Source organism: Serinus canaria, chromosome 2, assembly GCF_022539315.1.
Source record: "Serinus canaria isolate serCan28SL12 chromosome 2, serCan2020, whole genome shotgun sequence".
NCBI classification, from domain to species: domain Eukaryota; kingdom Metazoa; phylum Chordata; class Aves; order Passeriformes; family Fringillidae; genus Serinus; species Serinus canaria.
In genome coordinates, this window is record NC_066315.1 from 16,684,314 (window position 1) to 16,803,642 (window position 119,329).

The 119,329-nt window shown below is 39.9% G+C and overlaps 3 protein-coding genes across 4 annotated transcripts; 1 reads left to right on the top strand and 2 right to left on the bottom strand.

Moving 5' to 3' along the window:
- Window positions 1-490: 490 nt before the first annotated feature.
- PDSS1 (decaprenyl diphosphate synthase subunit 1) lies at window positions 491-22,770 on the bottom strand. 2 transcript variants are annotated; one of them, XM_030239870.2, is made up of 11 exons: window positions 22,371-22,770; window positions 20,714-20,778; window positions 19,745-19,868; window positions 19,227-19,357; window positions 12,436-12,577; window positions 11,290-11,401; window positions 11,091-11,200; window positions 5,413-5,493; window positions 5,121-5,234; window positions 1,739-1,819; window positions 491-1,014 (listed from the first exon to the last, which is right to left on the bottom strand). In XM_030239870.2, exons 1-11 carry the CDS (start codon window positions 22,659-22,661, stop codon window positions 874-876), a joined length of 1,392 nt encoding a protein of 463 aa, XP_030095730.1. In that variant the 5' UTR covers window positions 22,662-22,770; the 3' UTR covers window positions 491-873. The 2 variants fall into 2 exon arrangements, with proteins under 2 accessions (XP_030095730.1, XP_050827314.1); XM_050971357.1 differs by lacking the exons at window positions 19,227-19,357; window positions 19,745-19,868; window positions 20,714-20,778; window positions 22,371-22,770 and adding an exon at window positions 14,055-14,201.
- Window positions 22,771-24,106: 1,336 nt separating this feature from the next.
- On the top strand, window positions 24,107-47,568 carry LOC103813088 (protein adenylyltransferase SelO-like). Its single transcript, XM_050971358.1, has 17 exons — window positions 24,107-24,219; window positions 24,438-24,566; window positions 25,436-25,492; window positions 25,592-25,690; window positions 30,672-30,739; window positions 31,407-31,494; window positions 32,322-32,391; window positions 33,046-33,118; window positions 33,683-33,766; window positions 35,869-35,998; window positions 36,533-36,577; window positions 36,666-36,747; window positions 36,837-36,929; window positions 40,309-40,388; window positions 41,228-41,271; window positions 45,061-45,140; window positions 45,471-47,568. The coding sequence occupies exons 2-17, from the start codon at window positions 24,553-24,555 to the stop codon at window positions 45,591-45,593; spliced, it is 1,230 nt and encodes a 409-aa protein (XP_050827315.1). The 5' UTR covers window positions 24,107-24,219; window positions 24,438-24,552; the 3' UTR covers window positions 45,594-47,568.
- A 493-nt stretch (window positions 47,569-48,061) lies between these two features.
- Window positions 48,062-111,816, bottom strand: APBB1IP (amyloid beta precursor protein binding family B member 1 interacting protein). Its single transcript, XM_009085884.4, has 14 exons — window positions 111,568-111,816; window positions 96,869-96,940; window positions 94,762-94,849; window positions 92,724-93,016; window positions 87,097-87,174; window positions 84,399-84,558; window positions 80,734-80,855; window positions 73,838-73,912; window positions 72,564-72,707; window positions 69,128-69,238; window positions 56,482-56,580; window positions 55,425-55,542; window positions 51,481-51,578; window positions 48,062-49,521 (listed from the first exon to the last, which is right to left on the bottom strand). Exons 2-14 carry the CDS (start codon window positions 96,938-96,940, stop codon window positions 48,985-48,987), a joined length of 1,995 nt encoding a protein of 664 aa, XP_009084132.1. The 5' UTR covers window positions 111,568-111,816; the 3' UTR covers window positions 48,062-48,984.
- Window positions 111,817-119,329: the final 7,513 nt, after the last annotated feature.

Sequence of the window (119,329 nt, forward strand, 5' to 3'; positions counted from 1 at the left end):
CCATTGTTAAGGGATCACAGGCAGAGATAGCCAGAGAGGGTGTGCTTTCCTGCTCTACAGAGTCTGTGGCTGAAATAACCTGAGAAGGAATGTGGTAGTACTGGGTAATTACTGTGAGAGGAATGTGTCTGGGACTTCAAAGGCAGCTTCTGGGGTGCTACAGAATATATTCTATAAATGAGTGATGAAAGTGATGGAGTTGCAGGTTTAACTGGCTGGTGAATCATTCATTTTTAGTTTGAGTTAGAAGTACTGAGCCTTTCATTTTCTGAACAAAAACATTCATTTGGTAACAATCTCAAATTCTGCATCATGTTAACTGCCAGCAGGTAGCCACCAGTAGCATGAATTGAACTCATTGATGAATAATCAATTAAAATCCACTTGTAGTCTTTTACAGTAAACCAGTACCTCTGTATACAATTCCAGGTGCTTCTTGTTAAGTAGCCAGGGAAACATCCAAACCCTCTCTTCAGAGCAGTTTACCAGCTCCTGTACATGCATGCTCTCTTTATTAGTGTAAACAAGTGAAATTTGGAACAGCTTCAGTTTTCATACACTGATTTATATTTATTCTCATTGTGGCCTTTGTGCATCAACATGTAAACATCTTCCCCATCCCCCACAATCAATAGCCCCCACTAAAACAATTGTACAGCACGGTTTGATTTGCTCTGAATTGCATGGCTTCCCACAGTAAAACACTTTAAACTTTTGTTTAAAAAAAAAAAAAAAAGTAAAACTTCCAAAACAAAAAAAAGGTTTTTTTAAAAAAATAATTTTTGGTAGCTTGAGTTGGAAGCAAATAACTTTTGAAATAAATGTAGGCACAGTCTGGTAAAGTAGCTGCCAGAAGGAGTGGAAGGAGTTCTCTCACTTGTCTCGCATGAGAACCATTTCTGTCAGGTGCACCAGGGCCTCTCTCTCGGGGGACGGCCGCAGCTTGCGGATCTCGCGCGTGGCCGCGTGGCAGTAGCGCTGGGCGAGGTAGGTCGTTTGCTGCACACCATCACTCTGAGGGAAGGAGACAGAGAGAGCAAACGCAGACCTGATCAGCTTCCTGCTGCCTTCTGCCTCTTCCAGGCACAGGGGGAAGTTCTAAGGTCAGTAAGTACCCTCATACATTATGTTCTGATGGGGAAAGGAGGAGGATTCGTTCTGTAATCGGGGAAGCCCACCTTCCTGCCCAGAACTGTCCAAGTACTAAAACTCATCCATTACAAAACAGCACTGGCATTAATAACAGAGTAGAAACGAATGGTTTATCCCTTCCCCTCCTCCCCTAAATAGAGATGTACAAAACACCCAAGCTATTCTGAAAAATAGGTATTAATTTTGCATAGACCATTACTCAGTCTTTTTAGACCAGAGTCATTTAAAACTGGTATAGAGTGTGCACTGCTGTTACAATACTGACTGGAAATTACATGCCATTTATACCAGCTGTTGAATACAGCTATGCCTCATGCTGAAGGAACTAAGTTCATGCATGAGCTTTTTACTTATTATGTGGATTTTATGCTGTTGGAAGAGAAAGAAAAGAAAAAAAGTTCTTCAGTACCTAGCATTTCTGCTAAAACACTATGCCAGTAGGAGAGCTGAGGAGTTCTTACTTGGCATTGTACATTGCAGGCTACACAGCAGGTATTTGCCAATGCAGCCTTGCTCCTTTACTTGAGAGGCAATGAATTTCAGACTGAGCAGCAGGGAGAATAGAAATATTTGATATCAGTCTTACCTGCAACACATATTTCCATGCACGTTCAACATCTCCTGGCTTACTGAATCTCCTCATTATCATAGCATTCATTTCTGGAAACTAAGCACAAAGGGAGAAGGCTTTGTACTTGCTTTTGAGTTGTTTTCCATGTAGCTGCCTGCCATGCTCAGGTCAGAACACCACCAAAGTGCAGCCCTCTTCCCATCACTGCTGTTGCTATAGGTATAGCTTTAGGTTTGCACCTGCAGTCTGCACAGGACTACATTATAGCCCAAGCATTTAAAACTGAAACCTGGCTCTGGCTCTGGGGGCTGTAGCCAGTTGGTAGCAGAAGTCAGCACCTGCCATTTTATCATGTTAAGCAGATGTTCCAGTGTGGTAACTACTGCTGTGGCTAGTGCCTGGTGTATAATCTGCATCAGATACTCTACCACAGATGATGTTGGTGTTGGCACTCCTAGAAGAAGCACCTCTGCCCCCACACCTACAAAAGAACCCAGGATGTTGGTTGTTGCAATACTGTACAGTTCAACTTGTAAAATCCCTTCATGGTAACACTGGCTGTTACATTCTCTTACATATTCCATTGTGCTGGTATTTTATATACACAGATTTTTTTTTTTTTTTAGTAAGAGAAAAATGACAACTATAAAGTATTTTGTTTTCAGTCACGTAGCATTTGTAGTTAGCACTGCATGCTCAATTCCTTACAAATCAAGCAACTCAAGTCAGTTGTTTTGAGAAAAATCACATCACTTAGGTAAATATGCAGCCTCTTTCTTCAGACAGCCTAGAAACAGAAAATCCTAGTGCTTAACAAAATAAGGCTACAACTTAAGGCAGCTACTCCACAGAAGAATTCTGTTTAAGGGAAAGAGCTGTTTGTTCATCTTGCCTGAAAGGATTACAGTCAAACAAAGATGATTTTATTGCTATATACTTGTAAACAATGATCTGCTTTCCTTGCACACCTTTGGTCCTGTAACTGCAGTGTTACAACCTCGTTCAGGTACAAACATGTAGCACCCATCAGTGCTGTGACAGTCTCCTATTACTCATACACAGTCTTGGAGATGCATTCAGAAGTTCAGTGATGACTCATACTGTAACTAAAAGAAGAAAGTCTTTTTCTAGTTCCTAGCTTCCTTCTCAGGTAACGACAACTTAATTGCAGTGTTCATGCAATCAATTTTCACATTATTCATATTTACAGTTATATAGGATGCATATGGGATCACTTTTTATATTTAAGCACTAAAGGACATGAAAATCCCCAAACTTGTAAGGCAAAGCTGTTATTAGCAATTCTGCATATTTAGTGGGCAGCACATCAGCATTTAACAGGAAGGCTTATAAGAAAAATAAACCTTCATTCTTCAGCTGTACTCGTTTAAGAGGAGCTTTAGAATTAGCATACACTAGTCTATTTCCTTAAAAAATAAATGGGGTGGTTTTTTTTTACTGAGTGAGCTAACTTTAAATACTGAATAAATAGGTACTATATCAAGGTAAACATTTCTTTCTCCTTAATATTCTAATGCACAAAGGTGTACTTCAGAGGGAGGGGAGAGGACAGGAAGAAAAGGCATCTGCCACTGAAGATCCAGAGCACATCAAAAACTAACGAATGTTTGTCAGGAAGACAACTGGAAGAGTACCAGTGACATGAAAGGATAGCAGCAATACTAATCTGAAAAGACAGCCTGAAATTAATAATTACACTTTGGACTGTCTTCAAGTCCTGGCTCATGAGTTTTTTTCTCAGACACAAATATATGAAATATCTTTTAGTAGCATCACAAGTGTCGGTTGAAGCTCCACATTTTTTAGCAGTCATGCTTTGTTTTTATATCAGTTAAGTCTGCAGTGCTGTTGTTCCAGTTTTTTGAAAACAGCAGGACATTTGCAGCAAAGAAGCCTTCTGGTTAATGCAGAAAACTTTATAAGAATGTCAAGTTATATTTCAATGCAAAAATGCACACTTCCCATCTACCAAAGACATAAATGAGGAAAAAGTGGCCTACAAAGAACAAGATTTTACAATAGGAGTGACAGATTTTATTTTCTTTTATTTCTATATTATGAACTAATTTATCTTGTAAGGCTAATTAAAAGATAGATGAAGTTCAAATTGGAATATTCAACACCCACAAGACAATCAATGTCACCCATTCTCTGCCAAAATTGGGTATTTGCAACATGCCTTGTTTCCTTCTGCACGTGGCTTTAGCACACACAAAAACAGTTTTACAACTCCATCCCCGCTCTCTACCTGAGCGTCTCACTGTTCTTTGGACAGCTCCAATTGCTGATGACACAGTTCTGAAATAATGATTCAAGAATATGCTTGTGAATCCCCAAGATGAGTGTGGGGAGACACTGAGGACACAGAGAAGGTTGTTCTCAATATGCATTCATTGACTGTGTCAGTTGGCTGATACTCTGTGCTCCTGTCTGTTCTGAGATACAGATCCTTGGAAATGCCCAAAGGATAAGGAAGCAAACAGATGTGTATGCTCCACCTCCCCCCACAACAGGCTCTTTTAGAAGGGGAAGTAAATGTCAAAGTTGTTGGGGTTTTTTAAATGATTTAGAACTTTTCCCATGTTAAGCTCTAAGCAATTCCACTGAGAGATCATAGATGAGAGCTCTGCTGGAACTAATTGTGCCAGCTTTTATATCACACTGTGAAGGCTGATAGGAAGGACTGCTTTTTAAGTCCCAAATCTGCTTGCCTCTGGTGAACAAGACACTGGAGCAAGGCATTAAACCAGCTTCTTTCCTGTTTATGGATTAGCACCATTTTTAATGGTTTTTTTCATGCTGCTCACACTTCTGTTTTCATTTGGCTCCCCCAAATAATTTTTAAGGCACTGAGAATCTTGACCAATTTTAAGTTTGTTTTATTTATGACACTCCCTCTCCTCTTACCCAACCTTCAGACAGGAAACTTACTCATATTTGTAAATGGATAATACCTGAAGACAAAGAGATGAAAAGATCAAATCCAAAAATAAAGGCACACACCTAAAGGCAAGGCAGGGATTTCAATTCTTGGCCCCAGATGGATACAAAGTCCAGAACAAGGCAAAAAAGCCAACACACAGAGTCAAGCCTGGGAAGATGTCTCAGGAGAAAACACAAGCAAGAAGCTACTTAGGAATAACCTACACAAAAGGTGCTAAAACTCTCTGAATACCTACAAGAGTCTAACAGTAAGTAGAGTTGTTTCTCATATCTTGTATGTGCACAGAATCCATCTGATACTAAACCCACTGATTTGTCACATGTACACAGGCCACTCTCATCACTGACACTGGAGATCTGATGTGTTTCAGCTGGTCCTGTGAGGAGTAGTTTACACTTTTCCTTTTGAGCAAACAGCTTCCTGCTGACTTACCTGTCGACAAGCAAATAAGACGGGGCCTGTGGCTAATCCAAGCTTGAGATCTGCTGCTGTTGGTTTCCCCAGATGGTCAGCACATGACGTAAAATCCAGCACATCATCTATCAACTAAAAAATAAACATACAGATTATTTAAAATTTCTTTTTCAAGTATTAGAGCTAAATACAGAATAATCCTTGTTAAAGACAAGATTTGTAGGAAGCATTAAGACAGCCCACTTTGATTTCTAAAGCACTTTGGAGAAGCTTAGATTTTAGAATACATTTAGTTCAACAAAAACACTACCTGAAAAGCTATGCCAACGTTTTTTCCATACTGGTATGCAATCTCATGAACTTTGGGATCGGGGCAGCCTAGAATTGAAACCTGAAAAAAAAACCAAAAACCCCAAGTAAATAGAAAGCTTTAGTTAGCTAAAAGTAAGCACTTTTAGCCCCTGACCCTAGGTGTGACACAGCCAGCACAGGAGGGATCTGGGAAAGGCAAAAAAAGCTGACTTGGGCACATTCTGGCTTATCTCAGTTCACGGAGACACACAACTGGCCAAGCTTACTAGAAAATGAGGCTGAACAGCAGTGCAGTATTAAAACTACATTCACATCTGCAAAGAGATTAGCTTCATTAAATATTTATTAGGCTTGGAAATTACAATGCAAGGATAAAGAGAGAAGAAATGTGGATGCACTTCACATGCAGGGTAGTAGTCATATCCAGTCCAGTGATGGGGAAATTAAGCTAATTACATACATAAATCAGCCAGGGGATAATTGGAGGTCAGATAGCAGATAAATGGACATTACATGTCTCATAAAAGATCACAAAGCTGGATGTGTTGGACCTGGTACAGTAGGGGCAGTTGACATAAGGATGATTATTTTTTAGGTGATGTTAACTGTATCTGACTTGCTTAGGAAGATGACTTGATTAGCCTGAAGGCAAAGCTACTGAGGGATAATTAGCAGTAAAGAAAAGACAGCAAATGAAGAAAGCACACCAAGCTCACAAAGGTCTCACTAAACTGAGATAAACAAAACATTTTACTCAAATGAACAATCAACTACTTGAGAGACAGAAATTTTGCTGAATAAACTCCACAAAACTAAAATACAGGACATTAACTAAGATTTGAGAATTAATATCTTGCCTCAAAGTAAAGGCATTTATGCTTTTTGCATTTATGTACTGATTATACATTTTGCAAAATGAGGTTGGTTAAATACTCGGATTTATTTCAACTTCAATAAACCAATTAGAACAGGGGACAAAAATCCACCCTGGTTTATTGCAGGCGTTTCAAATCTGCTGTGACCAATGCAAGGAGTGAAGATACATTTTACTTAAGACTAAAAATATATGCTAGGAAAACACAATATAAAAAATAAGAGTGTGTGTGTGTGTGTGTGTGTGTGTGTGTGTGTGTGTGTATGTATGTATTCCTCATTAAGACTGTGTAAGGTAGGATCATACAAAACCCCTACAATCCCAAAATCAACCCCAAACTAAAAGCAAGTCCAGCAGTAGCTTTGAAGGTGAACGTGAAGATGAAAATAAGAAACAACATTATATCCTAATAAATGTGATACAACTTGCACAAAATGAGAGAATATTTCATGCAGCAGTGCGCTTCATATCTTAGCATCAGAACACTTCCCAGTCATAACGTGCAACGTGGATAATAACTAAACCCCAGAGGAATCTGGATGACTAAGAAATTACCAGCATCATACATTCTCCATTTTTATTTAAAGGAGAACACTATAGCAGGAAAATGCTACTTATCTCTAATAATCACACAAGATCCTGAAGGCTATTAAACAGAGTGAACTGCAAATATGAGATATTTAAACCCATGTTGCTAGGGACTATCAAAGTAGAACATTTTGCCTTTTTATCCTCCTTTTGATGTTTGTGTCCTAAATAGCAGTATTTGCCCGAAGACCTAACACCTACTGCTGTACCATACAAACTTTGGTTGGTTCTGTAATATAAATCACATAATACCAGCATGGTAGGGGGACTGCATCCACCCTGTTCCAATGAAATCCTTACCTACCTCCTCCATGTGGAGGATTAAAATACAGAATTCAGTGACAAAATCCTCCTTAATGGCAAAGGGTCAGAGTGGGCAGTAGCTGGCAGAGGGTGGGAGGAAGTGCTGCGTAAAGAAAAGAGCTTCCTCATTTAACCTGAAAGGTCAATTCTTGTTCATAGACCAAAAAAAGACAAAAAAAAAATTAAAATCCAGGAGATTTGTTTTGCCAATCATCCTCAAGTGAGCAACCCTCTGACCATGACCACATAATAAACCTACAATTGGGTTGATTCTATCAGGGAGCTCCTTCAGGATTGCAATTTCTCAAACTGCTCTTGTGGATTGTTGCCCCCAGCTGGACACTGGCCGGGCTGCAGCCAGGCAGCCTGTCACTCCCACAGAGTTTAACTGGAGCTGTACTGGGATAATGTTCTGGGATAATACCCACACTTACAAATACAAATCAGGATAACCAAGTCAATACAGTGATGTGTGAATAAACGATAAAACTCCCCCTTTGAAAACAGCCTAGAGCTCCCCAAACAGGTATGACTGGCTCATGACAAATTTAATCTTGCAAGAATCCAGGCCTGTCCTCCACTAAATCATGATGAAAAATCCTTCCTAATACCAAGTGAAACAAATTCTTTAGAAAATTTCTTTGAATTCAGCAAAGCAGGATAATCTCCTTGGTGTTATTTTTAACACACTCTTTGCAATAAAAAAGTTGTTTCTGTTATGTTATATGAGAGACTATAAACCAATTTTGCCTCTTGGCTGAATTTCACATCCATAAAATACATCATCAGCTCTGGGTAGATAAATCCTGCTCTGATATTTAATATGGGACAATATGGCAGCTGGAGTTGAAAGCATTTGCACATCTCTACCAGTGCTCTGTAGGTGAGAGAGGAAAACCTGCTGCTGGGCCAGAATTTGCTTGAATAAACACTACAAGAGATGTTGGCTCTTGTAGTCCTAGATTTGTGGACTAGGAAAGGAAAAGGCTCTAAAATGTTCCCCTTTTCCAGCTATTCTCCTCCATGCCCATCTCCAGAAGCAGTCAGGTTCCTGCCTTCTCATTCCTGGCTCATCCACCCCTGTTTTTCTAGAGAGGAGCAGTGTTCCTCTTTCCAGGAGAATCACAGAATAGTTTAGGTTGGAAGGAAACTCTGAGAGTCATCTGCTCAAAGGAGAGTCTACTTCACAGTCAGAGGTCTTATTTTCCTAGGCACCAGTTCCACATGCTGGTAGGGTTTTCTGATGGAGCCCTGTGCACACACCAGGAATTCACAGGAAGATCCAGAGCTTTAGACTATTGGTTTCTTCAGTCCCTTCCACAGCCCTGCCTTACACAAGGAGGCAAAAGCTTCTTCCTAATATGGAAATCAAGAATCTCTAGTGCACCCTTACACTCAAAGCAAGTAGGATTTAATCCATCATCTGAAAGTATACCATGCAAAATATAAATAGCTTTATGAGGCTCAGGAATTCACATTACGGCAGGGTTTAAAAGAGACAGAAAACCTGCTCAGGTTATTTTGCTATCTCCAGCTGGCCTGATGACTAAACAGAAATTCCACTCTAGCCTTATTGTGTCTGAATTCTTGAACTAAAGTCACCTCATACTTCTCTGAAAAATGCCTTGCAGTAACTAAGGTTTCAATGACTCTGGGCCATCTGCCACTGCCTCCTTTTACAATGCACTTTAATTGAAATTTTGGTAACATTCCCCCATGCAGAACTGTTGTAGAAATAAGCTGGAGACTGGGATGGCTCTTAACATCTTGAACAGACTGTTCTCTCCCTAAGTCCTAATTTAAAGAATTTTGATTTAAATGCAGTAAAGCTCTGGTGGTACAGAATGTATCAGTTACAGTGTATGTCTTGTTTAGACATTTTTGCAGGAATACTCTCCCATTTCTAAAGCATGGTACCATGCAATTCTAAGGTGCCACCCGAACCTGTTTGACATCTTCTTTCCAGTTGATATTTGTATTTATTCAATCACAGCTACTAATCAGGATTTTCCGGTCATTAACAGGAACAGAACTGCTTCTAAAACCCATAGTCTCTCCTCTAAGTTTTGTCCCTGAAAACAAGATATGAATACTCTTTATTCCCTAACTGAATTTCCATTCAAGATAGAACTGATGATCATACTTATGCTACAGAAAACAGAACTCCCTTCTGATTCCATTCCTTCAGTAGCCAAAGCCATCTTAACAAAAATATCTCAACACCCACATGCAACAAAAAAACCTCCCAAATCCTGGCCCCCCTGCCCCCAAAAAATCCCTTTTAACTGCTATCAATAGAGCTCTCCTAATCCATGCAGAGAGAAACTGAGGGAAACATACAAATTCAACTCATTGGTGCTATGTGTAGCAATAAGGATTTGCCATGAAGAGAGACCTTCTCTCTCAGTTTTCCTTTCTAACACAAGGAATTTTACAGCATATAAAATTCCAGCAGTGCAGCAATGGAACAACTCAGACCAGCCACTAGAAGAAAAGCAGCCAAACACCCCCTTGATCACAGCCTCAGTCTTAAGGGAAGTGCTTAAATCTTTAACTCCTGGAAGTCTTGAAAAGGAAAAAGCTTAAAATAGCACATTTATAGGGAGAATCCACCCAGTGGGAATGTGTTTTCTTTCATCTGCAAAGATTCTTTTAGGCAGACTGTCAAAATGAATATTAAAACGTGTATGTTTTCTGGGGTAGCAGAATAATGTGATGCTCTTCACTAGTCCAGGTGCCTACTGATATAAAACAAGATTTGCAGAAGAAAATTGTCAGGGACATATTGCCATTAATATGAGCAATCCAGAAGACAATTTCTTTCCTCCAACTACAATAAAAGGTATTTTCCCTTCCCCGAAATCCATGTGTCTCATTCTACATGATCATTTTGATATAAACAATTTTCAACTGCTGTCTGTTGCACAAATGCACCAGTTCCCTAAGAATAAAGGAAGATGATTAACACTAGCACAGATTTTTATTCTAATTCTTTAAGAATTCCTGCTTGCTATAGAATCCATTAGCTATACTGCCTTTCACTAAAAAGAATAAACAAAACTCTCTTTCAGGGTGAGGTTATTACCCACCTCTATTTTCTGCACTAAAACTGAACATCTACTTTTGTGTAAGAACATAATCTTGAATTGGATCTTTTTGTAATCAAGTAAGAGAATCAAGTGACGGGGTTGGATAAAGTAATTGGTAATTAAAACCCCAACACAAATCAAGTACATGCTTCTGGTTTTTAACAATGTGATGTAGAAATATCAGGAAAATCTCTTCATCCAGAGGGTGGCTGGGCACTGGAAAAGGCTCCCCAGGGAAGTGGTCACAGCAGCAAACCCAACAGAGTTCAAGAAGTGTTTGGACAATGCTCTCAGAACATGGTATGACTCTTGGGGTGTCCCATGCAGGGACAGGAGTGGGACTTGATGATCCTGATGGGCCCCTTCCAACACAGCTTACTCTCTGATTCTATGATAATTGTTTCCTCCCACTGTTACCACTTAAGATCTCACTCAGCACCAATGAGTAGGGCCAGATGTCAAAGAAGTCTTAAAATCAAGTTATAGGCTCAAAAGTGATCTTAAAACCACGGTCTCAAAGTTCCAGAATTTCATAAATTGAAGATTGCCACTGTTATGATTATTTGAACTTCATTTTGATTCAATTGAGAATAACAATAGATCTGTGTATAAATAAAAAACGCAAAGAAAAAGTGAAAACCAATATTGGAGGCTACACAGCTGAACTGTGATAAAATTCACAGTCTCAAACCCATTCACATTCTGGCAGAATACCATTTCAAGGTTTTGCCTTGGAGGGTCTCCAGAGCAAGCAGCAATACTAGTTTAGCTGTGAAGCTTACAGTATGGTATGTTAACTTCAGAAGAGACAGACGTACATACTGCTTTACAACTGTTTGCTATCAGACTCGCCGTCTTCTTAAAAGTCTTCTCGAGGTAGTGAGCAAATCTCTCATTCTCGTTTTCCTTGGAACCCAGCTGGAGGAATTCACCTAAAAAGTTGCACAGAAGGGAGGTTTTATTTGTGGGCTTACTGCTTAGGCAAGCAAATTGGAAGATAAAAAACTGGAAAAAACCTTACCACGCACCAGATCTTCAATCACCTGAGTTAGAACAGAGATGATAGTGGTATTTCCAATTCGTGCTAAAGCTACAGAAGCAGCTGAGAGGATGAAGTCACCAGCTAGAACAGCCTAACAACAAAAACAAAAAGGTGACCCCTTAAGTCTTTTCCTGTGTTACTACAGACCATACAATTCCCTTTATTTGTCAGATCTACTCACATTACAAAACCTTCCTACATAAAGCACAAATATCTCATTTTAAGAGCGAAAAAACACATAACCAAATATTGAAATCTGAGTAAGTTTTGAGTCCCTATCATAGGGTACTGGTTATATTTTTCTGTATAAGCAGTGTCCTCCCTGTATAAAGTATATGTTTGCTTATGAAGTTTTTTTGAACATTAGTTCTCTATTGTGGCTGTTATGCCATGTGAACTCTGAACTGCCCCAAGTTCCTTCTCTGCATTTTCTGGTGAAGACCTTTCTTGTAATGCTCTGTGAAAAAAACACCAATTAAAAAAAAATTCCCACTGATTGAAAACATTTTTGTGTTCAACACTGAATCAGCATTCAGGATGAGGAACAAGTTTAAAGTATTTCAACAGCACTGCAGAGAATGGCACAGGGAATCTAAAATCAGTAATAATCACAGAATGGGCCAGGTTGGAAGAGGACAGAGTCATCTGGTCCAACCTCCCTGCTCAAGCAGGGTCATCCCAGAACACATGGCACAGGATTACATCCAGGTGAATCTTGAATCTCTCCAGTGAGGGAGGCCCCAAAGCCTCTCTGGGCAATCTGTTCACATTCAGGTGGAAATTCCTGTGCATAAGTTTTTGTCCTCTGCCTCTTGTCCTATTACCTGAGAAGAGCCTGGAGCCATCTTTTTGACACTGCTTTCAGACACTTATGACAAGGGCCCTTCTCAGTCATCTCTTCTGGAGGCTGGACAGGTGCAACACTACCACACTTCAACCATTCATTATCTAATGCTTCCAACAGTTCAGAAAAGGAAAACACATTTGTCTCACCCATGAACTGTGAACACCTCATCATATTCTTTGTTATATTCCAAGACCGAGCCATAGTAACTTTACAAACCTCTAGGTACTTGTGCTCTGGTGAAATTCAAAGGCAAGCCTTGCATGTATTAGCAAACTCACTTTCCTCTCTCCCCAGATTTGATTAAGTGTCCTTTTTCCTCTGCGAGAATTTGCATCATCAATGACATCATCATGAACTAGACTGGCTGTATGGATCATCTCAGCAATGATGGCCACAGAGCGCTGGCTTGCTTGCACCTCCCTAAAATAAAAAAACAAGAACTGTCAAATAATTAGATCAATTATATATGCTGCAATACACTACAAATATCTATTAAAAACAAAATTGCTCCATGGAAAACAGCTGTCACAGCTTTTTCCTGGTCTGATCCCTTCTTTCAAACCTGGAATTAGGAAGACAAGAGAGAGTAAGATCACATTAGTACAGTAAGTGCAGAGGGATGAGTCCATCCTCATGAGGCCTACTACTACACTGCTGCATTAACAGTACTGTAAAACCCCTGTGTTATTGACTTTAATCCCTCTAAATCCAGACTGCAATAAATAGCACAGCATCAAGGATGCTTGGCTCCAAGACAGACATCTGGAAAACAGCAGAGAAAAGAATGACACGTAGCTCTGTAGATGAGAAGTTTTCCTTATCTCTGCTGCTCTACCTATAATCGTGGCATCACAAACTCTCTACAGCTGGATAACTCTAAGCAGCAAGCTGGAGAGATCAGAAGGAACAGAAACCTGCATTCTACATTTGAAAGACATAACTCATAGATCTTATCCTTTATGTTATCTGATTAGCTTAAAACCCCAGAGGTTCTTCAGAAGCCTGAGGAATTAACTACAATTCTACTGCAACCACTTTAAGACTGTAACACTTATTGGAAGTGTTTTGGGAAGATCTAACACTGATGATTCAACTCTCAGTAGTTCACACTCCTTTTTTTTTTAACTAGGTGAAAAGAAGGTAAGGGAAGAACACAGAAGCAATTATCTAGAGAACAAAACTGGCAAAAAGCACATAAAAGAGCCAACCTAGCACACACAAAGGACCATCTCCCTTAGTATCCAGCTTCCACTGGTATTCTGGTATTTTTCTGTTTTCATCATGGGTTACATGCAGGATCCCAGAAATGGCTATCCCAGTCAGCCTTGCCTCACAGATGGAACAAGTCCACATGGACATTTAAAATACCTCACACACAAAACAATAACACAAAAAACCCCAAACCCACAACACAAGAAAGAACCTACTTCTGATATATAAATACCTGTCTGTATACTTCTGGTATACAGACAACAGAGAAAATCATACTATTTTACAGGAGAACAGAAGAAGAACTGAAACAGAGGATAATTTCACTGCAGCTAAGGGAATTTAAAGCTTTCCTGCACTGCCTATGTCCTTTAAAATGTAGTGATTAATCACAAAATGAAAGAACATATTGCAGTCTGCTGACATAACACTGCATTCTGACACCTACCTCTATAAAGAATTTTGCACTGCTGTCAGTGGGAGTTCTACATCCTGAACAATAGCAGGATGAATGGGTAGCTCATAGGCTGTGAAAATATGGCTTTTACACAACAGAAAATAAGAGCTGGAAACCTTCATGGTTGTTTGGAGGCAAGTCTTAATGTGGACTATTGATTTAATCAAATGCTAGTTCAGTGTAAAGAGTTTTCCAAAACAAATTACTCTTACTAAGTAGGAGAAAACTTACCTTCAAAAAACTGTAAAGGTCTCCAGCCTCTTTCATGCACTGTTCTCCTTTTGGGGATTCCCTTTTTCATAAATTATGTCAGAAGACTGGACTTCCTGCTGGGAAGCAGCAGTAAATGGCAACACTCACTGACACACTGAAATATTTCAGTAGTATGAAGACAGCACAAAACCAGTTATTTCAAAAGCAGGTTCTGAAAAGTTCTGAATTACACTCTATCTTATCTCTGACAATGACTAAAAATGGCATAGGAATGTCCATGGTTTCCAGAATGTTTTATCAAATGTGACAATTTAAACTGAAGGGGTTTTAAAACTACTGTTTCCACAAAGTCTCAAGCAAGGTTTTACCCACTGCTGGCGAAAAAAGTTCTGTAATAGTTTCCTACATGCATCTTGTGAGACTAAATCTAGATCAGAGCATGCCTACTTTTAGGGGAAAAGACACAAACCCCAGGATCTTTCTCATCCCTTGCCATTTTTCATTCAGCTTCTCCTGCAAAACAAAAGCAAAAAGTGGCAGTAACTCAACAGATAACAGCAAATCCAGTAAGTGGAAAGATGCCATTTTTAGGTCATTCTCAAAGTAAAGACACCCTGAGATGATGTGTATTTACAGATATTTTATACAACTAATCATGTTCTGTTTTTCAGTAGGACCCCCTGCTTGATTCAGTGATATGGTTTTATAGATCTGCTGTACCCTGAGATGTTTTCCATTTCAGAACTTGTTTCATGAACATTGAACAAGCCAAGGCTGACCATACAGGTTAAGAAACCCCAAATGTCTCCCTCCAAATGTCCCTGTCCAAAACAAAAACAAAACCAAAACAAACAACCAAAACCACCCAACAACAGTGAGGGGCTAACTCAAAACCACACAAACCAGTATTTACACTCTCCAACAAAAAGCCTGGAGGCAATGTGTTTGCCAGGAAGTAAATATTGCCAGTTTAAGGACAGGAAATGAGCATAAGAACTTGCAACATTGTTGTGCTATGGCAGCAGTCCTTCAAGCACCATTCTCCTGCTAAGGCCCTGTGGCTGAAAGAAGCAACCATCTCAGAAACAGAGTCTGTGACACAGAAGGGCACTGCAAACCAGGGCAAGCACAGAGACTGCATGTGCCAACACCAGAGAAAACTGCAGAGCAGCTGGCACCAAGGGCTTTTGCCAACAACTGTTTGGAGGAGTGAAACAAAAGGGAACTCTAAGGTTGTTGGCAGGTTCTATCTTTAGGAAATATTCAATTTTATTTTATTGTCATTTTATTTGTTTCTCACACTATTCTGATAAATTTATTTCCCTTTCCTCCCCCTCCCCCCAAACTTCTGTGCTCACTGTTTTACTTATTATCATTGTATTTCTTTGGCCCTCTCTTATTTGCCTCTCTCTTTTTGGTTGTAGGAAAAGAAATAAAATCTCTGATTTGAGAACACCTTTAGAGAATACAGAAACACTAGGTCCTGTCAGGCTAAGTGATAATTCTGTGAATTCTTCATATAGGCATGTGAAGAAATCCAGGCAGTGGATGTGTGAAATTGAGGGTTTGCAGGACCCCAACTTAAACTATTTACAGCAATTCTTACTCTCAAAGCAAAGCAAAGTTGCTGTCAATAAGCAAAAAGCCACTGCCCAAGGGACTTAAAGATTCACTTAGGACACTTAAAAATTCAAGAGCAAAGAAACAACACACTTCAGTCACTTACCTTTTTGGTAGTAATTCAGATAATTCTTTATACAACTGTTATTTTCCTTATTGTGACCACAATAAAGTGACCTCACTCTAGAAAAATAGTTAACCTGATGGGGGTATAGTAAATACCTCATTCAAACCTAAGCATAAATGATCAATGTCACCTAACCTGCAAGCAGAGCCACCTGGCCATTCCATTCTCCTGAGAAATCTCAGCTATTCTGGAGGAGAAGACAAAGAGGTCCCTTGGGACTGCCTTGAAAGGTCAGGACCTGTAGCCTTCCTCAATTGTTATTTCAACAGCCAAATAAGGAAAAGTATTGCCTTTTATATAAAAACTGCAGAAAAGAAGAAAAGAAAATGAAAAAGCAGGTAAAAGCATGCTGGGTCCAGCAAGTTATATTACAGTTGAGAATGGCAGCAAGATGAAGCAGAAGCTGAACATCAGCAAACCCCAGAGGCAAAAGTAAAAAACAAAATGCTGGGGATGAACAGTACAGGATATTGGCTCACCCTACAAACCTACAGATACTGTGGTCGGTCTCTTCAATTACACATGTGGGAACCGAAGCCCCAACAAAGAAAAACAAGCCTGGGAGAAGAATCAGTATTAACTGAGGAAAAGAATGATAAAATGCTTCAAGGGAAATGACAAATTGAAAGTAGAAAAACATCTTAAAAAAAAAAAAACAACTGGGAGAAGCAGAATGTAAGGCAAGTATTTTTCCCCCCAGGTTTGTAGAAGAGTAGCAGATTTAAAAATATGCAGTATTACTTCTCTACATACACAATTTTCCTCACAAACATAAAAACGTTGGAAGAACCATTTGCCACCTGGAGACAATGTTGCTTTAAGAAAGAACAATAATGAATCAATCACAGTATCAATGTGAATGAATCAATCACAGTATCAATGTGAACCCCAAGCAGATGTAAGACAGCCTGCTTCAAGCAGCTTAAAAGCAAAAGAGAAGAAAATGCCCACAGAACTTTATCAGCTCACAGGAACTAAGTATCCACAGTACAAATGTAAATTCCTTTTGCATGGCCCTGCCAACCCTCAAAAGCATTGGTCACCATGCACCAACCAACAAGCAGTACAGTGAAGACTTGTGTCAACATATGGGATATTTAATTACAATCACAGGCTTGAAAAAATTGGCACAGGGCACAGAACAGGAAGGTAAATACCCCCAGATTTCATTCCATTCCTTTGCTGAAACACTTCTGTCCTTGCCACTCAGAATTTCATTCTAAAAGCAACATGACAAAGATGGTGACTCAGCCTGGTTTCTACTAGGAACGTTCAGATTATTGAGGAGGCTTTTTAAACACTGAACATATTTTGGAGGTGCTGATTAGAACCACAACAGATGTACAAACACTGCCAAATGACACAGGCATCTAGAAATCAGAGGACTTCTGCTGAGGGCTGGCTACAGCAAAGCAAGCACTTGCCCCAGGCATATGTGGCACTTTCTTACTGGCATAGGGCAGGTCTCAAAACTGGTCCTGGCAGTTTTGAGACAGCATAACATGTGGACGAGAATATGTCCATGAGCACATACATCTGTCAAAAGACAGTAAATACACTTGGAGCACACAGGCAAATTCATTTTCTACTGCTACCTCTCTTTGATTCACTGTTCAACCCCCACACTGTAAGACATCAGTTCCAGCCTTCTCAGTACTGAACACATGATTTTGTTCATAAGCTTTTCATGCTACACACTAGAATGAGATAAAACTATTTTTACAATTGTTTTGATTCCAAAAATGCTCCAAAAACTCACTGTCCCTGTTGTTAAAAGTCTCCTCCTAAATTTCCATTCTCTTAGAAACATAATGCTTTGTCTTAAGCAGCTCTTTCACCCTGTTCTTGATGAATTTGTAGACCACAAGTCTTCAATCTTCATGATTTACCCTTGCAATCCACCCCTGAAGCCAGCTGGACTTAACTTATTTTGAGCACAGGGATCAGGCATGCTGATGATTTCAGGAAGTGTGATATACACTCCTGTAGCTGAATTGGATGGCTGATGCATGCCAGGCTATCTTTGAAGTTTTTCATAACAAAGGTGGTTGTAAACCACACTGGGGTTATGCCCTAATGGGACATCTGAGACCCTACAAGCTCAAGCAGAAAGTTTTGGTTTACTGTGCTTCCTTACATTTCACCACAGATGGATGATCATCAAGAATGACTCTGCCATCAAAAAGTGCTATCCTCACATTCCTGTTTTTCATGTCAAGATCACCCATGAAAATATTAAGCCAGTCAGTGGCAAAAGGTATCCCTGAGGATTTTCACAACCAATATTGTTCCTTTTGCAATCTCAGAGTCAAAGACAAGAAGCAGTCCTGAACTGACAACAGAATCTGCCTGAAGCAAAGTTCATTAATCCTGGATGATTTTTCCTAAAACAAGGGGAACTGGCACACAGAGGAAAGGACGCTGCCAGCTCGGTTTTGCCTTCTCCTTCATAATTATATTGACATAGAAGGGGCTACAGGGGGAGGTGCTATCCACATGCAACAAAATACATGCCATGCTCTGAGGTGGCAATCAAGTCCAACAAGGCATTAAACTAGTCCTACAGACAGAAAACGGTGCAAGAGCCTAGAGAAATCCTTCAAGACTGACAAATTAGTCTAGAAACACTTCTGGAAAGAGACCAAAGATTATCTAGTTGAAATTCTGTACAAGGCAAGACTGGAAGCATACCTGGAAGGCAACTGGAGAACACTCCAGCCAACATCTTTCCTCAAAATGCAAACATAGCAGTTGACAGGAACGTGTGGAGTGAAGCATTTACAACGAGCCAGACTTGGGAGTGATAGAGAATACAGGCCAAGCATGATCTTCTGCTCAGTTAAAACTGCTTTCAAGTAACTTGGAGATCATAAGGATTACACAAGACTAATTAGCTCAGAATCTTACATAAAGTGTAGAAACTTGCTACTAGAGGGTGGGGAAAAAAAACTCTTACTGTTTTCGAACTCTCACAGCTTTGAATATAATCATACCATCTCTTTAATAGCTTTTCTGCATAATTACTAAAAAAATCTATGATGATCTCTTCTCACAGCAAACTTCTTACCTGTGACCAGAGTTTAATAGGAACAGGAGTGATTACAAATGAAAATAATTAATGAAGTTTACAAAGTTTCAAAGAGTATTAGAGGTTCTAATAAAGCATTTATGCAAGAAGGTAGAATTGACTAAAACCCTTACAAATATAGTAATTCAGCAACATTATTTATCCACCCTGCTTACAAGTGCAGTACAGTCCAGGATTTAACACATGGAAATATGTAATAAACCCAGCAGTTCCTTTTGGACTGACAACTACAAAAATACAGCTTCAAGATGGAACTTACATTCGGGATTTACTGAGGAGCATTTTATTTTCATAAAGTATTTTTCAGAAACACGAGATCAAGCATGATGTGTGTATCTGAAAGTGTCCAACTCACTTGGAATTATTATGGTGAATGTTGCAAGCCCGAGCCATTAGCACCACAATCATTGGTCGAAAGGCCTTTCCCTTCCCATCAAAGTAATAATCACACATTTCCTTAAGTTCTGCTGCAGAGACCAGCAATTCCTATAAAAAGGACAAGATCATTTCAGCATACAAGTCCCAAAGTCAGTCTGTTTAGTGTAAGTAAAACAGTATGCATGTATAAGGTTATTGCTTGCATTCATTCCACCCAGTGTAAGCTCAAGTTATTTTTAAAATTACTATGAGTAATCTGAAATGTAAATGATGCATTCCAGTACTGCAAATCAGAAGAAAAAATTGCATTCTGGTTCTACAAAATATGAGAAATGCTCCATTTGCCTTCAGTTTAAGTTTCAGACAGCAGTTCATAAACATAAATAACATCAATAAATATCCATAAGTAAATATAGTTCAATAAATATCCACACTGATGTCTGCTATTAAAAACAATCATCATGACATCCCAGCACAGTCACCAAAATCCCTTACCTTTTTAATATCTTCATAGAGATTCTTCAAGTCTTTTCTACCAAGTTGAAAAGGGTCTTGGCATTTTTCATCACTAATTGTCTTACTGCAGCTGCACCAGTGGGATGTACTTGTATGATGAAGCCTGGTGACAGTGTTTTTCAAGAGTAGGCTTGTTAGAAGTCAAGCTCCCCTCATTCTCCATTCAGAAACGTCTGAAAGGGTTTCTTTCCCCCTCCCCTCACACCCCATTTAACAAAATGGTTAAAATATATGAAGACATCAAAACACTCTTTTTCAGATAGGCAGTAAGGTGCAAGGACAGAAAAGCTGTGTAGTGATGATCATAAACCTTTGGGACCTGGCAAAGTGCATTTGGCAAACACACACACACTCTGCCCTTAACAGATCCCAGATCTTCTGAGACACAGAACACCACCTTGCTCTTGATCTATTCCTTTGGAAAATACTATGGATAGTGTAGCCTGCATTTGGAGACAGGGTCTTCACTGCTGGAAACCCAACTATTACTTTCTTCCCTCTCAGGTAAACTCCTGAAAAAAATATTCCTGACTTAGATTTGATATTTTTTCCTTTGTATACCCAGCCCCATAATAATTTAAATCAATACTTCCAGGTAGCATGATGATGCTAGGAAAGTTCATCAGAAAAGGCTGAAAGCTCCACCTGGATGCATTAAGATGCATTTAGCTTAGATATGTTTGCCTGTTTCCTGGATTTGAAGTTTCTTCTTCTTCTTCTAATGTTTCCTTTTTCAAAGTGAACCGTAGTTATTTTCTTGCAACATTCTTGCTTTGCCCTTTACTCTCCAGGATAGACGACTGAGATTCAGACTCAGCACTACAGAAGCAATCTACACTGGAGTAAATAACCTTATTTTCAAAGTTTACAGCTCAGAGGTGCACCTACCCAGTTCTCCCAGTAACTATGTCCTTACCCACTACACAACAATGTGAATCTCCAACTTACCGCCAAAATACGCTACATATTTTTGGAAATGAGAAAGTTGAACTTCTTTGGGTAATGTGACACATCTGCACAAAATAAAACCAGGGACAGTTTATCAGATTTTCAACTGCCAGAAAACATCTGACTACAAAAAAAAATGTAGCCATCACCATTGCTCTATGTCTCCATTTTAACAATCCAGCAGCCAAGGGAGTCCATAACCCCTTCCACAACACGTGAGACACGAGTGCACCCTTCACCAGGCACGCTGAACTGACTCTTCTGCTCCAGAGCCTTGGACTTTCTCCCCTCGCAGGCCCAGCCCAGGAGGCTTATCACTTAAATTACCAAAGCTGCTCCAATAAAACCTTGCTTTTGCACTTGAGCAAGGTGCAATTTTCAAACACTCCCAGCCTGACAGATAAACCTGGACTGCACCAGTCAAGGCACAGAGAAAATGATGAGCTGTTTTAGCACACTAACAGAAAATCATGTCCTTGTTTTCCCTGAAGCAATGTCAGTTCTGCCTGCTCTTTATAATTTACACCTGCCCATCTTCCCTGCTAAACGTCCAGAACCTGACTTCCAAATCTAGCAATCTCTCCATGGATCCCTCCCTGCATACAGAGCCTAGGAACATGGGGGAAGGAAGGCACAGTCCCAGGTCCAGGATTCCAGCAGATACAGGCTGAGGAAGGAAGTACAGCTTTTACTCTGCTCCTGGGAGTGCTGCCAGGAAGTACCGAGCCCTGCCCAATGCTGGGCTGAGCCAACCTAAAATCACTGCAATCCACGTGTTCACCAAACTGCCTCTGGAAAAACTCAGGCAGAAACGCTCAAGGAGACCTGCTCCTCGTGCCTCAGCGTCTCCTCATACCTGGATTAAAGTAAAGCCTCTCTCTCCTTAGACATTGGGAGACAAACAAAAGCACTGCCATGGCTCAAGGGCACTCCTCCATCCGCCGTGCTTACACAAGGCCGTGCTTATGCAAGGAGACAAAGGAAGGCGAGGAGCTCAAACTTATCCTAGATCTGCAACCCACTGCTGTCTGACTTCAGTGTCCGCCCCTATGGCTGAGACATTCCTAAATGGCTCTCTCGGACCTCTCACCGCGTTCTGTTGCTAAAAATAGCCGATCTCTGCCTTCAGCACGGGCACACACAGACTGCCTCCCTTACACTGCTGCTTGACCCTGGAACAGCGGCTGCTGCGGGATGCTGGACACGTTCGCCAGAGCACCGTCCCTGGGTCAGAACAGCCAGAGCACCTCAGCGAGGCTCAGAACAGCAGCCTGGCCTTCTGAAGAAGCTCCAAACCAAGGCAGTGAGTGAACTGCCCCCATTACCGCTCACAACGCTAACACACACAAACGCCTTCAAAATCCCACATAATGAGAACCACTTCCCCTGCTCCCACCTAGGGCCGGCTCCCAGAGGCTCACACACTGACCAGCGCTGAAAAGCCCTAATCCGGAATTTAACCTTGCACCGAGCGCGCTCCTGCCCCCAGCAAGGACCCCCCAGCAGAGAACCGCCCCCGAGCCGTGGCGCTTCCCGGGCGGAGGCTGCGGAACGCCGAAGGAGCGGCGGCCGCGGGTGCCCTCCCGGCCCGGCGCCCTCCCGGCCCGGCGCCCCCCGCCCCATTCATTCCGCGCCCGCCCGGCGCCGCCGCACTCACCGCCGCGCTGGGGGCCGGCGGAACGCGGGGGCCGGGGCTCGGCACGGAGCCCAGCGGCGGCGCCCGGCGGCACCAGGCGCCGCTCCGCCACCACCACCGCAAGGCCATGGTGTCCCCCAGCCCCGCCGCGCCGGCACCGCCTCCCGGCGCCGCCGCGACCCGGACGCGGAAGCCCCGCGTCGCCACCGCCCTCCGGCCCGGTGCCGGGCGGGCGCCCCAACGCCCTGTTTGTGGGCGGGAGACCTCACGCCGGGTTCGTGGGTGGCTCTGGAAGGCGAGATCTGGGGACATGTGGTGCCGGCCCTGGTTCCCCGCCTGCCTGGCCTGGGGCTGTGTGGCCGCGCTGTGCGGCTCCCGCGGGCTCTGCCCGGCCCCGAACGCCTCCCGCCCCGAGCCGGGTCAGTGCCCGCGGCGCCGGGCGGCGGAGCTCTGCGCCTGGGCCCTGTCCTCCGACAGCCTCCTAGGTACGGCCTGCCCCGTCCCGGGGCTCTGTACACCTGCCCTGCCCGGTCCCGGGCTCCGTACACCTGCTCTGCCCGGTCCCGGGCTCTGTACTCCTGCCCTGCCCGTTCCCGGGGCTCTGTACTCCTGCCATGCCCGGCGCTTTTGATTGTTGGGTTGTAGCAGCTCCTGAAGCAGTAGCTAAGTGAAGACCTGATACACACAGCCAAAGATAGTTTTAAAGTTAAAACTAGATAAACTGGTCATAAGGAGCTTTTTTTTTTTCCCCGGGTCCCAGTTATGGATTAGTGCAGAGTTGGTAACCTGACACGTCTGGAAGAACACAAAACATTCTAGCTCTCGGGCATACAAAACTGCTTGTAGTAGTTGTGCTAATTGATATGATAACATTACAGACCTATACAATTACTTGTGAGCATTAAGAAATAATCGTCAGTGATTAATCTTGTGGCAGCTGGCTATAACAGGATCTGTCATTAGAGGTAGTGAGAAACATGGCTAGCAGCAAGGCTCCGAAGATGCTAACTGACTTAAAATTTTTACAAAACAGTGTCTATGAGGTACTGAGATTTTAATGTGGAATTGTAAGATTGTTGCAAGCAAAAGTCCATAAAGATGGTAAACCACACTGGTTTAAATCAGTATTTCTCCTCTGTTACCATGGAAAAGGTCTGAAGGAAGAATGAAGCGCAACTTCTGAGTACACACGTGTATGCTACAGCAAGAGCTACATCTTCTCACCCATTCATTCACTGTTTACATTACTCAGAGAAGATTCTTCTGTTTTCTTGGGTTGCATGGTGATCATTGCTGCATATGGACTGTACACAGCAGTTACTGGTGCACAGTGACTTAAATTTGTGGCACTGCATTGTTCAGCTGTGTGGAAAGCTGAACTTCTCTGTCTCCTGCAGATATCTTTTAGGGGGTCTCTAATTGAGTGCAACACCAAACTGCCCTGAGACTGTTCTAGTCACAGTCTATTCAATCTATTCTTAGATATGGTTTAGATCTTAAAACTAGAATGTCCTGGTAGATTCTTTAACCGCAGAACTTTAACTCAGTTCTTTTCAGAAATTCCAAACAATAAAATCCTAAATTTTTTTGAGCTTGCTTTTCATGAAGGCTTAATATACATTGGTAAAGTTGTAATATTACAAGTTTTAATTGTTTTTAAAGCATTTTGACTGAATTTAAGAGGAAACATATTAAGAATAATATGATTAATTGTTTTTATACAGCATTTGTTGTCTGTTTTATGTTTACAGATCCTTTTCCAGTTGATGTGATCCAAGAAAATTATGTCCGTAATGTGAGAAATTGCATTTTTTCAGTTGTCTATCCTACACCTTTTAAATCTAGAGTTCGTCTTGTAGCTGTTTCAAAGGTTGGCTATTGTTTTTTTATTCCTCTCTAATTAGTAGAAATTATTAATACATGTACTATTCATATGCTATTTGTCGTGAAACATCTTCTCAAGAAATACTTTAAACAAACAGAGCATTTAAAACATATTGTGAGATGTCTTTTAATGGTGAATGTAGAGAAAACATGTTCATTACCACTGACAATTTGATCATGTTCAAGTATTATTTTTTTCTACAGGAAGTTCTTGAAAATATTTTGGATCTTGACATATCTGTCAAAGGATCATCTGATTTTCTGGAGTTCGTCAGTGGTGGGAAAGTGATATTTGGGTCTGTTCCACTGGCCCATAGGTATGGGGGTCACCAGGTAAGTATGGCACTCGTTCTTCCAGGTGGAATTGTGTAGGTCTTTCCTTGTGAATTACACCTGGATAATAGCTGTGAGTTCATGAGTGAGTACAACACTTACTAACAGTTTGATTGCAGACTTGTTCTCATGACGGGCTGCAGGTGGAAAAGAACTATCATATCCTTCCACAGTATCCTGTTTACTTGCTCTGCTTTTGTTTATGCCTGAAGCAAATTATGTTTTTAACTTTCATTAGCGGCTGAGTCTGCTTAGCACCCCAGCAGCCTGGCCAGATATTAGTATCTAATACTAATAGCTCGGTGGAGTGGAGAAGGACAGAGCCTCACTGCAACACCATGATTACTAATGTTCAAGTTTCATTGAAATGGCTACGATTATTCATGGAGAAGAATGCTAGACTTGTAATTTCTAATAAAAAAACCAAAACAAGCCATGTGGGTTTAAAGGCTCATTATACAAAAGAGACAGGTCTGTAGCTGTACGTTGTAGCCGGAAGGTAAAAAATAAAAAGAGGATTACTGGTGTTACTGTGGTTTTCTGATTCATTTTTGGAGTGAGTATGGAAGTACAGCTTTAGGGTTCAACATTTTAAGGTGAGCAAATGTGTCTTTTGTGAGGACCTGCATTTAATCTGTATTGTTTCAAGTATAACTTCTATAAATGATAGAGGACAATAACTTGATTTTAATTTTTGTCAGTTTGGTAGCTGGGCAGGTCAGCTGGGGGATGGAAGATCCCACTTGATCGGAGTATATACAAACAGGTGTGACTTTTTTAAAAGTGTCTGATTGAACTCTGTGTTCAGTTTAGCTGATTCATGGTTAACCTGAGGTCTGTTGTTAGAAATGCCATTGGTATTTTTGCAGGCATGGTGAGAGGTGGGAACTGCAGTTAAAAGGGTCAGGAAAGACCCCATACTCCAGGTAAGTTGCAGTTACTCTGTGTACTCTAAAACGGAATGTTTCCTTTTTGAAATTTACTTTGATTTCATGACCTATTCCTTATTTCTGTGTTCTCTGTAGGAATGGTGATGGAAGAGCTGTGCTTCGCTCTTCTGTTCGAGAGTTTTTATGTAGTGAGGCCATGCACCATCTTGGAATTCCTACAAGCAGAGCTGCTAGGTATTTTTCTTTTCTTTATTCAGAGTATACTAATTTACAGGTAATTTTGTGACTGAGTTTCACTGAACATCAATAAAGCAGGGCAGTTAGTTTCCAAGATGAGAAATCTCTTCATATGTACGCAATCAAAACAAAATATATTCTCCACAGATTTTTGGATAAAACTTTCCAATAGTAATAAACTCCAGAAATTAATTGCTTCACATAGTTTGCTGGATTCTAGAAATAGAGCTTAACTTTAGTGTAGTAAAGACTCATTTATGTAAAGTCAATTCAAATTCTAGAATCTTGCTGACTAGGAAAATGTTGGAAGTGGCTATTTTTGTACTGTCATTTTTAAAGTTGCTGGGAAAAATTGTCAGTCATATGAACAAACATTAATATTGGAGGTAGAACTGAATGTAGGCAATTACTCTCAATTCTTTATCTATGCAAACACCCCTTGAGCAGAGAGAGAGAGTTCGTAAAAAAAAAAATTTAAAACTAATTCTGTGTGAACCAGAGGAGACTAACACATTCATTCATTTGGATGATTTTCTCAGAATCAAGTAACTGAATATTTTCAGATGATCATGTTTAAAATACCAAGTTCATTTTGTGTTCCAAGTAGTCTCAAGTCTGTACTGCAGTGTTTCAGTCTTTAAAGAAAGCAAATGTTCTGCAGAAAAGGCCTGTACTCAGCTGCCACATGGCTAGGTGTCTGTATTTGCAAAGTGTCTGCAAATCTCTTTAGCATTAGTTCTAACTCATTTGCTCTGTTGAAGTGCAGTGTTTGTAAATGACATTTTTGATGGTTTATTCACTGACTTCATCTTGAGACTCTTTGCTGTTGGCTGTTAATGCAGAACTTTAAATCTGTCTGAATATCAGCAGGAAATCATTTGGCAGGTTAGAGCCTCTCTTTGCTATCGTCTCAACAAATTGTTCAGTGCAAAACCAGTATGAAATTACCCCTTTACTGTGCACGAATTCTACTGAGCACGCAGTGTGCTTTAGCTCTCTGCTGGCAGATGGGTTAAATGCCTGGCTCTCTTAACTGTTGTACAAGCTCTGCAGACTGTTTGCAAGACTTAATTTGGAAAAGCCCCAGCTGACAGCCATATTCTTCCCGATGGGGAGCTGTTGTACTGAGGCTGGTGGGATGCACTTAACAGAGGTCTTGTCAAGTCTTGGCAGAAGTGGGAGGAAAAACCTTATGGCTTATCCCAGAACACCCAGCAGGTTGGTTTGCTCTATTAATTTTAAGTACTGTGTTCCCAATGGGGTGCTACAGTTTATGACTATACTGCCAGATACAGAACACTTCATACAGTACCATTTTAGTCACATACTGAGACTACCAGTGAGCAGTGTTACACATTAAGTCAAAAGAGTGAGCCAATAAGGATAGTTTTCTGAGTGGCTTTACTTGATGTTCATGCAGAACAGCAGGCAGAGCACTGGGAGTGTAAAGTCAAGTCCTTAAGTGAGAGCCAGATAGGGAGGGATATCATCCATCCATCCACCCATCCACCCATCCATCCATCCATCCATCCATCCATCCATCCATCCATCCATCCATCCATCCATCCACCCATCCACCCATCCATCCATCCATCCATCCACCCACCATCCAGCCAGCCACCATCCATCCACCATCCATCCATCCATCCAGCCATCCATCCATCCACATCCATCCACCATCCACCATCCATCCATCCCAGCCATCCATCCACCCAGCCATCCATCCATCATCCACCCATCCACCCATCCACCCATCCACCCCATCCACCATCCATCCATCCCCACCCATCCACCCACCCATCCACCCATCCACCCATCATCCATCCACCCATCCACCCATTCCATCCATCCATCCATTCCATCCACCCATCCACCCATCCATCCATCCATCCATCCATCCACCATCCATCCATCCATCCATCCATCCATCCATCCATCCATCCATCCATCCACCCATCCATCCACCATCCATCCATCCATCCATCCACCTCCATCCATCCATCCACCCATCCATCCATCCATCCATCCATCCATCCATCCATCCATCCATCCATCCACCCATCCACCCATCCATCCATCCATCCATCCATCCATCCATCCATCCATCCATCCATCCATCCATCCATCCATCCATCCATCCATCCATCCATCCATCCATCCATCCACCCATCCACCATCCACCCATCCACCCATCCACCCATCCATCCCTCCATCCATCCATCCATCCACCCATCCATCCATCCATCCATCCATCCATCCATCCATCCATCCCATCCATCCATCCATCCATCCATCCATCCATCCATCCATCCACCCATCCATCCACCCATCCACCCATCCACCCATCCACCCATCCACCCATCCACCCATCCATCCATCCATCCACCCATCATCCATCCATCCATCCATCCATCCATCCATCCATCCATCCATCCAACATCCATCCATCCATCATCCATCCATCCACCTATCCACCCATCCATCCATCCTTCTGTGAGTGCTGTTCCAGCTTCTTTGGCGTGAGAGCAATTTCAGTGCTCTGTTTCCTGTGGGTGAGTGTACAGCTGGTCTGCTGCTGCCTTCTCTCCAGTAATGGTACTTACCAACCGCAGGGACCATTGGAGAACTACTTTTCTAGTGGGAATGTGTGTCTGTGTGGCTGCTCAGCTACTGGGCCAGCTCTCAAATGTTGCATGTCTGTACTAACTAAATGTTGATGCCCCCATAGATTTTTTATTTGCAGTAGAAATGCTGGTATTCTGTAGGAATTTTGCAGAGATTCTGCTAAGAGTTACACAGTAAAAAGGAAACAACCTTTCTGGCAGAGGTCTGTTCAAAACAGTAAAGTTTAGTAGCACAACTTTTGTGCCTTCTGTGTGCTCAGCTGCACACAGTATTTTGTAGGTGTCTGAGGTTCCTTCTCTGTTTCTAATTTTTTTGTTTTCTCTTGAAGAATTAAGATTTTCTTCTTCCATCTCATTTACATCAGAGCTTTTTGTACTTAATCCTACAGCCATTCCAATTGGTTTCAAATTAATATTAAAAAAAACCCCAAAACCAAAACAAAACCTAATTCTACTTGTATCAGTACAGCTCCAATAAAAGGAGCAGATTGATTTCTGTATATTGTTCCCCTCCTGAAATAATTCACTGCCTGTTAACAGAACATTCAGTTTGAATAGCTACTAGGTATCTTCAAAAATACTGAATACAATGACTATAATTTCGTTTCCAACCCACAGTTACTGTTGCAAGCAAATGTACTAGGTAAGACATCATGCTATTTCTTTTCATGATCTTTTTGTACATCTTTATATTTATATGAATTTCCCACATTTTTGGTTCAACTGAATTCTTTCTAAAATTTCAATGCTCAAATATGTAAGACCAGAATCTGGTGTACTTTGAAAATTAAACTCTTGGGAATTAACACTGTGGCTGTCTTCAGTCATATTTATGAATGGAATAATAGGTTTGTCTCTTGTTCTTTGCTGTGTACCTTGAAGAAAAGTTTGGTTCTGTCTTCTCTGCTGTCTTCAACTACCTAATAGCAGAAATAAATAACTGCATTAAATATCAAATAGCATGCCACCCAACTATATTTTGGATCATGGAATCATAATTTGGGTTGGAAGAGACTTCTTCTGGTCAAGTCCAATTCCTCTTCAACGAGCAGGGAAATCTCTAGGTCAGGTTGTTCAAAGTCCCCTCCAACCTGACCCTGAATATTGCCATGGATGGGGCATCTACTTCCTTTCTGGGGCAACCTGTTCAGTGTCTCACCACCCTCTGAGTAAAAAATGTCTTCCTAGAATCTGATCTAAACCTGCCCTCTTTCAGATTACAGCCCTTCCTCCTTGTCCTATTGCTGGAGGCCCTGGTAAAGGGTACCTGTCCAGCTCCTCTAGCCTCCTTTGGGGACAGAAAGGGGCTGTAAGGTCTCCCCTCACTCCCCATGAACAGCCCCAGCTCTCAGTCTGTGCTCACAGGAGAGGTGCTCCAACTCTCTGATCATATACAGACCCACTCCAATAGGTCCATGTCTCTCCTGAGTAGAAGAATCTTTTCCAGTTAAAAAAAGATAAAGAAGGATTATACAAAGAATTATACACAGTGAGCCTGCTAGAGTCTTGAGCAAGTAGTCTTCTGTGCCTATTGAGGGGATAAAATCTCTTTCAGAAAATGGCATCAGGCTGGATTGTCAGTGTAATCCCAGTTCTTTTGGGATAACTTCCTACTTGTTAACCTTAGAGGAACATGATGCCCTTGTTTGTGAGGATTGTGAGCTTGGGAGGATTGATTTTTCCTGACAGAATAGAAAAAACAAGAAATTACATATTTTATTTAAACAAATTAATGCAAGTTGTGAAATGTCTTAAAGCAAGTTGTACTGAACTCTCACAAACCTCAATATTTGGATAAACATGAAAATTTATAGCATGTGCAGAATTTTAAGGCAAATGAAAGGAAGAGATTGGTTTTAAAAATCCAAGTACCAGTAGTAATGCTTGCTAAGAATCACAGACCTGTCCCTGAAGTTTCTGACATAATTTTGGCTCATGTAAAGGGCAACCTCCATCTGATGCAACAATTTGGTTTCTAATTTCTCTCTCCTCAAAATTTCCATGTTGTCCCCAGGGAAATTGGTACTTAGTTAATGTTACAATCACACTAATCTGTCACTGAAGTTCCAGGTGAATGCACTGCTCTTCTTGAGAGGAGACATCTCCCCAAGAACAGTGAGAGTAATGAAATTGGACAACACTTATTTAATACGAAATAAATGCATCTTGGCCATGAATCTTGTTAAACCTCAGCATCTTCTTTGCCTGTGTCATTTGTAAATACAAAGCTATGCCACCAAAACAATCTTTCTTCTTATGAAGAAAATGAATTTATATAAAAATATCACTTTGATCTTCAATATGAATTACTTTTGCTGAGATAACTTTTAACATTCATTTCTTGTTTGTTACAGCTTAGTTGTAAGTGATGATGATGTGTGGAGAGACCAGTTCTACAATGGAAATATTAAGAAAGAAAGAGGTAATGAACATGTTTTAAAATGTTACAGCATTGTAACTTAATTCTCCATGAAAAAATGTGTAATAAAACGTAAAAAATTGGCTTAATTTCATTTATTAAAATATAAAATCCCTCCTGAGAAAATCAATCTGTAACATATCTTGGTTGAAGAAAGCCCTCTGAACTGGTCTTCTATGATTGTGACATACATATTGAAAGAATATAATTTAGATTTTAATTTCCCAGATATTGAAGTCTAGGGAAGTTTTCCATTGCTGTGATAGCAATACCAGGATGGGTGGAATGCTGTTGTGGCCATATCATTGCTACATCATCTACACCTGCTCTGAAAAAGAAAGAGATGCCACAGCATGGGGAAAAATCTGTTTCTGTTCTGTCTTTGAGGATGGCATTTCTGGACTGATTCTAGTATTAATACACTAACAGGATTTTGCCTGTGGTTGCTGGTAAAGCAAATCAAGCTTTATCATTAAAATGCATGTGTAGTAAAATAATGTTATACATATTCATCTGTTATGTGTTAGGCATACTTACAAAAATACCATTTTAACTGTGTGTATACAAACTCTGTGTCTATAGAAACAACACATGGTGGCTTTTCTTGTGGAACTGTGTTATTTTGCTGATGCTCAGTTTACATTTAAACACACTTGTCTTTATATTTAAGGTGCAATAGTGCTACGACTTGCCAAGTCGTGGTTTCGTATAGGATCCTTGGAAATCTTAGCTCACTCTGGAGAACTGGACTTACTAAGGTTTGAATTGAATCTTCACAGTAACTGAAATAGTTTTCTCAACCATCAAATTCATGTATACAGTTGGAATTTAGGCATAAATTATTTAGCAAGTGAGATTACATAATTTAGAAAGGCAACGTGCTATTTTTATACAGGCATACCAAAGATCTTACCTCACAAGGGTAAAACCCTTGAGATATTCTAAAAGCCTGGATCTTACAAAATGAGGAACGTTTTATACCTAAGTACTTCTGGTAACTAAGCACCAGGGAGGAGTTGTTTTGGAAAGATTTGTAAGTTGAAAGTGTAAGTTCCTACATTTCTCAGCTTTCTGTGACAGGTTCTGCAAATTTCAATGCATGTATCCCATTTCCTGAGCCTGTCTTGTAGGAATGTGGAGAACTGTTTTAGGAACAGCCAGCTACTGTGGAAGTAACCCTACTCCATAAGAATTCAGTCAGAACATTTTCTTTGTGAGAATTCTGATGTAGAATGGTTATTACATGTAATCTCATACTGGTTTTTTGGAAATGCAAACTGTTTTTTTTTTTCCCCTAAAAATTGGTTATTGCTGCATGCAGACCCATGTCCTGGTGTGCTCTGGAGAATTAATGTGGGGATAATTTTAACTCTGTGTGGCAGTCTCCAGTCATATTTATGACTACAGCTAAGCATTTTGGAAGAGCTTAATCTAATAAATAGACTAAGTCTAAATAGACTGAGTTTTTTAATAACTTTTTGTGGCAAGCTGTAGATCAGCATTTTGCTGTTTGAAAACAAGAATTTTTAATGATCAGTTCCAAAGTACCAGTTTTGTTCAAAGAATTCTGTTTCTGCTGTTACAGAAGATTGCTAGACTTTATCATCCAGGAACATTTTCCATCAATAGCTATGAATGATTCAAACAGATACCTGGTAAGTCTTTTTTCAGAGTCGTTATTATTTTCCACAAAATAAAAATGAACAAAAATTACAGGAATATCTTCACAATTTCAAATTTTACTAGATTTTAAAATTTGATGTGAGCTTCCAAGTTTTATTAGCAAAAGTTTGTTAATTCTCTGCAGTAAAAATCTGCTTCTTGATTTTTTTTTTGTTTTCTCAAAGTCAAATGTGAATATTTTTTACCAAAAAAATGTGTCCATTTTGGAAATGTTTATTGTGAAGCTTTCATTTTCTGTTGTATTTTGTTCTCTTACTGCTCAGGTTGTCAGTGATCAGTGGTCCTGTTGTGATGAAATGTGTTTTTGCTAATGTAAATGTAGACTATATTGTACATTCTAGTACACTGCCTAGAATATATAGTGTCTTTTGTTTTGTTTTGTTTGTTTTTTTTAATTTTACTTCTTAATTTCTTTAAGGGAATCTGTGTATACTTAGTTAACTATAGTCTTTGCTGGATAAGGTTATTATGCATTCACATAATTTAGAATGGGAATGACAAGTCCTGACAGATACTTAAATTTGAAAAATAGAATGTATTACATGTTTCTAAAGTGAATAAAATGCTTATGTTGTTCAATATTTCTGATACAGAGAACTTGGAGTAAAAGATGTATTTGATTTCAGGAATTTTTCTCTATGGTCGTGTCAGAGACTGCAAATCTCATTTCCTTGTGGATGTCTGTGGGGTTTGCACATGGTGAGGTGCCAGATGGCATTGGCTTTAGGGGAGGGACACTTTACAGTAATGTACTTTAAAATGGCTTTTATTTGTCACCCTGGTATTTTGTTCTGCTGATGTCTTCACCTACAGCTTTATCTGTCCTGCAAGGGGCTTTTGTGACAGAGTTGTGCTGTCTGATCTCCCAGAGCACAGCTCTGACAGGATGAGAATAGGGGAGCAAGAATTCTCAGAGCTGTTGCAGCAGTGCAGGGTACAAAGACAGGGTACTGATGCCATGTGTAAGTTTAACTGCTCTGAATTTGATCCCTCCACACACAGCCCAGGCCTGCTACAGTGCTCAGGACATGGAGCTGTCTGCCTCTGCTGCAGATTTGTGGGATTTACCCCAAAAGAGCAGCAGGAGCAGCAGCCTGGGTGTGCTGTGGGGCATGGGCTGGGGGCATAGGGATGGGTACATTGTCCAGAGTCTGATTCCTGAGAGCTCTCTAAATTCAGTGCACCTGTTTCACAGCAATATGCCTAGAGACTGGGATTCAGGTGGAATTTTAACTTTTGTTTCTCCTTTCTGTTGAACTGTAGGAGTGTGCAATACAGATAACTTCAGTTTATTGTCCATAACAATAGATTATGGTCCATTTGGATTTATGGACTCCTATGACCCAAGTAAGCGTAGCATTTAATATTTTTTTTACTTAAAATAATCTTTTTATATTAAATTATATAGTTTCCATTGCATGAAAACTCCTTTCATTATTAGAAAAACCCTAAGCATGTGTACTGTTAGAAGAGCTTTAGGGAAAAAAAATTGCATTAGTGACCAGTTTAATGATACATACATAAGCACTTATATAGTGCTTATATATGCACTATAGAAGTTGCATTCAAGGACTAAAAGTCTTGTTAATGAAATATTACTATTAAACCCATTTCCATGAGAGTGTTTCCACTTGAAAACCATCAATCCAATGGATACTACAACAGAAGCCTAGAAAACTAAAAATTGTGTATTGCTGGAAGCAGCCAAAAGCAGAAGTTGAGTACAGTGACTTTGCATGCATGAAAGCTCTAGTTTTATAAACACAGCAGCTAATTATATGTTGGAAGAAAAGAAATCAAAGCTGCACAGTCATGGTAACCTTTCTTTGAGGGTCTTAACTCAGTCAGTCTGGGATTGATAGATACAGGTTCAGTATGTACATAAATGTGTATTCTTAGAATATTGTTTATAGTTTGCAACTAAATAAACTTCAGAACCTGCAGTGGTTATCTTGCAATGTGTTTTCATGCCTGCAGCATCAAATTAAGGAGAAGTCATGAGAATAGATGTCATATTGTTTCTATTGTATTGAACAAAATGGGGCTTTTTAGCTTTTAGATCTTTCTTTATAGGGTGGGATGACCCCCGCTGGCAATTAAGGATCCACAAGCCACTTGTTCACTTCTCCCTGCTGTGGGCTGAGGGAGACAACTGGAAAAGCAAGGCTAAGGAAAAGCTTATGAGTCAAGATAATGCCATTTGTATAAGTCAAGGGGAAAAAATGGCAGGAGTGACCAGCAAGTGATGCAAAGACAATCACTCACCATATGTCACCACCAGACTGATGCCAAGTCAGTTCCCAAGCAACAACTGCCTTGAAAAAACTACCCCCAGTTTTTATTGCTGATCATGATGTTGTAAGTGTGGAATATCCCTTCGATCAGCTGAGCTCAGCTGTCCCAGCTGCATCCCCTGCTATCCTCTTGCCCACCCCAGCCTCATTTTCTGGGGCTGCAGAATGAGAATTGAGCCCTTGATGCTGGGCCAGCCCTGCTGAGCAATGTGTAGAACATTGCTGTGCTATCAGCACTGGTTTGGTCCCAGGTCCAACACACAGCACCAGACAGGCTGCTGTGAAGAGAATTGACTCTGTCCCAGCCAGACAGTGCACCCTAGAGCCAGATGGGAGGTGTTGGAGTCAAAATTCAGATTGAAGCCACTCACCAGATCTGACAGATGAGTTGGGAGTCTCCTCCTTAAAGCTCCATTTACTGTCAGTGTCCTCTGAGGACTCAGGTGATGCTATGTGCATTGATCAGCTTATCTGGGTTTGATCTGAGTGAAGGGCTCCCACTGATCCCCTCAGGGACTGCTGCTGTAGATAGGATAGATTTTACTTCTGGATATAAAATCCAGATACTTGTAACTTGCATGACAGGTATTTGTTATCTCCCAGATAATGGATTTGCATACTGGAACATATTAGGCGTATTTTTTATGTGAATGCAAAGCTTGCTTGTCCAATTGAAACAAGTCTTGCTTAGGTGGCCTATTACATACATGTTTACTGTATGTGTGACTTTTCCATAAATACTTAAATCCTGAATCTAGTTGGACATTTGTGCTTAATCTATGTGCTAAATACTAGCATTAGATGTAGTAAAAACACTGGGTTTAAGTGTAAAATATTGTTTCTAATGCAAAAGTAGTTTTTTTTTCTCTGTAACCATCTGAATTTACCTTGTATCTTCGGGTAGGAAAATGTCACTTGTGACACATGAGAATTTGTGTGTGAAGGATGTATTCCTTCAATTTGCAAATAATAGATCTTGAGTTAATTCACTTTAAATAAGTATTCTTGTGATCTAATTTTAAATATTTAAGTACTTCTAAGTCTTGTATAAGTTTGCTGTGTATGTATAAAAATGAATGTTTTTTTCAATATTTTAACACTGTTTCATTTTTGTAATTATTCTGTTATGGAAAAGTAATGTTTTGTTTGAAACAGATTTTGTTCCAAACACATCTGATGATGAAAGGAGGTACAAAATAGGAAATCAGGCAAGTGTTGGGCTGTTTAATCTGAGCAAGCTGTTACAAGCTCTAAAACCTTTATTGGATCCCAGGCAAAAGCAGCTGTAAGTAATCCTTAAAATATCATAATGCTTAAAGGAACTAGTGAGATGAGAGACACTGTAATCACCATATGCTTAGGGAAGAAAGGGATTTGCGTTTAAAATATTTTTTTTTAATTGGCAATTGATTCTGGATTAGTTGTTGGCCAGAACAAGATTGGAGGGCGGGGAAAAAATTTCCAATTTTTGTTGGGTCAGAAATAGTAGTAAAATAGGACTATAGGGAGCTATTAGATGTTGTGTGATCCTTTCTCCTTTCACTAAGGTAGGACCTTTGCCCATAGCTTTCTGTTCTAAGTTTGGCTGGCTTGTGTTGTAAGACATTTACTTAGGAACACCATGCATCCTCCTGAAGTAATGAAGTAGTATTTTAATAGCCTCTTGTAAAGATTCTTATATGAAGAACAGACTCTGGATGATTCAGAATATCAGTGTTTCTGAGAAAGCAGGCAGAAGTTTTTGTTTAGAGTACAGCAGGATTATTACCTGCAGCAGCATTTCAGTTCCTTAGAACTTGACATTTCTTCTGTTTTGCAGAGCTTCCCAGATTTTGGAGGGGTATGGTGAGCACTATCACAGTCGGTATGCACTTTCAGAACTGAAACCTTCTACTCACAATGCTATAAAATATATAATGCTCACAACTTCCATTCTTTGTTACTATTTTCAGTTTCACAGAACTATTCAAAACAAAATTGGGTCTTCTTGGGGAGAATGAGAATGATAACTATTTGATTGCTTTCCTCTTAAAAGTGAGTTTACTTTGCTAATTTTGTTGGCAAACATCTGAACTGGTATGCCACACTTTAAAAGCACTCAGAGAAGTATCTTTATTCCCTAGCTTATGGAAGATACAAAGGCTGATTTTACAATGACATTCCGAGAGCTGAGTGAAATCACTGCAGACCAGTTAAAGGAGCTCCATATTCCTGAGGTATAAATACAAGCACCCAGTCCTAGGAATACTTAATATAAAAATGTAAATCGAGTTGGACATAACTCTGATATAGTAAAGGCTATCTCAAGCCATGATCTGTCTGGGAAATATGTTACTGTGTCATTATTAAGGGACAGAGGGATGAATACACCTGTATCAGGCTACCCCTTGTTAAGCCTGTATCTGGTGATGATGGATATGTTAATGAAAGGGGCGTTCATGAAAAATGCTGAGGTCAGATTTTCAGCCTTTGGTACAGATCCAATATGAGTAGTCAGAAATACTCATACACAGCTGTGTTTTTTGTCACATTTAATGTGGGTCTGCTACAAAGAATTTTCTTCCCCTTCATCTCCCTAGTTTTTTGTTGTTTTGTTTAATACCTTTTGTCCAACAAGTGAAGTTGCACAGGGCTCATGAGGAAAATGTCAGGCTCAGGTCAACCAGACTGTTCCTGACATGGGTTTACCAGGTGGCCTAAGCCTCTGCTCTCAGGCATATTTGCTTATCTTGGTATTTAATGATAAGTGAGATCCCATCTCAACATAAATTCCTGCTACAAATCTTTGCCCAGCATGGCCTCTGCCCTTCCTTGAGCAAGAGATTGGTTTTAAATGTAACTTAAAGCATAAGAATACATTTTGCTATTGTGTTCTGCTCAGCCTGCTATCTCATCCTGTGTTGCTCTAACTTAGCTCAAGCTTATTCTTCAGGACCAAGTATAACCATATATGAAATACATGAGAGTATTTAAATTTTTTACCTGGATGTAGTGCAATCTTTGAAAGTGGAAATATAGCTGACCTATTTGAACTGGACTGAGATGCTAGGCAAGTCATAATTTAATAAAAAAGCAAAAGGGAAATTCTGAAAACAAAGCTTCTAATCTGGTTCTGAAAAGGAACCTAAACTGGAAAGAAAATTGCCTTTTTGTGAGAGCCAAAATGATTTTTTTTTCTTTTATTCTTTAACACAGTACCTTTTCCATGTGATGAATATTGTTCATTTTGCCTGGGAAATTTCATTGTCTTCCTCAAACATTTGATTTATGTCTGCTTGTTTTTGAAACCAATTTAAAATGGGAGCAGGTGGACTTAAGAGGTTGCTTTTAGGCAAGAGGATGACAATGTAAAAGACTGAATGAAAATGAGGAATTGATAGTTCTTTTTCCAAGTATAATTAAGTGGTTTTGAGCAAATTTTCTGGTTTTCCTTGTTTTCTTATGTTAAGTTAGAGGTCTATCCTGACCTTTTCTATGAACTTGAAGCCATTAAGAGTTTAAAAGTTTAGATACTCTAGAGGTAAGCAATAAAAAAACTCAGGAGTTGTGGGTTTGGAATTATTTGTTTGCACAGGAGGGTGATAAGAGGATGGGTGTGTTTGTAAGAGAAGGTATTTTTTGTCATAGAACCCAAGGGATTGTTCCATTTATGGCAACTCCATCTTCCCATATTTGAAGCTGATGGCTGAGGAACCAGCAATTGTGGTGTAGCTGTAATCCTGCTGCTACACTGAGGGTCATTTCCAGCCTTCTCTTGGTACAAACATGATCTTTTCTTTTCCCCATACATGAAATTATTTAGCCCACAAATTCTGAGTTCCAAAACTGATGTGGAAAAACAAGTACAATTTTATGCAGGTAAAAAGTTTTCATTGCTTTAAAGAATTTCAATTTTAAAGTAATTTCACCTCTGTTTATTTACACACTTTATGAGTAAGTTTTCATATTGATTTGTACTTCCCTTAAGATTTTTTCAGCTGCATACCAAAATTGACCTAAAAATGCCAGAATCCTTCAGGATTACTGCAGGAGTCCTTATATTTAGTATTAACTGAAAACATTCTGAAATTCCTCCTTAAGCAGCCTAACTCTGCACATCTTTGAACAATGCTTGATTCTCATACTCACCTGTTATCCACCTGCCTGATTCCCAGCTCTGTCATTTCTGTGCTCATTTTTATGATCAAATTTAGTTTTCATATATTTTTTACTCTTATTCCTCAAAAAGAAACCAAAACCAAAAAACCCAGATGGGATCAAAACTTTTCTTCTTGCTTTTCATTTCCCTTACCTTTTTTTTTTCTCGAATATGTGCTGTTTAGCTCCTTTTATCCATGCCCATTTCTTCCTAATCTGCTCTTTCTCTGAAGTTCATTTTTTGTCTGTGAGCTTTGGCTGCTTTCAGCTGAGGAATATGAAGCAGCTGTTAGCTCAGTGTAATCAGCCAGGGAGGCCTGGTTTGTGTTTGCTGTCCATCACTGGAGGCAGTAACCCCAAGCTCTGATTCCTTGCTGTCAGCCTTTTCCAAGTTCTGTCTCCTCTCCTGCTGTCTCTATTCTTCTCAGTTTTCTCCTATCCCTGTAGACTTTAGTTTCCCTTTCTCTCTACCTTTTCTTTATTCATATATTTTGCTTATTGCACAATTTTTGATGAAAAACAACTCTATGAATATATCTGGCCCATGTACAAGTCTCAGAAGAGAGTGAAACCTGTATTTTTGTAGCTTAAAAAATCAAATTGGTCAGGAAAAGGAAAAACAGGGGTAAAGTGCTAGAGGTGTTTAGGTAAAATTTGTCATAACAGAGATGGATTCATGTGGCTGTATCATGCTAGCAAAAATAAACAATTTGAATACAGGGGAAAGGATACTAGTAGAAAGAATGTATAGGGAGAAAATTCTTTGAAGGGTCATAATACGTTTGCCTTTTTATTGCTCATTATCCTGCTTTTAGCTGGGATAAGAGTTAATTTTCTTCCTAGTAGCTGGTAGAGTGCCATCTTTTGGATTCAGATTGTGAATAATACTGATAACACACTGAAGGTTTAGTTGTTGCTGAGCAGGGCTTACACTAAGTCAAGGACTTTTCAGCTTCTCATGGTGCCCTGCCAGCAAGGAGGCTGGGGGTGGACAAGAAGCTGGGAGGGGACAGAGCCAGGACAGCTGAGCCAAACTGGCCAAAGGGATATCCCACAGCACTTGGTGCCAGGCTCAGCAAATAAACTAGGGGAGAGCTTGGGGAACTGTCCTGCTTGGGAAGGGCTGGGCATAGGTTGGTGAGCCATTGAGTTTTCATTTGCATTACTTGTTTGTGTTGGGTTTTATTTCTCTCTTGTTTTGATATTTTCCTTTTCATTGCTATTATGATTATTACTATTAAATTATTTCAGTTATTAAACTGATCTTATCTCAACCCACGAGTGTTCTTTACTTTTAACCTTACTTTAAACCTCAGTTGAGGGGGAGTATGAACAAGTGGTTATGTGAGGGATAGTTGCCAGCTGGGACTAAAACACAGTATTTGTTGCTTACTTTGGTTTTTGCTTATCAGAAAAATAATTCTGATTATCTGTCAATAAGTGTTTCTTTCTCTTTAGGAATTCTGGGCTCTCCAGGATCTGGGTAAACACAAATTATTTTCAGAATGGGTTACTATGTACCTCCTGAGATTAAACAGGTAAGTCTGATTGTAGTTTAAAGTGTGTATTTGCCAGAAGCAGGCAACTTTAATCTGCAGTGATTTTGCATAGCCTTTAATGGGCCTAATGAACTGGCCCAAATATGGTTTCATATGCCTTTTTTTTTGTTTTCTTGGCTCTACATTCTGCTCGATTCAACAATAATTACTGTTGTAGTTTTGTTTTGACACTCAGGTACATAAAAATGACTTGGTAGGAGTAATTTCTATTCTTTGTCCTTCATTGAGCACCTGATCAGTTTTCTTTAACAGTTTTTCTTAAAACACCAAACCTACAGATTCAGTCCAAGAATCACAAACAGGCTTTGCAAGTTCATAGGAATGAATAGTGTTTAATTACTGTTTATTTCTATCTATTTACTATGTAATAACATTGCTTTATGGTGGCAGGGGATGGAAGTTGAACAGTTGCAAATACACAGATTGTGTTTGCAAACCATGGTGTTGCATAGATAGAAATGCACAGGATTCTTTGGTGTTAAATCAATGAAGAATCTAACATTTTTTTTTAGTTATGTATGGTATGCATGGCTAATAGTAGTGAAAATAAAAACATATCAGGTACTTGGAAATTTTATTCAGTAAACAAAATTCTTAGGGGAAAAAGTCAATACAAGGCACAAAACCTACAAGAAAGTGTGCAGTTTTTTCCAAGTCTAATTATTCACAGAGATTCACACCAGCTTCTGCCAAACACAAAAGCAGAGCACTTAATGATTTTAATGGAAGTCAAATAAGATATTTCTAAAAATAAATCAGCTTAATCCTCACTAGCTAAAGTGCTTTCTGTTTTTCTTCTTTTTGGTTTTGATGTGTAGTAACAATGGTGACTCAGACGCCAAAAGAAGAAGAAGAATGGCAAGTGAGTAAAACAGTCCAAAGGAATCATCTGCTTGCAGATGGCAATTATCTATTTACATGTTTCTTTAGTGTGAGATGTTTTTCTTCTTGGGTAGAACTAAAGTACAGTATTTTTCTCAAGAGGAGAAGCTCTCATTATGTTGCTCCAAGTCTTGTAACACTAAACATGCATTCTGTCTGTCTCTGCCCTTTCTATATGCTACACAGCATTCAGATTTCTGATAGGGGCACACTTTTTCTTTCTGTCACCCAGAGGAAAACTCTTGTGAAAGGACTATGTGGTCATAGGAGGCAAAGGAAGGTGCTTTGATTCTCCATGTTATTCTAAAGACAAAATGGCAAAGGTACTGCAGTGAGGTATCATAGCAGAAAAAGTGGATATGAAACTCCAAGAATTGTTCAGCAGGAGATATTTTTGATCTGCAGTAAGCTGTGATAAATTTGTGAAATTTGCTTATAAGAGAAAATGAGCAACTAAAAATCAATGGCCAAAAGGGAATAAAGGAACTACAAGATCTGATCAAACTCTGATGAGGCTTCACTGTTACACTGCTTTGCAGGGTGCTTCCTGCAAAGCAGGATGGAAATGGCTGCACTCTTTTGTTAGATATTGATTGGCCCCTTTCTTCTAAAGCTCCAATCGATTTGCTAGGAAAATGGCAGGAGCTGGCACTGACTTTCACTAATGAGGTTGTAAAACTACAGAGGCCACAATTTATGGTTTCAGGTTTGCATCCCCATTTTCTAACAAAGGCTCTATTCTTTTTAAAGAACATTTCTTAAAATTCCATGAGCATTTTAGAAAGTTATTATGAAAAGAGCTACCAAGAAGAAATATTTATTTTGTTGGTTTTCAATAGGGTTAAGAAGCTTCATCTGTGAGTTTCTGAGGCCCTTCACTCAATTATCATTTTGAATTTTCAACCTCCTGTTTTCCTCAGCTAAAATTGAATGCTGAAAACTGTCTAAACACATTTCTTATTTTTCTGTATCTTTAAAATCTGCTTTTAGAGAAAATGATGGCATTCTGAGGTTTTATTCCAAATCAGAAAGGATCCTAATTTGTCAATGATCTTGTGCAAACCATCATTATGTTTTTCTACATGCACCTCAGAGGATCTCATAGTACAAGAGACAGATGAAACATGGAAAAGGGTTTTTGCTCCAAAATCTAACTAAGACCATAGCACACTTGTGCTAATGGTCTTAGTTTTGGTAGCAGTCAAAACCTGATCTGCAAAGATTAATGGTTCAGTTCATTTTCTTCCATATAATCAACCATCACTCTCTATTCATACTGCAGAGCTGCAAAAATTTGTAATAGGCTACTGATGTTAGTTTGTTATTGTTTTATTCAAAATCAACAACCCTTAGTGGACTTTTTACTAGCTGCTCAATAGTACAGTGTGACTGAAATTTCTTACAGAGGTTTTTGGGATTTTTTTTTTGTTCTTATTTACATTTTTACGTCCATGGAGTTAAATAAATTACTTAGATCCCCCCCACCCCGCCGTGGTCTCTTGTTTCGTTTGTTTGTTTGAGCATTTGCTTGTAATAGCTGTCATTGTCAGCACAACTTGCAGCAGAAATCTGGCTCAATTTAGTCAACTCTGCATTTTTACCCAGCATTTCATGTTGAAGACAAATCTGTCCTGGCTCCTCAGATTCTCAGCTGGGTTGGGAAGTTCCACTAAATTGTGTACTGCTGTCTTTGATTGACCTTGAATATATTGGCATTAACACCTCATTATTCATCACCCTTCCCTAATTGCTAGTGTCATAAAAAGTCTCACTTCTCAAAGTACATTAACTTGAATCATTTGAAGTCATCGCTTAGTCATTATTTTTATTTTTTTCTCCCTTTTTGTTTCTGTTCTTAGTAGTGCCTAAACTTAGTTCTTCTGGAGTTAATCAAAAAGTTTTGACAAACCAAGTCTAAAATTGTATTCCTTTACAAAAGCAGCATGTAAAAAAAGTAGACCAGATCATGCTTATAAGGGCACAAAAGTTCTTTTGCTTTGTCCTTTTCTTACCTGGCTTGTATTACTCTTTCATAATTATCTTGTCATTTGTGTTAAATACTGATATTTTTAAAACCACTGTGAAACTTGTCAATTTGCTATTGTTAAGAATTTATTTCTGGGACAAATATTCTCCTGCTAAAATGACTCACAGCTCTAATGTGAATTATCATTTTTTGAATGAGTCATATGTTAACTTTTTCACCCTTTAAAATATTTTTTAAAATAGTTATCACATTTTACTATTGATAACCCATTTACTGGATTAAATCAAATACTTGGCCAGAGCAAATTGTTTTGCCAAGTGGTAAAACACTGTTCTTTAGCAGTTAGGGCAGAGTGTTTTTATGCCCAGTAGGCAGTTGTATTTATTGACTTTTTTTAATATGTGTAAGTACATACTGGACAGTGGGGATGTGAAAAAGAAAAATGTCTGTGACCCCTTTTAATATATTATTTTAAAATAAAATAATTTAATAAGTAATTGATTAAAGGACTTGAGTAGAGGGAAGTTTGAGATGGTAATTTTGATGATTCCTCTGCTTTTTCCAATACCCTCTTTCAAATATGCTGTATTTATAAGAATATTTTATACATGTCCAATATATATTTTTAAAAAGAAATATATAAACCTAACATTTATTCATATAAAATCTACTGGGACAGGAGTGGAAAGAGAAGAAGATGAAGTTTGTGTATGTCTATAAATCACAGACTTTTCGTTTCAAGTGCATGAGTGAAACACCTTTGGTATCACTAATGCCTTAATGCAATAAATGCTTATTGAATTGGGGAAAATATATGCAGACCAATGGCAAATTAAGACTTCAAAGCAGGCTTGAAGTGTTACAATTATTCTGTAACATTGTTTTGATTATTAGATAAAGGGAAAACTTACTGAAGTAGAATTCTAGCCTTTAATTGCAGAACAAAAATAAGAATTTCATTGACATCATTTGCCAAAAAACTGATAATTAGAGCCATGTGTGCTGATATGAATTGTCCCTGGCACACATTTTGACAAAACCCTTATATAAGTTGTTAATGGCTCTAGTGTAGGATATATCCTAGTTTACTAATTCAGCAGTTTCATTTTCCAGTGTTGCTACATTCTCTCTGCTGCTCATTAGACAAAAGCAGCCTGAAACAAGGCAGGGAAGCAGTGCAGTTGTCATGAAGGTTTCCAAAAGGATACATAGAAAGACAGCTGTGGAAAAAAGTGAGAAACCTCTGCCTACCCCTGGCCAGGAGATTAAAAGGAAAGTTGAAAAAGTAGTTTCTAAAAAATACAGCTGAAATGTAACATTAAAGGCTTTTATGGCCTATACATATAATTTAGAGGATATATTAGTAATTACTTTTAAAATTAAATAATATAATATTAATTTTTGTGATCTCCAGGAAAGTATTGACAACACTGAAATGTTTTCCATCAACACAGCAGGAACCTAGGCCATTGTAAACTCATTGCACTTGAAAAGCCTGCTGGTGTTCCTGACAGGAAATCCTTCCTCTATCCATGTCATGTTCTGTGCTACTCTAATTTCTGTTTGACACTTTGGCACAGTGATAGTGCAAAAAAAAAAACAAAAACATTTTAGTAACTCACAGAATTAAGTAGATTGATAAATTCTTTTCCCTTTTTATGCATTTTTTTTTTATCTGCAAATTTAACTCTTCTTGAAGATTTCAGTGACATGTTTCAAAGACTGTTTTCCTTTTGTTTAATATGTCTAAGTAAATTTAACATTATTTACTCTTGGTTTCAGCTGTTAATCCTAGATACATACTTAGGAATTGGATGGCAGAATCAGCAGTGCAAAAAGCTAATTTGAATGATTTCTCAGAGGTAAAATTATCTTTTTTTCTTGACAGATTTAATAATAACTGGCATAACAGCTAATGAAACAATTTTTACATTTACTCTTTGAATTACACTACATTTTGACCAAAGTTGGACCATGTAACACCAATTGCTATTTAAGTATTAACAAAATTATCAATAGTATTAATTATAACATAAATAGTAGTGACTGTATTAATAGTAGTACAAATAATAGTAAGTAATTAATGTGACAGTTTCTGGAGCCAGAAGGGTGCATAAGACAAAGTGGAAAAACTTTCTTCGTTCACCAGAAAACATCTGGTATAAAACTTACCCATCTGTAATTTGTTCCAGGTTCAGCTCCTAGAGCAGGTTTTACAGCACCCCTTTCAGAGGCAGGAGGCTGCAGAGAGAGCAGGGTACTCCCTGCGCCCCCCAGCCTGGGCCAAGCATCTCAGAGTCAGCTGTTCATCCTGAGGGAAATTCAAACAACCAAGAAGAATCAAGGTCAAAGCTCAAGCCTTCAAATAGGGCTAATGGATCAAGCCACAGGAACTTCTCTCCCTTAGACTTTGTGGACTGGAATCTGCTACTGTTCTGGACCAACTTAGGAAGTCTCAAGATTAAAGAAGTGCATCACTATGAATGGTTGCATCAGCAGATTATACTGGCACCAACAACTCTGCCTCTCACATTCAGCTGTGCTTTACTTTCAGTCCCAATATTTAAGTTCTGCCAAACTCTAACACTTGACCTCTCAAAATTCATGCTGATCAGGTGGGTCTTAATAGCTTTTAGTGACTGATCAATTTAAAGTCCATCTAAGCTAGTTTTAATAATGCTGTATTTTGATGAATTTTCCTCTTGCTGTTACACACTGGTCAAATTTAGCCTTGTTCTGCAGACATAAATGTTCTTAAATCTTGCAGACCTGGCACAGAGGATCATCTTAGACCTTGACACCTTTTCTCATTCTGATTATGTTTTGTCCCATTAAACTGTCAAAAGATTTAAAGGAAATTCAGTTAAATAGTTCGCAAAGATGTCTGTCTTACTCCGGAGTAAGTTTTGGTGTCTTTGTTAGTGTCAGGTGCTTATCCAGAGGACTGCTGCTCTTTGAAAGTTAGTAGAAGAAAGATTATTGGTGCATAGATATAAAGTCTCAGGAAAAATTCACTGTTTGGCCCTGGAAAAGGATTGAGTTGGGGGCATCTCAGCTGAGACTGCTTCCATTTCAGGTATGGAGGAAGGTCAAAAAGGACATGCTGCAATTTCAGATATTTTCAGGTTAAAATACTGTAAGGTCTAGTGATGTGCAGACCATTTGGAAGGCAATAGGGCAGGTAGAGGTAGAAGGATAAATTTCTTTTTACAAACACTTTGAATTGCAGCATTGGAACAACTTTTTGTATTTTGCAGCATATTTTACTACCAGATCAAGCCAGATAATTGTGTATCAATAAAAGGCAGCTTTGTTCTTTGAATGGAGTTTAAATTTTGCATTTAAAAAATTCCATGTAACCACGTACCTACACAAAATAGTTGACAGAGGTCTAATCATCACAGCATTTTACTTGATTTTTGGAGTTTTCTGTAGGCTTTGATTTTTTTTTTTTGTTTGTTTTGAAGAAAGTTTAACCTCTTTTGTGTAAGATTAAGTGCATGAATTATGATCGACTGCAGATGTAAAATGTATTAAAATTGATTTTTTTGTGCTGTAACAAAAGAGAAAGGAGGAAATAGGGTGGGAGGCTGAGCATTTTGGTGAGAAGAGTGAAGGCTAGAAAAGCCATTGTAAAAAACTCAGTCCTTTGTGACCTTACTGTGCAACATTTTTCCGAGGACATGTTCTGCTTTATTTTGATGCTGGGTGTATATTTCATAAAAGTAATTTGATTTAAAAACAGTTGACTCGCTGACAGCTGTTATCACCTAAGTATGTCAAATATGTGCACTCCTAGTCAGAAAATGACACCTAGCTCTTCAACGATTCTGCATAATACTTCCTTCAGTTATATATGGAAAGGGATTTGGAAACAGTAATCCTTTTCTCATTTAAAAATTTTTTTTTAAACTCCTAGTTTTAACCCTCTTACTTTTAGGCCATTGGTATTTTTCCCCTCCACTTTGAACAGAGGCTTGTATGAGCCTTGCACAGGTCTCCAGGGCATTTCTCAGTTTGGCAGTTTGAGGGTGCTTAGATACTTCTGAATGTCCCAGCATGTCAATCCAAGACTTCCAGGTGACACTTTTGTTAGTGGTGGGCATAGTTCTCTTGGTGAGAGCTTTTTGCTCAGTTCAGCTGAAAGCAAGGAAGCTCAAAAACCAGTAAGAGCTGGATGGACTGTCTCTGTTTCAGCTTAACATGGTGTTTATAGCAAAATCATTTCAGGAAGAAATTCATGTGGTTCCAAACACTGTTTTTAGCTTTAAATAAAATAAAATAATTTTTTTTGAAAGTAGTGATTTCAGAGGGAAAGGTTCTTTAGGAAGATATGGTTACAGCTTTCTTATTTCTGCTAAGCTTGTAATGCAGGTATGTAAGTACTGACAAACCAACCTTAAGCCACAAATGAGACTAGAGATAACCCAAAACACAGACTGTGGCACTGCCATCAGCTTGTCATTCTCTTGCTTCCACCACCACTTCTGGATCTAGGAATCCATTCTGACAACAGAGCAGGCTCACCCCCTGCTCTGTCAGCTGCTTTCGTGCATTTATTTATTTAGACCACACACTTTGCTTTTTATTCTTTTTTATAATTCAAAATACAGAGATATACTGCTGATGGTATCTTAGAAGGTCAAGTGTACATGAGAAGAGGCAAAGACAAGAATAAATAAAAACAAAGTTTAGAAGGTATAGTCAAAAATTCTTTAAAATATTTGAAGTTCCAATTGCCAGTAAAATGGCTGTTAATTAACTGTGACACTTTGTACAGATATAAAATAGTAGCTATTTTTATTTAAGAGTGAACAATGAATGCTTCCTAAATGAGCAGTGGAGAATTAAGTGGGGAGAAGAAATGAAAAAAATGTGGGAGGAGACATTCCTACATTCAGGTACAAGATAATTACAAAGTCTTTCATGAGACAGATCATTTCTAGGTACAGTTTGAAGACAAATGTTAACCAAGAGAAAAAAAAATCCTACTTACCATGGAAGCATATACATGATTTCAAAATAATATTTTTTCTTTGTCTAAGGTAACCAAATAAATGAGATTTCAAAGCAGCAGCTGTGAATGCTGACAGGTACGACTGAGTTGCATATAGAAACAGGAGTGTGTAACAGTTGTGGTGACACCGTCTGGAAAGGGTCCTGGCCCTAACTTGCATCTCACAATAATCTAGCTGAGGTTTTAATTTTTAAGACAGACTGTTTCAAAAAATTTAAAAGCATCTTTGTATTGGAAGAAAACTCCCCACAGTTGGAAGTTTTCTGATAAAGAACTTTAAAGGGCATTTCTGTGGAAAGGGCTCTTCCTTCCCACTTCTCAAAATTTGCATGAGGACATTGTATTTTTCCTTTAAGTCCAATTCTACTAAAAAGGCAGCCAGAGTAGATGCATTTCACTTTCGGAAATGGCTGGCTTCAGAGTGCTGCTCCACCATCTCTGGCTGTTCTTCTGGAGGGAAGCAAGACTCTCCAGCTAGTTCTTACCTTGACCTGGTGCTGGAATGGGAGTAAACAGCAGGGGATGGTGAGGTGCAGGGGGAAAGGAGCAGGTTACAGGAACAAAGTCAGGGATAAAGGGTGTTCCACCTTCTTGAGACCAACAATTTCCCCTGGCGAAGCCTGATTCATCATGTCCTTCTGTGATGCCTCAAAACCAGCCATGTCTTAAAGTCTACCCACTCCCAGAGTTCAGGAGCTGTTACCCCTTTTCTTCTCAAGAGCTTTCATTAGGTCAGACATGAAATCTGCTTGCTTGCCTCCCCCTGCAATCAGAGGTGGCCCTGCTGACTCTGGCTCTCCACCTTGTCCTGTGTTTTCCAGCCTTTTGGGGGGAAGTGGTACAGGTTTCTTCACTGGAAGTGGTGGTGGCTTACTGGACATAGGTGGAGGTGGAGGGGGTAATGGCACGTCTCCATTACTGCTGCTGGACACTGGTGGTGGTGGAGGCACAAAATCAGGAGGTGGTTCACAGAAATCAGATGGTGGTGGTGGAGGAGGAAAATCAATCGTCAATGTAGGTGGTGGTGCTGGAAAGCTCTCTGGGTATGTTAGGGAAATGCCACTGTCTCGTTTCACTTTGGAGGATAGAACTGGTGAAGCAGAAATTGCAGAAGAACGCCTTTCAGGTGGAGGAGGAGGCAGCAGTGAGGTTCTCTTACTCTGGATTTTCTGTGGCCTCAGCAATGGTTGTGCCAGGCCAGGTACACTTGCATTATTTGTTTCAGCCTTTAATAAGCAGAAAAAGAAAAGGACAGACACAGTCAGTAAACATGTAAACTAATGCCACTGCCTAAGAACATAAAAAGATGTGAAAATAAATGAGTGTAGTAGACAGGGAAATTAAGTAGAGTACATTTTGCCTGAAACATGAAAAGAGTATTTTGTTTTCTTTCTGAAGCTGCCCATAGAGGTTTTGACAGTGGAACTCTCCCTGTTGACAGTATTCAAAGTGATTCTTTGAATGCTGTCCACAGAAGATGAGTGCTTTTAAAATTTCAGGTAATTGCAGTTAGTAACACTAACATCAAGGAAGTATCTTTGGGATTCATTGTCCTTGAACCTGGAAGAAATGATCTTTGAATATTGACACCTCTCTTGGACTGCTCTGCCCTTCAGGGTCTTCTCCCACAGAATTCTTCCAAGAAGATCCCTAAAGATGCTGAAGTTAGCTCTCCTGGAGTCCCTGTTTGAAATCTTGCTCTCTGTCCTGCTGCCTCTTCCTTCAATACTGAACTCTACAGTCTGGTGGTCACTGCAGCCATGGCTGTCCCAAGCGCCGCATGTCCAACAAGGCCTTCCCTGTTTGTTGGTCTAAGGTTGGGCAGCCCAGCATTCCTTGTGGGATCCTTCACTACCTGGGACAGGACAGTTGTCATCAGTGCTTTCCAGGAACCCCTCCTGCACTGCTTGTGCTTTGCTGTTTTGCTTCTCCAGAAGATGTCAGGGCAGTTAAAGCCTCCCAAGGACCAGGCCTGTGGCTGTGGGGCTGCTTCCAGCTGCCTGCAGAGGCCTCATCCACTCCCTTCTGATCGGGCGGCCTGGAGCGAGCACCCACAATGGAGTCACCCTGACTAGCCCGCCCTTTTATCCTCACCAGGGCAGAGCTCGGCACACTCCAAGTGTTGCTTCACATCAAGGCCAACTTCAGCACTGCACCTTCCTGGTCTGTCTCTCCCAAACAGCCTGTGGGCCTTCATGCCAACATTGTGGTCACGAGAGCTATCCCACCATGTCCATAACTGCAATGAGATCGAAGCCCAGTGACTGCACACAGATCTTTAGTTCCTCCTGTTTGCTGCTTCTAGAGAAAAGTGCTCTGCACCCCTGCAGCAGCATTAATTCTAGCATCAGCTAAGTATAATCCTCTTCCTCACTCCTTGCCTACAAACATGGAAGTAAATGAGACACAGGAGGAGGGAACGAGTGGCTGAGTTCTCAGAATATGATCTGGCCCAGAGGAAGTAAGGTTCAGAGCAGGGAAACAGGAGGAACTCAAAGACAGAAACAAGAAGTGTAGAACATGTGATGCTGGTGAGAGGAAAATCCTAGGAATTTAATTTCATTTGTCCTCTGCACTTCATACATGATGAAGAGATCGAATGATGAACTGCAAACAAATGTATGCTTTTTTTCTGTATGATGCTCTTGAGGTACTTACTGTACACTTTGATGATTTTATAGGCAGATTTGGTGCAAATTCATGAAATTTGGAGCATAAATGCATTTAGAGGTTAAGGAAAACATGTAAGGTTTTCCCTTAGTTCTTCACAGTTTCTCCCTTCTTACACACTCAGCTGTGCAGTGTTCCCTACTGAAAACACTACTGTGTATCTTGTGTTTCTAAGGCAAGACTTTTTTTTTTTTTTTGTGGCAAAGACAGATCATGGCACCAAGGTTCTGGCAGCACACTTTGAGACTATCCCAGCAGGACATTCCTGTTCCTGCTACATGAACTCATGGCTGCTTGTTCTGAAGAACAGAAGCAGTGGGTGGCTGTGCCTTCACCTCCTGTCACAGGCTCCTGGATCTGCAGAGCACACACACTGTTTGCAGTGTGTGGGGCAGCCACGTTTCCCAGGAGCCAAATCCTTCTCATTGGCACTTTGAGGGGGAAGAGAGTAGGTGAAGGAAAACAAACTTGGAAAACTCGTTCACAGATGACATTTAACTGTAGCAACTGCTCACTTGTGCCTCAGATGTATCCACTTTCTTCTGAGTGTCTGGAAATTCTGCACTGGAGCAATGATTACTTCGGGGAATCTGTCCATTAGACTGAACAGCACCTGTGAGAAGGAGAGGAGGACCCAGAGGGAAGAGAGGGTTATGTTTTTTTATATTGACCAGATCAGGGAATACCCAACTATAACAATTTCTTTGCAACTTCCACAAGGAAACACTTGTTACAGAATTTTTATACATAACTCAGTAAAATCTGTTTTCTACTTCAAGCTCATTTTGTGACTTTTCTTATTCAGTTTATTACTTAAGGAAAATAAAGTACCTTACATTAAAATCCATAAGCACCTTACATTAAAATCCCTGTGTTTCATAACAGCATTTGGAAGTTTGCAGTGTGCTGTAGTATTACTATATTACTATTTTGTGGGTTTTTTTTCCTTGGTTTACTTTAGGCTAAAGACTAATAGGACTATAGTTGCAAATCAATCAGGCATTGGAGTGGAAGGTCTGAAATCTTACAGAGGGGCTGATCAACTTTCTTTAGTAAATGAGCTAAAACATGTTCGCAGCTCTGAAATATCTGCCCCATTTGGAATCACAAAGATCTGTGAACTTCACTGTGTTCTCAGATTAGTGCAGGTCTGGAAGCTGGCTAAGTTAAAGCTCTGCAAAACATCTGCCCACCATTTCTGCTTGTGCAAGGGATATGCATAAATAACCCAGTACTGTCAAATGGAGTAAGTGAATGTGAGACCAAAGAACGAATTTACAAGTTTAATTATAAAAAATCCCCTGCCCCTGTGTAGTCTGATGAGGATTAAATACTCTCCAGTTTAGTGCAGCATTTTTGAAAGCTGTATGTGTCAAAGTAGTAGACAGTGTTTGGTGCCTAGAGACCTGCATTGGTAAACCTTAATCACTGCCTTAGCTCTATTATAATTTACAGTTCTGAGATCCAGTAAAGGTCCCCTCCTATACTTCTCAGATGTTGGTGAGCCCTTAGCTGTCTACAGGGTAGACTAAGCACAACAATGGCTTTAATCTTAACACATACTTTACTAATCAGCAAAGAGGTTCCAGGAATATGATAAGAAGTAGAATAAAGTATTTTTACTGCCATACCTGCAAATCCCATGACTGGCAGAGAAGTAAGAAAAACTCTGCAGTGTGCCTGATTTACTAAGGCTATTTAAGCTTCAAGGGATGACAGAAGGTGGTCTAACATCCTTAGGTTTTATGCCTGTGCCTGCAAGTTGTTCAGCATATTTAATCCAAAGTACCATTTGGATCATTCAAACTATAATCTTGTGTTTGTTGAAGGACTCACGTGGAAGTCAACAAAGAGATAAAACCAATCTTGTGGCTCTCCTTCCTCAGTGGAAGCAGATGTAAATCCCTGGGTTCTGTGGCCCAAAGGTATTGTGCTCCCTAAAGTGGAGCAAGTTACTGTCTCAGCTCCCTTTGTCTGCTGTTCATAGCAGAGCAGGAGTTTGGTTTTCACATTGCTCAAAGATGTTGCTGCCCTCAGTCGTACTGAGATTTAACTAAATGAAGGAGAGCAGAGAGAGAGCCACTCTATCTAGTGCAGGTATGGTGTTCTACTTGGCAAAAATTACATAACAGAAGGCTGGAACACAGTAATCTGTTTCCTCTTCTGTTAATGGATTTCATAAACTATGCAAGACTTGAAAGCAGCACTTGATACATCATCTCCTGCCAGCCAGCTAAGGGACTCCCAGAAATATAGTTATGTGAGCCCATGCATTCTATTCTCAAGATTTATTTTTAATTTAAATGTTATAGTATTCTTTACAAGTTCATTTCTTCAAAATTTTATAGTGAATTAGTATTTGTTTTAAGGTAAAAAAAAAGGTAGTCCAAATAATGCAAAACATAGATACCCAAATGCAAAATATTTATCCTTGTAGTGATAAGAACACCTGTGTAAAGCAACATCTTCCATCTTTCAAACATCATAATATTGTGTTGCAATAGCATACAGGACCACTACATACACTGATTTTTTTTTTTTTTTGGTGTTCAAAGGCACAGAGGCAGAAAGGCAGAGAGGGAAACAACAAATTTTGACTGAGGTGCACCCTGGGATGCCTCAGAGGCACAGACTACACAGGCTGGGGTGCATGTGAACAGCATGTGTTACAGCACTGTGTCCAGGGAGTAATGGCTACATGCTTAGTGAGAACCAAAGTTTCACCTGCCTTCCTTGGCTGCCACTGAAGTTAACAGAGTACAGCCCCTGCCCAGTTCACACAGGACTGTAGTTTTCTATTGCAGATTTTAGCCTGCACCGAAGTCAGCACATATAAATGGCTATGGAGCCATCTGAAAACAGAAGTGAACATCCTTTGTTCCTTTTCCAAAACACAAACCAACAGCTGCTCACAGTGAGGCAGTTCTTCTAGTAGCATAGTCAGGCCCCAGGCTTTATATAGGGCAGCCATGACAAGTGTAAGATATTGTGATTTGCCAGTGATTTGCCTCAATTACAACACTAATGATCCTTCAGAGATAATTCCATAGAGATTGTATACATGACTAAAACCTTTCCAGGCTACTTAACCATTTAATGCAATCCATTAGTTAAAATTAGCAGATATTCTACTGAACACATGCAGTCAGGAGCTGAAGTCACAGAGATGTATATACAGCCTTTATAGGGCCTCAGTCCTGCCCATATCCAGGACAGATGGCAGCACTAGCATGGAGGCCCCCTGGCCAGCCTCCTCTCTACTGCTGTCAGCACCTGAACACAAATGTTCCATGATTGTCAAACCCACCCTCACTCAAGTAAACTTCCTCCTGTCAACGGTTAACGCTGGCCAGATGCCAGGCACCCACAAAAGCTGCTCAGTCACTCCTCTCTGCAGTTGGACAGAGAAATTCAACAATCCATTTGTAAGTTCAGATAAGAAGTGGGAGAGATCACTTACCAAATGCCATCGAGGGCAAAACAGGCACAACTTAGAGATACAACGAAAATTTATTGCTAACAAAATCAGAGCAGGATAATGAGTAGTAAAACAAGCCCTTAAAAACACCTTCCCCCACCAGAAACCTCCCTGATCTCAAAACAGTCTGTTACTGGGTCTCCCCACACCACATAAAGATGTGTATTTACTAACATGATTTGACTCCAAGGAATAGTAGGAAGACCACTTTCTATCTCCCATGTACTCAGAAAAGATGAACTGAAGCCCTAGAAAGGTATTGGAGTTGTCTACATGAGAAGTCAGAGTATTAACTTCCAACACTAATTTTGCCTTCACCTGCCTTATGACAGTAAGTACTTGGCCAGCATGCCCATCCTAATAAAGCATATCTTAAGCATGTAAACTAAAAATAGTCATGCAAGTTACAGCTACTACCATGCACTGTTGTACTGGTCTCAGCAGTATGATGGAGCTACTGGAAAAATAAGGTTAGAAAATAACACAGTCCTTTCTTACTCTTGTGTCCTAACACCCACATTGTTACCATGCAAATGAGTGAAAGGCTAGGACAGAGATTGACTCACCCTTTCTGTAATGATTTCTCATATTTTCTAATCTTTCCATAATGATCAATCTCAGAATATCCCACTCATCCCTTTTACTAATTGGAAGAAAAACTCCAGTACAGCCACTGTAGAGATGGGCAAACAGAAAGTTTCAAGACAGGGACCATCAGTCTGCAAAATGCAGGTGGAGGATAAAGGATTCAGATGCCAACAGAAAAATGCCTTATTAAGTTGTGCAGATTTAAACTGATCTTCAGTGAACTGTGTTTGTATTCTCCAAGTTCTAACAGTAAAGGGAGAGCTTTGCTGCCACACTGGCCTGTCTATAAAAAGACATCTTGCTGAGTCTTTCTGGACAAAGACTCTATGCAACACTGATGATAACAGAAAGGGGCAATAAATGTGACTTCAATTGCCGTGGCAGTGTCAGTACCTGCTGATGAGGATCCTGCAGAGGCAGCTGGCTCCACCACTTTTTGATTTGCCCACCGAGAGGCCAAGCCAGCTTTCTTCACTGCACATTTGTAATTGTCATAGAGTATCTTGCCATACTGCAAAAGAATCAAAACAGTAACATGAGCTTGACATAGGCCAAGCATTCATTTTGCTCTTGGACAACTTTTCCGACCCTGTTATTTCCTACCTAGTTTTGTTAAAAGGTGTCTTTCTAGAAGTAGTGTGCCTTTTCTGTGTAGGGTCAGGTGGAAAGCACAACAAAATGAGTCTCCATGACCGGACACAGTCCTACGGATGTCATTCTTACATTTAATGTTTGTTTCAGTATCTGTAAACTTCTGGAAACCTGGATTTAAAATCAACTGTTCTCAGTATCTTTTCCCAAGTATTAAATTTTAAAACTGGAGACTTGAGACACTGAATCCCAGGCTCTAGAGCAAACAGCTCTGTCATTGTAAGACACAACATAATTTTATGTTCACCCCACACCTTTGTTATATGCCACCCTCCAGAAGAACTATCAAGTAAAAGCCCAAACTAACAGACAAGAGGAGTAGGTCGATGTGGGAAAATACAGCCAATAAAAAGGCTATGTATAAATCCATCCACCTTAATGTTTTATACAAAGAAAAACGGGCTGTCAATTAGGATCTTTTTGAACAGAATGAGGTAGACAATCTGGGTAGGACTGTCTGAAAAACGTCACAACTGGACTAGCCAGAGCTTGCATACTTTAGCTACAGCATATTATTGTTGAGCCAGATAACTGTGCAGTAAGTTTTATGAGTACATGAGTTTCACAGGTACTGAACTCACTCCTGTGTTAATAAGAAAAACATAATGATAGCTAAGGCACAGGGACATTCAGCAAATCCATCCTCATCATGCACTTCTATTCTTTGTTTCTGTGGTAAAATTAGCATGAATGTCCATTCTTGTCACAGCATTTCCAGTTGAGGTAATGACAGTGAGTAGGCTCTGGAAGACCTGATTTTACAGAAAATATATTAAAGTAAATTTACTTTTAATCTCACCTTGGCAATTCTTATTCCTGTTACCCACTGATGCAGGGTTGCTTTATCATCACAGCACAAGTACTTGATATATTGCGACTCCTTTTGAATCTGGGGGTGCTGAAAGATATTAATTTATAAAATAAGACAAACACAGAAATAAAATCACTATATGAAAATCTGAAGGAACCACACAATGACCCTGTGAAAACACATCACGAAGGTGATTTGAAAAAAAAAAGGCAGCAAAAACAGAGTATATGAATAATATGGTGATTATGAACAATACACGAGTTGCCACTGGCAGCTTTTGCTTGAAATAATTTAAATGCATTGTAATGTGAATTCAAGGGTTTCAGAAATGTAAGAGTGATCTAGAGTTCAATGAAATCTGTAATTGTTCTGGTTCAAGGTCTAACACTCAATGTACAAACACTAGAAGGAGGTCTGCTTCTCGTTTTGTGGTTTGTCATACATGAGGCACTTAGACTGAACATTGAACATAATTATTTTTCAAAGAATATGTTAAGTTGTTTAGGTATAAATTTGCAGCTCAAGCACATTTTTCCTCCTGACTGACCGCTTTTCCTTGAGCACAATTCTAGCTTTCTTATTATATATTTTTATTCCTCTTTACTCTTGCTGGTTTTGCAAAAATTAAATATAAAACTGTTCTATGTTCTAGATAGAGGATCATTCAAAATCCAGCACCATCAGAAGTATTCTTTTTCATTTGTTTGTACCAGAAACCTCTACAATTTTAAAACCTTTTTTTTTTTTTTTTCATTTTGGACAAAATTTAGGATCTCTTTGCTTTACTGATCAAGGTAGTATGGGTATGTGTTGACATACCTTTGCAACTCAAAGACCATCAAAATGCCAGACTTCCTACTTGCCTAGGACTGAACATTCTCTCTAAGACTCTGAAGGAATTTGGTTTCCCTGCTAAAGCAGAGAAGGATGTAAGTCTTTAGTAACTAGGAAGGAATAACATACTGCCATCTCTTGATATGCAAAGGAAAGAATGGACCCAAAGGAAAAACACTTCATTATCCCTTATTTATGTGTTCATTTCTATCTATATTCTTACAAATTATAAGTGCACAGTTAGTGAAATATTGTGAATGCACAAAGAGTAGCTAAATATGCTCCAAGGATTCACTCTTTTTCAGCCTGTACAGTTAAAAATTCAAAGCACACCTCCACTAGCAAGGACACTGGGTTTAGAGGCGTCAATAATCCCCCAAAGCAGAGCAATGCTGCCCATGGGGAGCTCAGCAAGATCCCTCCCAGCACAGAGCACTGCCAGCCTCTAGCTCAAGCAGGTGCCACCTCCTCACCTCAAATATCTGCTGGTGGCTGGGATGTCCTGCTGCAGAGGCCAAACATGCCCACAGCTGGGTGACCCAAAAGCAGAGCCAAACACAGTGGACTTGTTCCTCAGCCACGTGTCCCTTGCTCCCTGCTCAGCACTGCAGACACCAGGCTTCCCTTGCTTGTCCTGACACAGCTGCTTCAGGAGGACACATTCTGATTTAAAAAAAGCCCCCAAAAAGGGAACTGGTCTGGGTTAAATATAACCCATTTCATCATGCTGTAGTTTTAGTTTATTTGTTTTTAAACCCAGCAGCCCACGGCATGACCTCACATAGGGAAAGGGAATAAGGAATACTGTGGCTTGGGGAGAGAAGGAGTAGCAAGGGATGGATGGAGAGGACAGGACTGCAGAAGCCACTATTGCTGCCAAAGCCCTGTACCATCAAATTGTGGAGTGAGAGGGAACATACCATGGAGATAACTGTGAGGAAGCAAAAACCAAAGGGATATTACCCTTATTACTACTTGTAACCCTGTTACAAGTCCCTGCATGTTTGCACTTACCTGCTCGCACAGGTCCCAGTCTTTCTGCAAACACACAGCTGGCCATCTCCCCTGGGCAATGAATATGCTGAGTCTGCTTCTGCCTCTGGGAGTGCCCGTGGCTGCCTTATTCCATCACCTTGCTCTGGGGCACTCCCAGCTTGAGAGCCAAGGGACAGCTCCCACTGCAAGCCCAGAGGTGCCAGCTCACTGTCACCACGTGCCTTAACTGCAGAGCAGGGGCCACCTCATGGACCCTCACCCAGCTGGTGCACTCACACACCACCTCTTCACACAGCTCAGTGTACAAGGCTGTATCTTGTTTTTATACACCCCTGCCAAGTATCAAACCCAGGCAGTAACCAGGCCCCTGGACAAAGAGCCTGCTCCAGCTCCCAGCATCTGCCTGTCCTTGTCTGCCACAGCCTCAGAGAGCCTGAATTCTGCTCAGAGTAACCTCTGCTAGCACAAGACATGGCTAGGACACAATGCCCAAAAATCCTTGTCTCCTTTCACTGTTTCTCCATTAGGTGACTGAACATAGTGAAAATCAGAGAAAATCAGAGAATTCACCCTGAATGGTAACTTTAAAAGGGAACTGTAAGCAGGCACTTTTTTGTGTGTCAGAGTACATCCCATATACCTGGGTTATGTTATCACCAATGGGGACAAAAGAACCAGGACGTGCAAAGACACTGCAACCCTCGGTAAAGTCACTTCTTCAGGCACTTCTCAACCAGCAATCAGCATTTTTGCTTCAGTGTGTAAGGTCCTACTGAACCCAGCAGATGGCACCCAAACCTTTAAAAAAGGGAAAAGGGAGCTTTTCCTTCCCCTTCTTTTTCATGGCAAGAAATCCATTGCATCTACATATTCCCCCCCATTTTTAAAATACCACACCTACCAGTCTGTGTTTTTATTACAAGCAAAAATAGAAGACTTCCATAATTTAACAAATGGTTCATGCAAACATCTGGAAGAAATGTCTACACTGCATAACGAGGCAGAGGAGGTCAAGGTCTACAGCAAGCTAGGTAATGGTGCTGCACAGACACACAGCCCTGCCACAGGGATCTGCTTCTGGGGTGCTCAAGAGAGGCTGCTGCACACCTCTCCTCTGGGGCACCCTATGGAAATATCAGTTTCAAAAGAACACCTGTACTGTGTCAGATCAAAGGTCCCTGAACTCAGCACCTGGACTCTGAAAGTGGCAGGAAATGGGGGAAGAAGTACAAGATAAGCATATATGGTACTTCCTTCTCTGTAGCTCTCTGTCTACAATGATTTCTGGCAGTTTTCTGATACTCACGGGGTTTCTCCATAAACAGGCTTTCTTCCAGGTACTTCTACAGTTTTTATTGAGCACAAAGGGAGTTCTGGCATCCACAATACCTTTTAGCAACAACTTTCCCAAGTTCATCACACCCTCTATGAAAAACCACCTTCTCTGAACCTGACTACACTAGCTCTGTGTAACATTTTTGTTTTGGAAGAGATGCTGAAGGCCTGACCCCTAGCCAGACCCTTCCATGCCACTCCTGAGCTAGAGATCCTCATCATACTCATGGCAAGCTGTCTCTCCTTTTTAGCCTACAGGCTTCCAGTCTCTTCAGTCATCCTTCAAGTCAAAGTAATTCCTTACCTTTGCTTATCCTTGTTGCTCCTGCTTGATATTTTACAAGTTTATTATATATTCTCTTTGACATGAGAGGATCAGAACTGCACACGTGAACAGAAACCATGAACTTGTGCCATGTAAGGCAACATTTGCTGTTTTATCATCTGTGTCTTTCCTAATAATTCCTAATGCTTGATTTATATATCTGACAACTACTGAGCACTGAACCTCAGCCTCAAAATGGCCTTGCAGAATTCCTCAGTCTGCCCTTTCCTCGATGATCTGAATAATATAATATCATCAGCAAATTTCCTCAGCTCACCCCTTACCCTGCCAATGAATATTTTCAGACTGTGGGGGGCTCTCACAATCCTGAGAAATTGAGGGGGAATAGTCAGTGAACAAGGTGACAGTGTCCCTTGCTGGATAACGTGTGAGTTACTTACTGGCTACCCTTTACCCTGTCATTTGCTGGCTATTGTCTCCACCAGGCAATCCATCTCAACTACTGATATTCACCAGTGGGACCTATTCCAAATTGCCCCAATCAGTTCCTTGATTAAATTACTCCAATCAGCAACCGTGATTAAGTGCACAGTCACAAATATGTGCTGTCAATTAGGGACCAAACTAGCAAGCTGCTGAACCTCCAGCTCTGAGAAAGGAAGGTCAGACACCTCAGAGCCATGCAGGCACCCTGTATAATCTCTTTGTTACAGCTGAGAACTGTATTGTCTCTCATTTTCCAAGAAGCAGCAGCAGCAGCAGCAGCACTGGCTCTTTTTACATGTAACTTTATGAATGACACATAAAGCTTAACTCATTACTGGATCCACAGCCCATTGAGTTCAACTGGAAATATCCCCTCACCTCGCAAGAGCTTTGGATCAGGCCTAAGGAGGACTGTTCCAGGCTGCCAGTACAGAGGCTGCCTGCAGCAGCTGTTTGCAAGGCCAGACCACAGGAACAAACACCAGCAGCACCAAGCTTAGCCCTGAAGGTTTCTACCCATCTTTCTACAAGATTATTAGCTGACACGGAGACATTTGGCTTCCTGTGGTTTTTAGATGCATGAAGCATGACACTTTAGGTAGGAAGGTAAAATGTTTCAGTCAAGAACTGCCACAGCCCACCCACCCCACCATTTGCTCACTTGGAGGAACTGTATCATAGTGGAATTGCTTTGGCAGTACAATGGCAGAAGTCTCGGCTCTCAATGCTGACCTTTACAAGCTCAATTTTCCACTTAAAACTTCACACAAAATCTACTACATAGTGCATTAGCATGCACTATGCAGGTGACTCAGAAAAAGCAATTTGAAGAAGAACCTAGGCAACTGGAAGTGCCTGGAAATGCTGACATGGTATGAAGGTCCCTAAACAATTCTATGATTCTGTGTGGACCAATTTCCTCCTTTCACAGCTCCTGTGTCTCAGAAGAGTGTTTAGTCCAGCACACAGACATAAGCAGCTGTAGTCACTATGCAAGTCTGGTTTTACTAAACTAGATTCAGAGTCTCTGTAATAACTTGTCTGTGAGACTAACACAGGTCAACAACATCAAAAACAGCCATGTGAGAAATACTGCACTTTAAGGCAAAAAACCACTAACTACAGTATGCCACACCTCATACATACACAGGAAAATTATTTTGCTATAAGATGAATACCATGTCTTGAAAAGATCATTAAAATCATCTGACAGCAAAGTGAAAACATTTTCTCTGCAAAGGTTTAGCACCTTTGCCTCTGAAAAATGCAGCACCAAAATGAATTATGAAAGACAACTGCTTAAACAGTAACAACTCTGGAAGTCACAGTTCAAAAGAAAAGTGGAAATATGCAAGTAGAAAGGCTCTCCAGAATTTTTCTCAAATTAAAAAAATTGAATAGTGCTTTGAAATAATATGGATTATAGTGAACTTTCATCTATTGATGTCAAAACTCTTAATAATGATGAATTAGTTGCTCAATCAGTTGAGCCTGATTTTGCAGGTACTAAGATCTGAGCATCTCAAACATCAGGCTGCAAAAGGATGTGCCATGTTTCACCCAGAAAAGCACTGAAGAGGCCTGGAACAGAACCTAGTATTCTCCCCTGTCCCACTGTCTCCTCTGTAAATATCAACTGTCTAGAGATAAAAAAACCAGAAGCACTTGACTATAAAGAGTTTGTTTTCTGGAGAGGTTTAAAAAAATATTTGTCCACAGACAGCATTTTCAGATATAAAGTAAACTCTTTGCCTAAGGAAAAAAAGATAAACCACATTGAAAACCTGAAGGAATGGGAACTGAATGATGTGGTTTCTATGCTGTCTGCCAAAACAAATGACTGAAGGCCATGTGTGCATGAAATTGGAGATTATCCCAATAAAATGTTCTTTTGAGTTACCTTCTTCCAACACTGAAGATGAAAAGTAAACTGAAGTTATTCAGGCATCTCATTGCATTCCTTGCCCCAAAATGTATGGATCACTGCTCAGTCTCTGAGGCAGAAACAATAGCCAGAAGCATAAAGAGTGACTAACTTTGGATCACAAGCTCTGGCTTTTGGCCAAATTTTCACAAAATGCTCAATGCTTTTGGATACCTTAACTACTACCAATGAACTTGTGCTGTGTTGAACTAGCTTCTCTGAAAAGCTGAGACTCCTCTGACTCCCATGGCTGGAAGTAGAATTAATAGTCATTACATTTCAAAAGTCACATTGAAATGGTTCAGATTTGCAATCTACTATTCATCATGGTCAAATTCAGATGCTATGCACCCACTGTATGAAGATGATCATACTTAACTGATCTCTTGAAGATGTGTGAACTCTATAAAAGAGTAATTGCCCTATTATTAAGGAAATTATTCTTTTGACCAACATTTCTCTAATGACCTGAGGCAAAATTTTTAGGTCATTAAAAAAATATATACAATAGCCATTGTAACCAAAGAGGTCTGCTTTTTGCAGGAAGTAATATTTTCCAAAGCTATCATACTCAATTTCCCCCTGTCCATTCTCTGTCCTTATTCTCCCTGCTGTTTATGCATTACTCTAGCAAAACTGTGCATGTACATAACTGTAATCCCACATACCTGAAAATGTTCTGCAATAAAAAGTATTTCTACTTCTGCTTTCTCAGTTCATCTAGAAATGAATTTACTCTGACACACTTATCTGAAGTACCCATACGAAAACAATTTCCACATCTTTCACATTAAAAAAAAAAAATCTTCCACTTTCTATCTTTATTTCCTGCACTAGCCATTTGTTCTACACAGTTGTTATTCCTAGTGTTTTCTATCTCAAACTCTCTAATTCTCACCTTCTACCTTTTTAACTGTCTGTGTGTTGAATGCATTATGTACATGATTCAGCCTGCATGGAGCACACAGGCTGTGAGGGAGGAGAGTATCAGGAAAGAAGCAGCTAAATACCAAATCACCTGCTAGAAGGATGCTGCTATTGCAAACCAGCTATTCTTTTTGAAATTTTACTTCCAAAATTCTTTGGATAATTCTTTTTTTTTTTTTTTTTTAATAATGGTATCAAATGATGCCAGGAAAACTTAACTATTTTGACTGCACAGGAAAATGTAGCCAGCTGTAGAAATAGAGGATGATTTGCCTTTGTCTCAGTTTATCCCCAGGAAACCAATTTTTTTCATCCTAGATTAATTCAGCATTATGCACCATTACCTCCAGATTACTCAAGCATAACCAGCACCAATAAACTATAATTAAATCCACTCTTTGTCACAGGCACATCAGACTGCCTAAACCAGCAAATTTGCATATAGATTACCTTGCTATTTGTCTGCTTTGAAAGATTTTTCAACATGGTGTGACAAAATCAGCTCCTGGACGAGCAGCCGTGCGCATGCACACAAAGAGACAATCCACAAAATGAACATTATGTTCACACAGAGACAATCCACAAAATGAACATTATGTTCACCATTTCTGCTCAGTGCAATAGATGCTGTTGCTAGCATGATGGACAGACCCCTTCCTTTCTGGTGAAATGCCTTATTTTTGTGGGCTTTCAGTTTCAGAATATGAAATAAATCATTAAAGGTTTCATTTACTTAAACAGCATTTCCCATATAACATGAGATGGGAATGAGAAATGAATGAGAAATTTTGCAGGGAATCTAGATATAAAACCACACATTTGTAAAAGCAAAGGTGGCTCTGAGGAACTAAACCATTCCTATTTGCTGTGTGCAGTGTGTGAATATATTTTTGCAGGAAAGGAGAGAGAATTTTGTTCCCTCACCACTGCTCTCCCAGGAGTGGCCAGCACTCTGCAGGGTGGCACGGAGAGCTGTGCCCTGATCCTCTCCTGCCTCCTCTGCTGGGAACAGAGTAACAAATCCAAACTTGATAGATGCAGATTTGAGTGAGGGTCTTTTTTCAAACTTGGCGGACCTTTCCTTTCTTTTTCTCTGCATATGGAGATCTCTATTAGAAAAAACTCACTTTATCTGATTTCAAAGAGAAGGGTGGGATCTTTAAAGTAATGAAAGCATAAGACTTAGGCTGAGTACAAAATAGGAAGAATCTGCATATTTAGAAGAGCAGATGTCCAAAGAGTATTTGTTCTACTCAGAGACTCTGTTTTTACTATTTTCAGAGTTCTTTCTGCTGTTCCTAGGTTTTGAAATCTGGGACTTCCTTTGAGGGAGGAAGGTTTGTTTAGCAGTGGTATAGAACAAGTGCACTGCAGAAGTTTAAAGCTCAGCACAGACCAAATAGCCACTGGGAAATAAAGCACAGTTCAAGTTTTTAGTTGCCACAAAGCCTAAGGATTCCTAAAAGCCAACTCCATTGGAGGCTCTGTGCCAGGCTGCAGTCTTGTCGCCAGGACCCAGCCACATCAGTCCTGGTCTGCTGCACACACATAGCTAAAGGTGGCCCTGCTCTCCCCTCCAACCAGCCAGCTGTGCTCCTTCTGGCTGGTCACAGCTGGGCTTTCTGCTGCCTGATATGAGGAAGTAGCTGCTTTGTTCTGTTATTGCAGTTGTCTCCTGAATCATCCTGAAAGGAAACTTTTGAATAAGCTCAGCAAAATGCTCCCTCTTTTGCTAGTAAACACTGTGACGTTTAATTGCTTCTGGCACCCCACCCTTTTGCTCATTATCTCCTCAGTGTCTTGATTATTACCAAATAGGCAAAGCACATCCCATTTTTGTGCTGAGGTATAGTATATAAAGTGGGGTGCTGACATAATGGGAACAAATGATACACAAGGAACACTCACAACACATCACGCTTCTCTAGCTGTAAGAGGAATATCCTACAGCATGGATCTGCAGATAAGAATACTTATATTTGAGCTAGTTTAGCTCTAATATCCCAGACTGCATAACCCACCACAGCTTCAGGCTAAGTATCAAAGCAACCTGCCCGTAATGTGCATGATCTTGTTGCTAGACTAATACCAGCACTCAAGCCAGCATCAGCAACACAACCCAGGTATGATCACTGAAGATGAAATTAAACACCTAGATTATATAAGAAACAGGACTGGGGGAGCAGCTCCTGGTGACTGGATGCATGTTAGCTGGGGCAGGCACTATGACCAAAAGCTCACTGCCTCTGCAAGCCCCAATACCTGACTGTAGCCAAGGAGAAGAAACTGGAGAAAAAGCCCATATCCCAGTTAGAGAGATCAAAGTGAAGCAACAGTTGAAGAAATGTCATGAAGACTTTGAGGCAACACCCATATTATTCAGGGCTGTGCCAGTCAACCTGAAAAATCTCGTTCTGGCTAAAACCAGGTCACCAGGACTGTGGTTAACATTAGTTGCCGTGTTTACATTCTATTTACATTCTTGGCAATACCTGGAACGTAGATGTAAAATGGCAAGAATGCTCTGCTCATTCTTAAAATTTTTCCTGAGTGCTCTTCCCTCCATAAAGACACAGCATAAAGAGGACCAAGCTTGGTGGAGTGGAGGGGGAGAAAATCTCTTTACTCTTTTCTCCCTCCTAATGTGAGACAAGACCTTCAAAAACAGGGAAACACATGTGAAACTACAGGGAAACTACAAATATGTATATTTGTAGTATGTGTTCCTTCAAAGCAGGAACACATACTACAAATATACATATTTCTTTAGAAGGCTCATCATACAACTGGGGACTAGAGGAAAAGAAATAACACCTCCTTCAAGTATTAGGCCATGTTCAACGCCATTTGAATGAACAAAGGGCATGTCCCTGTTTTTGAAGTAAAGATGCCAATAGCTTAACCACTGAAAAATGAATATGGTATTCTTTCAACTCAGTTCTCAAAGCTGGGAAAATATAGTTCTGAATTCAGCAGGATTTTCCATCTAGCAAGGAAGCAAGGTACTGCTGAAGCTGTTAGACCCTTGCATTTCTCCTGAACTATTAAGTATAAGCTCTTGCCTCTGAGCTGGGCAGGTTCTTTTGTTATGTTTGAAACACAGCAGAGCAAGTAATTTGGCTGATGACTGCTCACCATTTTGACACAGCAGTTCCTAAGGGGGTCCTCAGAAAGAAATTTTTAAATTCTTAAGATTTTAAAATTCTTTAAAAAATGTAGTGGCATGCTATTCAAAAACTTTCTAAGTGGCATTACAGCTTGTCAGAGCTAATAAGGGCTTTCAGACTTTTTTTTTCCCAAATATTTCCTTTGCTTTACAGCCACCTCAGTGAACAGCTAGCATGGGCTGTGGCTGCTACTCTTTCAATTACCTCCCCCCATTTGTTGTAAGAGGGATAATCCTATCCTGCCCTCTGTGGCAAGGCACACAGAGGGGAACGAAGAGCTGTGAAGACACAGCAGAGCCTTGGCTGTGTCTTGGACTGAACTTGGGCCTCCAAAATTTGGGCATCCAAATTTCTTCAAAATCACTAGGTTTCCTGTATCATAAAAACAAACGTTTTCCCATTACCTCCATTGCCTTTTCCTCACTGCACCTGTCTGTGAGAGTACTGTTATTTCTTCTTGAGGACTTCATTTGCAAAATATGGCAGGATGAGAAATATCTCAAGAATGATGGTTTGTTTTCCTTTGACATGTCAGGACAAGCATCTCCCAGCAAGAGGGATTTTCTTCTGGGAGACTTACAGATCAAACCAGACAGGACAAAAATGTGACTAAGTGTGATAAATGGCTCAGTGTTACTGTCCACACACTTACGTGTCACCAAGGATCCAATCAGAGAGACTGACATTTAACTTTGCTCCTTCCCTCAGCCCACAGATCTCAAGATGTATTACATCCTCAGCTCCAGCCTCCAAAGGTAAGCCAAGGATATGAGAGAACTGATTTCAGCAGCATGGCTTTAAAAAGTAGAATTAATACTCTATTTATATATAGAATTCAAATTAATGTACAGCAATTATAATAAATATTAAACTCTCCACCACCCTCAGAAAGCCACCCTAAGTGGGAGACTTTCACGTCTGAAACAACAGAAATATGAAGACATCAGTATTTGCCTGTACTTCTTGACCAACTCCGGCCCCTGCAAGTCAGCCATTAAAAAAGCCAAGTCTGAAACTGAACGGGTAAAGAATCTACCAAATGATGATTTGTAGTAATTAAAAGGAAGAACAAGCACTATAACATAATCTATTCATCACTAAGTTACATTGTTCAGAAATAATTATTGATACAATGTTTTTTCTAGTGTACTGCAAACACATTTTAGAAGCATCAGAGCAAACACAATTTGCTAAGTAGGTTTCATACATTTATAAACCTATTAGACATGAAGCTTTCCTGTGTAAGCTTTTGATCTTGTTCTTCCAATTCCACATTGAAGGTACAGCACTAACATCACACATGAAATAAAGCAAGAATTTTAGTTGAGGTGTGACTTTTTGCTAGTGTAAATAGCATACCTCATTTCAGAAAATATGGCAGTAAGTCCAGAAAGTGTAGCTAACTGTTATGAACAGTTAAACACATTGCTACATGCATTCAAAAATTATGTTTTTATTTTCATCTGAACAGAATGTGAATAACTGTTATTAAATTATTCAGATAGTTCTTAGACCAGTCATCTGTTTAGAAAATCAACTTCCCTTGTTCTTTACATGAGCTCCCTTTTTCCTTTTTTTTCATTAAAGGTTGTACTTCTCAGAAGCAATGCTTACCTGTTAATTTCTCAAAGCTCACCTGTGTCTCTTGCAGAGTGTTTTATGGAGGACTATAGTATTAAAACTGTTCATCTGTGTTAATTAGATACATCTGTTTCAGAAGATAAATCCAGCTATAAACCACTTCTGCCTGGCCATATGCAAATTAGGCCAGCAGACATTTTGTAACTGAATTACAAAGGGCTTTAAGTGTGCAACTGCAGCCGGAAATGCGGTACTGTAAGTACCACACTCAGATGTGAATGTTTCCTGTACTTTTTGTTTTTTTGAGATGGCAAGATACTGTGTTTTTGATACTTTTTTCACACTGCACACCTATTAAAAAAAAGCAGCAAAAAGATTGTCTTCTGTCTTGTACACAGTGATATGACAGGTAGCAAGCAAGGCCAAATTGCTACAGCCTCAAAGCTTCATTTCTGCTGCCTAAACTAGGTGAAATACATGGGCTTCTTTTCCTTTCCTGAAAGGGATGCAGAATTCCCAGTCTATTTTCAGTGCTGTTACCTGGAGAGGCAGCAATGAGATACTTATTCAAGAACAAGCACTGATTTTCATGAGTGGATGAGCAACGTATTTTGCCTTCCTGCCAGAAACGGCAGTGCAATAAAATATGACAAATGAGATGCCTACTCCTGCAAAATTTTGCATCTCAGTTCAACAAACCCCTCAACAGGTATGGCTAGACCACAAAAAAGTAGACATGCTTTTTGGTGTATAACCCATAGTGTTCATAATATCAAAATTAGAGACTGCCAGACTTCTCATCATGCATCTGCCCTGGGTGTCATCTGCCCAAACGTGTCCAGTCACCTGAACAGTCAGCAGATTCAACCCTGTTTTCAAGACAACTTTAGGATGCAGTGTAGACATATATCACAGGATTATCAGTAATAAAATTAAGGTCCTAAAATGTATGTTGCTGATAACAATGAAGCAAAGAAGAAATTGCATATAATTTTACAGGAGTTACTCTATCTTATCAGGATCCTTGGAGATTCAAACTTAAACATGTTTGCATAGAAAAGAAACTGTGTGACATTTGCAGATTTTTTTGTACATTACCTTTAAGACAAAGCAGTGATCTGTAGGTGCCTTATATTTCACTTTGTGCTGATAACCATAATACACGTTCACATTCTCAAACTGAAGGAAGCATGCCAGATCCCGTGATGTCTACAAAAGAAAACCAAGCCCATCATTGTTAGAGCAAATTGAATTTCCATGTGAAACTCATTAATAGAACCTTTATCAAATGCACAAATGCCAGTGATGCTGACTGAAAATCAAGGATTAATTTTAGGTGTCTGCTTTCTTAAAATAAAAATTGGAAGAGGATCAGTACATATTATGAATGAGCTATAAGACAGTTCAACAGTTAATTTTGCTCTTGTTCTGGTTATGCTGTGCTTCACTGCTTTGTGTGGAGATTTTAGCTTATGTCTAATATGACAAAAGAGAACACCACAGTAATAAACTACACCCTTAAAATTCTGAGTGGAGAAAGAAGGTTTGGGGCTCTAAATTGCTTTGGGAGCTTGTTTTTCATTTGTACATGTAACAAAAAAACCCTGATCAGGATATAAATACATGTTTAATCTGTTTTGCTTTGAATTTCCTCAAATTTCTTGGCATCATTCCATTTGTTTATCATAACATTTGCTTGCTCACAATATATTGCTAAAGTAACAAGGTTTCCGTTGCTGGCATGTTTCTCAGTGATGAATTCTGCATACAGTAACTTTTGCAATGCTTTGTGTGGAAATGCAAAAAAAGCCATTTCACACGGCCACCATTGGCTAAACTGAGAAATCAGGAAATTGTGGGGGAAAAAAGGAAAAATAAAACAACAAACCACAAGCTCCCTCTACCCCTAAAAATGGGGTATGATATGATATGGGGGTATGTTATAATAGGCATATGATGGTTCTTGTCTCCTGTTCTCAATGATATTTTCATTACAATATGCCCTTGAGTTGGCTTTATTTACAAATTGAGTTTGCAAGTAAGATTTGTGGTGAAACACTTTCTACTAGATGCAGACAGGACTTCACTCTTTCTCCTGTCTCCGCTGCAGCTGATGATGCCAGAGATTTTGTCAGTGAGTGTGTGGACCTCGGTTTTTCAAACATCCTTAAGTTCCTAAATGTGCTCAAATCCATCCAGCAAAATGTGCTGTTCCTTTCCTTCAGGAACCAGGCAATAGTGATGAAGACCAATATGAATGCAGTTGTTATTATCTTCTGAGGAACAGATTTTTATGCAAGGGACAAAGGCGCTTAATGTGAGTATTTGGGTAATGTTAACATGACACAGCAATGTTAACATGACAAAGCAACACAATTAACAGAAATAGATTTTTTAATTATCTGTCATTCTGATGCTTTTGTTTTGTGACCCTGTCCATTAACAGCACGTTTTTGAATGGGATGTAAATAGAGCAACGCTGAAGAAAGAAATTAAGACAGCAGTGCTGACTGGTGCTGGTTTGTTAAATAACCCTGAAACAAAAAGCACCACTAGCGTGTGCATAAAATTATCTGAACGTGCCCCTGTATTTTCACTTTCACCATGTATTTTACAGCCAGCACAAAGTGCCATAGGTATGCCAGATGTCTTTGCTTTTTTTGTAAATACTGAAAGCAGGACTATATTGGATGAATTTTAAAACAGCTGCAGCAGCCGAAGATATTGTTGTCTGCCAACTGTTCATTTCTGTACCTCAAAGAAAGACTGCTCTGCCCACAACTGAATGATGTGCAAGGTGCACGTGCACTTTTCATGCTACCCTGACAAGGGATGAACTCGAATCATTTAAGGGCTTTAACTGAAGAGCTCTCCTGAATTCTACTGTAGTGCTTTGAGATGTTTAACATCCTCACAGCATCTTGCTCATGTCTCAGAGATTAGATCTCCACAACAGACATGTGTACCTCATCCTCAGCTGTTCCAGTACAGAGTGCAGTAATCACTTAGATCACCATTAAGCACAGACTTTAGCTAAGACTTGACTTTCTCTGGAATGGCTAGGACATGGGCATAGCATCCTTTTGCTGAAGGCTGTTACAGGTGCAGGAGCAAACAGATGACTGTGCTACCATTTTAAAGAGCTGTGACTATCTCCTAAAAAACTAGATTTGTTGTGGTAATATAGTGACTTTAAAGCACACAATTCCTAAAACTGCTCAGTTCTAGGCAGGGAGGTAGACAGGCTGTTACACAGGCTGTAATGATGAAAGTGTTAAACAGCTGTAACAGGGGACTGTGTTACTCCATCTGAGCCTATGTTTACAGCTTGTCACTGAAAAAAAAAAGCACTTCCCACATTTGCACTATGAGGAAAAGTCACTGGAACAGGTATCACTGGATGATGAAAAGAGGCTGAGTAACTCTCAGGACATGCTTGCCTTGCTTTGGCATTGTACTGCTGGTCAGTGTTGGAGGCATGGAAGGAAATGTCCAAGATGGACTTCACATTCGACTACTCTTAGACTTTTTCCACCCTAAGTGCCCTCTAAATATCATTCTAGATCCTAATTGATAGGATGTTGTGAGTACAACCTGATTTGAGGCATGAAAGCCATTATCTCAGGGTCAGGTAGAGTCAAAATAAATTGCTGTGAAAGCAGCACAACATCCCCTTACAACATATTTTTTCCCCTTTGTACTTTAGTCAAGAAATAACAGAAGAGTTACATTTCAAAGCACTAATACTAACAGTAAAGCTTCACCACCAGCAGCATTTCTAAATATGAAGCATTAGCAGAGCTGTTAGTGGTAAGAGAAGTGGTTTTCAGAGCACTAAAAAAACCCCAAAAACCACCAGTCCCAGAAACCACTGTTCCATAGAAATGAAAAGCCAGCTGCCCTTATGTGCAATACATCCAGTGCTGGCAATTCAGACTCTTTAGATATTTTGTAATACTAAATGCAAGTAAATTTGATTCAGCTGGGTAGATACTTCTGACTCACTTCTTTCTACACAAAGGACAGTCTTAAAAAGCCGTAAAAGACACAACACATTCTCTAGGTACAGATCACTGTATTAAGAAAGTACAGAATTTCACATGCTGGTTACTGGTGCAGAAAGTCTGTATCAAACAAAGTAAAATTCTACCTTTTTTTGTGACAAGAAATTAGTTTACTAGACAACGTTTTAAGATTTTCTTTCACAGGAAACCTACATAACAGTGAAGCATTTTGGCAGCTCACCAACAGCTGATGGGTGCTATGCTGTTTTTCTTTCCCCTCCTGCCTTCCTGAGGAGCACTATTTTATCAATGCTTTTATCTATCCCTTGGAATCAAAAGGAGAAAAAACGTGACAGGATTCAGTGACTGCATTCTAGTATTTGCACAAGTGGTGTAGTCAAAGTTGAATCATGGAAATCTCAGCCCTCTCAGATGCACCAGACAGTGTTCTTCAAATGTCACCTTGGGAGTTCTACACTTTCACCTCCATGAATTGTTTTATTGCTAAAAGGATTATTTGGCTTCCTGACCTTGGTTTTTCCTCTGGGTACATAATAAATTCCAGAAGCTCGTAGAAGAAAATAACGCCTCTTCCAGGATTTTTTTCCATCTTCTTTTAAATAAAGGGCCCCTTCAAGCTCTGGCACAATGACAGATGTCCCACAGAAGCTTTCCTGTGCAACAAGAATAATAATGCACAAAATAAATCCATTAAGCACAATCCTATCAACATATAGCAGAAAAATGCTCCCTTGAAAAATAAAGACATTTCTTGTGACAGTGAACATATGAACATGGGGAGTGCAGTCACCAGGGAGATTAACATCTTAGACAGGCAAAGGAAACTTTTCCAAGCTAATGCTGGGTGCTCACACACTGATAAAGAAGGCTTGCAAAACCTCCACCCCTTAGGGTCAAGCAAAAAACTACAAAGGCTTTTAACTAGATATAGATGTGCTCAGTGAAGGCTATAGAACAGAGTGGTTGATATTGTTGTTGGGTTTTTTCCTCTACTGCAGTGTTTATACGTTCTGTAGAGAAATACTTTGGTAGAGAGATTCTTTAGAGACTGCTTAGAGCTTTAAAAACAGCTCAATCTTTGCCTTCACTTTGAAATTCATGCTAGCCTTTAAAACACTATTTAAGTAGATATACTAATTGTTTGCTTGAAGGACTTACTGTGGGGTAATTTTTAATGCCAACACACTTATCATTTAATGTTTTCACTTGGAATTCACCAGGACTTCTGCTGGTTAACATCTGGTGCCTTCATGAGATGCACTAATTTTGAAATGTGAGTCCTTAGTCACCTGAGAAAAGCATTTCCTTTGTGAGCTTTTACCAAACTGCTTGCCTGGAGAACTGTAGTAATCTTTTCTTTCAAATAACTCTGTCGTTTTCTCTTTCAAGTGTACATCTGAAGGAAAACTTGAGCAGGAAAGCAAGAGATTAAACAGACTTTATGGAAAAGTGAGTGTGTCTTTTTCTGTTGTAGTACAGCTAAGAAGTTGAGAAGTAAATCCACTTCTAACCTAAAGATAACTGTTTGGTATTGATCAACCTTACTAATAATAAAAAGTCCCAAGGGCTGGCCTAAGAGTGAATACTCTGCATTTTTAATGAGGAGCAGCTGATGCAGAGGAAAGTCAACACATTAAACTCGAGATGCAAAGACACCAGTGATCACAGAACTTCCTGTTACACTATTTCCCACAAAGAACTACAAGTTGTTACTGCAGAGCAGATGCAAATGGTGGCAGAGTTTTGGTGACATTTGCATCAGCAGCCCAATAATTTGGCTTACCTCCAACAAAGCCTCTTTGTTTTTATCATTCATTTCTTTGCTTTCTTTCTTCCCCTTGTTCGCCAGGTAGAAATTCTGACAAAGACACAAAAGTTCATGTTCATTATGAAGCTGGCAATACAAGTAACTAGATTGCTACAAACTCACTCAATAGTCACTGAGTTTTTCAATACTGAGTACCAACCAGCAGGTGCAAGAGACAGATGCTTACAGACCCTTCTAACAGGTAAGTTTAATCACATCTGCTGCTCATAAATTTTAATTCTTTATTCTGAATATAATCCAAAGGTAACACAAGATTTTTTTTGCCCATGTCAATATGGCCTCCAAAAATTTAAACCAGTGGCTTATGTTTTTGGCTGTTTTTCTGGATCAATGAGTTTGGGTTTTAGCATTCCTATTTTCCTTGCTTCCTACATTATTACAGGTTGTAGAGAACCTAACATTTGATTGCATGCTGATATACAATGAATACAGTGCAGTATCAAAAGGCTAGAAAGCATTTTCCCTACAACCCAATCTGGTAATTTGCATGCTTTGTATCTCACACTCTGGATTTAACTCAGCTGTCAATTTTTAGTTAAAGTGTTTATATGCCAAAGCCTTTATCCAAAGTTACTACTTGCTACTTTTGTACCCCTGCTCATGCTCTTCAAAATACTTTTATGCAGCGAAGAAACTGTTCAAAAATCTAGAAGAAATCTGAAGAAGTGATCACCATGATAGCTTGGCACATGTCCTCCAGCCTACTGAAGATAAAGCCTGCACTCCTCTGTTTCTGTGACGCTGCAGCTGCCCTCAGAGGACCCAGTGCCTGCCTGCCCCACAAATAAGGGACCACAGTGCCGCAAGGACATGCTCACCCATAAGAACAAATTCTGCCACTGTTAAACAGCAATGGATGCAGATGGACCAGACTGAATCAACCTGCATTGTATAGATGGACAAAAGGACAGCACTTGGACTTATGTGCAAATTCTGACAAGTGGGAAGGATGCCAGGACTTGTGTGCTGGAGCATGTGCAGAGGCTTTGCTCCACAGCAAGCAGGGCCAGACAAGCAGAGCTGGCTGCCTGCAGACTCTAAGGCAGTGAAGGAAGCAGGGAGATCAAGGATGGAAGTAGCATTTGGATCCACGGCCTAGAGGCCAGAATAGTTACACTCAGAGTTCTTGCGGTTTACAGTTTTTCAATTTATCTGACTTTTCATCTCTATTTTTTCACGTCTCAAGACTATGAGAAAGTGACAACATGTTTACATGCCTAGAACTCTTCAACACCTAAACTGCAACATAAATGTAAACTTTACCAAAATACAAGTGAGAAGTGTGTAAATAAAGGAACAAGCTGTTGCCATAGTATAAGAAAGAAACAAACAAGCAGCAAATCTGCCTGCCAGTAGACCACATTGACAGCTGTGCAAGTTATCTGAAGTGAAACACTGTTCTTCCACACAACCACATCTTCTTTTCCAAGCAGTGCTGTGAACAGATGTCTGCCAGAATGCAAGCCTCAGAGCAGACCGTTTTTGGAGGGGCACCAGGAGAGGAAGCAGAAGAGGTCTGGATCTTAAAACCAGTTCTTTAAAAACTGTTTTCTTAGAAGTTCACTTTAAGTCAGGGGAGCTTAGAAACACAGACACCTGAATGTAGCCTATGCTGATGCCATGTCTATAGTGTGAGAAACTTTAAAATTCAATGCAATAGACAGTTATCCTAGGAAATGCAGCTAGCTTCAGACTGCCTGGACAGAATTTTAGTCCAAAGCTGTAGGTAAGCAAACACTAAGGACCACAGCTTCACAGTCACATCTAAAGACAATATTCAGAGTGGAAAAAAGCCAAAATCAGCTCAAAACAAAATCCACTTAGAAGTTCTGAGCAGCTGCAGCTCAGTGATCTGTGCATGTGCAACAGCTCTGTTTGACAGGCAGCACCACTGCAGCCCTGAAGCCTCAGAGGGCACTGCTAGGCTGGGCTGGGCCTCCAGACCTTGGGATGGATATGGAAAGTACAGGGACATGCAAGCTGTAAGCCTTCTTCTCTAGATCATTATAAAGACATAGTACAACCACTAAAATACACAATGAGGATTTATAAAGGTAAGTACACTGTCTCAACAAGGCTTGGTTCATCAACTTTACCACTAGTGGGGAGAGCATCCATCTGACTTAGTCAGCCTTCTGTGGATTGAAAATACAAAAACAAAGCTCCTCTGACTGCAACTGATTCCCATTCAGACATCTGGCATTTATTTAGCAGAATATTTAGACCACCCTGTACTGAAATAATCAATCCTAAAGAGAGAAAGTTTGTAAGGATATCCATGCTGCATGTCCATTGCCACAGCTTTTTCATTAGGGGCTCTGTCACCTAACCCAATGTTACACAGATGTACACTGCTGTCTTTCACCTGGCAACACACACTTCATTTATTACTGATTACCTCCTTTATGTCTCTTTCCTGAAATCTGGAAGGACATACATACATGTTTGTCAGTGGCTAAAAAACTGGGGAGCAGACTGAAGACTGTAGTTGTTTCATTACTGTGTGGTCTTCTATTTTTGAGCAGAAGCATTCATCCTAGAGGAGGCAAACCACATGTGTCCAGAGGAGGTCATTTCAAGTCCAGTAGTCAAAGGTCATGTTAAAAGGCAAGCTCTTTCCTGTGTGAGGACACCACTGGGAAATGCATGTTTGGTTTGGGATGTCAAGTCATTCATGGGACAAAATGTAGCTGCAGGGCAACTTCCTACGTATTTCTACAGATCTGAGAATTAACTATTTCTTATATTCAAAAGATAAGGCTATGCATACAACCTTTCCACTTAGGCACCCTCCTCCTTTCACATGGAAAGGCAGGTAAAAAAATAATCAGGGTGTATCTCTCTGTACTGTATAATGCTCAAACAGTGGAAGATAGAAAGTGTTTTCAGTAGGGTCCAAAAACATCTGTGTTGGCATGTAAGCAAAGCAAACCTGGATCATGATAAAACTTAACACCAATGAGAAAGTTTGATAGTGCAGTACTTAACTACTGCACTATCAAACTTTCTGATTGGTGCTTTTGCCTCTATACTCAAAAAATGAATTTTCTACATGAAATAGCACCTCTCTCACACCTTGTGGTTGCCACTTTTTCATTCACAGACCCATTCAAGTGGGAACGCAGCAGCAACTACTTGTTGCATGGCAAAAAACAGGTGCTCCAAGACAGCATGCTCCCTCTGCCTCCTCTTACACTTAGGTTGTATTTTTGCTTTCAAGCTCTTGAGACTGATTTCCCAGAAGATCTGAAAAATCCACAACAGCACAGATCAAACAGTGTGCATAAAACAAGGCAGCTGCTTCATACTCACGACTAGCTTCTTTGAGCAATGGTCTGCCTGCTTAGGCTCATCCAAACTACACCCAGTATGAGGCAAGAGCTGGCCAGCTCACATCCCAATTTAGATCATTGCAACTGCTACTCAATACAGCATGGTTTGTGCAGAAAAAATAAAACAGAACAAGGTCATATCTGCAACTCATATCATGGTGTGTCCCCTAGGAAACTGCACATTAAAAATATTAGAAGATGCCTATAATTGCTCTGAAGATCATAAAAGTAATAAAATACATGAAGCTAAAGGCGAGGCTCTTTTGAAATCCCCAAAAGAGAGAGAAATTAAGATTACAAAACAATGGGAGTACAGTGAAAAACACCTCCTTTTTCTCACTTCTATTTCTTTGCACTTTTGCCAGCATACTCAATAACCAGGTTGCTTTTAACCTTTTTATGTTTCCATCACTGGCTAACAACGGAGACAAAAGGAAAACCTTGATTCATAAATGTGGCCAAGCTGGTGAAAAACAAAAGTATCACCTGATGGATAGTAGATAAATATTCAAGCATGAAACTTGCTATAGCTGTCTTGTAACGAAAGATGTTACATATCCTTACTCCACCTCCTTCTGAATGCTGTTGAGAACTCTTGCTCTTCAGAAGAAATAAAATATCAATTCAGTGTATGGGTTCTCCATTGGAAGGTGTAGATTTAGGCTTTTGGCTTACTTACGAGGGAGCAGAAGCATAAAGTACACACTGTACAGACTTTCAATAATTGCCATAAATACTGTCCAATAATAAGAAAACAAACAAACAAACAAAAGCACATGTAGATGGCGTTGCCTGCACTCTTTGATTTTATCAAAAGAAAAACACAAGAAATGGAAGTTCATGCAAACAAGTAAAAGACAGTGTTCAAAGTGCGTGACCAGCATTTACAGCAAGGAGTTTAGACTCAGCTGCACCTTAAAAACAACCCTTTTCCTTCATTTTATAGTATCTTTTAGCTGAGAATTATTCTTTGAGATTTTAAAAAGAGGTGTTGAGACCTGACAACCCTTCCTTTCAAGAGAAAATCAGCATCACTCAACCACATGACAAAGCATCACCTTTCCAATGTTGTAAAGGTGATTTATTTTCCCATGTACCAGAATGTATTTTTGCTTCACTCTTTAGTCACAGACTTGTGATGCTCCCTCTCTGCAGATGAGTCACTTTCATGGAACAGTCTTTTACTGCAAGTTCCCTACAGGGTCTATTATATCACAGTGAGCAGAGGGCAAAAGCCTGCCTGGCTTTGTAGCAAGGGGGGCACCTGAGAATTTTATAGAAGCTTTTTCTAAAAGGTATTCCAAACAATTTGAAAAAAATATTTCAGAAACAAAGCTGCAGAAAAACTACCAAGTGCTGCATGACAAAAATTAGAATCTTCGAAAAAAAGCCACGGGCATTAACTGAGCAACATATTACCAGGATGTAGAGAATAAATCATGCATTTCAGAGCCTCAATTCCCCCTCAGAAAACAAAAACTTTTAATTAAGTGTTGTTAAATAGGTCTATAACTAGTTCCCAGAAAGAAACAATAAACATTGGCACAGGTCACAGACCTTCTTCAGAGGTCCACTTGTTTTAGGAAGGCATCTGCCCATCTTTATAAGATTTTTTTAAAGCACTAATTGTGTCCAATCTTTGTGATGAAAATTTTGTAATTTGTCTAAGAATAAACTGTAGCCACCATTGGAATTTGCCTCTTATTTTTCCCCAGAAAAAGATATGAAAGATAAAAATGGGTGAGATCCCCACAAAACCCTTCCAAACATGAGCATAAAATAAAAAAGGAATTCAGCAGCTGCACAGCATTAGCACCACTGGGTGTGTCAAAGAAAGCATTCTGCAATTTGTGTACTCCCAAAATGAGTTTTATGTGGCAGCTTTGACTGAGCCAGAAGGAGGCTGAATATACTGAGCACACAATCCCAGAGCACAAGATTTCAGTTTCTCTTTGGTTACACCATAATTTCGGTACGTAGTTAGCTAGGCAACCACACACCCTAACCCCCTCAACTCAGCCTTTTTTCTTGGTTGCCTGTTCAGAAACTCACTGCAGATGTGTATTTTACCATGTTTCAGTATTTAGTGGGAGCTCTGTGCACTGCTGATTCCTTTCTGCCACAAAGTGCTGATATGACTGTTCTATTTTCCCCACTCACAATGGTTGAGTTTACCACGCCTGACAGATGGTCAGACTTTATTACTGGCAAAATATTTCAACAGTGTGATAGCCACAACTGATCCAGTTTGCTCAGACTGTTCATTTTAGAGCTTATCACAGAGGGGCTAAAGCTCAGTGACTGCAGACTTGTCCAGATCCAGCTGAGACACAAGGACAGACCTACACCTTTGTGTGGTTCTGGATTAGGTCACATTTATTTCTAAATTTCTTTACAACCAAAATGCAATATTCATCAGAGCAGAATATTCAAAGTTTTACTTCCTGTTTGAGGAAGTGCTCAAAAACCACTTACCCAAATAACACTACAGTGTATGACTCAAAGGTGGAGTTGAACCTCTGCTGCTGGGTAAGTTTATGTGCTCTAGAAAGAAGGACACTTTGAGCCACCATATTGTATTTCTAAACCTGGTTTTCAGATTAAAAATCAACGTTAGCCCATGCACACTGCAGGATAAGTTTTCTTTCCCTGTTTGTGGATACTTATGTCAATGAAGAGAAAAGTTTCGTCTTTTCTGTAGGTTTTATTTGAAATACAGGCTCATTCTATAAAAACCCAACTTCCTAATGAGCAGCTTGGTGAGACTTGCTGCCAAATTACATATTTGACTTTTTTTCCAGCAATGCTGAATTGCTCATTTTTCTATTGCTGCCCTTAGGAACAAACCAGATGCTCAGTGAGCTAATAGTCAGCTGACATAGGGAAAAGATCCTGTGCCCCAGAATCCAGCAACTGTATGTTCCAGGATGTTTCTACACACAGCTTTGACCACATAACACAAAAAATACAATTTGTGTATACACCTATCTGAATAATTTGATGCAATTCAGTGTGCAGACCCTCCTTTACACAGCTAATGTGCACAAGTTGCTGATAACCCAATTCTCCTCAGTATAAACAAAATCCAGTAAATCCTCTGTAGCATTGAATATACCCTTTATGAAGTTTTATGTACAACTGGCAAAAACTGGGCCTTCAAGGAAATGTTAATGTTCATCAGCAGAAATAGTGTAGAAGCTGTAGTAAAAACAAAGGCCAGGTTTTTACAGCTGTGCCATCTCACACAGTTCTAAGAGCTGTACCCAAGCAGTGGCTTGTAGTGGAAGTGAAGTACATGCTCCAGTTTTTACCTTTATAGACAGGACTCTAAAACAGTATCAGAAAAAAAAGCAAAAAATTCTAATTTTCAGATCCTTGCATTTAAAATCCTGGTGGGTTTTTTGGTTGAAAGTGTATGTTTTGCTTTCTCTGAACTGAAAGAAATTATTAATGTAATAGGCAGCATGCAGACTAAATGACCTTAGTTTAGACTCTTATCCAAATACCATGCTGGCTTACCTGGGGATTTTTAAATAAAGCATATTTTTGACTTTTTTCCAAAAACAGAATCTTATTCTCAGTGTCTCGAGTCCAGTCTGATAACACTTCAACAACATTTTCATGGTCTTCAAAAAACCTTTCTGGAGAGACAGAGAAGATAATGTAAGACATTCAAACTGTGTCTGCCCTCTCCTGAGGCTGCAGAAATTCCTGTGTAAGAATGTAATCATCATCTGATGTTCCCTCACCCAGGGCTGGACAGCCCAGCACTCTTTTCCACTGCACAGATGGGTGCAGAACCCGTCACACACCACAGGAAATTGTGTCACATGAAAGGGCAAAGCTGCTACAGAAGACACCTTATATAGCTGTGCCATGCTCCTGGATTCCTCCTGAATCTCTGTACTGCTGCTTGAAGACTGCAAGGCATGGAAGCAGTGACCCACCAGGAGTAGATAGTTACACCCATGTATTTCACAGCTTTCTGCTTCTGATTGATTTTGGTTTTTTAAGGTTTGCAGTACTGCAAACTGGGGGATGGAAAAAGGGATATAGATAAACCTTGACTAATGAATTAAAAAAAAAAAGCAAAGACAATTTATTTGTCCTTTTACTTCACTTCTTTACAATGAAGATTTGCTTTTTGTCAGCAGGAATAATTCTATGCACTGAAAAGAAAATGTTTGGTTTTAAGCAACTGCATTTAAAAGCAGAAATAGCAAAGTAGAAAAAATACAAAGAGAGAACTGATGTCAAGATATACTGGTTCACCCAGCATCTCTGTAGTTAACCTTACCAGGGATATAAGAGACCTAATGTCAGCTCTGTCCCCTTCTAATCTGTTCTGAACCCCACTCCCCCACCCAGGAAAGCCACAGGGTGTGCTGATATTAGGTAACTTTGAAACCACTTCAGTTTTATTTAGATAACATATACAAATTGCTCAACATAAAACTCCTTTTAAAAGAAAAGGAATTCAGCATAACTTGACAGGTCATTTTGGAGTGTCCCAACCTGCACTTTTCTGCAAATTCAGTACTGGGATAGGGAATTCACCCAGCTCCAATTTTCAGCAGAATTTTGGCAGTTTCCTGGGAACAGCCATACTCCCATTCCTGTGGTCTCTGGTGGCCACATCTTCCAGTGGCCCAGACTGGCCTGGCATCAGAGGAAGTAACAAAGCATACATTTTGTAGGCTTTCTTTAACATTTGTTACTTTTGATAAGGGTTTAGCACATCCCATCCAACCTATATCTTGTGAATTAAATAAATTCACAGAATTCACAGATTAGCTTCAAGACCCATCTGCACATTTTAACACCAACAACATAACACTCCTCATTTAGCAACTGGTACTTCTGCAATGCACTGGAAATAGAAAGCACTATATAAAGCCCCAGTAATGGTTTGAAGGGTGAACAGTACCTTATAGCTCAAGGTAGGCATGAAACAATTCTCAGACAGTAACACTAATTTTTGTCACAAATATTTTTGTTCATTTGCTGCATCAGGATTTTCTTGTATGAAAAATGTTACTTTATCATTCTCAGGAGGGTCTTTTTAATAATTAATTTGCATTAAAAAAGTCATATCTGGATGCTTATTATGAGACTGTAATAGTCTTTATTGCAATAGATTCTTGTACCTATAGCCCAGTGTTACATCACCATCTCACTACTGAGACTGTGATATTTAACATGTATTTATTTTAAACTGTTGTTTATTTTATTTACAATGACAGTCTTTCAAAATAACCATATATGTAAGACAACCTGTAGAGGATCTTGTGATATAAAAGTAGCTTGGACCTTCAGGTCAGCAAGAATTATTTGCTGGTCAGATTTGCTCCTTAAAGTAAATATAATTTTATTCTCTTTAATACTAATGTGGAAAGCAGGGAGAAGAATGAAGTGCAGAAAAGTTCTGTCTTTGTGCTGATAGTAATAAAGCTATCTAGAGCAGCCAAGAAGTGTACTGACAAAAATAAAGAATGGCTCACATTGTTCTGATTTTGAACAAAATTAACTGCATGTTGCTGTGCACTGGAAGCAGAAGAAAGAACATGTACCATCCCATTCATATTGAAAGTGCCTTCTGCAAACAAAAAGGCTCCATCCTCAGCAGATCTGGACTTGGTAACAGATCACTGCATCAGGAGTTAATAGATTTTTCCTTTTTTCTTGAACCAGATACAAGTTTACTTCCTTTAGTATTTTTCTTCCGTCCTGGCTTTTAAAATAATTTTTATTCATTATGAGAGTAATTCCTTACTATACCAATACCCTAACACAAACCAAATCACCTAGCATTAGCTGGCACTAAAGTAGCACAACTAATTTTCACCAAAAGAATTCCATTTACCCCTTTGTTTGTAGCAAACAATCTCCTTGATACCTTCAGTTTTAATTGCATGATGGGAAATTCAAATATCTATCCAGATTATGCAGAAACACAAGTACATTCTTTTTAATGACTATGGAGATTCAGAAACCACATGTTTATTGTGATGTCATCCTACTACTCAGACATGTTTGTACAAGTCACACTGGACAAAGAAGGAGCAACTTTCTAAGACAGGAAAACACTCCAAAATTATTCAGTGACTTTTGTCAGATTTCTGGTGTCCAATGACATTTCCAGTCTTTTCTTAGTTAAGATAAGCAGGTACAAAAGAATGCAGCACCATTATCAGAACAGTTTGGCAGTAAATTTCTGCACCACTCTTAGAAGCAGATGAGCATCTCCTTGCTCATGACCAGCCAGGCTTTTTTCCAGTTATTTTTAAATTTCTATTGTTTAATTTAGCAGAATGACTACACTTGGGGCTCTTTTAAAGTGCAATATTGATCTTTATTTGAGAATTTTCCCATCTCTGCTGGAAGACTGCAAACTGAGAACCTTAAAGGTTGCTTGACAACTTCCCATTTCTCTAGGTCAAATGTGACTCTGAAAGGAAGTAGTGGCAATTTTCCTTCTCCTTTTGATGTCAATACCTTTTCAGGCTGGCAAATAAAAAGAAAAAAAAATAGAGAATACTGTGTTCTTAATGAAAGAAACCTTGAAGCCTTTCTCAAACAAGACTTATTATGTTGCACAGAACACTGTCTAAGTTTTGTTCAGCTGTTTTCTAGGACCTGGAGGCCAGGTTAATTACTCAGTCATAACTTATCACCAGCAGAGCTGCAGCCTCATCACAGAGCAGTGCCCTGTTCACAGCTACACTTAACAAACCGATTACCACAAATGAAGAACATTAGAAATGTCTGACATCACAGAGTCTTGTTTAATGACATTTGTTTGGCCAGTATGTAATACATGCCTGCTGACAACACTCCAGTACTGCACCCTCTCTTCAAAAAGTAGATTTGAGTACTGGTGTGTTTAGGTTTGTCATCACCTTGAAATTCACATGGCTCCTTCATTTTGTGTAAAATAAAATAATGGAAATGGTGAAAAGCAAGGAGCCTTCTGCAGATCCCAGCTCAGCTGAATGGACTCATTTCTACAGCACAAACACACCAAACATACTCCTTCAGCATCCCTCAGCTCAGTCTGTGATGTTCCAGCATCAGGGGACACATGGGCAGGAGAAATGTTACCATCTTTCAAGATTACCAACACTTACCTGATCTTTCAAGATTACCAGCCCTCTATTTCTTTGCTATGTGACTACATCACTCACCAATCTGGAGCTCTGGGTACATCTCATACAGACACCAGTCAACATTGCAGTCACAGTGGGTTTTCTCAAAGAGATTGTCCAGAACATCTCGTGCCACCTGGCGCTCATCCACCATCAGGGACTTGGTGCTGTTATCGTTCATGTGCACCTTGATAACAAGCTGAGAACAAAGGCACAGAGCAGGCACTTAATTTCAGAAGCAACAAAAGGACTAGTCTGAACCTGCTAATACAGATAAGAAAGATAAAGGCTGAAGGTTATTACTGCTTCAAAGGCATCCTGTCCCACAGCAAGCTGAGAGAATGACAGCTCTGAAATTTTCACATTATAATTTTCACCAAAATAAAGCTCTTTTCTCTGAAAGTAAAATTAGGCTTTGTCCTATGTATGATTTCAGGAAAGGTGAAATTGCTATGAAGAAAATGCAGAAGTTAATCTCTTCTCTAAATCTACTAGATGTGCAATTAAGGAAAATGCTTGATAGGGAAACCAAGTGCAAAAGGACAGAGCAACCTTAATGCAAGTTACAAATGTGGAAAATTTAGTTTTAAACAGAAAAAGAATGGAAGAATCTTGCCATGCCAACAAAATAATCTGAAATTGGATTGTAGTAAAATGGGCCATAGTCCAAATCAATAAGAAAACAGATGAGTTCACAGAATATGCTGAGTTGGAAGGGACCCATCAGGATCATTGAGTCCAACTCCTGGCCCTGCACAGGACAAGCCCAAGAGCATAGCTTCATGTGCCCAAGAGCATTGTCCAAATGCTTCTTGAACTCTGTCAACCTGGTGCTGTGAGCACTTTCCTGGAGGGCCCGTCCCAGGCCATTCCCTTGGGTTTTGTCACAGGCCACCACAGAGAAAAGATCCCCTCCTCTTCCCCTCATGACCAAATTAACTTAAGGCACTCATTACTTCTTTATATGGTGGAGTATTTGTTAAACAAGAAACACAGTGAACTTTCTTCAGAGAGGAACAATGCAAGAAAATGCTGAAGTACCTAAAATGTGATAAAGAACTGGAAGTACATTATAAGAAAGTACTTTAAATGCTCCATTAGTACTTAAAACTGTAGAATAATTCTCTACAAGGTCTATACATTGCTGGTGAGTTGGGAGGACACTCCATATTTTTGTTTAAATAGCTCTTTATCTTAAAATGTGTGCATAAGAAGCTTTGGTTCTGTAGAGACAATCTGTGTAAAAGGTCAGGTAGAAGCAGAGGTATGATCCCCACGAGAAAATCTACACTGTCTCTGAAAAGCAAAAACAAATGTAACAAAAGCCATGAACTTGTTTTGATTCCAATCCTTGTAAGAAGAATCTTCTGTAAAATAAGCATCTGAGCCCTAGTGCAGATTAAACAGGAAAAGAATGTTGTACATGCATAATCTAACACATTCAAAGCAAAAGAGGATTTATGTCTGGTTATAACTGACTGCTCAGAAACATGCATGCAGCTTCCATCTTCACAGAATCACCAAACAGCTGAGACTGAAGGCACCTCTGGTGGTCATCCAGTCCATCATTGCCCAGGCAAGCAGGGCCACCTAGAGACTGATGGCCAGGACCCTGTCTGATTGCTTGTTATCTTCTCCAGGGAGGAGGACTCCACAGCTGCCTGGGAAACCTGTGCCAGGCTCAGCCACCCCCCCAGGGAAGAAGTGTTTCCTGGTGTTCAGAGCCTCCTGTGTTTCAGCCTGTGCTGGTTGCCTCTGGTCCCATCACTGGGCAGAACTGAAGAGAGCCCAGCTCCATTCTCTTTGCACTATCTCTGAAGGTTTTTCTAGAGATAGACAAGCACCACACAGACCCCTCCCTTCCCTAGGCAATCTCAGCCTCTCCTCACAGGAGATACTCCTGATCATCTTCACAATACTGATCATTTCCATTGGGATGGAACTCTCTTGAGTTCGAAGGAGATGATCTTTAAATATTAACCAGATTTCTTGATTCCTTCTTCCGACTAGGAAGTTCCTCACGGGACTCTTCCAAAATCTCTGAAGAAGCCAAAGTCTGCTCTCCTGAAGTCCAAGGCTGTGTGCTTATATTTCACCATCATCCCTGCCCTCTGCTTTTAGTAAAAGAGAGAAAACCAGATTTCTTGACAATATTTAGTCAATTCAAGAATGAACCACAGTAATTTCATTATAGAGACATAGTCACAAGATTGAACCTTACTTCTTCTGTATGGTTACATATATTCATGGGGGGGAAAAAGCTTCTAATTTGTTGGTCTAAAATAATTTCTGTTATCCTCGTACATTACTACACTGCTGTGAAAAGATTTAGTAAGAAGACCCTCATCAATTTAATAGGGATTAGCTAAATCAAATGTATCCACTATAAAGAAAAGTTCAATACTCCTGGAATCAGCACATCATAAGTCAGCAACATTTTCATATTTTCATGTATGCTCTGCTTTCTCTAAAGCAACATATCAGAATAGTGGGTTTTGCCCCAACACTGAAAAAAAAAGAGGCAGTGCTTTCCAAGTCCTCTAAAAATTAAGTCCCTTGGCAGGTGCATTCACCCAGAGACTTCTCTTGAGGTGAATGGCAAGAGCTCCACAGAGTATCTTTACAGATAAAATATGGAAAAGCCTAGTCATTTTAGTAGGAAATTTATTATTAAGAAGAATGTTAACAGATATTTAGGTGGTAGCTCTTATGCAACATTTACTATTTTACGGCTCACCTTTTTAACTTTGGCTTCCTTCAATTTCTGCAATGCAAGTTTAATCTTGTCGGCTTTAGCCTTTGCCTCTAGTTCTTCCTGAAAAGACACAAGACACAAATATTTGGTATATTTCTTGTTAAGTAATCTCAGCAATTTACATCTACTTGAAAAAGGTTGTTGCTCAATATTTATATACAGAAGATAAAGCTTGTCACAGCAACCTTCATACACACAGATAATTTCCAGCCTTCCTTGACCTAAGATCCTCCAGCCAAAGCTTTGATATACAAGTCCAATGCTCCCTGCTGCTGCTCAGCCATATAGTTCTTACAGGATCTGTTCCTCAAATGCTACAAGAATGCCTGAAAACCCGACTCTTCTATGCTTCTGTACATATAGCTGTTACAAAAGAGAAGGTGAAGGAAGATCCAGCCCCAGTGAAATAGCATTGTGGATGAAGCTGCTTGGAAGAAAACCCATTTCTCATCAGGGTAAGAGAACTAGGATTTGTAGGATTTTACTGAAATCTTGGCTTGCAATGACAGCACTTAGAATTGGACACTCTGTGTTCAGTACATTAATTTACATGAATTCTTTGACTTGCCACGTCTGATCTCTTACTGCACAGATACTTACTGAGAGGAACACCTCCATTAGCTGGCTTTTATTCTATGAATGGACCTATTCATATTAACACAGACACAGTTACAGCACACAAGTCCATTCCACAGTAAGAATCCCAAAAATCTCAGTATCACCCAGCTCTCCTTTTACAGAGCAGCTCTACCAATATCATGCCTCTTTCTTAATAGGAATAACATTTGTGATCCAAGAAGACTCTGGATCCCCAGGTGCTAGGAATTTTAGCTACAGGTACCAAATGTAGTACTAGGTGCCTGGTGTTCCCTCTGTGATTGCTAGACAGATTTGGACTGCTCCTTTATGGCATCTCTCTTCCAGAACTCTTCTCCAGTCACATTTGGAGTTGGAAAAGCACATTTTGGACAGTAAGTGAATGTGGTTCCTGAGGCTGCCTTGGACTCCTCCAGTACTACTGGAAGGTTCAGTTTCTTTCCACCTTAACATCCCTGTTGCCTCTATTGAAGACTGTCTTGTATTTGCTTTTTTGCCTCTGCTGATTTTTGCTGTCCCTGTTGCTCTCTTACTTGCACAGTTTCCTCTGTTTAAAAGGGGTAGGATTTTGTGCTACACTACTCACAGGCTTCCAGTCAAGGACTGCGGGAGAAAGTTCCCATTCTGCTTCCATACAAGATTTCTGTTACCTTCAGCCTCTATTTGCTGCCCTAAAGTCATAATTTTTAGTGGTCTTCACACCAAGAGAACTGACTGCAACTCATGGAAGATGCACTTGCAAGAAACTAAGCCTACCTAAGCATTGCCATCACTTCCCTGTTACTGAGTTACCATACAATCTTGGCAAAGAAAGAGAAAGAAGGTTATCTTATTCATCCCAAGTTTTGGGGCATGTTCAACAGCAGCTAAAGTACTCCTGACTGACATCCCTCCTGCTGAACTAAACATCTTTTGTTTTATCACTGCTTCAAGCATGTTTCCTGTTATCAAATTCTCCACTATAAATATCATACAATCAGTTAAAAATGTCTCATTTTTTTTTCTCTGTAGGTGTGGAAATTTCAGTGCTATAGCTCAGCAGTGCTTAACTTAGAGAATCCAAAAAAAGCCTCTGTAGTGGAACACAAGCAGTTGCACAAAGGTGGCTGCTGCAGGGAGGCTGATGGTTGTTCCGAGGGAAAAGCTCACAGCCTCTCACACTATGAACCTCCCTTACCACTTCTGTGCAGCAAAGCAGGAAAAGCATCTTAACCAAATATGCTGTGTGGGTACCCACACCAAATAGGTGGTGTGGGTAGGCTTTTTGATGAAAATTTTAGGCAGAAAATTTCAGGCTTCATCTGCATGTGACCTGTGTTGAACAGAGTTCTCACATTGTATAATCTGTGCAACAGAGCTCTAACCTGACAGCCTTCTTCGTTTCATAAGCTTTGACTTTATGCATAAAAAGGAAATAAGCTATCAGATGCAAAATTTTAGCAGTATTAGAGAAATGCTTTGACATGCCACAGGATTTGTTTTCCCACTACAGGACCATCACCACATTTTCTGGATTTTAAAACAGAAGCACATAAAGTCATCATGTCAATAATAAATGAAGAAGCCTTATTTAGCTTAAGGGCAGTTTTAAAATGAAATATCAGGGTTGATGGAAACTTATGAGACAGCTCTATGCTTCCCCAAAAGAAAGGCTGTACTTCTTTATTTTGGCACACCTAAAGGTTAGAAAATAGGAGCTTAATATCATGGCTGCACTGGGAACTACAAACACTGTTCTTATTTGGCTGTGGATAACCAGAAGTGTTAAACACAACTTCAGCCTTGATTGGCTCAAGAATCACTTATCAAGAATGTGGCTAACAGGAACGTGGTTTTTGATGATACAAAATACATTGCACTTACAGATGAAATTCATTCTACTGAGAGGAAATGTCATGTCAAAACAAATACTAATCAAGACAATGAATATTAATTTGAAATTGATTCTTTCCATATTAATTTTTAATGGTTATTACCTCCATCATTCACACTGCAGTCTGTGTAATAGCCCTGTGGGCAATTTTGTGGACAGTAAGCCACAGTGGGTATGCCATTAGTATTTGAATACAACCTGTATCATAAAATGAGACAAAGGCTGCAGGACAAAGCTGAACCAATGCCTTAATAAGGAAATAAAGTACTGCTGTTATTCCTTAGAAATGCTTTTACAACCTGTTCCATCCTTCTCTGACACTCCCTGAATCTGGAAAGAGACCAGAATATCAGAGGTCAGTCTCACAGGAACAGTTCAACTGAGGGAAAAGTGACTTTTGGCTACATATTTTTTCATATAGAATTCCAGTTGTGTTTTGCAAGTATATACTCTTCCCACACTAAAATTTTGTTTGACCCTCGGGTAGTGCATGATGTCACTAATAAAGAATTCACAATGTCAGCTAATGAAGAATTAGCTCAGTACAACACTCAGTGGAAAGAAATTCATCATGGTTGATTTCAGTGAGCTTTAGATCAATAAAAAGGCTGCCTGGAAGAAAGGCCTGAGGGTCCATAGTCAGGCTCCTGCCCAAAGCAGGATGGCCACCAACCTTAGATCAGGTTTGATCATGATTTTGCCTACCAAAGCTTGGAAAACCTCCAAAGAAAGAGAATCTGGGATCTCTCTTGATCACCTGTTCCAGTGCTACACCACCATCTGAAGCAGAAGACATTTTCCTAATGTCCTCTCTGAAACTACAAAGCTACAATAAGTAGCTGTTGTCCCTTCCATGTTGGTGACCTAACACTACCATGGAAGAATCTGGCTCCACCAGCTTTGCATCTATCCTTCAGGTATGTTTAGGCTGTCATTAGATCACTCCCAGCCTCCTCTGTCAGACTGGACAAGCACGGCTCCCTCAGCCTGTCTTTGCTGGCCCCTGATCACTGCATGATGGCCTCTGGCCATTCCATCAGCCCTCTCATGGACACTCTCCAGCATCTCCACATCTAGAATGGAGTGCAGCATTCCAGCAGTGGGACCACCAGTGACAAGGAAAGGAACAATAACTCCTTAGTTTGCTGGCCATACTCCTCCCAACAGAGGCCAGCCTCCTCTACTGAGATGATCTTTCACTCAAGGTTCTTATTCACTGTGGTATCCAGCAGGATCCCCTTTTCAGCAGGGCTGCTGCTCAGCCTGCTCTTTCCCAAACTGTACAAATGGTTATTACACCCCAGGTGTGGGACTTTGTCCCTTGCTGGGTTTCTGAGAGTTTTCCTGTTCTCATGTTTGCCAAGCCCTCATGTTTTAAGTCCCCTTGCATTGAAAGTCTGCCTGTGATCTTTACAGTCAGTGCCCTTAATTAAAAGCATCTTCAGCACAGCTGCAGATGCTTTTATGTCATCACTCAGGTCACAGATGAAAATGTTAAACAATACAAACCCCAGTGCTGATCCCACTTGCTACCAGCCAGCAAACATTGACTTGCTAGCCCTTGAGCCTGGGCAGTCTCAGCCCACCTAACCAGCTACCCTTCCAGACCAGAAGTTGGGGCTTCCTTACAGATCACGAGTCTAAATCAAAATGGGGAAATTTTTGAAGGAAATGGATAGAACTCATCTTGATAGCACCTCTTCTATATCAGTCGTACTAGTTACATAAAATACTTCAGCTCTTGAAGCTGTTTAGCTGGTACTTTGCAAATGTTGATATTCCTTTCATACAGAAAGTTAACTAATATCTTTGAAATACAGAAAAATGGCAAAGCTTCTCCCATAAGTTTATGAGTTTCATTCTTCAAACAGCGTTTAAAGGACCTATGCATCAAATGAAGCTTATCTAGTGAATAATTTTTTTATGTCATCAGACATATCCAAAATTTTCCTATCCAATTTTCTGTTCCTTTTGTTGAATGTCTGCTATATGATTCCAAACAGCAGTGATGTTGAGGTGATTCATATTCAGCTCACGTGGGCTTTTAAACAGCAATGAATTGACCATGGTTTTAAGCAAAACTGACTGGCACTTTTCATGTTCCCTAAAATATTTCCATTCCCTAAATGTAAACATCTTCTCTCAATCATAATTACTGTGAACAAGAATACTGGAAGAGATATATTTGTGTATTTCAAGATTTCAAGATTCATTTTTGGGGGGGCTTCATCACTCTTTTAATGCCTTCTCTTCTCACAGGGCTGTGACAGGGCAGAATTCTCACATTACCTGCCTCCCTGAAACCCGATGTCAAAAAAATACTACAAAGACCACATTTTATTTCAGTTGTTAAAACAGCTCTGCAAGAAACACTAACATGAAGGACATTGTGGTAAGTCTGAAATTTTAGATACAGGGAAGCCAGTTGCTCATAAATAGTTATAAATAGTTACCTACTGATAACTTTGGCACCTTCTAAGAGCATTTTTCCCCTATTGCAGATAGTCTTCATTACTTCCTTTCAAAGGCAAACCAAGAAGAGCAGTAATTCTGTGTAAGGACCAGGAGAGGCACTTCTTGTGCTTGTCCCTAGACCTGGTCACCTAGCAAATGTGGAGTTTTCCACAAATGCACTGCTTTTTCTTTTGCAACAAATTACTTAGGCCAGGGATGGAGCTGAGAAACACCCACAGAATTTTCTCATGGGTACGAACAGCACAGACTGCACTGAACACACATAGTGACATCTTCACAAAGGGGAGATCCCTGGCCACGCTTTGCACTGATGCCAAAACCAAGCTCTCTATAAGAAGATGTTAACCAATCAGTGCTTCTTAAAATAATTCAGTCATAGATTTTTTTTGTTACAATAAACCATTTGTAATGATTATGCCTGTATTGGGTTATCAAAATAATGATTAGAAACATGAAGGAATGGGCAATAGGTCAAGGAACAGGCAGAAACTGCTGAGGCCACAACAGTAGAAATTTCACTCCAGATTTCATGCACATTTCATCACTGCAGAACCTACCCAAGGTGCATCTACCTGGGAGGTCCACCAGTTTTCCAATGCCAAAAACCACTTGCAAAATGACAAGAACTAGTGAAAGTTTAAAATAAGGTTTGACCCAGACTTACCTGAGTAAGTGGCTCAGGAGGAGGTGGTGGCGGCGGTGGTGGAAGTTCTGGTTCAGGATCCGGAGGTGGAGGGGGCAAATCATCCCCAAACTGTCCAGTAATGGTAACATAGGGACTTACTTTAGAATAAATGTCATTATTCAAGCCTGTTGAGGGCTGAGTGACTGCACTTTGCTGGTTGCAATAAGATGTTTTCTGGGCTTGTAAAGTTTTCTGTTCAACATCATTAAGGTCTGCTACAAGATCAGCCATTAAAGCGTCCAGGTCTTTGTCCTCTAGGGCATTTAGCGATTCTGTAAAGAGAACCACAGAGAGTGAGTGCAATGCAAAGCACTGTTTCTAGTTCAGCAGAGATTAAATTGCAGAAGGCATGGGTACAGGGTCATAGGAAAGGAAACAACATTTTACACGGGTTCAAAAAACAAATGTGCTTTTGAAACAGCCATTAATCTGGCCACACTCAGAGTACAAGGAACTCCAGGAATACAAACTAAACAGGACAGGAAGCTTCAGTTCCAGTGGCACAGTCTCAGGCCCTTATGATGTTACAAACATGGCCCTGATCCAGCAAGGTCACTGGGTACATGCTTAGTGATATGAATGCAAGAAATTCCATGAGCTCCCATGAGGCTGTAAGCACATACATAAATGTTTAGCAAGTCCTGGAACAGCACACAACAAACCATGTAACTGAGGCCTAGATCAAGAACATCTTCGTGTATTATTGTTATTCCACAACTCTAAAATTAAAATGAAGCAGAATCAAAGAATATTAAGAGGCAAGAAACTGCATGGTATCATCTGCAGCACAGCAGTAATTGTGTGATCTGTGCATGCCACATGGGTGGTACATCACATATGCTTTTGAGGCTCCTTTAAGCAAGGAACAAACAAAAAAGTCTCTTTTAAAAGAAAGTGACTTATAAACCAGATAGAAACATTGTAACTTTTTCTTTCTGATTTCTACTTAGAGGAGAAAATAAAATCCTATACATCCTATCACATGTAATGTGTGGTTGTTTGAACTAGCCATGGTGTAAAGACATACTGTAGGATGCTTTAGCTTTCTAGAAGAGAAGGGTTCTTTAAGATTGAACAGAGTCAGTTTAAATATCTTTACAGAGTCCAGTTAAGAAATAAATAAACAAATAACTGGGAAAACCTTTTAGTGAGATTTTGAAAGGGCTGAATTGGACACTCAAAAATGCTAATATAGTCCAATAAAGAATAGTAATTCATGAGACTAGATGTGAACATGTCACTAGGCCATCTCAGTTTACTCTGCTCTCCCTGTTATGTCAGTATAGTATTTAATAAGTTTTTCTTTACAGGGAAAAGTTGACTTATGATGCTCCCTATTAATATAGTTCTACCTCTTTGCTGACAGAGTCTTTAGGAAGCCCAACAAGGAACTGATCCTGGGACAAAACCAACTCAGGCAAACAACCAGACCTCAGTCAAAAAAACCAAACAAAAACCCCCCAAAAAAACCAAAATGCAATCGCAAACAAAATCAAAGGAAGGGTTTTGACTTCAAACTCAGACAAATCCCCCCATTTGTCAGCCTCAGCAAGCAGCTGTACACGCAAAAGTGACAGTGCAAACCAAAATGAGAATAAGCACTGAAAGGTGGAAGCAGCTGAAGCTGATCATTCTACTGGACAGAAATGCTTACGCAGCTCTGACATCACACTGAGGAACTTTGTCTTTCACCAAGTTAAATCCTTACATTAAAAAGGTTACATTTCCAAAAGTTATTTGGGAGACTTCTGAAGTTGGTTCTCCTCTGCACACAGACATTTTTAGAAGTCTGACTTCTATTTAAACTCCTATTTAAATGCCCCAAAAAATTGTTCCCTTTGAAGTTTCCTGAATTGAAACACAAAAAAATACCCCCCGCCTCCAGCAAAACAGGGTTCTTTTGTTTGGTTTGGGGTTTTTGATCAAGGATATGTAAAGGGTTTCTTCTCATTTGTTGCTGTGAAGTATTTTAAGCAAGTATAAAAGGCATGAAAGAGTCCATTCAGTCCATACTTACCATTTAAATCTTTAAAACCAACTGTAAAGCTACATTCGTTGTTGGACCCTTTGGGGCATGGAGGTGGTACAGTCTCCACTCCTAAACTCTGTTAAGGTAGAAGAAAAACAGGAATCTGATGATATTGTAATGGTAATTACTATTACATACATTAACACTTGACAACCAATTACCTGAATTTATCTAATGAAATAAATTCTTCTTCAAGAACAGAATAACACAGACTGGTCTCTGAGATTATGCTGGACTGGTAGACTAACTAGGGCCAGGACAGGGGTTCAAGCACTCTCCCACAGCCATGGCAATGGATTTACATACATCTCAGTCCAACGCTGATGGCAGCAACGCCTGTCAGGCAACACCTGGGTGAGCTGTGGGGAACAGCAGAGAATTGGACTGTTTCTACTCGAGACAGTGGGAAAAGCCAGACTGATTTTCAGCTTCCTTGGGTTTTTTGAAGGGGGGGGTGTGGAAAGAGTTTAACTGTGTACACATTTGAGCCACAGTGTCATTTTCTTTCCAGAGTGCTTTATTTACCAATATAAATGAAACCTAGCTGTTGCTTTCTCCTGTTGGTTGAAAAAAACCAAAACCCAAATACAACAAACAAAACCCCATGCTATTGCAATGTAAACTGCAAACCTGTGTAAATAGAGATTCCTAGTTTGCAGCAGAAAAGGCCAATTCTGAATTTTCATTTCTTTTTCAACCCTTTCATACCATGTAGAGGTATAAAAGGGTTGCATGCTTCCATCATTTACACTTACTTTAGGAACTGATAGACCAGTGAAAAAGTGTGAAAAACTATCTACAGTCTTGTTTTGAAAGTTAAGAGTCCGAGGGAATTAACAGATCCAGTTCACTTAACCGAAAGTCTTCAGGCTTTCTGACACCCCTGCCTTCTTCTCCTACCCCATGCTGATGTGAGATGTGATGCCAGCACTTTAGAGAGGAGGAGAAGTCTGTCCTAATTTCAGGAAGACCCTGTCCCAGCCAGAGCTGCACCAGGGAGCTCAGAGACGAGAGACTCACTCTCTTACACTCTTTGCACCACTGTTCTTGTAACACTGCTGTGTCCAGTCTGAGGAGGTAAAATTTATCACAAGCTGCCTTTTGTTCTTTTGAAGGCATAATAATGAACTGAGATTACCATAAATACCTCCACATATATATAAATACACAAAATAAATAGGGACATTTACAAAAAGCCCTAAAAAGCAGAAAGGCTACCGAGGGACAAGGTATTGTGATTTGACAGCTAACAACACCATGTGAAATCTTGGCTTTCACCCAGTTTAAACACAATTTCTATTCTGGGCCTCAGAATTATTGGTATTTATTTTGTCAAGCACTGGTACTCACCAAGAAGAAAGACCCCCTCAAAACAGAGGCTGTAACCAAACTCACACTTCCAAGATGATGACTTAAGTGTTTTCAATCATTCATTTATTAAAATACAACAAATGTATTCTCTTTGTAGATTTTTTTTCTAGAAATAAAAATTCTCCTTTCATCAGCTTTTGCAGGAAGTATTTCATGATTAGAGCTTTAGAAAAAGGCCCATGCTGTTTTATACTCTCAAGAGTATATTCTGCATTGGGAACAAAAACTCCACAAATTTTTGAATACTACCCTCACTGCAGCTTAATATTTTGCCATATCTAAAGAATCCTTTAAACATATATTCAAAACGTTGCTTTCATTTTCAAAGTTCACATTTGATACTCAGGCTACATCCCATTTAGCCATGTATGCTAAGTATTCACACCTGAAAATTCAGACTCAAACTCTTCCTGTTTTCACAGAATCATTTAATTTCTTTGGATCAAGTCCAGAGGAATTTAAATTGCTGGGCTGGGGTTTTTTTCAGAAAATGTCTTTCATAAGCAGTTAGGTCACTTTAACAACCAGCCCTGTACTGATATTACCTTATTCTTTGGGCCACTTGTTTTAACTTTCAAGCAGAGAAATTTAGCTGAAGATTTACAAGTAATGTAACTGTATTTATTCAGAGTGGAAGTGCACAAAAAATGTAGAACAGTTCCCTGTTCTCTCTAACACATAATAGCTACTTTTCTAATCTTGATGGGAAAAAAAAATTATTTACCTGAGTCAGCATGTCCATCTCCCCAAGTAAATTGCTGAACATTTCATCTAGATCATCACAGGTTTGCTCCATCTGAAAAAAAACCCCACAAACAAGAAGTTCATTTCAGTTCATTTCCAAGCCAGCAATGGTTGAAACCAGAAGATACACAATGCTCTTTTATATTATGTTCACAAATAACTTTAAAACCATTGCTCATGACTTGCAAAAACCTGAATCTATACCTTAGAAGTATCTACTAACAGTTCAGAACCCTTACACTGTATATGCTAAAGCACACACCTCAGATCTATGCTCATAAGGAGTTCCAACTACCTCCTTTTATCATTTACATTTCATACAAAGTCACCTGCTAATAAACCATGGTTGTATCTTAAACATAAAAAAAATGCAGCCTGAGAGAGGGAAATGAAGTTTGATGCTGAGAAATTCCCAAATGTTTCATCTTGAAAGCCTTCTTCCTTTGGCTCAGATAACTAATACTACAGGAATTTATTGGGTGTTATCAGGTATGGTTATGTGACCAACTTTTTGGCTCAATATTTCTCCATTTTTCTTTCAATTATTACTGCACTGAGAGAACTCCAGTCTTACCTAACCTCAAGAGATGTGAGGAAGCTCCCTGAGACAAGGAAAATGGGTACATGCTGCATGACTGTCGATGGCAGTGCTTGTTGCAAGAGGGCAGTGCGAGGACAGGATCCCACACCAGTGGTGCTCAGCTATGGAGAAGGCACAGCTTCTGTAATAATCCTCCTCATCATCAATCTGTTCCTTTGCAGGGAAAGAAGCAGTGTAAAAGGGTATCTGCCATGGAATGCTACCAGAGACAAGGACTAGAAACATCATTTTATGAAGAGGCTCAAGCCTGCAAAGGGTTGAGAACAGTGGTACCAAACACATATAACCGGGGTTCAAACTAAGGCCAAACTTTAAACATGTAAGTAGTCCTCTCAGTTCTTCTGTATTGCATTTTGTGACAAGGTTTGGGGGACAGGGGGGCATGGCTACAGTGGTGACTTCTGTGAGAAGGAAGTTCTCCCCACATCAGAGAGGGACAGGAGTTTATGGTGGCTCCAAGACTTGGCGCTGACCAAAGCTGAGACCATTGGCAATGCTGGTGGCACCTCTGTGACAAGGCACTTAGGAAGGGGTAAAAAATGCTGCACAGCAGCTGTGGAAGAGCAGAGGGAAAATACAAACTATATAACCCTGCAGACCCCAAGGTCAGTATTGAAGGAGGGAGAGATGTCCCAGGTGCTGGAGCAGAGACTCCCCTGCAGGCCATGGTGAAGCAGGTTGTTCCCCTGCAGCCCATGAATGGCCATGCCAGAGCAGATATCCACACTGCAGCCTGTGGAGGTCCTCCTGCCACAGCAAGTGTCATCTTGGTTTTTGTTTTTTTTTTTTTTAGTTTTTAATTTGCAATCAGACAGAAAAAACATATCACCTTTCAAAAATATTCACTGGGCTGATAATCCTTATTTATGTGCTTCAGTGAAATCCCCATATCAAGTGAGGGAATGGGGCCTCCCAGTACTGTTAGAAAATACTAGAAAAATCTTCAAAAGTACATCAAAATCTTGCTCTGATGCAGAAGAAAAGTAATAATGTGTCTGCAGTCTGGGTTACTGGTAGGACCTGTGACCCCACGAAGGACCCACACTGGAGCAGGCTGCTCCTCTAAGACTCCACCTTGTGGGAAGGATTCAGGCTGGAACTGCTGCTGAAGAACTGCAGCCTGGGGGAAGGTCCCAGGTTGAAGAAGTTCATGAAGGACTGTCTCCCTTGGGAGGGTCCCCATGCTGGAGCAGTGTGAAGAGGAAGGAACAGCAGAGATAAAGCATCATGAACTGACTGCAAACCTCACTCCCCATCCCCCTGTGCCACTTGGGTGGGAAGAGGTAGAAGAGTTGGGAGTGAAGCTGAACCTGGAAAGAAGGGAAGGGTGGGATGAAGACCTTATTTGTTTTCTTCTTATTTTGCATTATCCTACCATCTTTTTAACTGGCAGCATATTAATTTAACTTCCCTATCTTGAACCTGTTTTGCTCAAAGGTAGCTGGCAAGTGATCTCCCTGTTTTAACCTCAATCCATGAGCTTTCCATTGTAATTTCTCTCCCTGTTCTGCTGAGAAGTGATAGAGCACCTGGGTGAGCACCTGGTAGCCAGCCAAAGGCAACCAACTGCAGCACCTGACAAGATGAGAACCAGGCTGATGCAAGAAAGCAACCAACTGAGGACAGGAACAATTCTAATGACTACAAAGACTGGTAAGAAAAGAAAACCAGCAAGTTTCCTGTTCTTCAGTTTTAATGCTTTTCTTTCAATAGAGCATCTTGAGTCATGTAACTATTCTGTGGATAAATTATAAAGGTCACTAAACCCTTAAATCAGTATCTGTTTTTTGAGAATTGTGATGCAACTAAACAAGGCACAGCAACAAAGAACTGAACTTTCAACTCTCACATTTCTCTCACATCCCAGAAATCAAAGACTTAAGGATTTGGGAACTGAATACTCTTAAAGACATTTTCATAGGATGTGGTTGATAGAGCTGAGGGCAACCGTAGCCCAGCTGTGGAGATTGCACAGCTCTGCCCAAGGAACAAAAATCACACAGGACTGAGTGTGTGGAGAGTTGAAGTCATCTTATCTGCTTCCTTTCCAGCTGCCAGATCCACACTGGATGGCTCACTCACTCTCTCTGTTTGTACCACACTTCTCACACAGAGCCTTGTACACGACATTCTGGTTTTGTAGACTCAGCTGCATGCCAGTGGCATATGATTACTGAATCTTAATTCATTTATTTGGATCAACAGCTGTGCAGCTTCCTACACACCTGGCACTTGGAGAATCAATTTTCATGGAAAGGCTAGATCAAATGGCACTTCTTTGATCAGGCAGAGTGAAGATACATTTGTTATGTGACAAAAAATGGAGCAGCAGTTCATACTGACAAGTATCTCATCAGTGTTTAAATAATGCTGAATAATTTTATGTTTTCCTGTTTTCTGATTTAGGAGATCAAAATATCTTCAAAGGAAATCTTATCAGCTCCAGTTATTTGTATGTTTTTGGTAGATTTTTTTAAAGCACTAGTTACATCAACTTTCAGGAAAAGATCTTCATACAAGTTCTTCTGACAAACTGAAATCCTCCTTTACTCTATTTTTACAGAACAGAAATATAAAAATGGCAAAAAAATTACTTGAGCTGTAACCAGTTGCAAGTTCATATCATGAGGAGTAGTAAGAACTGTCTAAAAAGGTAAAAATCAAACCTAAGGACCTTCCTCAGTAATTAACATCATAAACAAAAAAGATAAAGTCATGTTGTCATCAAGCCACTGCCTGTACTGGTATTTTATTTTCTCTTGAATTTTTATTGATTTGGTTTAGGAAGACAAAATTGTTATCATAATCAACAAATGTGCTGAATTTTTTTTAAGTTAAAACTGAATGATCAATTAAATTAGTATAAGAAAAAACTCTTGCCAAGAGCTAGAACAACTTAAGACAGAAATATGAGTCCACCATAACACGGAATTGCAGAAGACTGTCCATACACTCTTCTTCTCTCCACTTTTATCCATTTCTTTTTTTGATTGCCACGATAGAAAGAAACAGATAAGAAAACTTGCAGGTTTGGAAATTATCCTGTTGGATGTTGCTGCATTTTGGATCAGCAAATTTTTCTGAATTTTACAAATAGCCTTGAACTTATTCAAACCAGAAATTCAAGGTGAAATGTATAGGTGAATTAACACAACAAAGCAAAAGATTTAGTGAAGTGCCCAGAAGAACACTGAGCTTCATACCCAGTCCTACGCTACTGTAACTTTTCCATCAGGTTTTTCTTTATTCTGTACTCATACTAAGAACTCTTAAAATCACTACTGACTACAATAAATCAAACAGAAAAAAACCCCTAACCAAAGAGAACAGTACTTTAAATTTCCCAGACTATGCATAAGATTTTAAGTGGAGAAAAAAAAAGAGTTACAGAGCCATGTCATGTAGGTAAGACAGAGAAAAGAAAAGGAAGAGAAAAAAACAGAATTTAAATAAAATGAAGAAATTGTGGTTGACACAAAAAAAACAAGGTGAGAAGGGCCTTGTGGGAAGCCATATATGGGAAATGTACGCATTTTTTAAAGTGACTGATTTTCAAACTGATGCCTTCTGGACAGTAGCACAGTTAAAAGTACTCCTTGTTTTTTATTTCTCCCCTTTTCACATTCTCAAATCTTCCCTAAGCTCTTATAAAAAACTTTTTAAAAAGTTTTATTTAATACTCTTATCTTTTTCATATCTAAGAGATTGGGACATTTTCTCTTCAACTTCTTATTCTAACTTCCAATGAGTGTCACTTTTAGTTTAGGTAATACATAAATATTGACTCATTAATTCACCCCACTACTTAATGGAAGTCCTGCAGAACTACTGGATCTATTAATTTTTTTACCTTCCCAATTAAGATAGGATATTGAATTGTTTGATAGAATCTTTAACACTCCACAGGAAGAGTAAAAACAGTGGTACAAAATTCACCCTGCTTAAAAAAAAAAAAAAAAAAAAAAAAAGAACCTATTTAAAAAAGAAATTAAATCAAAAAACGCAGAGCGACCGCAGAGTGTACATAAAATAACACCAGATATGGTACTATACAAAGCAGATTTTGAACTGTTAGTATTTTAGAATCTGATAGTTCTGAGAAACACTCAAAGCTATCCCTGTTCACAGAAGAGCAGTGTAAGTCTCGTGGTAACAAGAAATCCGCCCTGAAGAAAGCGTTTGTAGAACGGAACAGGAAACACCAAAACATTATCATCTCAGCAACTCAGCCTCAGCAGTTTGACCAACAAAAAAAAGAGTAACACCATGATATCAGAAGATGAAGACCTGGAGGGTATTCATGCTATGAACAGTACCAGGAACCAGCCCACTCAGTGGTCTGGCACACAGTTACAGACACACTCTTACATTCAAAGCATTGTTGCTATTCTTAAACTGCTACATACGTAAGTAGCAGAGATAAAAATACATGAAGCATATTTTGACAAGTCACATAGAAACATCAAAAGCACACCTTCAGGTCCTAGTCTCTGCACTACAAGGTGTAAATGTCAGAGTACCAGGACCACCAAAATGAACACTGTTTGACTACCCAGGTGACCACTAACAGCACAGCAACCTCCTGCTATTGCTTAATGCTTAAATGCTTTCTGGAGTGGAATGAAAAAAGTCTTTATTTTAGAGAGGCTCCCTCAGGAGTAAATTGCTCAAATCAGAGATTCACCCCTGTGTACTACAGACTACACAAAGTAGATCATGCAACAGCAAAGACAGAAGATGGAAGAAAACCAGGGAGGCAGGATGAAAGTGACAGAGTCCCACCATAAAGTGAAGAGCTGGAAAGAGAATAACTGATTGTCACAGAAAGCAGGTATGAAACCAGTGCAATAAAAAAATGCACCAAAACCTAGGGGAAAGTTACTGAGGTACCATTTCATCCTGATTTACAACACAAATTCAATGGGGTAGTAAATGAAAGTCCAAATAAGTGTTCCAGGGAAACATGCACGGTGTAACGATGAAACTCATCATCAAAACTGAGTAAGCAAGCTGAGGAGTTGGTTTTCTCTACATGCAGTTGTGGCTAGAAGTGCTAACATAGCAGAGAGCAAGGATGATGAACCTCATGTTTTAAGACCTAAAATAAAGACTCCACTGATTTGGAACCAGAGTAAAGCTTTCACAACAGACAGGTTACACCATACCTTCCAGCATGAGATTTCTTGCCTCTTTCTGAAGTACATGATGCTAGCCACTGCTGGGGATAACCTTCTGGCCAGATGGACTGCAGGTCTGAAACAGACCTAACTAGGCTCCTCACAGTGATTTTCCAGTTAGATGTCAAGGAAAATCTCACACTACAAACATCTCTCATATACCTAATTGAGCCAGGATGGAAGTTCCTTAGCCAGCTATTTCCTCACATCTAGTAAAAAATCCTTTACAGACATTTAGGCCCCCTTTTATGAAGTAAGGCACAAGAGAACATCTGTCTCTGCAGACTTCAGCCTAGAGGAATGTAATCCAACTAGTTACTAATTCTAGTAGATATAAGAATGGAAATTGAAGTTTTGGATTGATACAACAGAAATGGTAGCTGACCCCCAAGGTTTCAAAATCACAATCAAATTTGGTAATTAGCATGTTGACTTTCCTCTTTCTTACCTACATGACAGTGCTCTGTAACTCTCTTCTGCTTTAAAACTAGCTCATATTTTGAAAAGCATGGATCAAAAGCAATTAGACTGCTTCCAGCACTGTACTTACCTAGCATTGATAAGCACAGTATTTTCCAATAAAAAGCTTGCACACACTGATAATTCTGAAAGCAGTTTTTTGCTAATATTCACTATTCTGGGAAATGTGGTGTGCCAATAACTGTAGGCTTATCTGCAGCTGAAGTTACACTGCATATTTATCTCAGGGCTGTGTGACATGCTATAACTCCATTGATGAGGGAATAAAAGTGACACACTAAAACACAAGTAGCTTCAGGAAGACTGTACAACTGCAAAGTATCCTTATTAGATAATAAATAAATGACATCTGGCTTTGGATGAACATTAATGTGGCAGAGAAATACAATCAAGAGAGTCCTACTCTAATGTTAACATGAGCTCATATTTTACTAATAGAGCTCATATTTTACTAATACTAGAGCTCATATTCTACTAATTCCAGAATCACCCACCCAGAGGTAAACACAAATACTGTTAGATAAAAGCACCCCAAACTCACAGATCCTACTCATGTTTCACATAAATTTTAACTATGCCATTTATACAATTAAACCTGTTGAAAGCTTGTTCACTTTTTTGCCATTTTGGAAATACACAGACAGGAACAAACCTACAGTGAGGACTGATTTTGGAAGAAGTCTTTATTAGTCTAAAAGTCACAGATTTCATAGACCTGAAAACTACACTGGTTCACTTAAATGATGGCAGCAGTTGTACTTGACACTTGTTTTGCCAAGATGACAATAATAATTTAAACACTACAGGAATTCCTATGCCATCTTTTTCATTGATATTTGAGTACTCCATTTTCAGAGAGAGTGACACAGGGGGTGAGGAGGATGGGGACAGACAGACAGACATTAAATATGCCTGTAAAGCACCACAGCATGTTGAGTGTGAGGCCATCCTCCAGATGGTGCTGCCTCAGCATCCATCACCTCTGTGATGGATCCCCACCATCCCCAGCCTTCCCCTCTCCCCCCATGCACTGCCCCAAACACAATTTTTTTTTTTAACATCCTTGTCAAGAGTGGTGTCTGGGAGAAGCAGCTGCAGGTCCTGTTCTGAGGGTGAGGCAGGATGGCAAGATCAGTGAATGGTCACTGAGGCTCACTTAAGCGAAGCTGAAAGGAACAAGGCACTACCTAAAACCTTACCCACAGTAGGACAGGAAGGAGTTACTCAAGGCCAGAGGAGGGGGTTAGCAAAGGGCTCCTGTTCTGCAAGAGGACAGGAAAAACATTTGACCTATGGCTGAGGTAAAGGGGTATAGAAGGATATGGCATGCAGGCTGGGTGTGAGACTCCTCACTAAGATCCTCTCCCCAGCAACTCTCAGGCACACACACAGTCTGGATGCTGGGCTCCAGAAAATGTAATCCAAATATTCTCAAGCATCTGGGGAACTGTGAGTTAAAAGCACCTTATGAAAGGTTGGGGAAAAAAACCAACCCAGTGTAAAGTACATATGCAAGGAGGAGAAAGCTTGGGAGCAATTTCTACATAGCAGAACTGCACTTTGTACCTTCCTGTCAGCTCCCAGAGGGGATTGTTTCTATGGAAATCAAAACAGTGCCACTTCAGTTCATTTTTATACAGTATTCTCATATCAGTCAATGTGCTTCAGTCTGGCTTGTGGGTTTAAGAACATGAAAGAAATACAGCTACAGTTCAAGTCATCTTTTTCTTTTGTCACAGAATGATTTACTGCAGAATGGTCCAGTCTGGGGACTTTCTCCTCATGACCCATACAAGCAGGGCAAATTGCACAGAATAAAATGGTAGGAGAAGACATATTTCCAGCCCTGTGCCTTCACCCAGACTGGTAAAAGAAACAATTCCCTATTTTGTGCCAGATTAATGGCACACAGGAACAATATTTCCATTCTGCCAACATGTCTTCTCCTGGAAAAGGCAGAAGGCTGGGTGGGAATGTGTCCCCTGAGCTCATGAACCACCAGCTTACCCAGACTCATCCATTTTGAGTTGATAACATGCCTACTTCAGCTCTACTCAGGTATAGACAACTTCAGACAGACAAGTTATCAGAACTCAGCATCAGAACCTCAGTTTTAGGTTCCCCCTTCCCTGACACGATGGCAGGGCAGAATAGCAAAAGAGTAATGTAACCCTGAGTAACAGAAACTTCCACATTCCTTCCCATAATCTGCAGCTTGTTGATGCTGGTGCAATGTTCTCCTTCCTGTTTTTTTTCCTGTTACCCAACACTGCTGTCCAGAACTTAGATGATAACAAGAGACCTGTCTTGTACTTCAAACAATTGCCAGCAAAATACAATAATGCAATAATGCAATTTTGATGTTTAGCTTCACAGTTCATGAAGTATACTGATACCACATTAATAGATTGTCTAACAAGTAGACAAGGAAACCCACAGATGAGAGAGGAAGGCACACAGTGGGGCAAAATGAGGGAAAAATCCTTCCCCTCCTCAATTCCCTATAGAATCAAGAGATGCTAAAAGTGTGGACTAGTGAAAATAATAGCATAAACTTAGGAAGAGGAAAAAAGGAAAGAAAAGTTACAGTACCAAATTTGAGTGCAGGAACTGCTATGTTGGATAGCCAATGAATCAGCTTTTCCAACATTCACTTCCTCCCACAGTGAGCCACTAGGTAAGCACAAGATTTGCTACAAAGGTCCATGACACAACTGTCTCCCCATACAAATAATTTATTCCTATTTATTTCCTATTCTCATTGGCAAAAACTCTAAATCATTTTCTTTCTTATAGTCACATGTTCTTGCTACTGCCAGAAAAGCTTAAGCGATGGCACACACATGGTATGGGAAAGGAACACTGAAAAAGGAAATGACACTAACATAAAATGCTCTCACAGAAAGAGTGAAGTAAAGGGATGCATTAGTAATATCTTATTGAATCCATCTGTTTATTTTGTACAAAGTTCATATATTAAAATCAAATAAATCTAGTAATGCTTTAATATGGAATTATAGATATTTCGCCAAAATACCTTGCTCGGTAACCTAGTGAGTAGTAGAAAAATTAAATGAAGATTTTTTTACAAATCTCAGTTTTATGACTGACTGAAGTGTCAGGTACAATTCCAAGGCCCACTGCTAACTTTTCACCTAGCAATTTTTCTTCTTTCAGTCTATACAATGCAGTGATTACATGCAGCTTTAAGCAGCAGGTTTCAGATGAAGATGTGCAAGGAAAAGTGGAAACCTGGAGTCCCCACAGAGAGGGCCTTGTATTGGTATGGCAGTGGTTGCTTTGTCACAACCCAGAGAGCCATGAACTGACTAAAAACAGTCATGAGAAGAAAATGCCACAAAAGGAACCTTGTGACATTTCCATCCTTACACTCCTCTAAGGTTTTCCATGAGAAGGAAATGTCACTGCCTCCCTCTCTTTTTCCTTCAGAAGTGGAGGACGGATGGAACAATGCTGATCTGGTCACATCAGCAACTCCATCATGACACAGGGGAGACAAAAGAGGCCAATCTAATGACAGATATGAAAGACTTTGCTGGATTTCATGCAAGAACATAGCCCCCATGGGACAGAACTGAAGTTAAGTTTATGATGGATTCCTTCCTAGAACTGGCATCCAAAACCACTGGCTCATTAGTATTTGCTCTCTCAAACATTAGCTCTGTCACCTTCTCCTCAGTCATGAGGATATGGTCACCAAAGCAAAAAACTAAGTTGTAACCACAACAAGTGTTTGTGAATGTTATCTGTGTTCATGGTTTTGGCACACATTCTTGCTTGGTCAAGGCTGTCTCAGGTACTTATGTCCTCCAAGGCCCATTACAGCAGATATTTCAAATACATTATTTCATCAAAAAGCAAAGAGAACAGTAATGTATATTTGACTGGGGGGGTATTTTTGTGTGTGTTTTTGTCTTGATTTTCTTGTTTTTATTTTTTTTTTAAATTTGCAATCAGACAGAAAAAACATATCACCTTTCAAAAATATTCATTGGGCTGATAATCCTTCTTCTTTATGTGCTTCAGTGAAATCCCCATAGCAAGTGAGGGAATGGGGCCTTCCCAGTACTGTTAGAAAATTCTAGAAAATTCTTCAAAAGTACATCAAAATCTTGCTCTGATGCAGAAGTAAAGTAATCATGTGTCTGCAGTCTGGGTTACCCAGTGAGAGTACCAAAATGGATCAACTAAGGCCACCAAGGAGCATATTTCATTGCTGCTAACATGGACTTGATGCCAGCAGCTTAAATAACCATTCTGCTGAGCTTCTTAACTCTCCTGGTGAGTTGCCTTTGAGGCAGACACATAATTTTGCCTAAAATTGGGACTCCAATGGTAATTTGCCATTTTTATCAGCAAAAGCATCCAGTGAACGCCTGTATGATTGATTTTAGCTCCTAGTGATTCTCTCTATGCTTGATGGACCAGCAATGCTGCTAAAGCAGATTTGCTCCCCTTCCATCCTCACTCTCCCCAACAAGTGCAGGTACAATGACAAGATTTTCACCAAAATATTTACTTTATCAGTTGGATTGTCTGAGGACAAATGAGGCCTTTCCGTTGGTAGTGACACCAACCATGCAGGGTGTGCTCATCACTGATAGCAGACCCAGAGAGTTTTATCCCTCAGTGCTGATGTCACACGGCACACTTTAGATGACAAGCAAATACAGAGTGAAAGCAAAAATGGAAATGCACTGAGATACACCCAGTGCAAAACTTCTATCAGATGTGATTTTGTTTGCATTTCTAAATGGAGCAGCAGAGAAAAATTTGTTTTGTATATACACTGAAGGTTGTCCTTCTTCTAGGATTCATAATGCATCTACTCCCCAAAATACTCCTAATACTTCTAATGACTTTAGTCCTTATCTATTTGAGCCTAAATTCATAGCATGCTGAATCAATGTTCAACAAGAAGAAACAGAGCTGTGTGCAGGCTGGCGTAGCTCCTGGCAGCAAAAAAATATGAGAGCAATTAGCCAGCCACAAATCTAAAGGGTACTTTACTGGAAGAAAGTCTTTGAAACTAATGACAGACCTAAAACTTTTGAACTGTCATTACCAAACTAGTCTGTGAATTCTCACAGTAAAATTTTAAGTCAGATTAAAGTCATCTGTTCTTCCTTTTCATTCAAAACCCAGAAGCAATACAATAAATTGAAACTGAGGGGTGTAAGGAACATATTTGCTGCTGTACTTGCTCAAAAGTGTCCTACAGAGAAGAACATAGCACCCAGTTTCTTTCACAGTACAACATCTATCTTCTACACCGGTAGCTCTGTTGGTAATATCTAGGGTAGCTAGGGATCAATGGTCTGGACAATAAGGAAATGCACCAAATGCCTGTTTTTCCAAGAGCCATGGAACCCTCCTAATCATGGAAAGACATGTGACAGCATTTCTATGATATCTGCATCTGATGTGGTTGTCCCAAGCTCTTTTTAGACAACGAAGGGAAAGGAAGACAATTTTATAGAGCATGATTCATGGCTGCTGCCTAAAACTGTGCCACCAGAGGAGGTTTAGCAGCATCTATCTCTGTGTAAGAGACTGTAAAGGTGACTCAGAACCTCATGTGACTCAGATGCTCATGTCCACAGCTGGATGAGGAGAGTCCTGCCTCTAAAGCCCAAGAAGTGCTTTGGAAGGTCTGCATGGGTGCACGTTGCCATTGCCACTATAGACCTTCCAAAAGAAGGCTAAGGCTTCCCTATTGCTGCAGGCAAATAAGAGGTCTTGTTTTCACTTTAACCCAGATCAGCACCTGACCATGGGAGTCATCATCAGAACAGGTCAGACTGACTTACGACAAAACAATCAAGATATACTGCAACCAAAGATGGAAAAAATAGTCTGTGAGGGAGAAAAACCCATGTAGTTTGCAAAGAGAACAGGAAAGAATAAGGGCCTTGATATCCTAATGATATACAGGAAAACGAAATTCAGCTACATTCCTGTAAAGCAACCCCTGAAACAGAAGCATGCTTTTAAGAAAATCCATGTTCCCAGACCATCTTATCAAGGGTCAGATGTTCATGAATCTGCAAGAAAGACAGGTCCTCTCTTGAACAAGGCAACCCCTTCTCTCATTTGCAGCAGTACTACAGACTGGTAGTGTTCTCACACATTTTTCAGGACCAAAGAGATGCAATGGCTGATCCCTCCATCCACAGGTTGCCCAAGTCCTAACTCTCTCTTCATCACTTAGGGCAGAGTAAGAGAAGGAAAGCTTTCCGCCTCTTCTTCCTCTTACTGCTTTAAAACATTTCTTCCAACAGGAAAGGTGAAACACAGCAAAAGCAAAATCATAATGGGTTGGGTAAATCTTTTTACCTGTAAGAAATCTTGGGGCTCAGTACTGAGCTCAGTTAAATTGTTACAACATCCAACAAGCCCATCTGCTCACGCTGTTGCCTCTTTTGTGCAAATTGTTATGCCACCAAATGTGTTAGTCTCTTTATAAATTACAAGACATCAAGGTTACACCTGATTTACGGGTACATGAGTTATGGAGTGTGATCTACTAGACGCTGCCCAAGTATAGTGACTTTTGATCTGCAAAAAATCAAACTTTGCTGTAATAAACGTACTGGATAACAAAATAAACCAGCATTTCAAAAACATCATACCCTGCTTGAACATACTACACATTGGTAATCACAAATTCCAGCATGAACAATTAAAACACAATTTACTCAATAATTACATTGAACCATCAGTCCTTTTGCCTCCAAACACCAGAACAGTCTGTAAGACCCACAGGAAGTATTTTTAAAAGAAAGAGAAGACACAGGGAATAATTAAATGTTCCTTTCAGTGATAGTAAATTTTTTCAGTTGTATTTCTCAGATGGATCAGAATTTTCTGAGAATAAAGCAAGGACTACTCAGTTATTTATAATACTCCATTGATTCAACCTCCCAAAGACATTTGTATGCCATATTTCAAACCAAATTATTTAAATTTTTAAGCAATACTTGCACAAAGCCTTAAGTTCAATTAAATGTAATACTCTCCTTAGAAAGCTCACTGGGGAAAACAGAACCAAAGAGAACTTCAGCAAAAAGTTTAGCATTCTGTTTTAGATATCAAGTTTTAACTGAAATTCATACTCTTTACAAAGTTACCAGAAAAAAAACCCTGTAGATTTAGTGGAGACAAATGATTAGGAGACTGCACAGGTGGAGCAGGTCAATACTACAGCTCCCTGGAGCACCGGGGCTCACCTATCTGTCTCTAATGACACAGGTGGACTACATCCAGCCCAACTACATTTACTGCACTGCTGTGCAGCAGCAGGGTAATTGCTTAACAGTAAATCAACAAATTTCATGCATGAAATAAGATGGATGCAGGTTTGGAAGAGATGAGAAAACACACAGGTCATGTAATTCATAAAGAGGAACTAGAACCAAAGAGGAAAAATGACTGCCAAAGTTCTGCAAACTGGAGTTCTGAGAGGGAGAGACAAACTGGAGCCAAATTATTCACAGAATCAGAGTCATCTCTGGCAGAAAGTGAAAAGTTTTAAAGTCAAAAAGTTAAGCTGCTAGTTTGGTGGAACCCTGCTTATTTTGCTTATAGGCTGTATTCCTACAACAAAATTTTAATGACAGTTAATACCAGTTAGGCAGCTGGATCATATGCTGCCTAAAGGACACCACCGGTGCCTCTTCCCAGTGTGATAATGAATGGATTTAATAACTTCTCTTTTTGGTGCAGGAGGGATTGAAAAACCACCCCAAGTTTGTGGAGACTGCACTTCAGTTACTTCTCCGTGGTATTCGGCTGAGGGTATCCTGCGGGATGGACACTCTCTGAATCAGGCGACACTTATTAGAGTTTTTCCCTAGACCACGTGCCCAAAGACCACCAGCAGCAGAGAGATGTAAACTGTGTTTCTTAGAAGTCTGTACTGGCTGTTTGGCTGCAACAGCACCACCTTCTACTTAGTTTAAGACTGATTAGCGCATCCACATGGTGTATTCTCTACCCGCTTGGTCCGCAGTTCTCTCCCGCCTGCCTTCCCCTTCCTAACGCTGACCCTGAAACGGGGCACTGCGCGTCCCTCGCGATCCCCACGGGCCTCAGGGAAGCTTTGGTACCCCTGCCTTGCAATGATCAACCCCCTGCTCACTTCCCCCAGGGAGGGGGCACAGAGAAGGTCTGACCCAGCTTAACCCCGCCGAGGGGAACAACCGGCACCGGGACCCAGCACCGCAGCGCGAAACCGCCCGGTCCCGCGGAGCCCGCCCAGGGGTGCCGGTCCCGAGGGGAGCCCGGTGTGCGGGGCTGTCCCCCCGTGGGCTCCCCCAGCGCTGCCCAGAGCGGGGTTTGCCGCACCTCCCACCCCGCCGGAAGCCCTCGGGGTTGGTACGCCGTCCCTGCCCCCTTTACCTTGGCGGGCGGGCGGCGGCTCCGGAGGCTGCGAGGAGGCACGGGGCGGCTCTGCGGGACCCGGCTCGGCTCAGTTTAGCTCGGCTCGGCGGAGCCCGGCGCTGCCGGAGGGAAGTGGGGCCGCCCCGCCGTGCTCGCAGCACCGCCCTCCGCCCCCGGGCTGGCCAGAGGCGGCGGCCGCTGCCCTGGCCGCGTCCCCCGTGCAAACCCGGCCGGACCGAGCAGCCCGGCCCAGCCCAGCCCAGCCCTGCCCGCCCCTGCGCTCCCCTCCCGCGGCCGCTCTCGGCCGGACGGCGCTGTCAGGCGCGCTCAGGTTTTCAAACAGAATTTTGTTTCTTTCCCCTCTCCCTTTAGTGACTCTACATCTTCTCTAATGTGCAAGGCAGCTACTGCTTTCGTGGCATTTTTTTGTCCCTTCGTGCCTTTGGAAGAGGCTGCCTTGAAGGGTACTTAGATTTTATTGACGGAGCAGGAATGATTTTATAACACGTTATATTAAAAAAAAAAAAAAATAATTGGGGAGGAAAAAAATAATCGAGAAGTTTCCATGTGAAGTTTAAAAAGCAAGTGTCAGAAAATTCAGTGTGGCCTTGGAAGCACTGATGTCACCAAGTTTAAGAGAGATTTTGCATACTGTAAGCCATGTGAAAATAGAACTCTCTCTTGATTTAAAATCCTGGTTTTGGTACCTATAGCATTGCCAAAACAATGCTTTTAGCAGATATTTTTTCTTATATATTAAAGCACTGACAGAAAAGTGTATTGAAAAAAAGGTGAAGATGTCACCATCGCCTCCTTCTGTTACTTCAGTTTAGAGAAGTCACCAGGTAGTTCAGCTTACTCTTGTGTTTATTGGCAATTTGTATTAAAGTTCCAGATTTTGCTCCAAAGCAGCCAAGAAATCCCATGTTTCATTCCTCCAACACTGTTGGAGATGAAATAATTATAGCAGAAGGATGGTAGCATTTTAAACTACCACCATGTTTTGCACAGCAAATATGTTTCAATGTTTTGAGGGGTAATTGCTTTGAAAAATTCCAGCTGAGACAGCTCAGCCATATTGAAGAATGCATTCAGGAAATAGTGCATTGTTCTGCTCATGTTATTTAAAAAACCCAAATTATTTCACTGACAAGATGGCTAAAATTTACCAGAGTCTTTAGTGAGGTCAGAGCTTCATTTTTGGCCAGGCACATGAAAATACATCTAAATTTGTCTAACAGCTTTTGTAAAATCATGGACATAGTTATTAAACAATTATTAGTTGAGGAACTTGGGAGTCTGAGATTCCATTGATACTGCATATTGTCTTTGCTGACTTTATTTGCAGTTGCTCCTTTTGATTTTTGGTATCATTATGGTGCCAAGGAAAAATATAATTTCAGAAGAATCGTTGGCAATTATTTTTTTATATTTATCCCAAAGTCAATTTTAAAATCAGCACTTAGCACTGAACACTCTGCATTTATTAAGGAGTAATATTGCATGGTGCATTTTGTTGTCAGAAAGTATATTTTTATTTCTGTATGTGATATACCAATAACATGGTCACACCCTGAATACACTGGTGGTTTCACACTTATTTAGCTGTTGTTAAATACATACCCAAAGCATTTCTTAAGATAACGTAGAAAACATCTATTCTGCTTGTACAAAGTAGCCTTTGTTTGCTCTGTCTCTAGATTTGTTCCTGTCCTCTCCAAGTATCCTGAAAAAGGCTGAGAGAGCTGAATGGCAGTATTTGCATATATTTGCATATATATTGCAGCTCCACAGAGCTCACCTGGCATTGCCTATAAGAGAAACGGTGGAGATAAGAACAGCATACCTCTAGAAAGCAAAGGAAAAGAACAGAAATCCCAGAAAATCTTAAGAGCTATCTATGAAGTTTTTGGTCTGTGTTCAGGAGCATGATGATTGTGCACCAGTGGGATGGGTGGAGGCCATCACGTATTCATAGGGTGGGGGAAATGTTACAGCAGATACGGACTTGATTACAGTGTGTGTTCTAATGTTAGAAAGAAACAAAGTTTGTGGGAAGAGGAGGTAGAAATAAATAAAACTTCCTAGTTTGTTTTCTGTCAGATGAAATGAATGTGCAGCAGAATTGTTCCCCTGAATTCCAGCCCTACATTCTGCCTGCTCTCCTCCAGAAGCTTTGAATTTTCCAATGGGAGGAGGAGACGTGCACTCCACCCATGTTACAGTTGGGCATTTTTCAGCATTGCATGACTCAAGTGCAGTTAGAAACTGTTCTTTTCTTATCTTGGGTGAGTAGATCATTGGGTAGATATGCTGTCATTATACACCCGTTGCTGAGGAAGAAAGAAGAGAGCTTTCTTGACCTCTCCAGTCCTTTTGGATTGCACATCCTAGTGATGTTTCTGTAAAGCAGCAGATAATTTAGAATTAAAGCAGAACATCTGTTTTTGAAAGGGAATAAATAGATTTATTTCTAGTGTCAAGAAACCAACAATCCCTTGGGAAAAAAACCAAAACATTTTACCATAAATGTGTTCCCTTAAATTTTGTTGAGATCACTTTATACACTGATAATAACCACCTGACTTTGTAGAGACTGACCTTAATTTTCTCTACAGGGTAAATGAGACAGTATGCTAAGATCTTACTTGCCCAGAGTAATGCAGGATCAGCCCATAGCCCTCAGTGCTACGAATGGAGAAGTTGCAGATTTGTAAAATATTGCCAAGCCATTGTGCCCCTGGCTAAGATTAAAAAAGAGAGAAATAAATCAGTGTAATTAATTAGAACTTTTGTCATAGCAAAACACTGAGAATCAAAAAGGTTGTTTGTTTTGTGGTTATTCAAACAAAATAACTTTCAGGTGGAAGTATGGAAGTTTTGATCATAGAGGACAAAGGCATAGATACAAGCTACAAGACAGGATTAAAAAAATGTCTTTAAGGCAAGTGATATTTAAAGGCTGGAGTATCCTCCTTTCAAGTAGTATCATGCAGATACTGAAAATCTTTGGTACAATGACTGGATGATCCTCCAGGGTGCATCAGATAAGTTCTTTCATCACGACACTGTTTTTCCAGAAAGCTTTAGGAGATTGCAATTAGTGAGAAGTGACTCACATCACCACAGCAGACTGTAATGTCAGAGCATTCCGGAAAAATGTTTGGCATCTTCTTATAAGGCCAAAAGTAAAAAGTATATGTATAAGGAAGTAGCAATGACAGATTTTATATTCTTCCAACATGTATTAATTATATTTAAGGGTGAGTTTTTTAAAAAATTCATTTGTGATTGTGCAATAAACAGAAGACATGTAAACCCTAAAACTTCCTTACAAGAAAGATGGAAAGCTCTCACTTTAGAGTTTATATCAAAGAAATTACCAAAACATTTAAAATGCCACAGTAAATCGAATTGAAGTACGACTGCATTGTATACAGAAGCTAGTTAACAAGAATATCATATAAAGTTCTTTAAAATTATAGCAAATTAAGAAGCTGAAACTCAGTGTGCTAAAGAGCACCCTGACCCTTCTGCCCATCTTCTCTTCCATCCTTTTGAAGGCATCTTTCAGCAAATCAGAGCTAAAAATAGAATTATTTCTCCATTACTCTTAAGAGGAAAACATTGGTTCTTACAGTGGAAAACCAAAAGTAAAACAAGCCAGTATTTTAACCTGGATGAAAAGCTGGAGAAGATGTTTTAATCTGAAAATGTTGGCAGTGAAGCTGGCAAACTCACACTTTTAACTGCAGGAAATTAGAAGTACTTCTGAAAAGTCTATGATCAAAGCTTAGTTACTAGAATTCTATCCACCATCATAATTTTAAGATGTGTTTCCATTTTTATTTTTCTTCTGTGTATGATAGGGCCTTGACTTAGTCAATGGCTTCCATTTTTGCATCTAGAATATGTTTAGGAAACTATTTAGATATCCAGGATTTACACTGTTAAAACTTCTTTAAGGTCTTAAAGGATTAATAAGTCAGAGATGCCTGAGGGAGACTTTTTGCTGGACTCAATGAGTTTTAGATCAGAGTCTCAGTTTTCCTGCTGTCACATATAAAAATCATTGTGTACATCCACATTTCTAACTGTTCATAGCAGATATCTGTATAAATCCCTTTCTGTTCCTTGTAGACATCTGTTCAAGTCAGCCCCCTTCTTCACTTGTGAGAGCTGAGCATCTAACATAAATTGCAGCTGAGGCAGGAAAAGCCTGACTAACACATCTCATTTATTACCTTTATTAATCTTATGATAAATGAAATCAGCTGCACCCTTAAAAGGAAACCTGTGTATGTCATAGCATGGAATATTGAAATCCCATCTAACTTGTTCCAAGACTTGTTATTAACTAGAAAATTGTAACCTGAGGGTCTTCATTTGAAAATGTCAGCATTTATTATTGATATAATTTCTTTAGCTGTACAAAATAGGCTTTTTGACATTGCTCAGAGCAATGTGTGCAAAAGTTAGCTTAATGAGAAGTATCATTTTAAACTGAGCATTTGATTTTACAAATGCTGTACGTTAGATTTCACATGTATGACAAACTAAGTGTGAAATGAGTAAGGTTTTGAAGCTTCTTACTGAAGTAAATATAAGGTACTTGAAGACAAAGGAAGAGAGAATTATCTTACTTTATTAATAGAAAGAAATTAATTCTATCTTTTACTAATTTAAAGCTATTCAACCCATTCTTTACTCATTTCTTTCCTCTGGGATTTATTTCCCTATGCACTTTTCTTTCCTGATTGTTAATATGTTGTAAGCATGGTTTATACAGGTAGAATATTCTTTTGAAGTTTAGTCAATTCAAAGGTGGATGTGTTAGCTTGTGTGAGAGCAAGCATACAGATTGGTCCTCTGGTCACACCAGTTTAAACTTCCACCTTTTTAAAATAAAGTTTAAGTGTTCTCCATTACCTGCTACACATTGACTGTTTCATTATGTTCACATGAATATTGAATATTTCCCCATTTTCTGGAGGCCCAGGGAGAGCCTTTGGAACACTCAAAAAATCTTCTTTTGACAACACAACAGTAGTTGCAAACAACTTTATTTTGAGATTTTTTTTTTCTGTTGTTCAGGGTTCAACGTAGATTTGTTCCACTCTCTGCCCACTTCCCAGCCATCCATTATTTTCACAGTGACTACAGTACTCTTTGAGAAGATAATTGTCAGCATTTTCTTGCTGTCAGAAATTATGTCCAAAATCTGAGTGTGTATTCTTCTTTTCCTCTCAGCGGGTATTTTATAAGTACAAATGCCAGGTTACATCCTCTTGCACGTTTGATTTTCTGCAGCTGCATGTCAGTATTAGGCTGCAAAGTTTTCTGCTGTGCATCTGTCACTTAGAGCATATGTGTAGTGTGTAACATTTGTCCAGATGTAATATGCATGTAGGGTGAGGGATAGCGTGAGGAAAGCTGCACTATAAACTACCTGTGTGGTTTTTCCTGGTGTGCAGAAGTGCAGAGTAGAGTTTTTGCATAATCACTTGTTTCCCATCTGTGTAAACACTGTCTGCAAGAAATAAATGGAAACCTTCAGAAATAGTCATGTTTTACCCATGAAGATCTTGATAGCTCCTGTAAAAAACATTTCAAGTGTGTGGCACTTACTGCTCATAAGGGGGGAAACTAGAAAGCAGAACTTGCTTTCAGACCATGCACTAAATATGGAAGCAACTGTGAGAAACTATTTTTAAGAGTTTCATCTTCTAGCCCCCCCTGAAAGGGAGGTGCATGTGAAATTAGTTCATGCATCTGAAATTCACAGCTGGAAATTGGCTACATTCAATCCTTCCTGGTAGGTCCTAGTGGGCCAGACCAAGGGGTGCCATAGAAGTGCCAGTTGAGTCTTCAGAAAAAGTACACAAAATGCAAAAATGTAAGGCTAAGAGTTTTGTCATACCCTGAGAGCTTTGACCTGTCTTGGCCAGCTCAGATTATGTTAGATTTGTGTGAGATAATTGTGACAAGACAATATTTAAACAAATATATTCTTTATTTTCCATTCTACCACCCTACCTTGTATGATGAATCCTGAGAGAAAAGCTATGAGCTAGAGCTTAACACACTGCAGCAGGGGTCTCAGCTTTACGTGGCTGCTGATAAATAAGATAGCAAGGGAACTTGCTTATTTCCATATTGTTCATAAAATATTGCCTCCAGAAAATTATAGATTTTCTGAAGGGTAGTATTTACTTTGTTTAGGTAATATACAGCTGAACTCTGATTAAGACTATTAAGGATTTTGAGATCTCTTTTTCTTCAGTTTTCCATGGCCTATAGTTGGTGCTGGTCTGAAACCAAATGCCTATGAGTGAAGCAAGAGTCAAGGTGAGACTCTTCTTCAATGGTGCAAAGAAATTACAATAACCCAGCTGTGGCCAATTGCATCACTTTTACTCAAGAAGCATCTCACTTGATTCACAAGAGCATAAGACAATGAAGGGTTTACTGGGACAGAACTAGTAATCTGTGTTTTCCAGATGAAGCTGGCAATATAGTTTTTCCATATAATACAAGTTGAATATGATCTCCCTTTGAATTTAACAGAATCAATAATGTTTAAAAGAGGAACTTGACAATAGCATTGTGCTTTCTCTGGTAGCTTTTCCTTTTTTTAATGTTAGGAGAAGGCAGTGAATTCTCACTTCCTCTCTAACTGAACAACTTGTGTTTCTACACTGCACTATTGCAATATAGAGTTGTATTATTTTTAGACTATGGTTATAACTAATATATTAAATGCTGTCACATTTCCCTCATATGATAGCTTGAGTGCCCATTTGTCAACAAAAAATAGTCCTGTTGCACAATGATACAGCCATCAGCTGACCAGAACAGAGCTTTCTGTGAGAATAACGAAAAACGAGCTTTGAGCCAGCAACAGGAGTTAAAATCATTCAACAGCTTAGGTATTCCAGCCAGAATTCCCACATGCTTTACTGGTCTTCCATGTTCTTGAGGATCAGGGCTCCTGTGCACTAGCTATGCCCGTGGTGGCAATTTGAAGAGTTTGTTGAAGGACACATTAAGGCAAGATGTGGTTTGGGGTAAAATTTTTGAAGAAAGTATGTCAAATAATATATCTTGAGTTTGAAAAAACTGTTCCTTCTGCTCTAAAAATACAATAAGCATGAAAGATCTTTGGCTGATAATATTTCTCTGAAAGTAAGGAGACTGCTTTCTCAAACAGACTTAACAACTTCAAGCTCTTAAACAGTTTTGTCCAGAACTTACTGGACAAGGGGTGGTTTATGGCTGTATTTCAGCAAAGCAGCTGAGGAAGTGCTTGACCTGTACTCATGATCCTTCTACCATGATTGGTGTTTATGCACTGTGCTTCTTATTCACGTTGTGGTTTCTGATTCTGCTCCCTTTTGCCGCAATCACATTAGTCTTCATCTCCCCTATTACATCTGAACATAATTCAGATTGTGTACTCCTCACATTTCACTCTTCAATAGTATTTTTGCCCATTTTCAAATGAAAATCCTTTGCAGTAACATTTAGATTATCCCCAGCTGCCAGAAACCTTTCTAAGTACAGGTAGCTGTAGTAGAATAGCAAGTATGTGTACTACATTATCCTGGATTTTAAAAAAACCTTTTGCAAACACTTCTTAGAAGGTTCAGATGTGAAAAATAATATGTGGAAGCTGTCCTAAATTTTAATAAATGGGCAAAGAAGAGATGAGGGCTTATGAGCCTATAATGAAAGAGGGGTGGTACAGAACATGGAGAATACATAGAAAAAGATCAGCACT

Coding starts and splice junctions, on each gene's coding strand:
- APBB1IP (XM_009085884.4), bottom strand. CDS start 96,940: ATGGAGCAAACCTGTGATGATCTAGATGAAATGTTCAGCAATTTACTT. Junction 51,579..55,424: donor TGCAGGATCCTCATCAGCAG/GTACTGACACTG, acceptor TCCTTCTCACAG/GTGCTGTTCAGTCTAATGGA. Junction 49,522..51,480: donor TGGATACATCTGAGGCACAA/GTGAGCAGTTGC, acceptor TGCTTATTAAAG/GCTGAAACAAATAATGCAAG.
- PDSS1 (XM_030239870.2), bottom strand. CDS start 22,661: ATGTCCCCAGATCTCGCCTTCCAGAGCCACCCACGAACCCGGCGTGAG. Junction 11,201..11,289: donor GATTGAAGATCTGGTGCGTG/GTAAGGTTTTTT, acceptor GCAACTTTTTAG/GTGAATTCCTCCAGCTGGGT. Junction 5,235..5,412: donor ACGTTGGCATAGCTTTTCAG/GTAGTGTTTTTG, acceptor TTTATTTTTTAG/TTGATAGATGATGTGCTGGA.
- LOC103813088 (XM_050971358.1), top strand. Junction 30,740..31,406: donor AAATATTAAGAAAGAAAGAG/GTAATGAACATG, acceptor TTTATATTTAAG/GTGCAATAGTGCTACGACTT. Junction 31,495..32,321: donor GGAGAACTGGACTTACTAAG/GTTTGAATTGAA, acceptor CTGCTGTTACAG/AAGATTGCTAGACTTTATCA.